General features: G+C 41.4%; 2 protein-coding genes across 11 annotated transcripts; one reads left to right on the forward strand and one right to left on the reverse strand.

The window, feature by feature from the left end:
• Positions 1-4,302: 4,302 nt before the first annotated feature.
• On the reverse strand, positions 4,303-71,948 carry URGCP (upregulator of cell proliferation). Of its 9 annotated transcripts, none has more exons than XM_023495229.2 (6): positions 57,697-58,863; positions 35,402-35,573; positions 34,515-34,602; positions 23,699-23,772; positions 10,322-10,378; positions 4,303-8,450 (listed from the first exon to the last, which is right to left on the reverse strand). In XM_023495229.2, exons 3-6 carry the CDS (start codon positions 34,526-34,528, stop codon positions 5,860-5,862), a joined length of 2,736 nt encoding a protein of 911 aa, XP_023350997.1. In that variant the 5' UTR covers positions 34,529-34,602; positions 35,402-35,573; positions 57,697-58,863; the 3' UTR covers positions 4,303-5,859. The 9 variants fall into 9 exon arrangements, with proteins under 9 accessions (XP_023350997.1, XP_023350998.1, XP_031805755.1 ...); XM_023495230.2 differs by having other exon boundaries at positions 34,515-34,630; XM_031949895.1 differs by lacking the exon at positions 34,515-34,602.
• On the forward strand, positions 53,013-110,595 carry UBE2D4 (ubiquitin conjugating enzyme E2 D4 (putative)). Of its 2 annotated transcripts, none has more exons than XM_031949900.1 (7): positions 53,013-53,496; positions 86,939-87,002; positions 89,655-89,686; positions 89,787-89,864; positions 95,630-95,735; positions 101,535-101,628; positions 104,800-110,595. In XM_031949900.1, exons 3-7 carry the CDS (start codon positions 89,678-89,680, stop codon positions 104,843-104,845), a joined length of 333 nt encoding a protein of 110 aa, XP_031805760.1. In that variant the 5' UTR covers positions 53,013-53,496; positions 86,939-87,002; positions 89,655-89,677; the 3' UTR covers positions 104,846-110,595. The 2 variants fall into 2 exon arrangements, with proteins under 2 accessions (XP_031805760.1, XP_031805759.1); XM_031949899.1 differs by lacking the exon at positions 53,013-53,496 and adding an exon at positions 72,043-72,129.
• Positions 110,596-119,537: the final 8,942 nt, after the last annotated feature.

Raw genomic sequence — 119,537 nt, forward strand, 5'->3', positions numbered from 1 at the left:
TTCAAGCAGGAAGGGACCTTTGAGGCATCTAGTTCAATCTCATTTTACAGATGAAGAAACTGAAGTTCGGAGACATTAAATGGCTTTCCCAAGGTCCCACAGCTAGGAAATATGAGTGTTATTTGAACCCAGGTTTTCCCTTCTCTAGGGCCTGTGTCCTGCCTTCTGCACCACACAGTCTTTTAGGGCTGGGCCTGAAGATCAAAGGTCTTTGAGACTCTGAAGTCTGGCCACAACCCATTGGGAGGGTGCCGGCACTAGCCCAAGGCGGAAGATTAAGTGGCTTCCCCAGAGCCGGGGCAGGTGGGAGCAGAAGATAGCCCACGGCAGAGGTGGAGAAGCTGTTTCTGTTAGGGACCCAGGCTGGAGATTGGAGCTAACCCTCCGAGAACAATAGCAGCAAAGGGGAAGGGAAGCTATCCTCCTTTAGATTGAGCAGCCCGAGATGTTATCAGTGCCTGAGGATAACAACTATTGCAAATCAGAAAAGCCTTTTAAATTCAGAGACTGGTCAGCCAGGGCCTTGTTAAACCACATAAGCCTCAGCTTAAAAGGAAGCAAGTTCCCTTAGGCAGCTATTGGAGAGTGGCTCATGACCTCCCTAAGTGCAAGCTCAAAAAGCCCTAAACTCTGACAGTCTACACTCCACCCCCGGCCACTCCCCTTCCATCAAGGCTAACTTTATAGTCTAAGTGGAGAAAGGGAGCCTCTTTTGGGGAACCCATCTTGCCATGGTAAGCGGTGGGTGGGATGGGGCTTACATGGGTGACATTCTCACTAATCCAGAACTTCTAAGCCCTCCAAGCAGCCTTGGGTTCGTGGAATCCAAATAATAGTCAGCTAAACCAACTGCACTAGTATCCAAGCAAGGAAAAATATTAATGATATAATAACTAATATGCACATGGTACGTACTATGAGCCAGGCATTGTGCTTTATAATTATCCCATTTGATCCTCACAACCACCCTGGGAGGTAGATGCTATTATCCCCACTTTACAGATGAGGAAACTGAGGCATTCAGAAGTTGAATGATTCCCCTTAGTGTCTGAGGTTGGATTTGAACGCAGATCTCCCTCACCCCTAAGTTTAGTTTTCTATCCACTGGGCCACCTATCACAGCAGGAAGGGACCAGAATCCTTACAATGAATATGGGCTTTAGGCTTGCAGCATCAGTAGTGACAGGCACTCAATATCTAGCCCATCACTCTCTGAGCTGGGATCTCTTTATGCATTATTTCCGGCTAATGGCCAGGCAAACTATTGAAATATATATGGGCCCGAGTCCACAGTGGGAATGAGAAAGCTTCCCTGGCTGACATGGGTATCGAAAGGCTGGAGAACGAGGCGGTTCTGGATAATCAGCAGAAAGGGAAAAATGAAATCCTAACCATGCAATGGGGTGCAGTGGACTTGAAATTCAAAGATCCTTTCTCTCTGCCATTTACTCCACTCTGTGACCTTGGGAGCCGGGCATGTAAATCCATTTGGCTTTCCCTTCCTCATCTGGATCAAAAGAACTGAAGGGAGAAGCCAGGAGGGTGGGATTGGGAGAGATAGAATCATAGGTTTCAAAGCAAGAAGGGACCTTTGAGAGTATCTAGTTCAATCTCACTTTACAGAAGAAGAAACTGAAGTTTGGAGATATTAAATGGCTTTCCCATGGTCACACAGCTAGGAAATATAAGCAGCATAAATATAAGCCAGTAAATATAAGCCTGGATGGCAGAGGGCATTGGACTAGATGGCTTTAGATGGCCTCAGATGCCTTCTCCAGCCCTCAGTCTAACCTCCCGTGATCCTGTCACTTTGGGATGGCAATACAAGATTACTTAATGAGATTGGCCAATGATTCCCCCCCTCCCCCCCACTGGAAAAAATGATGTGGGGACAAGTGAGTTCTGCTGTACTCACAGTGTTAGAACTAATCACAGGCTAGTGTTTGTCTAATTGTTGGGATTGTTGAGATGCCGGGCCTCCAAGTGTTTGTGTTATTCAGGCACTCGGGCAGGGAGAATAGCCAAGGAATGGGCAGACAGGAAGACTGAGCCAGAACCAATAAAGGTCTGAAACAGAAGGTAGCCTTGTGGAAGAGAATATCCTTTTTGGTTTTTCAAATTTTGAGTATTTTATATGACTATGGGAATTTCAGATACTAAATGTGCCTTCAAATAAATTACTAGATTTTAGGGCCTGTATATTATTTCATCCATTTGCCTTTCCCAGGAAATAGGGCATTTGGAGACTTTCACTTTAACTGGTAAATCCAATATTTGCTCTCTACCTGGGACATCTTCTACAACAATGATAAGTTTCCTTAAATGAGACTTCACAGGAGGAAGACTTCTTAAAGTCAGAGGCCCGGGTTCCAATCCTCTTATGTGACTTTAGGCAAATCATTGTCATTGGGCCTCAGTTTCCCCAACTGTAACAGAAAGGGCTGGACTAGGAGGCTTTGAAAAGCCTTACTGCCTCAAAATCTACCATTGTGTATTTCTCTATCGTACACTTCAGCTTGGTATTAATACAATATTTAGTGGCTCACCGAACAAAGTTATCTCTGTAATTGAATATGGCACAGATTTGTGTTTAATTCTACAGCATGTATGACTGACTCATTGAGAACTTTAGGACCTATATGGTTTCACTGCCTCAGCTGCTTAAAAAAAAAAAATCCAATAAAATGACACAATGGAACCCAATATCCTCTGCCTCTTCTCAGCTCAGTCAATTGTGTGAAAATAAAGCTAGGATATAAACATTCCCTTTTGTAAGAGATTAGACTAATGGCAGAGCCTCAGGATCCTGCAAAACCTCCAAATTCCAGCCTTGGGAAGAACTCAAGCTGGAAAGTGAATGGATAAATAGAGCATCCAGGTCATAATAAGGAGCTGGACCCACTGGCTGGTGGAATACATAATCCCTCTAGGAGAGAATAGAAATTCATCTGCCCGCTTTTAAAGCCTAGGAGCCTGGCTTCAGCTGAGCTTTCCAGTCTGGTCTCACATGCAGGCGATATTCTGGTTGTATGTGACATACCATCTCCTCACACCATGTCTTTGTACAGTTTGTTCCTCCTGCCTTAGATGCCTTCTCTTCCTTTAAAATCCTTGGCTTCCTTCTAGATCATCTCCTCTGAGACCTTCCCCACTGCTCCAGTTCTTGTGCTTTCTCATTATCCCCCCCCCCCAATTATTTTGTATTGATATACTTTTGGTGTTGACTTAATCTGTGTCCATTTGTTTCTCCTCGGCAGAATGTAAGCTCCCTGCAGGCAGGGACTATTTGTCTTTTTTACTTTTCCCAAGGCCCAGTGAAATGACACAGTGTGGGGCACATAGTCCACCAATGAAATCCACCAATATGTATATTTTGGCTGGGCCTGGAATTGAGTAATAGATTATTTGACTAGATTACATTTGCAAAATTGATTTTTTAAGTATGATCCCAATTACTCACTGTTATGGAAGCCCAGCTCTTTCATCTTGGTATTCCCCTTGTGATGCTATCATGGTGATTAATCATGATAATATGATTTGGGAAGAATCAAAATCACGATTAATGAAAAGGAGACCAATCCCAAGGGTTTAGCACTGTGCCCGGCACAGAGTAGGCTCTTGACGCCTAGATGAATGTCAAAATGAGCACAGACAGTATCATTGAATATGGGTAGGGAAAAGGAAGTAGACTGATCATAGAGTAAGAATGAAACTTAACAGTGCTCACTCCTACGGCCTAGCCATTCCCAAATGCTCTTCATTCCAATGCCTTCCCCTTGTTCGTAATTTCCTGTTTATCTTGTATATGCCATGTATGTACATATTTGTTTGCATGTTACCCATTAGATTGGGAGCTCACTGAGGACAGGAACCACCTCTTGGCTTTCTTTGTAACCCCAGTGTTTAGCATAGGGCCTGACACATAGTAGGTACTTTTAATACTGATTCTGAAAATAATCAGAGGAAAACCTCTACCACATCCATAAAGGATTAATGGTCAGATTGGACTAAAAACAAGAATAGGAGATGTGGAGAAAGTGCAGTCTTTACAAGGAATGAAAACACCCCATTCCCACCCCCGTCCCACTGAAGTCACAGATCCATTAAATGACATCTCTTCTGAGGGCACATTTTTTGAGAGTAGGTGAAGAGAATTTGGTGAAGGGCACTTCCAAAGTAGATGCTCCCGCTACATTTGTACTGACATTTTTTTTTTCTTTTTTGTGTGTGTGTGTGTTGGTTCCCTCTCCTCCCCATCATCCCCCCCCCCCCCCCCCCCCCCCCCAGTTAGAATGGAAGTGCTTTGATGGAAAGGGATTGCTTTGTTTTTTGTTTTTGTATCTTCAGCACAATACCTGGCGCATAGTAGGCATTTAACCTTTGATGAAACATGTTTGATTCACCAATGCAGACAGATCACTTAAATTCTTAAATACAAGTAGGGACACTGAGATATTAGGTGATTTACTCAGGATCACAAAAAGCCAGTTCAAATGAGAGGTAGGACCTGGACCCAGCTTGGGAGCTCCTGAGAGGAGGTACCTTCTTGACCATTCACTCTGTTCTTGAACTCTTGGGTTTTAAAAGGGCTTTTTCATTCATTCATTCATTCATTCATTCATTCGTTCGTTCGTTCATTCCTGAATCCAAGGTTAGAGCTCCTTGGCCATGCTATCTTTTTCTGTGCATACAGGATAATAGATTTAGGTACTTAAAGAGACAGAGTCTGAACTTAATGCTTGTGTTGAATCAAGTGGAAAAGTATTTCCTTTATCCTCTGATGAGTCCCTTTTACAAACATTAACGGAACTGTACCCGTGCCTTGGGAGTTTGCCCAAGATGTCTCGGTATTTTTGTCTTATTTCCTCTTTCTCCAGTGTTCGGAGCCACTCAAAGCACCCTCCGGTCATTCCAACCCTGGGCACAGCACAAGTGTCCCACAGACGTCCTGGAGGAAAGAATGACTCCTGGCTATCGAGAAAGCAATGAGGTGTGACATTTTTATGGTGACTTTCTGAGGTATTCCAAGTTTACAGACACACTCTCATTCATCCTCAGAACACATCAGCTGGGCATTCAGGGCCTCATTTAGGAGATAGAAAAATTAAGGCACAAACAATAAGAACCCGCCTGTTATCACTCCTTATTAGCAGAGAAGTCAATAAATAAAGTGCTTTGTACCCCGTGGGCCCTTGGCAGAAATGCCAGTGTCAGCAAAGTGGCAATCCCGTTCACTCTAGCCACAGGCAACATTCATGTTGAACCCCTTGCCCGGACAAGAGAATGACCTTCCCCTGAGGAGGGGGGACACACCGGGCTCTCTGTGCACAATTCCTTCTCCCCTCCCCACCCCGTCCTGGGCACTCAAAGTCATCTAGGACAGGCAGGGCTGTCCAGGGTGAGCCCCACATCATTTCACTAGGAGACGGTATGGAGGGGCTGAACATTAGGAAGTGTCTGCCAACCTGGGAGCAGCCTCGAATGGCATACTTGTGGTCCTGCGCCAGAGAAGAAAATCGCTGCTTGGGTGTTTCCTTCCCGGGGCATTCGGGGTCCTCAGGTCAGTGACGTTGGAGGTGTTCCGTGTTCCTGATAAAGATGCTCGCTCACTCTCTGTGCTCATCCGTGCACTGGCTGGTTGGTTGGAAGCTTTGTTCTCTGGACCGGGTCGTCCTAGGAGGATGCAAACTTTCTGATCTGTTCTTTCCCCGAGTCTTTGTCCTCCAGCAAGCTCAGGCGGCAGCTGCTCTTTCTCCAGGAAGTCTCTCCAGGACGGCGAGCTTCATTCTTTGTTACCCTTGAGGAGAGGTCCCTCCCAGCAGGTTGGTCAGTAGCCCTCACTTCCAGGGGTCTCTGCCTTCACAGCCGCCCCACCAGCTCCACCAGGTGTACGATGTCCCTGTGCTGATGACACACCCCATTTCTGATGTTCTCTAGGAGGCATCTCTTTAACTCGAAGACGGCTTCACAATAGCCCAAGCTCACGGGGGCCATGGGGGGCATGCCATGCCACAAGCGAGGGATGTGCCAGATGTGCTTCTCAGGGTCGCACAAGACTGTGTCCGAGAGGGCCCGCTCCTCGTCCTGCTTCTCCATCTCAGCTACGGCTTTGCTCAGGTCGTTCAGTTGTTCCAGCAGCTGCTTCCGGTCTCTCGGGTTGGGTCTGGGGACTGGCCCGTCACTGAGGTCCTGGGACACAAGTTGACAGTTGGGGACGTGCCCCAATTTTTCGAGCTTCAGAAAGGCATGGAGGGCAGCGAGAGGGGTGTCCTTGGTTTCAGCCATGCTGACCACGGTGATGTTGCTGAGCCCCATGGCCAGAGTGGCCAGGGACACCTCCAGCTCATACCTCTCCCCCCTGGCGGCCACGGCCCCACCCGTCAACCCCCCGGAATCAATCACCAGAATGAAGTCACAGCCCAGGTCCTGGCGGAAGTCCTCTGTCACCGAAATGAGCTGCATGAAAGTGCCGTGGGGTTTGTAGCTCCTGCTGGTGGCAAACTGGAGCCCAAACATGGTGTTGAGCAGAGTGGATTTCCCCGTGCCCTCTGCTCCCAGCACAGAGAGCACCAGCAGTCGGGGTCTGCCCTCCAGCCGGGCGTGAAGCTCCCTCAGGATGCCTGTCACCCACCGCAAGGGAACGCAGCAGGTGCCTCGATCCATCAGCTCCAGAGGAAAGCCACTCAAGACCAGCTCTGAGGCCAGGCCCACAAAGTGGGTGAACCGCTTCTGGCTCTCCGCCATCTTCCCCGCCTCCACAAGGTAGCACTCGGCTTCGTAAAACTGCCCCATCTCCCTCAAGAAGTGCTCCACCCCCAAGGAAGTGGGCCAGAGCTGCTCGCTGAGCTCTGCCGGCCGACTGTGTTTGGGTCCCAGGGGTGCCAGGGCCTCTGGGGGCTGCCGCCGGCCCTGCCTTGCCATCTCTTCCAGCTTCAGTTTCATCCAGCCCAGGAAGTATTGCTTCTCCACCAGGGAGGGGTTGGCGATTCCCTTAATGAATTCCTGCATGCCCCCGCCCAGCTCATAGCGGTTTTGGTGCATCCTCAGGGCCAGCAGCCGCTGCCGGAGCTCCGACTTGTATTTCTCCGGAGAAGAGTCGCCAGCCCGCTGTAGCCGGCAGAGCTCCTTCTCCACCTGGGCGATGCTTCTCCAAGGGTCCCCCTGTAACCGGAGCTTCTCCCTCTTGTACAGCTCCACGTCCTGGATATCCTGGGTGATCTTTTCCACCCGCTCGCGCGCCTTCTGACACTCTTCGCAATCCTCATCCACTTTTAGGCCCAGGGTCCGAGCCGTTTCCGCCATGTCCTCCAGGGACACCTTCCTGCTCGCCGACTTGATGACATTCACCACAATGGCCTGGAGCCGCTTGACGAGGCGCTTGCTGTCCGTGCTGCTGACCTTCACCAGGACGTGAGAGTAGTCGATCTGAAGGACCGACACCAGCTTGTTCAGGAACCTCAGGTTGGCGTTGCGTTTGCCACGGTAGGGGCTCAGGATGAGGTAATAGCGAGTGGTGGACCCACTCAGGGAGCAGAGCAGCTCGTACTCCTTCTGGCCGATGTTGTCGGTTAAAATGAAAACGGCCGCCGATGTCTCCGTCAAAAGCTTGAACTGCTGCCAGTGACTTCCGATCTCACCCCTCAGATTGGCGAAGGCGACGGGCTCCGGGAAGACATCCAGGTTCTCTTTGCTGCTGCTGCCCGGGGAGTACCAGGACATCTCGACCAAGCCGTCTGCAATCTCCCGAGCATTGGCCGCCGACGGCATCTCCCGGTGGCAGAAATAGTCATGGGGCTGGTGGTGACTGGGGCTCATGACGGCATTGAGGAGGTGGGACTTGGAGTGGCTACTGATGTCCATGCGTGCAAAGGAGATGATCGGCACCCTCGTGAGCACCAGACTCTCCTCTCTCCAAGTCCTGGGCCCCCCCGGGGACTGCCACCACCACGTCCTCATCACACCCCGCAGGGCCCACAGCAGGAAGGTGTGGTTTTGGGTCTCTGAGTCCGGCAAGACGACGGGGAGGGCAAACTGGCAAAGAGACATCTTGACCAGCAACTCCTGCTGCAGGAAACTGTCCGAGCAAAGGAGAAGCGCACAGAGGAGGTCCAAGGGATTCAGGGGCACGTCCGGGGTCGTCACCAGTTCGGTGAGGGAATAAATGTCCTCGGAGGTACCCCAGTATATCTCCTGCTCATCTACTTGTGTTTCTTTCTCACCTGTCCTGTCATCCTGGGGCAAGTCCGATAACAAAGTAGTGTTGCGGACTTCCGAGTTGAGAGCCAAGAGCTTTCTGAGGAAGCTCCAAGGCAAATCAGTGGGCACCTGGGGTGCCCAGTTCTTCATACTGTCAAAACTGATCTGCCGGGCATCCTGGAGGCTGAGTTTCCTGTTGCAGTAAGTCTCCAGTCCCAAGAGTGACATTGTTTCATGTAGCCTGCTCCTTTCCTCTGTCCAAAACAAAAGGGGGGAAAAGATCAGTGCTGAGTTCCTGTGTTTCACATACCAATGGAGGAAAGCCTTGGGCTTGTCCTTATGATCCCTGAATTCTATATCCTCCCCAAAGCCACACTAAGCACTGTACCTATACCCCCATCCCTGTGCTGTGAATGAGAGTGTCTGAGGGGATCCTTCTCTGATTCATTCTGCTATTTTCTCACTGAGTTACAGATTCAGAATTAGAAGGGGTCTTAGCAGCTCTCAAGTCTAACAACCTTCTCTGATTTGTTTTTTTAAAATTCATCTGTTTTCAATTAACAAGCCACTATTCTTTCTCCCTCTTCTGCCCCTAATTTTATAGGTGAGGAAGTTAAGATCCATAAAATCACTTATCTAAGATTACACAGGTAGTAAATAGCCGGACCATGGTCCAAATCCAGGCCACAATTTCGAATCCAGCCTTTTTCCCATTGTTCCACATGTGTGTCTCAGTTACTTATTTTCCCTTTGCCACTAGTTCTAATGTGGACTTTCTCCCCTCCCACCCCTTCCTTAAGGAAAGTGGAAAAATCTCTGAGAATGGATTACTCCAAGCCCAGGATAATCACTTGGCAAATTTGTCATCCATTCCTAGCTTCTGTTGTATTCAAACATCATCCCCCTTCAAAGTGTTAACTTAATTAGTATTTATACTGACCTCCCAGAATAACCAATACTGCAATTATTGGACTTCTCAAAGTATTACTAACCAGAAAAACATAATATCATCATCAGAGACTCAATGGTTATATAGTCTAGGGCTTCTTAAACTTTTTCCACTTGTAACCCCTTTCTGCCCCCCAAAATTCTTATACAACCTCAGGTATATAGGTATATAAAATAGGTATACAAATCAAACATTTACTGATAATAAATCTTAAAAAAATTAATTTTAAAACACTTTTTGCTATACATAAATTCTACCATTTATTAAAGATGAAAGCAAATTTGCATGCTAATGAGATGTATTGCTTATTTGCTTTCAAAAATAATTAAATCTTGGCAGAATGATACCTTTTACTGTTGCCAAATTTTTCTCCATTCCCACGTTCAGTTATATGACCCATAATTTAAGAAACTTTGATCTTTCCTCTTACAGATCAGAAAAGTGAGATTTTGCCCTCCCCCCATCTCTCCCCTTACTACCATTCTCATTTGCATATTATCTTGCATGTGATTTGACCATCCTTCATATAATAGCACAAGCATCCCTCTACTGAGCTCTCTCTGCCACATCTGCTCTTTACTAGCAAAGAGCAAAAAGGTCAGGAGAAATGTGCTTACCCTAGAAAAGGAGCAGGGGCTATCTTGCCTGTCACAGAGGGGAAGGGGAAGGAGTTTGACAAAGTTGTGAAGGGATTAAGCCCCTAGTGACCGACAGAGTATTGCAACACAGGGTTCCTGCTTCCCAACCCAGGTAGGGAGTTGCTTCACCACTCATAGAGCCACTCACTGTTATCATCTCCAGTCTCTTAGTTCTAGAACCATCCCTAACTGTGCAGAATTGTAGATGCTTGAGAATGAACGATCTAATTTATCACAGATCACAGATGCATAGAATCTCCCCTGCTATCTAGGAAGTGACCAGTAGGGTCATAGGATCCTAGATTAGAGCAGGAAGGTCCCTTAAAGACCATCTACTCCAATGCTTTCATTTTACATGACCCAGCAATGGAAAATGATTTGTCAGGCTAAGTAACAGTAAGTTGTGATTAGAGCCTCTGATTTTTCTGATTCCAAATCTTCCATGTCCAAGCAACTCTTCCCAATTGAGGAAGGTCTAGGTAGGGAATGATTAGGGAGAAGCATACATAGATAAAAATGGAAAGATAGAATGCAATACCTGTAAGGAAGTCAGCCACAATGGGCTGTCCATTCTCCTGGGCTTCTTCTGTGCCATCTGTGAAAAAAAGCAGGGGAAAAGTGAGCTCTTGATAGCTTTGGCTCCCATGATGGTGCTGGAATCCCCTAACTTCTCTGGACATTAGTTTCCTCCTCTGTAAAAATGGAGGTGTTGGTCTATGTGGCCTCAAAAGTCTCTGGAATAACAGGAATAACGACAATAATAGCAGCTGGCATTTAAATCTCACTTTAAGATTTATATAGGTAATCTCATTGGGTCCCATGACGTTCATCATCCCGATTAATTCGTATCCGGTTCCTTTCTTTGGAGCTATTGTAACAAAGGATCTGATCTGAAAGCAGGGCCAAAAAAGGAACCAATGAAAAGGTGGCAAATGAGGAAGCCTCCCTGCTGGAGAAGAATGCTTCAAAGAGGAGAGGAAGCTTCTAGAGCCAGCCCCCTAGCAAGTTGAAAAACTAAGCTAAGAACGGAACTTGGCTCGGAGGTTCTGGCGAAGCCACAGTTAATGGGAGACAAACAGGACTTTGCCCCCTGGTGCTAGCACGGGCAGGGGGAAAGGGGGACCACCCTGGGAGGGCACATTTCTTCCCTGTGGCACCTAGTGTGCCCCAAACTTGGAAGGACTCAGAAACACCCAACTCGGGAAAAACCCATCAGCAATTGTCCATTAAGCAATGGGGATGCAAGGAAAAGTGGAAGCAGTCCCAGGCTTCTTGGTGATAGCCACTGTGTTTGAGGAAGGGATTGGGTTGCAAAACCCTTCCCCATTACACCCCCCAGGGATCCCATCAGGTTTTGTTAGCCTTCCCAGCCCATAGGTTGTTGGGAAGAGGGCAGGCTGACCACACCCGTTTCTCTCCCCATGCCCCACCCCAACAGGGTAAAGAAATTCCTAGACAGCTTTAGATTAGACACGCAGGAGATTAGACAGTGTTTGATCTCAAAATTTTTTTAAGCCATTAAAGTCAAATAAATATTGTGTTCCATGTTTCTATTTTTTCCCTTGAAAACAAACTGCATTTCCGTCTTCCATAGTTAAAAAATGCTAAGACATCCACTACTCTGCATTGCCCCCACCCCCAGTCTATGGGAGATGTTCTCAAGTATTTGTTAATACAGAAACATTCTACACACACACACACACACACACACACACACACACACAAAACACACGCATATACATACATACGCACAAGCACACATTTACATACATCTCAGCTCACTCTCCCTCTAAAGGTCAGGCAGAATACGGTACAATGACTTTATTTTACTTCCCTTTTGGCAAGTTGGTCGATGGCCCAGACTTACTTATTTCCCGTTTTTCCTTCCTAATCTGCTGGAAGGCTGACATGCTCTCACTCCCGCTGAGCCATCTGGGAAACAGGATTCGTGAGGCCGACTCCGAACCCGGTTGTTTACTCCAAGTTCTGTGGCTGTGGGTCGAGGTCAGCCTTCTCCTTGCTGCCTGGGCAGCCTGACCTTGACTTGGCAGGCTGGGGAGAAGGGGGCCTCCTTTATCAAGATCTCCTTGGGGCTGGGAGTTCTTGTGTACACAGGCTTTTTTCTTCCCCAAGAACAGTTCTCCCTAATTCTGAAAATTCACCTGCAATTCCTTAGATGTTGCTCCAGGGTAACAAAAGGGTGTGTGTGTGTGTGTGTGTGTGTGTGTGTGTGTGTGTGTGTGTGTGTGTGTAAGAGAGAAAGAAAAGAAAAAGGAAGAAAAAAAGAAAGAAAAGAAATAAGAAAGGAAGCAGGGAAGAAAGGAAGGAAAAAAGGAAAGAAGGTAGAAAGAGAAGGAAAGAAGAAACAAAGAAGAAAGGAAGGAAAAAAGAAAGAGAAGAAAGGAAAGCAAAGGAAGAAAAAGAGAGGAAGGAGAGGAGAGAGAGACACACACACACACAGAGACAGAGAGATAGTATGTTTTATGAGAGAGACAGACAGACAGACAGACAAAGAGAGAGTGTTTTATGTTGTACTCTTGTCTTCTCTAAATTTTCTTCTGGTGCCTAGACAATGCTCTGTCCATAGTAGGAACCCAATAAATATCATCTTGTATTCATACATGTGTTATATTGTTAAGCATTTCCACACCCCTTCCAAAATGTTTTTACTTTGTGTTATGTTCTGTTGGGGAGCTGGTAATGCACAGTCAATTAAATTAGTCTGGAATTCAAATATGGCCTGTGACACTAATTTAGACAGCTTTTTTTCAGTTGTAAAATGGGAAAAGTAATGGCTTCTGCAGGAATACTTTTGAGGATCACATGACATAATATTTATCATGTCTCAAACAAAGTAGGTGCTTAATAAATGCTTGTTTCCTTTCCCTTGTAGATCATGTAATAGGGAATGTAAGTTCCTTGAAGATGGACCCTTTTGGTTTTTATGTCTGTGCCTCTGTGGTGACTACTGAATGTCTGTTGCACTGAACACTTAGTGTTGAAGGGGGAGGTTGGTGGACCCACAGAGGCCTTGGTGAAAGCTGGGAATTCTACAAGGCATAAGCAGCAAGCAGGGAATTCCTTCTGGGTATGGCAGATGTTCTGGGCAAAGTCAGGAGATGGAACATGGCACAAAACAAAAGGCAAGCCAACCAGTCTGACTCCATTATAGTCAGAGCCTTCAAAGGAGAGTGACACATAATGAGCTTGAAGGACAGACTGAACAAAATTGTAAAGGGCTTTAAATGCCAGAGAAGAATTTGTATTTTCACCCTAGAAGCAATTGGGAGCTACAGAAGTTTCTTGAGGAAGAGGAAAAGAAGTGACTTAAACATCCTCCAAGGACATCCAGCCCAATCCCATTATTTTATGGAAAATTAGAGAGGGTCTCAAATCACTAAAGTAGTAAAGCACGGATGGCCCAGTTCTCTGTTCTGAGCCAATGCTCTTCTCCAGGGTAACATGAAGAAACTGAGGTTAAAACTTGCCCAAGTTACACTGTCAGTACCTGGCAAAGCCACAGTCTGGACTCCAAGTTTGCTGGTCTACCTACTACACTGCCTCCCTTTGTCTTCACCTGGTACAACTAACTATTTCCCATTCCCCTTGGCAACATCTCCAGCTCCCAGGTTCAGCTGTGTGTACTGCCAGGATCCCCAGAGAATAGTTTGCCCTGTCAGCAGCACTGCCCATCAGACACTCTCTGCTGTCAGAATTCCCCGCTTCCCTCCTTTCTTCTTTTTCTTTCCTCTCTCTTCTTCCTCCTGCTCTCCTCCCTCTTATCTTCCTCCTTTTCCCTCCCTCTTCTTTCTTCCTCTTTTTCCTCCCTCCACCTTCCATCCTCTAGAGATGAACTTGAGTCTAATCACAGCCTGAATGGGAGCTACAAAACAACTTCTGTTTAAAAAAAAAAAAAAAAATATATATATATATATTAACATCTTGTGCCAAATGTCTTCCTTTATCTTGACTAGGGACACAAATCACAGTCCCTGCCCTCAAGAGGTTTACACACTACTGGGAGCCACATTATAAGCACACTCCAAGGACTATGATTTTCTAGCTGGGGTTCTCCTTCCACCAATTCGCATTATTGTGACGCCTCAGCATGACAGGAGTCAGAGATTGGAAGCTGTGGAACCACTCAAAGAGGTCACGATGTATGTGTGTTTGTCAGAGGCCACAGGAAGTCCCAGCCACCAGCTACTTCCTGGACCTACTTTGGAAGGGAGGCAAGAAGCAGCCTCAGGGTTGAAGACTCTGGGTGTGCAGTTCTAGGTGACGGAAAGAGAAATTTCTAGGCCATGAGACCCAGGGGATAAGATTCCCAGTAGAAAGTGCCATCTCTGGGTGAGGGAGGTAGCAAATGGAAATGATGAAATGAAGATTGAGCAGTAAGCTCTAGGACCATTCTCCATGGAACCCTGCCACTGATAATCTCATGGACAGATTCTTCCAAGCTATACACACATTCAAAACATCAAAGGAGGATAGACAAGGCTAGAGGAGCTGGGGGTCTTGGAGAGAATGTCCAAGGCCAGAGTCTAAGCCTCTGGGAGCCACGGGCACCATCACAAAGTCCCAACTTGTCTAACATGATAGTCTTGTTGGATCTGGGTTCCAGATGGGAAATTGAAAGCTGGGGTGAGGCCAGGAAGAAATGACCAGTGGGCAGAGGTCAGAAAGGCAACAGCATCTGGACCAGGGCAGGTTAATTTACTCTGGTCTGAGTTGAAAGCCTCCTTATTCAATCAATTCAGCTTTATTAAGTAGTTATGAAATACCTACCGGTGCTACGAGTTGGCTAGAGATCCAAAGATAGGTCAAAAAATAGTTACTATCCTCATGATGCCCCATTTTGGGGCAGTGAATACAGCATTACCCAGAAGTCTGGAGGACCTGAGTTCAAATCCAGCCTCAGATTCTTAATATTTCCTAGCTGTGTGACTCCAGGCAAATCACTTAAACCCCATTTACCTCAACAAAATAATAATAATAAAATAAAGATTACTACATTCTTCTTGTTCATAAGATAAGTATGCAGATAAGCAGATAGGAAACTGAGACAAATAGGATTGTTACTTGCCCAGGGAAACTGCTAGTAGTGATGAGAGGAAGACAAGTAGAATATCCATTAAGACTGTAAATTTACCTTACTTAAGATAGTGGCTGGCACACAGTAGGTGCTTAGCAAATATTTCTTGACTGATTGACTAAAGAACTGTGATGGGGAGGAAGTGCTCCTTCCCTTCCCCCCAGAAGCCACAGTTTCCTCTGTTAATCAGATAAGGTTACCTTCCATTTACTCTGACCTAGTTATATTTGATTTCCCCCCATTAGAATCGAGAAGCTTGGGAATGCTTTGACTTTTTGTTATATTTCCATTCCTAGGCACACTGTAATTGCTTAATGCACACTTGATGATGGATTTTTTTTTTTTTTTTCCTGAGTTGAGTGTTTTTGAATCCTTCCGGGTTTATTTGGGGAAGCCTATATGAGGTATGTGTGTCAGTGACTCTGACAAAAAGAGACAGTGTTCATGAATTTCTAAAGCTAAATAATTCATCAGTCTGCAGCCAGCCTGGGGATGAATGTGTCTGAACTTAGGCAGGCAGTCTTCAGAGCAGGATGGACATTTTGCTGTTCTGAGAAGTCCCAAGCTAACTCATCAGCAAAAGGTTGGGGATATGTCCCACTGTTAGGGAAAATCACTTCTCAGTCTGAATTCCTCTTCATTTCCCTCACAAAGATTAGGGCAGCCTGACTGTATTTGAGCTATGGAATTGTCCCCATTTCACCAGGTGCTGGGTACCGTAGGGATGGGATTTGGGATCCAGACCTCTGTGGGAGGATGGACAGGTGGGAGAGAGGGGCAGCAGCTGCTACTTTGCCAGCTGTCCCAGGGTCCCTGGGGCAGCACAGAGAAACAAAAAACCAGGGCGGGAGCAATAGGCACCTGTGTGGTTTCCAGAACTGGATGCCCAGGGCATTTCGAAATAACAGAATAGGAAAAAAAAAAAAAAAAGCTGTCAAGGAGATCACAATCTAATAAAGCCGATTTTATCATATCTGGCAAAGGGCCCTCTAACTTTCTAATAAATAAGGTAAGAATTAAATAAATGGATTGAAAGTGAAATCCCATACTCCTTCCAAGGAAGCACATTGCATATTCCCTCAGGGGTGGGGAAAGGGCGTCACCTGGACCTGTGATGTCATCCCTTGGGACTTTCACAGTACAGAAATACCTTTGACCCAGGTAGATCAACAATAACTCAGTTACAACTCATAGTCAGAATTGCCCGGGATCACACGTGTCAGAGCCAGGATTTGAACCCAGATTTTCCTGCCTCTGAGGCTGGTCCCTCTGTCCTCCATGGTGCGCTATTGTGACAGCCAAGTACTCAGAACTAATAATAAGCTTTTTTTTCCTTACCTGGAACAGAATTTTTGCTCGTAAATTCTAATTCTCCCATTTGCACGCAGCTCTCAGCCAAGGTCAATAGGCCTAATACAACAGCTCTTCGAATCCATCCCTCCCCTCCGCCATTTTACACCCCTCCCCCTCCAGCCCCAGTCCCCGAGCCAAACAATCCCAGCTCCCCGACTTGATCCTCCTATGCCGCCATCTTCCTAAACCCCAGGTGCTACCCGCTGGCTGCCCGCTCACAAGCCGTCCGTGACTCGCTGCCTCCAGGACAGGAGGTAGAATTCTGCCAGCTGAACACGGAGACCTCTGACTGGCTTTTCTCGTTTCATTTCTTCCTAACCCTGAGCTCTGGGACCTGTACGTTCCAGCCCCATCAGATGGTACCTGGACCCAGCCTCCTACCGGCTGCCTTGCAGAATTTTCCAGAACAGGCTCTGGTGCCCGGATTACGCTCGCTCCTCCTGAACTCCTTCCTCTTTCAAGGCTCAGCCGGGCCCACCTCAACCCTGGGAAGGCCCGTCCTCCTCCCTCTTTCAGTTACTTGCACTGACTTACTGGACGCCATGTTGAATCCTCCCGACAGAGTTTGAGTTCTCTCTTCTCTGTGGATTTGGGGGGTTTTCCTCTTGCCTGGTTTTCCTATCTATCTGACACTCCTCAGTCTGTTCTGCCGGATCTTCACCCCGGCCACACCCTCTCACGCCACAAAACAAATATAAGCTGATTTGGGGGTGGGGGAAGAGGACCAACACCTTCTAATGCTTTTCCATTAGACCCTGTACATTTGCCTGGGCTCTGTCCTGGGCTCTCTTTCTCCTATACTGTTTCACTTGAATTTAATTGTCAACTCTAGGCTGATGATTCTCAAATCTACCTCTCTTGCTCCCATCTCTGCTGATTATCACACCTCCAACTGTCCTTCGGCCGTCTCAAACTGGAGGTCCAGTGGACAGCTGAAACTCAAGAGGAACAAAACTGCTCTCATCTTTATCCCCAAATGCTTCTCCCTTCCGAATTCTACTGTTACTGCCGAGGGCCACCACTCTCCCGGTCACCCAGGCTTGCGTGGTAGGTGCCACTCTTGATTCCCCAAGCTCCCAGCCCCCACCTCGAAGCTGTCTCCAAGGCCTGCTGGTTTCACTTTTATAATATATTATCGTTCTTTCTCTCCCTTGACACTTCCACTTTCCTGTTAAGGACTCATCACCTTAAGCCTGGATTATACAGGTGGAAGGGTTCCTACTTGTGTCTAGTCTCGCCCCACTCCAATCCACCTTCCCTTTAGCCACCAAAGTGATTCTCCTAAAAAAAACCCCAGGTCTGACCTTGTCACCCCCCAATTCCAGCAACTCCCTGTCACCTCCAGGAACAAATCATTCTCTGGCTTGCAAAGTCTTTCATAAAACACAGCCCTTTTTTATTTTTCCAGTCTTCTTATAACTTACTACTAGAAACATGCTCTTTTATCCAGTAACATTGGCCTCCTGGCTGTTCCTCACACAAGACATAGGGTATTCTCTGACTGTTCCTCAGGAGTCTCTAACTCCTGACTTACCTGGTTTTAAGTCCCAGCTAAAACCTCACCTGCTGCTTTTCCTGATTTCCCTTAATTTATCCATTCTGTCTATTACTCTGTTTATCCCGGATGTAGCTTATGTATTTGCATGTTGTGCCCCCCCCCCCCATTAGAATGGGAAGAACTTGAAAGTAGGTCCTTCCTTTGTACCCCCGGCATTTAGCCAAGTGCTTAATAAATGGGTATTGACTGATTGGTTTTTGTCCTTTTTTTGTATCCCCAATTCAGTGCTAGCACATAGTAGGTAGCTCAATAAATTCCTGTTAACTGATCAACTGATGATCAGTTTTTGGTGAGAAGCATACATATATATATATCAGAGCTAAGTTGAGAAAAGCCCTTTTAACATGGTTTTTACAAGACTATTCCAGAAAAGTTTTCTTAAAATGAATATCTGCATGCTTTATTGTTCCCTTCATTGCACTGGACCTCCAAGGTAGAATGGAAATTCATTTAGAAGTTCCTTCATTTTTGTCTCTGTACCCCAGGGGCCTCACATACTGAATGCCTGGAACATAGTAGGTGCTTAGTAAGTTCTCTTTGAGTTGCCTTGTATTAACCTGGAGCAAACCTAAATGGACAATTATTATGGGCCAGAACTTGAAACAAGGATCCTTACAAGGTACTAACCAAGTGGAATTGATGAGACAATAAGTTGAGTATGATTGATTTAATCCTACAACAAAAAATGGTTTCCTAGTGATATAATGATTGGTTTATACTCAGTGTGGAGCATATAAGCTGGGAGTCTCAGCCAGATTCATTCAGAAGCAGAGAAGAAAAGTGGACTGGAGGCTGAAGCACAAGCTCTTGGACTCAAGATTCATTCATCCCAAGATTCATTCATCCCAACTCACACCACCTTGATGGCAGACTCTCCTCAGTTTCTTCACTGAGACCAAGACTCTGGAAGGCCCCTAAGAAAGCTAACTGGGCCCCAGAAAAGGAGACAAGACTTTGAAAGAGACAATAAAAGATTTGAACTTTAATCCCTGGCTACCTTGTGGTGATTACTGAACTGAAAAGAAGGCTGCTCCCCAGAGATCCCCAGGAAAACTGAACTAAGAACTATACAGACAATAACTGTGGTGTCACATTTGTGTAGGATTTTAAAGTCCTTTAAAGTCTAAAGCATTTAACATGCATTATTGATTCATAAATGTAAAGGGAACCCTAAAGGACATTTTACAAATAAGAAAGCTGAGGTCAACTTTCATGAAAGTTCTAAGGTCAGAGTTAGAACAGAGAGGCAGAGGGCTAGAATGCAGGCCCTTTGTCTTAGCATCAGCCTCTTTTCCACTGGGTGACAGTGCCTCAAATATCTGATCTCACATGACCCTTCCCATTACAACAATAGGTGCTGTTCTTGTCCTCAGTTTATAAATGAGGAAACTGAGATGTCCAATGTCACGTGGCCAGTGTCTGAGGCAGTATTCAAACCTAGGCTATTACTGGCTTTCAGCTCCAAGCTCTTATCAACCACACTTTCCCACATCTCTGATGAGAATGTATATGTAATACGCCATATTGGTCTGAATAGGGACCATCCTTTAAAATGAACAATCTTTGGAAATAATAAAAAGATGAATACTAAAAAAGAATTACCCAGAATTACTGCAGAAACACCTCACCTCACCTCATCTCCATCTCCAATCCCCAGATCTAATTGGGAGAAAATTGTACTAGCCTGTGCAGCAATGGATAGAGCCCCAGGTCTGGAGTCAGGGAGACCCGAATTCAAATGTCACCTCAGACCCTTGCTAGGCAAGTCACTTACCTTAAAGTTTGCCTCAGTTTCTGCATCTGTCAAGTAAGCTGGAGAAGGAAATGGTAAACCACTCCAGGATCTCAGCTAAGAAAAACCCAAATGGAGTATATGGGATCAAATTGATTGAACATCTGGATAATGAATTTTAGAAAGAGCATGAATAATTTGGAGAGCATCCAGGGGAGGGCAACAAGGTTGAAAAGAGCCTTGAGTTCATGCTAAATGAGGATGGGTTAAAAGAAAGGAGGAAGTTTCTCATGGCAAAGATTCAGAGAGGGATGCAACAAGGATCTTTATGTGTCTAGAATCTGCAATGTAGGATTAGCCCCTGCCCCAGAAGGCAGAAGCCTAAGTAGTGGGTGCAAATTGACGAAAGGCTAATTTAAGCTTTGATGCAAAAGGGAAAACTTCCTGACTATATGAGCTGTCAGCTAAGAATGCACGGGGCTGCTTCTTTGGACATTGTCAAATAAAAGACTGGAGTCTAATCCGACCTGCATCCCTGAGATCTTGGGAGGCTTTCTGGGGCTCTTACTTCCCCCATCCTACCCCCAAACCCCAGCCTTTGCTACAAAATTGGTGAGTTGTGGACCCAGAGACCAGGACAAGGAGAGATGCTTCTCCTTGTCAGCTGCTTCTCAACTGGGTTCAGCACGAGCTTGGTTGGCTAAAATGTGGCCAAAAAATATCAAGAAACTTAAATCTGCAAGATTAGCTTTTCCCTTTTCCAAACCTAAGGGATGATTCTTCTAGGACCTCAGTGTTCTTCAAGGTATAGGGACATTCCCTCGGCCTGTTGCTTTCCAAAACTAGATTCTCTTATCAGCAGTTTCTACTCTACCCCCAACCCAGTCTCTGGCCATGGTTTTACTTTTGGAGTCAATGACAAGTCAGTAGACACTTGTTAATGCTCCTCTACTAGTGATGCTAGAAGAATTAAAACCGAGTCCCTGCCTGCCCTTGAGGAGCTGATACTCTTCTTGTTATTCAGTCATTTTTCAGTCACATCTCACTCTTCGTGACCCCATTTAGGGATTTCTTGGCAGAGATACTGTAGGAAACTGAGGCAGACAGAGTCAGAATCTTGCAGCTAGTAAATATCTGAACCACTGGATTTGGGCCTTCATTCCAGGCCAGGCACTCTACCCACTGTACCAGCTAGCTGCCAATATTCACTTATACACGATTCCTATCTGTTTCTATAAAATGGGTAAGAGTTGAGTTCATTTCCATCTCTGACATAAATTGAAAATGTGACACTCACAAGGCACTGAACCATTTGGGGCCTTGGGCAACGTTCTAAGACCATAATCAGGTGGCAGAACAGGTACTGATCTGTATTCATAAAATAGGCTTACCTGATGTTCATAGAGGTCTGGAGGGAATGAATGAATGAACAATTAAAATGGTCGAGGTGAGTAGAAGGGGAGTGTGTTAAGCTTCGGAATGGAGGCACTTTAGAATATGCTTTTGATAGTGTTAGTAAAGGGTCTTCAGCTCTCAAGAGCAACAAGGAAGAGAAGGCAGGCTGTAGGGGACGCCTTCAGAGAGCTTTTCCAACCCTGCCAGAAATTCAGAACTGAGAATGGCCTTATAGGCTATTTTATACTATATATATATATATATATATATATATATATATATATATATATATATATATATATATGCATTTATATAGACTACTTTATAGGCTAAGTAGTCAATTAGGTGTTGCAGTGGATAGAACCCTGAGCCTGTAGTCAGGAAGACTCTGAGTTCAAATTTTACCTAAGAGCCTTTCTAATGGAACCTAATGGCATCATTCCACTTGCAAACTGGTCCAGCAGATCTCTAATCACTTGTGCAGATCGAGAATTCAGAGTGGGTAAAGGAGCCCTAATGGGTGGGAGATGAGTCACTGCCCTGTGCAGATTTTCACTCTAAACTGGGACAAACCTGAGCCAGCTCCAGCTTGATCTCCTGACAGTCATTTCAAAAAGAAAGGAGGGTCTTCCCTCCTTGAACTTGTAGAACCTTAGAGTTAAGATTCCAGTGGTTGTCTTTGTCCAATACACGACTGGACCAAAGGAAACAGCTCATTCCTCTATCATTTTTAGATGAGGTCAGAGAGGAGAGAGCACTGAGTCTAGAGTCAGGAAGATTTGAATTCATATTCTGCCTTAGGCCCTTTCTAGTTGTGTGACCCTGGGCAAATCACTTAGGCTCTGTCTCTTTCTCATCTGTAAAATGGGAATAATAACAATAGCCAATAACTCTCCCAAGATAGGTTGTTGTTTTTTTGGTCAAGGTTCAAATGAAGCTAATATATGTAAATGCTTTGCAAACTCTAAAGTATTAGATGTACTATTAGCTAGAGTCATTCTTCTCTGTTAGTCTGAACCCCCAGAGAAGACGGAAGGAGAATTAATAATAACAGCAAAGAGATTCCTAGACATTAAGGTTTGAAGAGCACTGTGCCCATGCTCAGGATCTACAGAGGAAAAGGATCTCAGATGCCATGAGGATCAATGCCTGCATTTTAGAGCTGAGGAAACTGAGGTACTTGATCAAGTCAGGGTTCATACAAGTGGCTAGCATGAGAGACAAAATCTGAACTCACATCCTTTGATCCCCAAGCCTCTCTTTCTCCCCCCCCCCACCCCCCCAATCAGGCTGCTTTCCTGACTCTTTTGGTTCTCATTACAAACCTTTAAGGCAAGTATTACTAGTTATATTCTAGAGATGGTAGTCAAAGAGTCCTTGGCTACCACAGAGTCCAACCCTACCTCAGTTTGGAAATGAGGCCCAGAGTCACCCAGAGTCACCCATGGAGTAAAGATCTGGGGGAAGAGTCCAGCAGTTCCTGGCTCCAAGCCCAGCCCCGACCCAACTGAACCAGCTCCCGATTTAATTGTCCACCATGTTGTATCATCCTTATATGAGTTTAGGAGCCATTCCTTTTCCCACAGTCCCTGCAGGCCCTCCCACAGGGTTAGCTCTCAGTAAATATTTGTTGATTGAATACATTGAATGAATATCTCTATTGACCTTAATTATCCTGAAGTCAATAATTGCACAGACAAAAACCTCCCTGGGTGAGTTCAGAGATCAGAATGTGCTCACCCAAGTGGAAAAGATTCTTAATGAAAGGGATTTTTTCCCCTATTCTATCAGATTGCAAAGTTGGCCTTGCATAACCCATCCCTCTTCAGGTACTACAGACCTAAACTTTTATTGTAGTTGGAGGTGGCTCTAGTTTTCAATTCAAAGCCACCAGCATAGATTAAGTATCTACTATGTACAAGACACTGTGTTGGTTCTGGAGATACAAAGACAAAAAGATAATCTGTATCAATAAACTCCCAAGGAGTTCATTACAGCCTACCTGCAGGATACAACATAGACAACAGAAAAAGTAGTGTTCAGGAAGGAGGGAGGATTAGCAAAGAGGGGAGGCTTCCTGGAGGAGGTGGCATCTGGAGAGAACCCTGAAGGACACTAAGGATTCTAAAAGGCCAGGTAGCCAGGGGGCACGTGCAAAGTCAGAGGCAGGAGATGGGGACACTGCAGTTATAGAACAAGGAGAACATTCTGCTAGAAACGTAGAAGGGGCTGCGATGTAAAAGAAATCAGACTGTGAAAAGCTTTAAATGCCAGGCTGAGGAATTTGCATTGTGTAGCAAATGGGAGCCACCTAAGGTTCTTGAGGGGAGAGTGACCTGATCAGGTCCCCTGCTCTAGAGGAGGTTATTTTTGTCACTGAGGATGGATTACTGCAAAGGTGTCAAACACTCTCCCAGCAAAATGTGTCCTGAACCAGACTGAAATGTAATTAGGAAATGTTTAACAAAATAAAAATACAAACCAACACCACAGATAATATTCATTTCACAGCCAGCAGGGACCCGTTTCTATTTGAATTCTACACCACTGGGTAAAAGAAAGGAGAGATTTCTGGGGAGGAGACTGAGTAAGAGGCTTTGCTCCAGAGTTCAGGTGTGAACAGAGCCTGGCCAGGGAGGTGGCTGGGGGTGGTGAGAATTAAGGCCAGTGAGAACTGGCCCCCAGGAAAAGGAGAGAAAACGATAGGGGGGAGAGTGAAAGGGATCCCCGAGGGCAGAGGGTGGAGATTTGCTGCAGACCCGAGGCTGGGCTTAATCTCTACCTGTATTTTCCTGTTCAGCCTGTGTAGTCTCTGGGTCCTTCCCTTCCGGTACCACTTCTCCCAAATCAGAGTGCCTGAAACAGTTTGAAAAGAAAATCGAATAGAGATCATGAGGGAGGGTCCTGGGACCTGGGAAATCTTCCGCTCTAAAGAGAGGGGGATGAGCTGAACAGAGGGAACATCACAGATTGGGAGTCTTTGAGAATCAAGCATCCCAGCAGGTGGGTGATGGGAGGAGAATCAATGGAGAGAATATGGGGGCTAGAGGCAGGAAGACCGGAGTTCAAATCCAGCCTCAGACACTTACCAGGTAATTTAACCCATGTCTGCCTCAGTTTCCTCATTTGTAAAATGGGGGATAATAATAGCACCCATCTCACAGTTCTTGTGAGGACAAAATAAGATAATATTTGTAAAGTGCTTTGCAAAACAGTGTTGTATAAATTTTAGTTACGATTACTGTCTTGGGCAAGCCCCTACCTCTGTCTGGACCTCATTTTCCTCATCTATTAAAGGGGGGGGGCACTTGGATTCTGTGACCTCAAAGGTACCTTCCTGGGAAAAATATATGATCTTACTAGTATGAATCACAATCTCTCTCTCTCTCTCTCTCTCTCTCTCTCTCTCTCTCTCTCTTACACACTCCTTCTGGGTTACTGTTGAAAAGAAAAGAAAATTATTGTACTTTACTCCAAGCCATTGACATTAATATATAGCAGTCTGCACAGCTGTATTCAGAGGATTAAATATAGAAGGCACTGTGGAAATGGTATTTTCAGTAGTATATGAGAAAGGTTTTACATAAATGTGAAAGATGCAATGAAAGTCATTTAAAAAGAGGCATGTAGAAAATAAAGATGATTGGATGAATTTTGGCCATGATTCAGTCCATCCAGGGAAAATGAAAAAGAGGATTACTGACCAAGCCCTATTTTATGAGGTCAGGGGAGAGCAGATGTTTGCCTGCTGGGGTAGAACCTATATAGAGAGAAGGGGTTAGATATTCAAAATGGCGACTAAGAGGATCAACAAGACTTAGAAGCTAATTGAATATTGGGAGTGAGGAAGGGGGAAGAATTCAAGGAGTGACTGGGAAGATGATGGTACCTACCATATATCTATGTGTCTATACCCATATACATACATACATATTTCAGAAGGAGGTCTCCAAGACAGATCTCTCCATGGTTTTTAGGTGGCAAATGTTGGTCTCAGTCTCATGATTTAATTTATATATACTTAAATAAAATAAGTTATAAATGTTATATTTAGATGCAACAGATCACACATAAATATATAAATATACTATCTAATGTATAAACTAAACACAAATATATTTAGATATACATGTGTGTATATGTTTGTGTGCATAATATACAATAGAGTATGTTCAGGAATCTTCTGCCTAGTGCTGTTAAATGAGCTGGAGAGCTCTTCCAATAAAAGGATGTGAGGGAGTAGAGAGAGAAGAGTTGAGGGTTTAGGACACAACCTCAGGGGATGTCCACACTTAAAAGGGTGGAAAGGGAAGAATGATCCAGCAAAGACAGAATCTAACCAAACCATGAAATTGCAAAACTGTTTTTAGAATAAATATCTTTAAGTTGGAAGATGTCACTGTGACTCTGCAATCCCCTCTCCATTTAAGAAAAACAAGCAGACAAAAAACTGCTGGAAAGTGGGAAATTATGTGTATTTGGATTGTTTTATGCCTGGCAAATGATCAAGAAACTGAGGTTAACCACCCAGGAGACCATGGAGATCTTGGAGACCCTCTGTCATGAAGGAAAATAAGAAGTGGCCCCTGAGTTGTGGGATGTTCGCTGTATCACTTCTAAGCTTCACATCTGTACAGAGAAGAGATTCTAAAAGAGATCCTTGATTTGCTGATCTAGAGCTCTTCCTATGAAGCTGGATGAAAGGTAGTGTGGTATAATGGACAGAGAACTGGTCTTGGGGGCCAAGAAAACTTGGCCTCAAGTCATGTCCTCTCTCAGTGCTCTTGTTAACTTTCTAAGTTTTTAGAGGAACAGCAAAATAACTAAATATCTTCATTCTTGGAGGGAGCTTTCTTACCTAGAAGGACTCCAAAGTAATAAAATCACAGGGCTATAAATAAATTAAAGTAGAATTGTGATACAAGCATACAACTCTCCTCTCCAAGAGAGCATCAAAGGATGAAATAGGTCCATTGTATTCAAAAGACCTTTGTAAGCTATAAAGGATTTGATAAAGGAAACTCTCTGGTAGAGTGAGACCTTGACAGGAGAGAATCCAAGAAATCAAGTCTTGTCCTAGACATTATTCCTCTTGTAATGCAAAGTAAGTCATTAAACATCTGTGGGCCTAAATATTTCATCTGTAAAATGGGCATAATGTGCCTCACAACGTTGTTGTGAGACTCCAATGAGATGGAGTGCCAACTGCCCACAACTGTTTAAATGCCAGCTGTTATCAGTGGGAGTAGCCATCACCCACTGATGTAGATATAATAGGCATATATTATCTTTAGAATTGATGTGAGTAATTGTTGGTCTTGCCATTTGGACACAACATAACACTACTGGTAGGAGATATTAAAAGCTTTTCCTGACCTTCACTTTGTCCTCTTGGCTAATGTTTTTGGTCACAATCACAGATTTTCAGATCGATCTAGGCAATATTGTCTCCACAACAAGAACTCATGACCCTATGGAGATCCAAGATGGCAGTGGGATGTGGAAGGAGAAATGGACCAGAGTCCTCAGTCCTAATCCTGCCTCACATTTGACTAAACTGTGACGCCATAGGCAAAGGGTATAATCTCTCTGGAACCTGTTTCCACATCTTCAAGAAAAAGAGGTTGGAACATCACTAAATGATGTCAAAGACCCTTCTAGGATGAACATTTTATGATTCGACTTTGCACATGGTATATGCTTGATCAAAGTTTGTTGCAATGAAGTGGATGTTTTGTATAAAATCAGGGGTCTTCTATATTAATACTGGGGCTATCTCAAAGGGATATTATGAAGCCAGAACAAAACAATGATGGAAACAACTTTGAATGATAAAAAGTGTTTGGAAAATTAAAAGAGTTGTTTGACTCAAATTGATGTTGTGACTAATGATATCAGCAAAGCATCTTTGCATTTATTGTCCCTCCTGTGCAAATTCTTCTTTCTTCCTTATGGAGTCCTTGGCTACACCCAAGACACAGTGAAAACATCAATTTCTTTGGAAAGGATGTGTGCCAGTTCCCCCAGATGTGGAACTTTCTCCCAAAAGATTACTTTGTATAGTTAACTTTATATGTAGCTTCTATACATATACATATACACTTTCACAAAACATTCATATGTATATATAAAGAGAAAAAGAGGAAGTAAGGGACACAGAGAGAAAACATAGGCAGAAGGGAGGGATAGATACAGAGGAAGAGAGGATGGGAAAGGAAGAAGGAAAGTGGAAAGGACAGATAGAGAGAAATGAAGATAGAGGGAAAGAGAATATAGAGGAAGGAGAAAGAAGAAAAAAGGGGAGAAAGAAAGGGGGAAGGAGGAAGGAGACACAGAGATGAAGAAGGGGGCTACGACATGTTATCTCTCCCAAAGGAATGTAAATTCTTGAGGAAGGGACTGATTTTTGTTTGTTCAGTGTTTTCTTTTCTTTGCTTTCTCTCTGTTTAGTACAGTGTCTGGAACTCAGTAAATGCTTAATAACTGCTCATTGGTGGATGGATTATAGGGGAAAATCAAGTCAATAAGTATTCATTAAGCACCTTTTTTGAGCCAGGCACAGTGCTAAGCTGTGTAAGTACAAAGAAAGGCAAAAGAATCCCTGATCTCCAGGAGCTTCCAGTCTAATGGGGGAAATGACTTTTAGGATAATCAATAAAAGGAAGACATTGGATTTGAAGTTCAGGGACCTGAGTTTGAATCTTTCCTTCATTTAAGCTCATATCCATGGCACTCTATCATAAGTCATACATTAATGCTCTGTATAATTACAAACAAGTAGGGCAAATGTTAAGGACATATCTTGCTTTTGTACTATATAGTAATTTTCCAAATTATCTGTGATTGAGTGCAATCCATTATATTAGCCTCCTAGGACTGGAGTTTGAAAAGAGGTCTTAGATTATTTAAGTCTTCAGACTCATTCCAGCTATGTGATCCTGGACTAGTCATTTAACCGTGTTTATCTCAGTTTCTCCTTCTGTCAAATGAGTTGGAGAAGGAAATGACAAACCATTCTGGTATATTCTTTGCCAAGAAAACCCCAAATGAGGGTCACAAAGAGTGAGATTTGATGGAGACAACAACAAACCTGAGACACTTGCTATGTGACTTTGGTTAAGTTATTTCTGTCTGCCTCAGATTCCTTAATCTCTAATATGAGGATAATAACAACATTACCCACCCCATTCCAAAGTAGATTGTAAGGATCAAAGAAGATATTTTTAAAGCACTTTTACAGATCATACAGTGATATGTGAATACTTGTTGTTCAGTTTTTTTTCTGACTCTTCCTGACTCTACTTGGGGTTTTCTTGGTAAAGATACTGGATTGATTTGTCAGTTCTTTCTCTAGCTTTTTTGACAGATGAGGAAACGGAGGCAAACAGGGTGGGGTGACTTGCCCAGGATAATACAGCTAGAAAGTATCTGAGATTGGATTTGAACTTGTGTCCTGACTCTGTCAGTACTCTATCCACTTGTACCACATAGCTACTCTCCATGTAACTACTCGATACTATTATTATTAACTTGAAAATGTGAAGAAATAACATTTCTCTCATCTAAAAACCTTTTGAGACTTGTTCTCCTTAGATGGGAAATTTTAAGGAAATAGATTGAGTGAACACTGCCTGCCATTATTGGGTCTGTATCTTGTGGAAATCATAAAGGAGGGAAAAGGACCCACATGAGCAAAAATGTTTGTAGCAGCTCTTTTTTTTTGTGGTAACACAGAACTGGAAAATAAGTAGATGCACATCAGTTGGGGGATGTCTCTATAAAAAAATTTGAGAAAGTCCTGGAAAAATTTACATGAACTGATGCTGAGTGAAACAAGTAGAGCAAGGAATACAGTGTACATGATAACAGCAAGATTGTGCGATGATCAATGATGAAAGACTTAGTTCTTCTCAGTGGTTCAGTTGATCCAAAGCAATCCCAATAGACTTTGGACAGAAAATGCTATCTGCATCCAGAAAAAGAACTAAGGAAACTGAATGTAAATCAGCACATGCTATGTTCAAAAAAAAAAGTGAATACTGCCTCTCTCTGAACAGAGAGAACCTCTCCTCTGATGTAGAGCCTTGCCTTTCCCAACCCTATGAAGTAATTAGGATATTGACTCTTCCATCCCACTATGGTCTTCTCCTCTTTCTTCATCCCTGGAAGGAAAAGGACTAGGACATAACCCTCCTCCAGCCAGAATTCTGACATGCATATTGATCAAGTGAGAGGATTTGCAATCTTTGGGTGGAAAAATTCAGGAAGGAACTATCGTTTGGGAATATTAGTCTTAAACTGTACTTGAGCATATTAAGACCTTTTTATTTGTTCAAATTGTCTTGGGGGTAGAGAGGACATGTGAGAACTATATCCTTTCTGTGTCTCTATGTGTGTGTGTGTGTGTGTGTCTCCTTAGGTTTCTAAGTTAACCAACTAGAAAAGGAGGAAGTCTTAAAGAGGAAAATATGTCTTTGAGAATTAGAATTGAGCAAAAAAAAAGAAGCCAGTGAAGCTATAAGAGACCAAGAAATAACAAAACAGAATATAAATAATGAAAAAACCAAACAGAATATGAAACATTTTACAAGAAAAACAACATATCTGGAGAATAGATCAAGAAAAGAAAATATAAGAATAATTGGACTACCTGAAAGCTGTGACCAAAAAAAGAACCTTGACACAATAATGCAAGAAATAATCCAAAAAAATTGTCCTGGAGTGATAGAACTTGAGGGAAAAGTAGAAATAGAAAAAAATCCATCGATCACCACTCAAAGAGATATTTTATGGAAAATGCATAGGAATATTATTGCCAAATTTCAAAACTCCCAGATCAAAGAGAAAATTTTTCAAGGAACAAGAAAAAACCAATTCAAATATGCTGGAGCTATAATTAAAATTGTATAGGATTTATTAGCAGCTATAATAAAAGACTCCAGGTCCTGAAATCATATATATCAGCATCAAAACAACTAGGCCTGTGTCCAAAAAGATGATATCCAGCAAAAGTATCCATAATAATCAATGAAAAAAAACTGGACATTCAACAAACTTGCAGATTTTCAGGATTTTTTTTTCAACTAAACCCGAACTCAATAGAAAATTTAACACAAAAAAGCCAAAATCAAAGATCAGAAAACAAATGGACAAACTATTTTTTACCTGGAAATATATTACTATATATTTAAGATTGACGACATAATTGGGTAGCTCAAAAGAAAGATTGGGGCAGTTAAAGTAAAAATAGTTATGTCATACAAGTGAGGTGCAAAGGAAGAACAGACATAGAAATATTAAAAGGGGAAGAAGGACTCGTAGTTCTGAAAACCTACTCACATCAGAAATGGATTAAATAGGCAAAATTCTATATATACACCATGAAGAGTATTACACCCTCCAAAATCTATAAGGAAATAAAGGGGGAGGGGATGGACTGGGGGGGTGGAAGAAGACGAAGAAGGGATCCATGGATGAGGAGCTTAAGTAATAGCAAGGCAAATTAAGAAGCAAAATTAAAGCAAAGAGTCATCAGAGATAGGACAAGTGTTGTTGGGGAAGCCACAGGGAGGTGCGTGTATGTATATGTGTATATATATATATATGTATAAATAAATGTATACATAAATATATCCTTGCTTAACTATAGCCTGTTTGGGGGAGGTGGAGGAAGGCATGAAAAGGGAAAAAAGGAATAAAGTAAAAAAAAGCAAAACAGAGAAAAAAAGAACAACCTACCAGGAAGTAAGAAAAAGATGGATACTCATGAATAGAATTTCTTCTACTATTATATATCCTTTCTTGAACTGGTAATTTATTGTTATATACTTTGAATTCTCCCTGATGTTCTGCTGGTCACATGACAATGTTCTATTTAGTTTTGTTTTCCTTTTGTTTTATTTTTTCAAATGAAATAAATAAAATTTTAAAAAAGAATGGATTGTGTTGGACTCAGTGTTAAATGCCTTAAGGAAATTGAAAAGGTCTTTCAGTAATGTCAAACTCAAATAGAAATTGATGTCTGTGGTCTTATATTAGTTTAAAATTACAAATTAATGTTATCTATTGTTGTGTTGTATTTTTATTTATTTTGTTCAACATTTTCCAATTAAATTTTGGAGTTTTTCTGGTCTCTGCTGTACTACAGGTTTGATACCTCTTTCAGTAAATGAACTCATAAGATTTGTGGAATTAAAGACATCTTTTTAAATACTGAGATTATCACCAGAAAGCACCAAACACAACATTCTCTGAAGAACCAAAAATGAACATCATACAGTGAGCAGAGGAAAAGCACATGGTGGATGTGATCATATGACCAGTGAGGAACTTTGAAGACCAAGAGGTAGCTATGTGGTACAGTGGGTAGAGCATTAGGAATAAGTGTCAGGAAAATGTGAATTCAAATCCTGCCCCAGACACTCACTAGCTTTGTGACTCTGATCAAGTCACTATCTCTCAAAGCCTCATCTGTCAAAATGGGACACCTACTTCACAGCATTGTTGAGAGGATCAGATGAGGATCAAACATGTATAAAGCACTTTCCAAACCTTACACATGCTAGCTCTGACCACCATTCAGGGAAATGTATGATAGGAAGTTCTATGCCAAGCTAATCAACGACTAACCTGTTCCCAGGGTATTCTACCAGCATAAACATTTAGATCAAATTCCAACTTCTCAATTATTCATGCTAATGGAAAGAGGCAGGGTGCAGATAATCCAAAACAAGGCCAAACAAGTCATCCAGAACATTACAAGCAAAATGCATTGCCAGTACATGCGACATACGGCTAGTCAGTAAGTCAGCAGCTTTTATTAAGTGCTTACTGTGTACCAGGGATAGTGCCAAGTGCTGGGCATGTTTCATAGAGATCTACCCATCCTTGGCATTTACCAGGGAGTGAACTATTCAGTGAAGTTGTAACATGAACACTTTTATAAAGCAACAACTCACTCTTAATTCATTCTATTTTGCAGGTACCCAAAGACCCAAAGGATACAATGAGAAGGAACTACAATTTGGTAAAGAATGTCCATTGTGGAAAGTCCCTCTTTCAACACAGCTGACAGCCTGTTTATTAGCAGATAAATTCTAGGGAACTGCCCAACAAACTTAAAGACTTGCCTAGAATTATATAGCAAAGAGTCCGACCAAGGTCTTCCTGGCTTTGTCCACTATGCCCAGGTTTAGGGGGACCAGATCCATAATTTAATTAGAACAGGGAACTTCTACCCATTCAGAGCTGCCCTCTAAAACGGCAGTTGTCTGAGGGTTGTCATTCAGTCATTTTCAGTGGTGACCTTCATTTGATCCTAATGGTCCCAACAGCCTTGGATTACCAGACTCAGGTAGAGCCATGAACTCTGAAAGGCAGGAGCCCAGAAGAGCTCATTTCTCACCTGACTGCTCTATTTGGAACTTCTACCACTTCCCAATCACCTAATTAGATGCACTTCCTGTACACTCACAGCCCAGCCTCCCTTTTTGTGTCTTCCTCTATTAGACTGAAAGCTCTCTGAGGGCAGGGATTGTTCTGTTGTTTTGTTTTGCTTTGTTTTTTGTTAGTTTTTGTAAATGTATCCTTAATGCTCAGCAAAGTGCCTAGGCACTCTGGTAGGTGCTTAGTAAAGGTTTATTGAATCACTGCCTAATTTAATAGCTGGGTTATCTTGGGCAAGTCTGAGTCTTAGTTTGCTCATCAGTAAAATGAGGGAGCACTAACTGCTAGGGAGCGCCATAGTGCATACAGCATGAGCCTGAAGCTAGGAAGACTCATCTTCTGGAGTTCAAATGTGGCCTTAAACACTTCCTATCTGTATGACTCTGGGCAAGTCACTTAACCCTGTTTGCCTCAGTTCCTTCATCTGCCAAATGAACTGGAGAAGGAAACGCCAAAGTAGTCCAGTATTTCTGCCAAAAAAAAAAAAAAAAAAAACTCCAAACAAGGTTATAAAAAGGATAATGGGTCTTTCTAGGATTTTTCCCAACATTCCTGGGAAGGGGATGGGCTATTTAATATTTCTTTTACAAGATCCATATCCTGATTACTATTTGAGATTTAGGACATGTTTTACTTTGTCAGTGCAAATGAAACTCCCCCCCCCCCCTTTTTTTTTTCTGCTTAGAAATGAAGACTACATAAGCTATGTAAATTCCTTTCTGAACTGCCAGGGAACTTAAAAACTAAATTCAATTCTTAGTTGTAGAAATCAGAGGATTTAAGTTCAAATTTTGCCTCTGATATTTACTGCCTGTGCAACTTTGGGCAAGTCATAATAATTCTTTTGGGCCTCAGTTTCCTCATCTGTAAAATGGAGACAGTTGGACCATAATGACTTCTAATTCTAAATATACCAATCTAGAACCTGTAATAGCCTCATTTTACATTTTAACTTATTTAGATTTTTACATTTTAACATTTTTACCTTGTGAATTATTTTAGATTTAAATTTATGTTACATTTAACTTAGCTACTTAGCTTGAATTTTCTTGTAACAAGATAAAGTAGCAGTTTATATATATATATATAATATGTAAATATATACACAAACATCTATTTTATATACACAATATATAATACACATATATTATATATACATATAGAAATATCTGTATATATAGAAATGTGTATATAAATATATATTATTTGTATGTATATATACACATGTGCACATGCATGCACGCGCACACACACACACACACACACACACTTAACCAGGCAGAAAGAACCTCTAAGCTATTCTAGCTTAGAATGACTAGGCAAGGGAGGCTCCTTCAGCTGTCCTGACTCTCTAGGTGAGGAACACTCTTGCTCAGTCCTCCCTCTCTGGGCAGAGGAAAGTAATTCCAGAGCTTATCCTACCAAGTCCTATCCTGCTCTACTACACTGTGTGGAAGAAGCCTCAGTCCATGTCTATCCCTGGCCTGTCATATCCTCTTCATCAGGTGGAACTCCCTGAATCCCTCATTTTCACCAGTGGAATTCATTAGAAAACCCCGTTTCTAGTAGAGGATTCCCATTCCACTGCAGTATTCCCATACCATACTCCCTAATGTGGGTAGATTCTTTCTGGAGGAAGGCCTTTGGGTCTTACTACCTATCTTTCTTTCTTTATTCTTCTTTTTTTGCTGAGGCAGTTGGGGTTAAGTGACTTGCCCAGGGTCACACACAAGGAAGTGTTAAGTGTCTGAAGCCAGATTTGAGCTCAGGTCCTCCTGACTTCAGGGCTGATGTTCTATCCACTGCACCACCACTTAGCTGTCCCCTCACTACCTATTCTTAATAGAAGGGGTTCCTTTGAGACTTCCCAGGGAGAAGGAAAGGAAATTAAACACCTATTGTGTGCCAGGTCATATACCAATTGCTTTACAAAGATTCTCTCCTTAGATTCAGTTAAATTGCAAGAGCGTTCCTTCCCCCTCCCCTCCCCAACCAGGACAATTTGATTTCTAAGATAACTTCTTTGGTTACATTAACCTCACACCACAAAAGAGGAATAGAGGAAAACACTGTATCAGACTTGTCAGAGGATGTGGCTTTGAATTCTAGCTTTGCTACTTACTACATTTAAGACACTGGACAAATTACTTCACCTTGATTTCTTCATGAATAATTGCTTCCAAGAGGGACATCTTTCCACCTTTCATGTAGCGTGCTCCTGAGGTCGACCTCTAGATGAGCCTGATGGATTGGTCCAGTCCAACTCAGCCTGGAGGAGTTATCAAGTCCCCTCCAGTAAAGAGTCTCCATTGGGCTAGCCATTGGATTGGTCTCTTTCTAGAAAGGATACCTTCCTGCTCTGATGGGAGAGATGCCTCCAAACCAGCCTGAAATCTCCCCCAAATGTGGTTCAAAGGCTATCCTCCAGGCCTGGAATTCTCTCTCTCTTTACTTACATTCCCAATCCCCCTTTCTACTTACTTTTCCAAGCCCTCTTAATGTTAATGCCATCCTACAATTTATCTTCTATCTCTTTCATTTATATGTAGCTGTTAACGTCTTCCCTATTTAACTGTGATAATAATGATCATTTTTCTTTCTTTTCTTTTGGTCTTTTTTGAACATAGGAGGCACATAATAATGCTTGAGAACGTGGCACATCTGGTAATTATCATGATATTAGAATGTCCAGACACATAAAAGTGGGTTCTTAACTACTTGTAAATGCCTATTGGAAATCAGGAGGATTGACTGGCTTCATCTCGCAAATTTGGATTATAAATCCCCAAATGGGGATTCATCTTACAAATGACTGCCAAATTGATATTCCTAAAGTCCAGGTCTGTCTGTGTCACCTCCGTGCTCCTAGAATTAAACTACAACTCCTCCATTTAGCAATTAAACTCCAATTAAAACCTGGCTTCATATTGTCTTTGCTAGCTAATGACACATTACTTCTCTCCCCCCACGTACTCTGCTCCTAGTCAAACTACTCTAATCATTGTTCCGAGAAGATAACATTCATTTCCCATCTCCATACCTTTGCACTTGCTGTTCTCCATCCCTGGAATGCCTTCCCTCTGCCACTGTCTGCAAGAAGCCTTTCATTCGTCCGGGTGTTATTATTTGGCTCTTCTCACTCCGTGCTGTCTACTCCCCTCTTCCCCTCCATCTCTGTGATTTTATTTTGTATATATTCTGCATTTACTTATCTGTGGACAAGATGGAACCCCATTCAAACTGAATATGTGCCCCTGGAAGGCAAAGTCTGACTCATTTGGGGACTTGTATTCCCAGGGCCTGGCATAATGCCTGGCACAGAGGAGGAACTTGATAAGTACTTAGTAATTGATTGATACTGTACAGGGAAGTGGTGTCAACAGCTGGTGGAAGGTGAGAGGAACTGGATGGGGGGTATGGGGTTGTGAACAGATGAAGGGGAGAGGTTGGGGGGGGGGCAGAACAGGGCTGGCGATGGGAACCAAAAGGATAAACAAAAACCTGAAAAAGAACAGATCATCTTCTCTCTGCCCCTCCCCCCCCCCAATCTTCTGACTGGCTTTTCTCATCCCTGCCTGATTTGGCCTCCCAGACTTTGGACCTTATCATATGCCTGGATTTCTCAGTCCTGATTCCTCCCTGCTCCCACTGCCTTTGCTGACTTTTCTAAGTATTTCTGACCCACCATCAATCATCCCTCTTTCTGTCTAGACCAGGGCTTCTTTTTCTTCTTCTTTTTGGCTGAGGCAATTGGGGTTAAGTGACTTACCCAGAGCCACAGAGCTAGGAAGTGTTAAGTGTCTCAGACCAGATTTGAACTCAGGTCCTCCTGACTTCAGGACTGATGCTCTATCTACCGCACCACTTAGCTGCTCCTAGACCAGGGCTTCTTTAACTTTTCCCACTCTTGACTCTTTTTTGCCCGAGAAATTTTTACTTGGCCCTGGGTATATAAAATACAGATCAAATATTTACTGATAATCACAATTTCACAACTCCCATATTCAGTAATTGGACCGCACAAGGGATCACAACCCACAGTTTAAGAAACTGGGGTATAGATCTGGGTTCTGAGCCTTTTGCCAGGTTGATAAAGGCTATATACCCCTTCTCAAAATCATGTTTTTAAATAATCAAGGGGAATGCTAAATTTCAGTTAGGGATTAGTGAAAATAAAGATGTCATTCTTTTTCTCTCAAAACAAAGTCGAGGTACCTCCTGAAATTTCTCCAAAGACCCCTGTAGAGGCCAGGTTAAGAATGCTTTGTCTAGATTCATTTCTCTTGGTTGAATCTTATTTTCTTGCCACCCACCTCTAATTTGAAAGTGGGAGGTAAAGTCTGTTGGACAAACCAAGAAAAAAGACAGAAGGAAGAACAGCCTGTTCATGGTATTTGAATCCAAAGGCAACCTCTCTCTAGAGTCCATGTCAAAAGCTGGGGAGAAGAAAAGAGAAAGAAACCAGTTGGCCATGAGCCCAGTTGATGGGGGAGGGGATATGAAGTCACTAGGATCTTAACCAGAAGTCAAAGGGGTATATCTGGGGCCCACACAGGAAAAATGCTTACTCCTCTAAAACATAAAAGGAGAACCGAAGGCAGCTCCATCCAGAACTAGAGAGTTGCAATTACACAAATGATCCCGATTCCTAATAGTCTTTTGGGATACGTGGAGAAGTACAGCCCTGTGCTGCTGGGGGACAAATGTTATTAGTCCCACTTTACAGATGAGAAAAGTGAGACTAGGAGATTTTTCAGTGTCATGACCACAGAACTTGCTCAGTGTCAGGCAGATACAGGTGGTCTGTTTGGAACCATCATAACTTGGAGGGTTGGGCCCAATTCTAGGAGCCTAAACATAAAGGAAGGTATGATGTTGGGGAAGCTGCCTAACTCATCCAAGCCTCAGTTTTTTCATCTGTAAAATGAATAGATTAGATGATTTGGCTAGATCTGCCAAATAGATTCTATTTGCTAGAATAGGTCTAGATCTATCTAGATGATAGAATATTAGATCTATAATTCTAATAGATTAGATAAAGTACTTTTAACCTATTTTGTGTCCTGGACCCCTTGGGCTGTCAGGTGAAATCTATGGACTCCTCCTCAGAAATGTGTTTTCAAATGCACAAAATACCTAGAATTTATTACAAAGGAAACCAATTATGTCAAAATACAGTTATCCAAAAAAGTTCATGGATTCAAGTTAAAAACCTCTGGACTAAATGTTGCCTAAAATCCCCTTTAGTTCTAATCCTCTGACCTAAATTCTCTGTGCCTCAGTTTCCTTATCTGTAAAATGAGGCTAGATTAGATAACACCAGAGTTCTAAATCTACAGTCCTAGGATAATAACAATAGCTAACATTTACACAGCACCTACTATGTGCCAGGCATTGTGCTATGCATTTACAATCATTAACTCATTTGATGCTCACACAGGCAGGTGCTATTATTAACCCCATTTCAGGGATAAGGAAACTGAGATAAACTAAAGCTAAGTGATTTGCCCAAGGTCACACAGCAATGAAGTTTGCATTTGAACTCGGATCTTCTTGCCTCAATAGCTAACACTATCCATGGAGCTTCCTAGCTACCTCTGAAGACGGACTTTTCTTCTAAAAAACAAAACAAAACAAACCCTCCAAAACTGCTTTCGTTATATCATTTTCCTGCTTTAGAATCCCAACTAACTCTCCATTGTCTAGACTATAAAATCCAGATTTCTTATTAGCCTGGCACTGCAGGCTTTCTGCAATATGGCCCCCACCCACACCAACTACTTAGCTGCCTAGATCTTATGCTCCCATCAGATTGGTCCACTTGGCATCTCTGAAAATGCCCTCACACTTGTGCTGGACACCATATCTCCTTCTCTCCTCAGCCCTGCTCCTCTCTGACCAACACTGAAGACCAAAATAAAAAAGTAAATTCAGAACAAAGCTAGAATGTGACATGATAGCCCTCCAAAAGCTAATGAGTCCCTTGGTTATCTTGAAAGTGGAATGTCTAAAGTGAGGCAGAAGTAGGGAAGCTACTTAGCGCAGTGGATAGAGCACCAGCCCTGAAGTCAGGAGGACCTGAGTTCAAATCTGGCCTCAGTCACTTAACACTTCCTAGCTGTGTGACCCTGGGCAAGTCACTTAACCCCAATTGCCTCATCAAAAAAATAAAATGGGGCAAGGGGAGAATTCCTTTCCATTCTTCTGTAATCAAACTATATCTGAACTATGATATTCAATTTTGAGCATCACCTTTTAGGAAATACACTGATAATCTGGAGAGACACGTAGGATAGTGAAGGGCTGCAGATCATCAGGAGAGTCACTCATAGACATGAGGGATGGGAGAAGAATAAACTTAAGAAACCATATACATAATGGTATCAATAAAGTAAGTAGAGTCAATATGAAAAGGCAACAAGATCCTGGCTAAATAATGGTCGCCCTTCTTTCTGTGGATGGTTTTTGATTGCAGGGAAGTGGGGGGGGGGGCGGGAGATAGAGAGGGTGAGGATTTGGCATGTGGGGATATAAAAATTGTATTACCAAAAAGCAGTAAGTTCTCTGAAAAAATAATACTAACATCTATGTAGTGTTGAAAGGTTTGCAAAGAACTCATATATTATCTAACCTGGGCCATCTTCTTGTCTTCAAGTTATAGGAGCTCACTTGGTGATCCATTAGTTTACACGGGTTCCATTATCAACTTTATAAAGATGATATAGAGAGATATAGCTATATGGTGTGTGTATATATAGGGAGAGAGATATAGACATGCATATACATGCACACATATGTATATATGTTATGTACATGTATACACATGCATGTTTAGGTGTATGTCCATATGGACATGTATCTATACATATTTTGTGTCTGTGTACATATATACATGCATATATATGTATGTATATGTATATGTGTATCTCCTGAGCTACAGTCACATATCTTTATAGCCTCTTGGATATCTGATTTCAACATGCCCCCAAAATTCATGATTTCTACCTTGCCCCCCAACTCTCCCTCTTTTCAACTTGCCTATTTCATATATGTATGTATGTGTGTCATAATATATATATATACACACACACACACACACACACACACACATACACGCAAAGCAATTGGGGTTAAGTGACTTGCCCAGGGTCATACAGCTAGTAAGTGTCAAGTATATGTGATTGTATTTGAATTCAGGTCCTTCTGACTCCAGGACTGGTATTCTATCCATTGGGCCACACAGCTGCCCTACTTCCCATTTATTATTGAAGGCACCACAGTCACTCAGATGAAAAACCACAGTGTTATCCTTTTCTGTTCACTCTCATTCACCTCATATATCCATCCCTTTCCCAAGTTTTTTCTATCTTCAGAGCATTTCTCCTACAAACAGAATCTCAATCCTCATCTTTCCCCTCACCTCTCCTTTGCCAATCTAACTGATGTCCCTACCTCAAATCTCTTTCCACAGCAATTTATGCTCCACTTAGCTGAAAAGGAGATTTTTCTAAAGTTTACTTCTGAATTATGTCACTCTTTTGCTTAAGGTCATTCCCTATTACCTGTAGGATCAAAAATTAAAGTCCTCTAACTTTAACTCCTAATAAATTTGACCCTTCCTACTTTTCTAATTTTCTCAACATTTGATTCTCGTCTATACTCTTCACAATCTAGTCACTCGGGCTTACATGCAATTCCTTGGATATGGCATTCCTCTCCTATCTTTACGCCTTTGTGCCAGCTTGCTCTCATCCTAGAATGATGACCTCCAATTCTTAGTTTCTCTGGCTTGCATCAAATTCAAAGCTTATCTTGTAAGAGGTGTTTCCGGGGCAACCTAGCACTCCAACACCTCTCCTTTCAGCTTATTTTCCCATCCGTTCTGCGTGTATCTTGCATGTTCCTAATTACTTACTGTTTCCTCCAGTTAGCTTCTTGAAGGCAGGAACTATTTTTTTGCCTTTCTTTGTATCTGCAGGGCTCTGCATAAACACCTGACACAAGTAAGCACTTAATAAATGCTTACTGACTGTCTCTTTTATGGACCCTTTTCTCTTCTCTGTCTACACCATTTCCCTTCTAATCTCATCAACTTCCATGGATTAAGTCTTCAAATGTATGACAATTAACCAACCCTCATCTCCCTTCTGAATCCAGTCTTTCATCTCTATTAGACATCTCAAATTGAATGTCCCCCAAACATCTTAAAACCGACATGTCCAAAACTGAACTCATTACCTTTGCCCAAACACTCCCCTCTTTCTATTACTGTTGAGGGAACCACCATCCTCCTAGTCCCTCACGTTCATGTGGAGGCGTCATTCTGGATTCACTATCTCTTACAATCCCACGTTCAATAGGTGCAAAGACTTGTTGGATTCACCTTTGCAGCATCTCTTGAATACACAAAGCTTCTCTTCTCTGATGCTGCTGGTACAGGTTCTAGTCATCTCACTCCTGGACTATTGCAATAGCCCATGGGCCTCCAGTCTCACCCTATTCTAAATTATCCAGCATTCAGCCCCCAAAGTGGTAGACCTAAAGCACAGGATCCCACCATGTCACCCTCTCTCCTTACAAAGACAAACAAGCGCATCTAAAACTTAAAATCTGCTAACATATTATTTCCTCTTGGTTCTTCACCTTTCTTCAGAAAGGAGGAGGACCATTATTAAATTTTCAGTTACTTAAGAGTTTGAGATTTTTTTTAGAGATCCTTTCATTTGCATTGTTGTAGTCACTATGCATATTTTATGATCCCATTTCTTTCACACCACATCTGTTCGTAAACTGTGCACTTTGTAAGAAGAGGATTTCTTGGAAAGTATATTATGTCCAAGCAAAATATATCAGTGAATTAAAAAAAAAAACAAACTAAAGAGAGTAGATTGGGGATGATACTGGGAATGATTATGATAGCTGCCTTCAAATATTGTGATTAGAAAAATTAAAATAAAAAAATTTAAAAGGGAGCAGCTAGAACACTGGCTCTGAAGTCCAGAGGATTTGAGCTCAAATGTGACCTAAGATACTAACTAGCTAACTGTGTAATCCTGGGCAAGTCATTCAACCCCAATAGCCTCCTAAAATAAAATAAAATAATAATGATTAGACTTAGGTTTGGCTCCATGGGGCCGAATTGTGAGCAATGATTTACAAGTTGTAGAGAGACAGATTTAGGTTTGACGTCAGGAAAAACTTTCTAATAATTAGTGCTATCCAGGTCTGAAATGGGTTTCCTCAGAAAGTGAGATTTCCATCACGGGAGTTACTCAAGTGAAGGCAGATAGACAAAGCCATTATTAAGAATGTTATATCAGGGAATCTGGTTCAGAACCAGATTGTAGGAAAGGGTCTTACGGTCTCTGTCCACCAAGAGTTTCTGTGATTCTATGAAAACTCTCCTCGTGCTTTTTTATGAAATATTCCTAGATTATTAGATATACAAACTGTGCATACCCTTTGATCCAGCAGTGTTACTACTGGGATTATATCCCAAAGAGATTATAAAGAAGGGAAAGGGACCTGTATGTGCACGAATGTTTGTGGCAGCCCTTTTTGTAGTGGCTAGAAACTGGAAACTGAATGGATGTCCATCAGTTGGAGAATGGCTGAATAAATTGTGGTATATGAAAATTATGGAATATTACTGTTCTGTAAGAAATGACCAACAGGATGATTTCAGAAAGGCCTGGAGAGACTTACACGAACTGATGCTAAGTGAAATGAGCAGGACCAGGAGATCATTATATATTTCAACAACAATACTAGATGATGACTAGTCCTGATGGATCAGGCCATCCTCAGCAACAAGATCAACCAAATCATTTCTAATGGAGCAGTAATGAACTGAACTAACTATACCCAGAAAAAGAACTCTGGGAGATGACTAAAAACCATTACATTGAATTCCCAGTCCCTATATTTATGCACACCTGCATCTTTGATTTCCTTCACAAGCTAATTGTACAATAATTCAGAGTCTGATTCTTTTTGTACAGCAAAATAATGTTTTGGTCATGTATACTTATTGTGTATCTAAGTTATATTTTAATATATTTAACATCTACTGGTCATCCTGCCATTTAGGGGAGGGGGTGGGGGTAAGAGGTGAAAAATTGGAACAAGAGGTTTGGCAATTGTTAATGCTGTAAAGTTACCCATGTATATATCCTGTAAATTAAAGGCTATTAAATAAAAAAAAAAAAAAGATTATTAGATATAATCTACAGTCCCTGGCACACAGTAAGCACTTAATAAATGTTGATTGATTAACCTGCCCTTCCTCTCAGGGACTTTAGCACTTTGACCCATAGCATCCCTTCAGCAACCAATCACACACCACTTTATGACATTGCTAGAGCTGTTGTTTATCTTTCAGCATGATGCAGTAGATAGGGTTGCTGGCCTTGAACCTGGCAAACCTGGGGGAAGGGGAGGTCAATTTTGCCTCTGACATAAACTGAACCTGGACAGGTCATCTAATCTGTTAAATGTTTTTAAACAACCCTTTTTAAGATTCTCCATTGAACTTGTGATGGAAAGTTATCTGCATCCAGAGAGAGAAAAAACTATGGAAACTGAATGTGGATCAAAGAATTGCATTTTCACCTTTTTTTGGTTGTTATTGTTTGTTTGCTTAATTTTTTTTCTTTTTCCCCTTTTGATCTGATTTTTCTTGTGCAGCATAATGAATATGGAACTATATTTAGAAAAATTGCACATGTTTAACCTATTTTGGATTGCTTGCTATCTAAGGGGCAGGGGAGAGGGAGAGGGAGGAAGAAAAATTTGGAACACAAGGGTTTGCAAAGATGAATGCTGAAAATTATTTTTGCATGTATTTGGAAAAATAAAATACTTAAAAAAAAGACTCTCTATTGAAGAGAAGCTGCCATCTAGTTTTGGGAGAGAGTTTCTCCTCACCTGAGCATCTGCCAAATTAATGAAACCACAGGTGCAATCCCTATCTGTCCCTGCCATAATTTAACTTTTTGAATTGCAATATGCTTGGTCTTTCCAGATAGACTGAAAGCTACTTGGAGGCAAGGAACTACCCAGCCCAAGGCCAGATGCTTAACTAATCCAGACCAAGGGATTCCCTTAACCTTTGTCTCACACAGTAGAGAAAGTCAGCTTGTAGACGGACTTCTTTCTTTATTGCTGGAAGTCTAAGTGGCATTTGGTCTTCGACATTTCTCCTTCTTTGGGCTCCCAGGGTAGCATCCTCCTAATTCTCCACCTCCACTGTGGAAACACCCAGTAGACATGGTAATAGGAACATGGTGATCTCCTCTAAATCCACCATCTAGGTCTTCTCTCCTCTCACCTTCCCCTAAATCTCTGAATTTAACATAGTGCCTGGCATATAACAGGCAGCTAGATGGGGCAGTGGATAAGAGTTCTGGAGTCTGGAATCAGGAAGACCTGAGTTCAAATACAGCCTCACACACATACTAGCCTGGGCAAATCAATTAATCTCTGCCTGCCTAAATTTCTTCTGTAAATGGGGTTAAAAATTGCACCTGCCTCTCAGGTCCCAAAGGTTGCTGAGGGGCTAAGAGATAACATTTATAAAGCACTTTGCACATTTACAGGGATTTATAAATGCAAATTACAATTAATTACAGTAAGCACTTAATAAATGCTTGGTGACTAGCTGTTGTACTCATTTTCAATATTTTAATTTAGAATTATAATACAAAAATTGGGCTTCTCATCCCACCCTTACTCCATCTCTTCCGCAAAGGACCTTATTTCTTTTCTTTTTTGGAGGTTTTCAATCAGTTTAGGTGACTTGCCCAGGGTCACACAGCTACTAAGTGTCTGAGGCTGGTTTTGGGCTCAGATCCTCCTGACTCTGAGGCCTGTGTTCTATCCACTGAGTCACACAGCTGTCTCAAAAAATCCTTATTTCTATGGAGAGCACTGCCATCCTCCAACTTGCCTAGATATGAAACTTTAACTGTGTCTTTGATGCGTTCCTCTCCCCAATGTCCAGTCAATTGTCAAGTCTTAGATAAGATCTAGGATAAAATACAACAACCTTCCCAGCTGGATATTTAAAGCCCTACGCAATCTTTTTCCAACTGCTGTCATTAGCTGTATTTCTCCCCTTCTTACACTATATTCCATTTCCCATCTTTTCCTTTCAGAATCTTTAAAATTCAGCTCAGGTGTCACCTCATCCTTCAAAGCTCACTTGTTCTCCCCAGATATTAATACTCTCTCCCTCCTCAAATCACCTTGTACTTATTTCTAACCACTATAGCTACTTCTAGTAGAATATAAGCTCTTTGGCGACAGGAAATGGTTTTTGGTGGGGGTGGTTAGGGAGGGAGGGAAGGGGAATTTGTACCTGCAACATCCACTACAGTGCCTGGCACATAATAGGTGCTTTCTATGATAAGCATTTGTTGAACCGTTGGCTTCTCCATGGCAGAGGGGCCTGGCTGATCAAAAATGCCACATCTGGCAGCCCTGTAGGAGCCAGGGGGTCACTGCGTTGCATACGTTTGTACTAGGGCCCTGCCACACTCTCAGGAGATTTTGACCTTCTTCCAGAACAAGGCTGGGAAAGAAGCTCCCTGCCCTACCCTGCCTTGTTTGCCCTACAGCCTGCTAGGCCCTTCCTTGCACTACCCTTTATGAGGCTGCTCTCTTCCTCTGAAGCCAGGAAGCCACGTGGGCTAGGATGCACCTGTGCTGTGGAAAACCGGACTCATGGATGCACTTGGCGGGAACTTCCCCATTTGGATGCTGCTGGTTGCATAGATTCCCAGCATTTGTTCATTGATGAGTAGCCCTGTATTAGCTGTTGACTGATAGACAGCTATCCTACCTGGTTCCCAGCTTTAAAAAACTTATAATTGTATAGAGAACTAAGGGGATAGTGGAAAAATCCCCAGCTAGGAGAGCTTGAATCCCAGCTCCTATTTACTATGTGAGTTTGGATAAGTCACCTGACCACTCTAGGTCTGAATTTCCTTATCTATAAAATGGAGGGGAGAGAGAGAATTGAGTTAAATGTCCAAAGTCCCTTTTGGCCCTAACAATTTTTTGAAATGATATATGTATAAATAATTTTTGCTAATTGGCTACCTTAGTCATCAGTTACTCAATCTCAAGACTTCTAATTCCTTAAGTAGTAAAAATGGGAGGGTTGACCTAAGGCAGAGATTTTTTTTCCTGAGGCAATTGGGGTTAAGTGACTTGCCTAGAGTCACACAGTTAGAAGTGTTAAGTGTCTGAGGCCAAATTTGAACTCTTGACTTCAGGGCTGGTGCTCTATCCACTGCACCATCTAGCTGCCCCAAAGCACCCTATTCTTAACCTGGGGTGTATGAACTTTTAAAAACTATTTTGATAACTACATTTCAATATAATTGCTTCTCTTTATAATCTTATAATATCTTATTGAGCCCTATTCAGAAAAGGGGGGGTGTTCCATAGGTTTCACCAAATGTCAAAGGATTTCATGTCACACAAAAAAGTTAATAATACCTGGCTTAGATTCTCAAAGACCCTAACTCTAAACTACAGAGGCACCAGGACATAATGGATAGAATGCTGGATCTGGCATCAGAAAGATTGGACTAAAAGCCTACCAATGGGGGCAGCTAGGTGGCGCAATTAATAGAGTACCAGCCCTGAAGTCAGGAGTACCTGAGCTCAAATCTGCGCTCAAACCCTTAACACTTAGCTGTGTGACCCTGGACAAGTCACTTAACGTCAGCCAAAAAAAAAAAAAAGCCTACCAATGATTAGCTCTGTGGCCCTAGAGAAATAACAACCTTTCTGAGCCTGTTTTTCTCCATCTGTGAAATGAGAATGGCAATGTATGTACCACCTGCTTCAGAGTTGAGTGCTTTGTGAATGTCTACAAACAGATGATATTCTACCAGGAGAAATGACAGCAAATTTCACCAAGAGCAGAAGAAAAACACAATTACCTTGAGCTACAAAGAATGGCAATGGGGTGCCTTGGGCCCTTCAGTATACTTTTTATCACTAAATTCCTATTCAGATCCTTGGAAAACCATTGGACCACCCTGCAAGGTTTCTTACAGAAGGAGTCAGCAGGGGTAGTCTCCACCCACTCCCTCCCCTAAGCCTCTCAAGATTTTCCTACCAGCCCCCCGCCCCCCACCCCAGCTGTTAGATCGGGTCAGCACCGAAAATGGGGACACTGCAGTCAGCCTCATCTGGTTTGGGATTCTTTCCCCAAGCATCATCAGCGGGTCTTTCCGCCAGCCACATGACTAACCTTCAGTTACTCAATGAAGCACAGTCTGCCCAAATGTATGTGTCGGTGTGTGAGTGCCTGTGTGTTGCTAGGAGTTGGGGAGCGTGTGGGGGGGGGGGGTTGGAGTGCCAGACTCAAAGTTCGAGCTTAAGAGGAGCCCACACCCCCCGGATGCAGCCGGAGAGTCTACAGGGAATCTAGGTGGTCATCAGATGGGGAAAATGAGGCCCACACAGGATGCTTTAACTTGCCCAAGATCATACATTTCAGGGACGGGAGAAATGCGTTTCCGCAGGACCACACACTGCTGGACAGTGGGAGAATCCCCAGAAGAACTTGGCCTCTGCATGCCCTGCCAATCCAAATATTCTTCCTGCCCGGTCACTAGCCATAAGGCTTCCCTTTCCCTGGAGTATAAGGAAAGAGACCTTGGCCGATTCCGGGCCCAGGAGTCTGGCCCCTGAAAGGACGTGGGCCCCCGGTGCTCCCACAGGCCGGAGTGATTCCAAAGCCCTCCTCCCTGAGGTGCAATATTGCCCTAGGCATCTGAGAGGCAGCAGGCTTCAGAGCTCCCTACCGCCGCTTGTTTTTGATTCTCCCCCCCTCCCCCCCATGACTGAACCTGAATGCACAGGCTAACTGAGTCTCAAAAGTCAAAGGTGACCGAGACGCAGCGGTGCTTGGGTGCCGGCTCTCCCTCGGGCCGAGGACAAAGGTGTGTGAGGGAAAGCTGAGCTTGGGCCGGGCCCAGGTCCCGGGGACGGATCCCTGGGAAGCAGCTCTCCCTTTCAGCGTCCACCCAGCAGGGAAACAGTTAAAGAAACCGGCTATTCAGGCCTCCGGAGCTGTGAGCTCAGAAATTTCCACTAGGATTAAATTCCCTTCAAGTGGAAAGTCAGGCCAAAGTCTCTCCCGGAGCCCAGTGCGGCCCTCCTCCGCGGGGCCCTGGCTAGGCTGGGAGGTCCATGGCCGGCCGGCTGCGGGCATCGGAGAGGGTTAGACAGAGGAGGATGAGCTGGGGCGCTCGGGAGCAGCACTCACCCTGGAGACGCCATCGGAGCCGGGCAGGGCAGGGCGGGCAGGCGAGGTCTGGGCTCGGGCTCCGGCTCCGGCCCCCCGGCTGCTCCGGTTTCCTCTGGTGCAGAACGGTGAGTCACTCTGACTCGGGCTCGGAAAGGAAAGCCCTAGGGTGGAGCTTGCCCCTAAGATAACCAGGGATTGCACAACCGACTGTGCTCCAGGGCACTGCTCCAGGGACTGCGCTGGCTGGGGATGAGCCGGGCGGCGGCGGCGGCGGCGGACATGTGGGGATGGAGCCTGAGCACCTCGCATCCTCGCTGGCCGGAGCTCCCGCAGCCGAGTGGGGAGGAAGGGGGGGGGGGGGGGCGGGCGCGCGGGGGCGGGGGGCGCCTGGGAGGCTCGCCTCCCCTCCTCCCCGGGGCAGACCGGAGCCCGAGGATCCTCGCGGGGGCCCTGCCTCGGGTGGAGGACAAGCTGTCAGGCCGGCCCTGGAGGGGCAGAGACCCTGGTCTGAGACTCCCTCCGCAGCCCTCGGAGCACGGCGTGGCGCGGAGCGGGAGCTCACCACCAAATCCCTCCCGACTGGACTCCGAGGGCTGCCCGGGGCCTTAGAGAGCGTCTGGAACCGCCGTCATTGCTTCCCGCAGAGCGGCTAAATGAGTGAATGAATCAATGAAATTCACATCAGTGCAATTCACCGACACGTGACTCGCCGAACCACAGGTGCTCGGAACCCGGAGATAAAAACACTTCCTTTGGAGGAGGGATGGGGGATGGGGGAGGGAGACGAGCATTTATGAAGCCCCACTATATACCGAGCACGGTGCCCCACAGATTTTCTCTTATTTCGTCATCATAACCTGGGAGGTAGATGCTATTGCCATTCCCATCTCACACTTGAGGAAACTGAGGCAGACACGTAAGGTGACTTGTCCCGAGTCATACAATTTGGAAGTATCTGAGTCCCTATTTGATTATTGTTTCCTTTTTTTTTTTAATTATTTAATTTGATGTGTAGTTTTAATGCACATTGCTTTATGTATCATGTCGGGAGAGAAAAATCAGAGCAAAAGGAAAAAAATCAGAGGAGATCTGTGGGGCACCGTGTCTGGTATATAGTGGTGCTTCATAAATGCTTATTTGTAGACCCATCAGTCTATCCATTGTGTCACCTAACTAGCTGCCAAATGAGGCAGAGGTTCTTAACCTTTTTTGCACCATGGACCCCTCATCAGAATCATGTTGGTGTTTTTTTTTTGTTTTTTTTTTTTTTAATGCATAAGGTAAAAAACATAGGATTGGGATGGAAACCAATTAAATTGAGATAAATGTATCCAAATATATTTCAAAAAATTCATGGACCCCCAAGATCCCAAATCCCTGCTAGTACAACCCTCTTAGTTGAGCAAATAGTTCCAGAAAAGAATGATTTATCCTGTTCCACAAATCTCAGAAAGTTCCAGAAAAGAATGATTTATCCTGTTCCACAAATCTCAGAACAACAACCTGTATCTTGACATCAGGCAATCCACCCAAGCTATGGAACTTACTCCCATTCTCCTTTTCCAGAGCAGACTGCTAACAAACCTTGCCCACAACTAAAATGAGACCTAATTCGGGGTATATTAAAAAAAAAAAAAAGACACTGGATTTCCAAAGACATATTATTGAATTCCATTTCTTCTACTGAGTACCAATATGAATCTGGGAAAATCATGTATCCTCTCTGGGCCTAAGTTTCCTCATTGGGGAAAAAGAGTCACATCAGATGATTACCAGGAGGCAGCATCATTCTACAGAGAGTGCTGAATGTATAGTGCCAAAGGACTTTCTTTGTATCCCTAGCAATGATAATTGACTGCTCTTTAATATGGATGCAAAAAATTAAAAATGGCATTGTAATGACACCAGAGATTTGGAGCTGGACTTCATAAACCATGTGGTCCTCACCCTTTATTTTAGAGAGGAGGAATGAGGTACTGACATGACCACCCAGGCAGCAAAACAACCAGACAGGGATTCAAAACCACAACGAAGGCTCTTTCCATTGTACCACCTAGCCCCATTTCTGTTGGAAGGTATAGTAATACAAAAGCAAAAGCCTGCTTTCAAAAACTATGATACCAGGAAGATGTGTATAGTCGAGGGATGAAACAGGTATTTGTCATGTCTCTGTCATCTGTAGAGCTCTTACCCTAAGAAATAGCAGCTAGGAGAAGTAATTCTTTTGTTTTCAATCTGCATGACCTTGGAACAAAAATCGCTTCTCCTTCTGGGCCTCAATTTCCTCATCTGAAAATGAGGGAGAGTTGTGCTCAATAGCATCTGAGGCTTGTCAACAACACTCTAAAAAGACCAGAAGAAGGGTATTTCCACTTGGAAACCTGGGGAGCTTCCCCTGACCATGGCTCTCTAACATATGCACAGCCATTGACCCCTGCTGGTCAATAACAAAGGTTACAGTTTTCAGATTTTCCATTTCTATTTGCATCTAATGTGGCACCAAGTTAGGTGCTGGGAATAGAAATTCAAATGTGAGACAACCCTTGCCCTCCGGAAGCTTATACTCTACTACAATGATACCACAGATCCATGGAGTTTTGAAGGAAGGAAGCACAGTTTTCAAACAGGTTTTAGCTCTTTGGCCCATCATAACTACCTAATCACATAGGTAGGACTTGGTATTATCATTTTACAGATAAAGGAGGTTGATATTCATTGACAACGAAACACTTAAATAGTATCTTATGTATGATACCTTATTTGATCCTCACAACAACCCTGTGAAGTAGATGGTATTATTGTTTGCTCTTTATAGAGAGGAAACTCATATTTGCTTAAGATAACATAGCTTGCTACTGCTCCTCCTTCTTTTCCTTCTCCTCTTCCTCCTCCTCCTCCTCTTCCTCCTCTTACCACTACCACCACAACCTACTGCTATTACTATCACTTCTACCACCACTACTACCCATTGCTACTATTACTACTACTACTACTTTAGCCTGCTATTATTACCATCACTCCAATCACTACTACTACCACCAATACTACTTCCATTATCATTACAACTATTACGACTACCACTATAACCACTACCATCGCCACCTACTATTACTACCACTACTACAACCACTACTACTACCACCAATACTACTACTACTGTTACCACTACCACCATCCACTGCTATTACAACCACTATCACCACCATCACTACCTAACATATAACACCTTTTTTGAAGTTTTTTATTTTCAAAACATATGCAAAGATAACTTTTTTAACAGTGACCCTTGAAAAACCTCGTGTTCCAATTTCCCCCCTTCCCCTAACTCCTCCCCTACATGGCATGTAATCCAATATATATTAAATATGGTAAATATATAACATTTAACACTTTAAAGTTTTCAAAACCTTCAGATAAATTCTATTCCAATTGAAATGTTATCTCACGACAACTTGTAAGACATGCCATTATCACTGATTCCTTTTAAGAAATAAGGAAACAGGGGCAATTAGATGATGTAGTGGATAGAAGTCCCCCTGAAGTCAGGAAGACCTGAGTTCAAATCTGACCTCAGACACTTAATATATCCTAGCTATGTGACCCTGGGCAAGTCACTTAACCCCAATTACCTCAGCAAAAGAAAAAAAGAAGGAAACAGTCTGAAAGGTTAAAAAGCATTTACCTAGGATCACACAGCTATTAAGTATCTGAGGCTGAACTTGGGTTTTCCTGACCCCAATTCTAAGAGTCTATCCTTAGGTCCTTTTAGTTTGTTTCAAGGAAGCTAATCAGTTTGATGAATTTACTGGAAAGTGAGCTTTGGGGACTTGAAGCATCCCTTTTCATGGAGGGTATGAACATATCCACTGATAATCTCAATGAGAGATTTCTGGAGGGTTGTCTAGAGTGCCAAAAAGAACTGAGTCATGGAAGGGAGTAGTAAAACATAAATCGTGCTCTCCCACACAACCATGAGTTATATGCACATCAATGTAGGTTTGATAGGAAATAGTGGTTTTCTCTAGCATCTCCAAGTTCATTTCCCTTTCAAGGGTAAGGTCCTTGGGGACAGTATCCATAACTCTGAAGTCTTACATGTCCCCGGAATGAAGAAGACATTCACTGAAGTGCTAGGAGGTGCCTCTCAAGCAACTCCAAATTTGTTTTCCTTCCATGGGGGTCCAAATCCTTAGCGAGAGGGAAAGGGAGCAAGCATTTATAAATATGTGCCAGGCATCATGCTAAGCACTTTACAGCCATCATCATCTCATTTGATCCTCACAATAACCCTGGGATGTAGTTGCTATTATTACCTACAACCTCCCCCCCTCCTTTTACAGATGGTTAAGTGACCTGCCCAGGGCTATCCAGCTAATAAATGTTTGAGGCTACATTTGAACTAGTCTTCCCAACTCCATTATCTATTAGGACACCTCACTGCCTTTACCAGAAAACTGTATTTTGTCTGTGAAAGACTGTTTAGTACCCAAAACATTGCTAACTTTTATCCTTTCATGAGACCTTGGAGAGCAACATGAACTATCCTGAAGTTTCCAGAGCAAAATCTGGATTGAAACAAACCAGCCAAAGAGGGATGATGATCATTACTATTTTCAAAAAACCCCAAGACTAAACCCATTATTATTCCCATAACACCATAGCTTGGGGTGCTAGACCCTGGTTTTCATATAAATGAAAAAACTCAGGCTCATAGAGGCAAAGATATCCAACTTTCATATAACCCTTTAAGGCTGGTGATACTCTTCAGAAATATCTCATTTGATCTTCACAACAACCTTAAGAGGGGTAGGTGGTTTGATGATCCTCATTTTACAGATGAGGAAATTTTGGCAGACAACTTAAATGACTTGACCAAGGTCCATGCAGCTAAAATGTAACAGAACAGAACAGACTCTCCTAACTATGTACAGGGCTCATTTTGTCATGGCTGAAATATATTGAGTTCCTGGTGTGCAGAGTTTGGGCGGGGAGGGGGGGGGGAGGGGAGATTGCTAAGAAATTATAAAACAGGGCTGGTCCTAGAGAAGTTTGCATTCCAGTGAAGATATATGAAAGGATGACAATTCAGCAAATCTTTGTTTAATAACATCTTGGGTTCATGGATCTTTGAATCTAGAATAAGGGACAGGATATGTAAAAATAATGGTATTTATCTAGAACTTTAGATATATTTAGACATATTCAGTTCTCTGAACCTCACAATGTCCTTATGAGGCAGGAAGCATATGTAATATTATTCCCATTTTAAAATAAGAAAACTGAGGTCCAGAGGAATTTAGTGCTTCCCCATGGTCAATTAAACAGGGTCATCAGTTTTTCATGGGCTCTTTGGTAATATATTGAAACCAATGTCAGTCACTCAGTCAAGTCAATGAGCATTTATTAAGTGCCTGTTTATGTGTCAAAGGATGTACTAAGTGCTGGATGTACAAAAGGCAAAAAACAGTCCCTGCTCTGAAGGAGCTCACAATCTAATGGCAGAGACAACATGGAACAACTCTGTACAGATAAAGTATAAGTGGAATAAATTAGAACTAATCGGTAAAAGGTAGGTATGAGAATCAAGGGCAATTAAGAAAGGCTATGAATCTGTGGCAGAGAAATTAAGAAGAGAGATGACTTGGGAAGGAAAAAAAATGAAGCAATTATCTAACAATGGTTCTTTGAGGTGGGTACCACAGGTGTTATTATGACCATTTTATGGATGAGTTAAAACTTAAAACTCACAGACTTATCCATCATCACACAGAGTAAAAAGGATGACCAGACTTTGAAACCAGGGCTGCTGACTCTACTGAATTTGCCATAGATCAAAATGCTAAATTGAGGGAGCCTTCATTTTACAGGTGAGGAAACTGTGGCCCAGAGACATTAAAAAATTATAGAGGTAGTAATCCTCAGAGATAAGATTTGAATTCATATCTTCTGATTCCAAAGCATTTCCTGCTGCCTAAAAAAATCTTTTAAAAGGCTTTGACTTGATTGTCTCATCCCTCATCTTATCTCTCTTCCCTTTTACACTCAAAAATCATAGAAAAAGGCTTCTACCCTCTTTGCTCATGCTCTTTTCTCCACCTCTTCTGACTTCTGACCTCTCCCTTACCCTCAAACTGCTCTCCCTCCAAGTTTACCAATAGCCTTTTGCTCAGAATCAATGTATATTGATTTCTCTGTAACTTTTCACACTGCTGATCATCAGGTCCAAATGCCTTGCACACAGTAAACACTTAATACATGCTTATTGGCTTTTGAAATGCTGGGGTTGACCACCCTCGGCTGGATGTGCCCTCCCACTGGGTTTCTTTGACATTGCTTTCTTCTGGTTCTCCTCCTACCTGTCTGACCACTCCTCCTCAGTCTCCTTTGCTGCTTCATCATCCATCTTCTGCCCCTTAACTGTGGGTGTCCCCCATGGCCCTCTTCTCTTCTGGCTCTGCACCATCTCTCTTTATGATCTCATCAGCTCCCATGAGTTCAATCCAGCCTTGGTCTCCCTCTTAGCTTCAGTCCTTCAATACCAGCTGACTATTGCTGGCTCTCAGCGGGGGGGTGGTGTTCATAAGCATCTCAAACTCAACATGTCCAAAATGGAACTCATTATCTACCTCTCTAAATTTCCCTTTTTTCAATTAGGGATACCACTGTATAGTATCACTGTCACCCAGTTTACAACCTCATCATCAGCCTCAACTCATCTCTCTCCTTCACCCATCAAGTTCTCTTCAAATTTTGTTGATTCCATTTCTTCAACTCTCACATCCATCTCCTATTCCCTGCTCACAAGACCATTACTCTAGTTAAGATTCTTATCATCTCCTCTGGGCTATTTTTCTCAATTAACAGGTAAACATTTTTTTTAACATTCTTTTAAAAAACGTATTCCAATTTCTTTCTCCCTCTCCTACTCCCCTTGAGAAGGCGAGGAATTTGATGTCGATTATATATGTAAAGTCATGCAAAACATATTTACATATTGTCCATATTGCAAAAAACACCACCACCATAAAAAAAAAAACCCAAAACAAAACAAACCCCCAAAAAAGAGAGAAAGAGAAGGTTTGAAAGCATGTTTTGATCTGTATTTGGATTCCATCAATTTTTTCTCTGAAGATGGATAGCATTTTTCATCATAAGTCTTTTGGAACTGCTTTGGATCATTGTATTGCTAAGAACAGCTAGTCATTCACAGCTGATCTTAATGCAGTGTTATTTTACTGTGTACCATGGTCTCCTGGTTCTGTTCACTCTGCATCAATTCATATAAGACTTTTCAAAGTTTTTCTGAAATCACCTGCTTGAAATTTCTTATAGCACAATAGTATTCTAGCACAGTCATTTACCACAATTTGTTCACTTATTTCCTACTTGATGAGCATCCCCTCAATTTTCAGGCCAAAGAACTTTTCTAAAATTCTGTACAAATCATTTCTTCCTCCATTCAGAACATTCATAGGCTCTCTGGCCTAAAAGAAAAAACCACAAATTCATCAGCAATGAAAGCCTTTGCAATTAGTCTTCAACGTCCTTTTCCAGAATTACTATATATTACTGCTCCTCCACATACCCAATATGTTGGCGCCAATGCTCTTTGCTCTTCCCTGAATTCAGCATTCCATCCCCAGCATCATGACTTTACTATTCTTTCCTCTTTTCTGGGAATACCAGCTCAGCTCAACTCTGCTTCTAACCATTCCTGGCTTCCATGGAGTCCCAGTTCATGGGCCAACTTCTACAGGAAGGCTTTCTGGCTTCCCATATTGTTAGTTTTCTTTCCCTTCTGATGTAACCATGTAATAGCTTAGATTTATAGAGTGATTTGTGATTTGCAAAGTACTTTACAAATTCATCATTTGATATTTACAATCACATTGGGAGACAGGCAATATTATTATCCCCATTTTCTAGATGAGGCAACTGAAACAGAGATTAAGTGATGTTCCCAGTCATACAGCTAGTAAGTATCTGATGCTGTATTTGAACTCATGTTTTCCAGCCCTTAGAGTTCTATTCATTATGTCATCTAGCTGCCTCAAATATACAATGTACCTATGTATATGTACACATATATGCACACATACACACACACAAATAGCTACATACATGCTTGTCATCTGCTTATTCTCCCTGCCCTAACCCATCACCAAAAGAAGACTATAAGCACTTAAGAGGAGGGACCTTTTTCTATTCTGATTTTGTCATGAGTATCCTGAGTGCCTTGAATAAAATAGGTGCTTCATGAGCCTCCATTGCATTTAATTGGACTGTTAAAATCTGTCAGTATTTCCAATATAGTCACACTGAGGCACAAAAGCCAATGAAGACTTGGGAACTAGATGATTTACACTGGAGATGACTCGCTGACTTCCTGGAGGATTCTAAGAATGCAGCTACTCCCTAAGATTTGTCCCTAGCCTTTGGAACTTAGTTTGTGGGCCTTGTCAGACCTCAGGCTCCATGGGCAGAACCTTCTAAGGATTACTACTGTCCCCTCCATGCCACAGAGAATCAGCAGAGGACACAAGGAGAGTTCCCCTTGCATCGCCCAACTGCCAGCTTTTCTCACACAAATTCTAGCTTCCTTTTTTTTCTGTGCCTATTTAATGTCACACAGGAGTGGCCCAAACAGGAAGTATCAGGGCTTGGACTTTCCTCTACAGACTCTCAGGGGAGGAGATGGGGTGAGGGGATTTGTGTTCTGACTCTGGATTGCTGGATCACTGGCTCACAGATGGAAGAGCTTAAAGGGAATTGAAAGATCATACTCCTAGGATGCACAAGCAAACAAATGCCCAGAAAAGTGAAATCCCCTGCTTAAGGTCAGACACAGATAATGAAAGTCATAGAGCCTCATAAAGATCTTGTATATACCTTTGTAGCTACTTTTGTGGGGTTTGTTTCGTTTTGTTTTGCCCCTCATTGTATCCCCAATGCTTAGAACAGCACCTTGACACATAAATATCAGGTTGCCTGACATATGTTAAAGCAGAGATTCTTTCTGGGTATGGGTTAACTCAGGCCTTTGGATCCCTGCTTCCATATTTTCCAGTGGAGGTTTTATTCAAGAGAGCTGGGATACAAACTAACATTTCTGGGGTCCTGTTCTTTGGCTCCCCAAATACATTATTTTGGAATTATGGGAACATTTACAATGGTAGAGGTCTGTATGTTCTGCCCACCACTTCCTAAAGATGTTTACTAATGGCCATGAGCTGATTACAAGAAAAGTGAAATCCCTTGCTTAAGGTCAGACACAGATAATGAAAGTCATAGAGCTCCATAAAGAATTTGTATATACCTTTGTAGCTACTTTTGTGGGGTTTGTTTCGTTTTGTTTTGCCCCTCCTTGTATCCCCAATGCTTAGAACAGCACCTTGACACAAAAATATCAGGTTGCCTGACACATGTTAAAGCAGCGATTTCTTCTGGGTATGGGTTAACTCAGGCCTTTGGATCCCTGCTTCCATATCCCCCAGGGGAGGCTTTATTCAAGAGATCTGAGGTACAAGCCAGCATTTCTGAGGTCCTGTTCTTTGGCTCCCCAAATACATTATTTTGGAATTATGGGAACATTTGCAATGCTACAGGTCTGCCCACTATTCCCTAAAGATGGTTATTTGATGGCCACGAGTGGATTATAATCATGAATCTGAGGATTCTGACTTTATGCCCAACTCAAGCGCAGAAAAACCAGAACCTACTATAACTTGCTTGAACCTGAAACCTGAGATCAATCCCTTTTGTCTGTCTCTTTATAGCAGAATATCAAAAAAACAAAGTCACACAATATATATATATATATATATATATATATATATATATATATATGTGTGCATGAATGTACATATATACACTGTGAGTATGTATGTATACATGCATACACATTTGTATATGTGTGTACACACACACACACACACACACACACACATACACATATGGTTTCCTGAGGGAGGAGAGATATATTCCGAAATAAATATAAAAAACCAAAGATACCAATAAAAATGTTTTAAAATAGAAAGTAGAAAGCCAAGCACTAGACATTACTATACCTGAAGTCACTTCTCCTCTCTCTGAACATCAGTTTCCCCCATGTGCACAATGGGAGGGTTGGACTGGATGGTTTCTACTTCACATTTCTGTTCTGAAATCCTGTGACTTCATACCATCTTGGCACACGTAGACAGGTTCTATTTTCATATCCAGTGAGCATGGCCTCGTACCCATAAATAGCAGCCAAGACATCTATGATTTTATGAGTAGCAATCACATCCCTTACTTCAAAAATCCCATGACTAATTACTGGGCAGTCTTCATGAATCCCTACTTTAGCCAAGTGACATTCCACCAGATCAATCAGGTGACAGTGGGCCCCTGGGCCCTTACCTAGGCTCATCCTCTCATAACAAACACGCCCAGTCTGCCACAGAGTCTGTAAGTGAGGGCTTCCAGGTTACTAGGGCCAGCCAGAGCCTGTTCTCTGCCAGCCTGGCCTTTGAGAATCCTGGGTTACCTCATGTCACAATGAAACATCAGAATGAAAGTCAGCAGCCCATTACATTCCAATTTGATCATTTTGTAATTCCCACATTGGGCCACCAGGGGGCAACTGGAGATTTGGATCCATTTCTGATAACTGTAAATTGCATCATAAATTTCACAAAGTTATGTCAAACTCCTGAGACCGACACTCTATAGGGGTCTTGGCCGACCTCACTTTCCCATGTCCTGTCAGAAATCCCAGTGATGTCCCTGAGATGAAATTTTCCCTGTAAAATCTGCTTTTGGCCATGCCGGATTTACTGCTCTGCTTTGGGTCAATTCCCCATGGCACTCTGCCTCATGGTGTCTTTCTCCTTACCCCTGTCCCCATGCCATGTTGTTTCTCCTAACACCACCATTTCCTGTGGTATCTCTCCAGACCCCACTTCTCCTCTTTATAGCTAACTCTTTTGGGGTGTTTAGGGATTTAATCTGTGAGCTATGGACACTCATGGGGTGATTTTGGAACTCTGGGAACATTTACAATGCTAGAGGTCTATATGTTCTGCCCACCACTTCATGGGGTGATTCCTTTCTCCCAGTAAATGGCAAGTTCTACTAGGGAACTTGCTCTTTCCATTATTAATTATTATGCTTTCTATGCTCTCCCAACTCTAGATTATATTTTACCATTTTCAGCATCTACTATAGCTATTCATTTTGTCTGTAACCTTTCCCCCTAAAAAAATCTATCTTTTGCCAAAGAGAATGGCCATTGTGAATTATTCATATGATCAAACCCCAACTTTTGGTGGGTCTCCATCACCCACATCAGAGAGATTGAGGGGGAAAAAAAAACTAACAAGATTATAAAAAGAAAGTCAACTAGCTAGAAAAGGAGATCTAGAATCTTAAGGAAGAAAATGACTCCTTGAAAACCAACATTTGGCAAGGAGGAACCAATGAAGTTATAAGAAATCAAGAAATAATACAAGAAAACAGAAGAGAATGAGACATCTCATAAGAAAAGCAACTGATCTACAGAACAGATCAAGAAGAGAAAAATAACAATCAGACTACTTGAAAGCTACTGTCAAAAAAATAATTTTGATACAATAATACAAGAAAAAATTAAAGAAAAGTGTCAGAACAAGAAAAGAAAGTAAAAATAGAAAAGAATCCACCCATTATCTGAAAGAGATCCTATGAGAAAAAATCTATAGGAATATTGTAGCCAAATTCTGAAACCCCCAGGTCAAGGAGCAAATATTGAGACCAACAAGGAAAAAAACAACTTAAATATGGCAGAGCCACAATTACAATCACATAAGACCTAGCAAATAGCTACATTAAAAGACCACAGATCCTGGTACTATCTATGCTGAAGAACTAAAGAACTGGGTTGTTGTCAAATACCATATCCAGGAAAGTTAAACATAAGTCTGAATGAAAAAAAATTGGATATTCAATGAATTGCCAGACTTTTAGGATTTTGTGGCAAAAAGACCTGAACTTGATAGAAAATTTAACATAAAAGATCCAAGAGAAATATAAGGTAAAAATCAAAGATTAATTTCAAGGAACTTAATAAGGATAAACTCTATGTTTTATATGTGGAAATGTAAACCATATATCTAAGATTGTCATTACTAACTGGGTAGTTCAAAAGAAAAACTGGGGTAGAGCAGAGTATTATGTGATTCTAAAAAGCAAAACTGTAGTAAAAAAAATCTTACATAATTGAGATGTAAGAGAAGAACTGACACAGAAGAATTAGATGGGAAAGAGAGCTGGTAGTTCAGGAGCCCTACTCTCTCATCTGGAAGGTGTTAAAGAGAGAACAATACATATGTACACACACACACAGTTGTTTTTTTTCTAAACTCAGAAAGAAATAAGAGAGTAAGGGGATAGGGAGGGAGGGTAAGGGAGGGATTTTTAGAGGGAACCCTAGTCACATCAGATCAGGCAGAAAGAGAATACAACATATTCATTTAGAAGGGAAGAAATGTCCTTTAAATTTATTTTAAAAAAATAAGAGGGTGAGGAAATGAGATAAGAGAGGGATAGAAGGATGTATAAAATAATAGGAATGGGGTAAGGAGAGATAGAGTTGAAGGGAAAGGATAAGGGAGGGATCATTGGATGGAGGGGTTAAACAATAAAGGGACAAAGTAGAGAAGTCAGGAGGAATGGGAAATGAGGTAAACATCAGGAGTAGAATTTATTATGTAAAAAAATGCACGGTCTAGTAATCATAATCTCAGACAAAGTTAAAGAGATTTAATCAGAAGAAAAAATAGGAAAACTACACTATATGTCAGCCACATTAATCAATATTGCTTTAGACTATTTAAAATAACTAGAGAGAGTGTAAAGTTAGAATAGTGTTGTGCTATAGGAAATGACAGGCTGGTGGAGTTAGAAAAATATGGAAATAATAATGGTACATCAAGTACAACAAGTCATAAAGGTAGGGAATTGTGTGGAATAAATTAACAGGCTCAAACCATCTCCAGATTAAGGGGAAAAGCTTTATTGTAACACCATAAAGTGGACAAGGCTCCTAATAAACGTGCAATTTATAAGGGGGAAGATGGGATTTTTTTATTGGGATTTATTTTATTTATGCTAATTACTTCAATATGTATGTCAATAAATCATCTGAAGCTGGTGATTGTTCTGTTTATACAAGATAGCCTTAAGAGTTGACATTTATTAATGATGATTGTTGGAGGGGATGTGGGAAAACTGGGACATTGATGCATTGTTGGTGGAGTTGTGAACGAATCCAACCATTTTGGAGAGTAGTTTGGAACTATGCTCAAAAAGTTATCAAACTGTGCATACCCTTTGATCCAGCAGTGTTACTACTGGGATTATATCCCAAAGAGATTATAAAGAAGGGAAAGGGACCTGTATGTGCATGAATGTTTGTGGCAGCCCTTTTTGTAGTGGCTAAAAACTGGAAACTGAATGGATGTCCATCAGTTGGAGAATGGCTGAATAAATTGTGGTATATGAATATTATGGAATATTACTGTTCTGTAAGAAATGACCAACAGGATGATTTCAGAAAGGCCTGGAGAGACTTACACGAACTGATGCTGAGTGAAATGAGCAGGACCAGGAGATCATTATATACTTCAACAACAATACTATATGATGACCAGTTCTGATGGACCAGGCCATCCTCAGCAACGAGATCAACCAAATCATTTCTAATGGAGCAGTAATGAACTGAACTAGCTATGCCCAGAAAAAGAACTCTGGGAGATGACTAAAAACCATTACATTGAATTCCCAATCCCTATATTTATGCACACCTGCATTTTTGATTTCCTTCACAAGCTAATTGTACAATATTTCAGAGTCTGATTCTTTTTGTACAGCAAAATAACGTTTTGGTCATGTATACTTATTGTGTATCTAATTTATATTTTAATATATTTAACATCTACTGGTCATCCTGCCATCTAGGGGAGGGGGTGGGGGGTAAGAGGTGAAAAATTGGAACAAGAGGTTTGGCAATTGTTAATGCTGTAAAGTTACCCATGCATATAACCTGTAAACAAAAGGCTATTAAAAAAAAAAGAGTTGGCATTTATAACTAAACCTCAAGATTCTATAAGGTAACAGTGGGCCAAGGTATAGAATAGCTCTATCTATACAAAATATTTCTGTTGGTACAATAATTCTATAGGGCCAATTTATTCTTCACTGGGGTCTACTTAGGTACTGGATAGCTACCAGGTATATGATTGATTGTTTTTTTTTGCTAGAGTCCATCCCATCAGAAAGACTTGGATTTATGAAGGAAGATATTATATACCATCAGAGAAACAGGATTTTTAGCATAGCACAATCTTACCTTGATGTATATGAAATATATGATTATAGATATCTATGTATGTATATATATGTGTGTACATATTTATATGTATATATAGAGAGATATAGATATATCTGAGTTTAACGGTAGCCTTCTGGATTGGGGGGAGGGGGAAGAAAGAGGGAAAAAAAGAATAAAGTACAAAGTACAAAGAGAAAACAAAAAAAAGGCACAAGGAAGCAAAGAAATTATGGACAACCCTGAACATAATGTATTTAATTAATATTTTAAATATAAGTTATATATTTAATAAATAGGCTTTCTTGAAATGGAAATTTGTTGCTTTATATTTTGAATCTTTTCTTATGTTCTGTTGCGCACATGGAAATATTTTTTTCTTTTCCTCTTTTCTATTAAATTTTAAAAATAAGTTAAAAAAAACAGCTTCTGCATATGAAACATACAGTCCAGTGGGGGATAGGGGTGAGGATTAGGACATCTTCACAAATATTGACCAAAAATACATGATAAACCAGTAAGAGGTTAAACAAAGTGTAACGTGAGTTATAATATAACAAACTTTGTTATAAAATAAAACATGAGGTTATAATATAACAAACTTTGTTATAAAATAACAAAGTATAACATGAGGTTATCTTCAGCTCAATGAACATTTTCGACTGTATCCTGATTAGTGTCAATTTCATGAAGTGAGCACAAATTTGGAGGATATTCTGAGAACAGCCCCTAACTGGACCCTGCCCCATATTTGATAGATTTTACACTGAGGTTTTAGTTGCTATTTGTCAAGATTTCTTTAAATTCTCTCTACGAAATTATTTGAAGAGATCATTTTATTCATACTGCATATTTCCACTGGGCTAGAACTAACTACCAAATTTTGCACCATCATAAATGTGGAAGGAGATTTGATTGTTGTCATTCAATCATTTTAGTCATATCTGACTCTTCCTGATCTCATTTTGGGTTTTCTTGGCAAAGCTACTGAAGTCATTTGCCATTTTGTTTTACAATTCACTGTACAAAGGGGGAAGTTGAGGCAGGCTTAAGTAACTAGTTCAGGGTCACACAGCTAGGAAGTATCTGAAATCAGATTTGGATTCAGATATTACTGACTCCAGGCTTGGGAGCTCTAACCACTGAGCCACCCAGCTGCCAGGTGATTTGACTGGATTAGACAAATGATTGGATGTAGAGGAGGAAGAGAGGAAGAACAAAGAATTTCTTTTTTTTTCCTCCTGTGGTCAACTGTTTTTGCTTTACTATTGTTTTTCTGGGCATTTTGTGAACAAGAGGTTTGAATACAATTTAGGAATATATAATATATTCATCAATATTGGGGAAACTGGCAGGCAGACGAAGAAAGCTAAAATGGATTGAAAAACAACTTCAAACCTACTGTGGTGAGAGAGTACTGTGAGGGTCAGTAATTTCAGCTTCCCTGCATTGAAAGACTTTGCTTTTCCTCTAGTGATTAATGGGTATTGCTATTTTATTTCTTTTTTGTTCTTGTTCAATCTTCTTTTTATTTTATTTTAAAGCTCTTTATTTTCAAAACATATGCATACATAATTTTCAACATTCACCCTTGCAAAATCTTATATTCAAAACATTTTTTCTCCCTCCCTTATCCTTACCCCCTCTCCTAGTATCCAAGAATGTAATTCAATATTTGTTAAACATGTACAATTCTTTTATGCATATTTCCACAATGATCTTTCTGCCCAAGAAAAATCAGATCAAAAAGGAAAAAAATGAAAAAGAAAACAAAAAGCAAACAGCAACAAAAAAGTATATATATATATATATATATATATATATCACTATATATATCACAATCTATATTGTGAATTTTTTTTTGCCAAGATCAATTTTTGATCCATACTCAGTCTTCTCTCTGGGTGCTGACGGCTCTCTCCATCACAAGACAATTGGAACTGACCTGAATGATGAGGAAAGAATTTCATGACTTCTTGTCACTTAAAGCTGCCAACTTAGGTGACTGGAAGGATGGTGATACCCATAATTGTATAAAAAGAATATTTTGAAGGAGGAACAAATCTGAAGAAGATAATGAATTCTGTTTTGGACATGTTAGGTTTGTAAATTCTTTAGTACATCTAAGTATTGAGCAGGTAGCTCCTTCTTTCCTTCCTTCTGCATCTTGGAGTTCACGGGCTAAATTTCTCTCTTAAGACAATGTCTTAAACTCACATCATTCTGGTTCTCATAGGTTGATCAACAATATGTCCCTGGCCAAGTCCCACCTGGTCATTGTTTGGACCCTGATTGGCTCAGAGTGGATGTAAATAGCAATGATTTTATTTTGGCCAGAAACCCTGAAGGTCTTCCCCTCTCAGATAGTTTTCATTTTTTGGACTAAGTAAAAGAGACTATTCTCTGCCTCATTTCTTACCTATCCTCAATCACTGATTGGGTATTGCATAAATCAAATCTTTAGACCTGTTAAAGACCTTAGCTTTAAAAAGTTAAGGCCTCTCGTTGCATCCGGAGGCATCTCCAGTTGTCTTTTTTTTGTTGAGGCAATTGGGGTTAAGTGACTTGCCCAGGGTCACCCAGCTAGGAATTTGATTTGAACCCAGGTACTCCCGACTTCAGGGCTGGTGCTCTATCCATTATGCCACCCAGCTGCCCCAGTTGTCCTGATCTATATCTGGCCACTGCACCCAGATGAATCTGGAGGGAAGAGAGTGATGCTGGTGACCTTCCTCAGCCCTCCCTCATTTAAATCCAATTCATTTGCATGTCATGGAGTCACCTTCCTGATGTCATGAACGAAGGATAAACAATAAGAACAGTGTTTTGATACTGGAAATCATGGAGAGATTTAAATTGGATTTAGGAAATTGGGAGACATCTGCATAGAAGTGATGACTGAATTCAGAATGGTTGATGGAGTTATAAAGGATTATATACTGATTTTGAAATCAGGAAGACCTGAATTCAAATTATGCCTCTAATACTCATTAGATACGTAATTCTAGACAGTCATTCATTGAACTTTCCTGACCCTTAGTTTCTTCATTTGCAAAATTTGAGGGTTGAGATGAAATCTACGATCCTTCCAATTCAACTTCCATGATCCTATGATAATAGTGAGGGTATATATATAGAAAAGGGTCTTGAGGGACCCCACAGGTAGGGGCTGATGATCCAGCAATGAAGACTGATAAGGAACAGTCAGATGAGGGTAGAGGAGTAACTCAGAGGAAGTAGTATTGTAAAAACCAAGAGAAGAGAGGAAGAAGAGGATTCAGGTAGATGGATATAGCAATTTAGTAACCTTGAAGAAAACAAGTTCAGTTGATAGGTGGTCAGAAAATGATTATACATACATATATACACATACACATGCATGTATATATACATATATCACTGTTCATTATGTACATAGATGCAGATTAAATCATCTGAAGAATAGAACCAGGCAGTCCAGCTCTGGATCTTCTCCACTGGTATTCCCAGAAAAAGTAAACTTTTGTGGCGGTGATGGGGGAACTTCCTGAAAGTCCATTGGTATTTGAGAAGAAAGCCTTACCTTCAGACAAAAAAAAAAAAAAAAAAAAAAAAAAAAAAAAAAAGCCAGCTTTTTCCCTAGACCAAAAGGTGGGGCTAACAATGGTAAATTGACCCGGCACTGGAGGGTAGAACCAGGATTTGCCAGTCAGAAGAACCTTTGTCCTAAGCAGGGGCAATGGCTGGTTCTCTCCCTAATCACAGCAGCAATGACAAGATCTCAATGTCTGATCCTGTACAACGAATACAAATATTATTTTGGAAGTTCTGACTAATAATTCACCTATGTTAGGCAAAGCACCACAAAGATGATAATAGACAAATTTAATTTTAAAGAGGATTCAGGATACCACCCTGTTAGGGAACAAAGAGAATCTAAAACATGGAGATCTCATGGGTAGAAATCACAGAATACCTTGAGGTTAATAATGGATTGTCACCACCAAAAGAGCAGGAAGGGCTCATGGGATAGGGACTGAATCCTGGAAAAGCTTGCTCACCTGTGATCCAGGGGCAGGAAGGGAGGAGGAAGCATGCTACCAGGAGGTTTCCAATTTTAATGAACTATTTTTGTCAACTAAATAAATAGTATCTAAGCTCACTTGTTTATTCCTGCTGAAGACAGCTACTAATCAGCACTTTCTAAAGTTTTGCACCTTGAGGCAAAGTTCTAGATAATCCATCCTGGTTCTGGATCTGCTCATTTGCATGTGCCTTTGTGGCTCTGCTTAGTGTAGACTCCAGGGATCCAGGATAAGCTGATAACCTGAAATGTCATCCCCATTTGATTGATTTAGTTTTTTGATACTCAACTCCCTCTATTGCTTCTCTCCTTTGACTGGAGGGTTGTGGGGGGCAGAGTAATAAACCCCTCCCAATGTTTTCCTTTATAGAAGACCTTTCTAAATAATTTTTCACTTTTCATCAGAAATTCCTCTTTCCCTTTTCAGAAAGGGAATGCCTTCCTTCATTAGAGTGTAAAGTCCTTGAGCACAAGTCCTTGTCTCTTTTAAAATTTGTATTCCCAATATTTAGCACAGTGCTTGGCACACAGTAGGCACTTAGTATTTCTTGAAATGAATTGAAGAAAATACCAATTTTCAGTTATGGTTCATAAAAATAAGCTATATTTTTCTCCATCCAATTTCACACATTGTCCTAAAATCTATCTATAAACACCTTGGGGATCAATGGACCCCAGTTTAAGAACTCTAAGGGGTCTGATAAAAATTCTTTGGGGTATAATATATGCTGAAGACACTAGGTGGTGCTAAAGCTTGCCAGGCTTATGCTTATTTCCACTATGCTCATCTGGATTCCAATCTTAGGAAACTACTGTGTATTCTCACAGATCACAATTCACCCAGTTTCCTCTCTAAGGCCCATCAAAATTAATACATTCATTTGGTTTAATCTCTATTTCCAAAAGATCTTAATTTTCCCCACAACGTGATCTGGGAAGTTAGTTATTCATTTATAGATTAAAATGCATTTACTAAAAAAAAAAAAAAATTAAAGTATGAAAGATGAGTTAAAAAAATCCATTGCAACTTGAGTAAGTCACAACAGCTTACATCAGCCTGACTTTTCCAACGTCCACCTTTATTTTTTGCCTCTTGCTTTTGTCACTGAAATATGAGCCACAACAGCCCTTTTTATGGTGCCTAGAAACTGGAAAATGAATGGATACCCATCAATTGGAGAATGGTTGGGTAAATTGTGGTATATGAATGTTATGGAATTTTATTGTTCTATAAGAAATGACCAGCAGGATGATTTCAGAAAGGCCTGGAGAGACTTACATGAACTGATGCTGAGTGAAATGAGCAGAACCAGGAGATCATTATGCACTTCAACAGCAATACTGTATGAGGATGTATTCTGATGGAAGTGGATTTCTTCGACAAAGAGAAGATCTAGCTCAGTTTCAATTCATCAATGATGGACAGAAGCAGCTATACCCAGAGAAGGAACACTGGGAAATGAATGTGGACTACTTGCATTTTTGTTTTTCTTTCCAGGTTATTTTTACCTTCAGAATCCAATTTTTCTTATGCAACAAGAGAACTGTACGGATCTACACACATACATTGTATCTAAGATATAGTTTAACATGTTTAACATGTATGAGACTGCCTGCCATCTAGGGGCAGGGGTAGAGGGAGGGAAGAGAAAAGTTGGAACAGAAGTGAATGCAAGGGACAATGCTGTAAAAATTACTCATGCATATGTTCTGTGAATAAAAAGCTATAATAAGAAAAAGAAAGAAATATGAGCCATAAAAGCCTTTATACCAAGTAGTACTTGATCTAATATTCAGAACAGATGGATGGAGGTTGAGGGAAGAAAGGGGTTATCATGTCACTGGGCCATTCTCTTTGTCCCACCATATAGCTATTATTCTTTTGGGTATTGTCTCAGACTAACTGAGGCCTGGGAAAGATCTTAATTTAGAAAGGCCAAGGTCATCTATTGCATATCCTGGGTTATCAAAAGTTGTCTTGACTTTTGTTTTGCCAATGGACTGGAATGCTCTAGAGGAGAGAGTGAGGCTCATGACACTGTGCAGCTCTGCCTCAGTTAAATTCAATTCACACAGCAAAGCAAGAAATAACTCTCGTGATGTCATCAGTCTTCTTCAAAAAAGAAGGATGATCAACTTTGACTCCAAAATCACTCTACTCAGTGTCCTGACAACCTGCTGTGTAATCTACCATTGACTATCCCACTGGCATGCAGCAGCCCTTTCTCCCCATGTATCAGAGACAGTGGAGATTGTTTAGCCTGCTTCCTACTCTTTCATTTCTCTTTTGTGATTAAGACAGAGAAATTAAAAGGTAGAGAAAGTCAATTTTTCTACACACACACACACCAGCAGAAAAAAATAACAGAAGCAAACCCTCAAACCAGGTAAGAACTGCATAAAGATAATCAAAGCATCATGGAGAGTGGGAGAGACTGTATATCAAAGAAACTAGCTTGAAACCTGGTAAATAGACCATAATTATAAGTCCTGAAAAAAATATTAAAGACACTGAATACAGTAAATACTATGGGTTAAGTGAAACCTAAGAGGTAATCTTAAATGAAAAGATGAACTTCTCAACAATTACAAGCAAAACTTCAGAGAAAATAATGTCTTGGTCAGAAGAACCACAGGAAAGGCTGCAAGAAATGAAACAAAAGATGAAAAATTAAATTAGAATTGAAATTAGCTCTTTAGAGGAAAAAATTAGAATGACACAGAACAAAAGGTAGAAAATTTTATCCAAGTGATGGACTCTCTGGGTGAGAAAAGAGTAAAACAAATAGAAACTCAATGATTTTGTGAGACAAGAAATATTCAATGTCAAAACATTTAATAGAAAAACATGTTTGGTATCTACTATTAAAAACAACTGAACTGGAATAAAAGCCAAGTAGAGTCAATATAAGTAAAAATTTTGAATACTATATTTCAAGATATAATTAAGTAAAATTATCCAGAGTCACTAAAATTATATGGCAAAGTAAAAATAGAAAGAATCCACTGGATCACCTACCGGAAAAAAAAAACAACAACAACAAACTCTGAACTAAAAACAACAAAGACTATCATAGCCAAATTCCAGAGTTTCAAAGTTAAAGAAAGTAGTTCAATTACTAAGTCAAGATCAAATAAGACTATATTATGACTATTTAAAGGAGTGAAAATCTTGGAATATGATATTCTAAAAGATAAAGGATAAATTAGCCATGAATAACCTGCCCTTCAAAATTGCATAATCTTAAAGGGAGTAAATGGATATTAAACAAAACTGAGGGCTTTCAAGCATTCTTGTTGAAAATACCATAGCTGAGTAGAAACTCAGAAGTGTGAACAGTTACTGAGAAGTAATTAGATGGGGCAAAATGATGATGAAGTCCTTATATTCTAATAGTGTGAGAAGAGATCTGTCCCTTTAAAAATCAAACTTTCAGTGATCACCAAAGAAATTAAGAAACAAACACAGGACTTAGGTGATGTTTTTGTTAATTTTAAGAGAGGAAAAGAAAGGGGTGGGGGAGGAAATATTTAAGGAAGAAGGAAGAAATTCTCTATTTCATGTAACTGGGACATAGAAAAAGAAGGGTACATGAAAATGGAGGAAGGAGTAGGGGAATGAGCTTCTCACGATCTTATATTGACTCTTCTATCTACTTATATGTACAGGGCAAAGAAGGTTTAACATATTTACTTAATACTAATAGTTTGAAGTAGAAATAAATTTAACTCAGTTCTTGTTGCTCAGTTGTTTTCAGTTTCTCGACTCTTCATGAGACGGCAGATATACTGAAGTATTTTGCCATTTCCTTCTCCAATTTATTTTAGATTAGGAAACTGAGGCAGACAGGGTCACCACAACAACAAAATTTATTAAAGATTTTACAAGAAATGTTGGCTCATGGTTACTCCTTTAGGATTAATTAGAAAAGGTATGATGGTTCAACCTGAAATGTAGTTACTCTTAAGTGGTTATTACCTTTTTCAAATGATTCTCCCTTTTAAAGTCTAAGAGAACTGGATTAATGAAAGAATAAGAAACTAAGAAATTTCCAGTTTGTGAACATAGACTCTACTCTCTGCTTTTAACTTAAGAAATAGTTGGCTTTCAATATCAGTCCATTTTGAATTACTTCTTAGTCTTGCCTTAGTCTATTTATCCCAGCTCTAATCCTTCAATAATTCTGTCTCAGCTCCTCTTTATTTTGATCAATAGACATTTATTCAAACAGTAAGCAATTACTGAGTCTTCACTGTACCAAGCACTGTGTTAAGTACTGGGCTCTGTCCTAGGTTTTAGAAGGATAGAAACAAGTTTTAATCTGTATTTAATCTCTTACCAAATCTCTTTTTCTTTGAACAGCTCATTCTGCATATCTGGAATGTACTCCTTCCACGGAGATGTGATGTAGAATATCAAGTTCTGGGAACAGCAACTACTCCCATGTAGTTGAAATATAGGTACATGAAAGGGAATCCCCAGCTTGAGGACTCTCCCCTTTTATGAGTCTTTAGAATATAAGAATATAAGAAATACAAGGATATTTCTATCCCTGGTGCTCAGCACAGTCACTTGCACCCAACTTCAACTCCGTCATTTGAGAGGTGAGAAAACTGAGACATAGGTAGGTTTAGTGATTCACCTGGGATCCCCCAGCTGGTATCTGAGGCAATATTTAATGTGGGTCTTCCCGGTAAGTTCCCCACTCTATCCACTCAAAAGTGAGGAAAGAAAGGATGGTTTCGGGCAGAGGGACATCTTGTGTGAAGACCTGTTCCTCTGAACATAGCCCTTGCTGGGCCCTGGAGAAGCAATGGAAATACAAGAAGAGATTGTGTCCAGCATCTCTCTTCTTGCCCTCACATCGGGGGATTCCAGATTGACCAGTCCCAACTTCCTTATCCTCTTTATACAGCTTTCCAGTCCACTTTCAGCCCATTTATCGTTTTCTATTCCAGTCTACCTCATCCACCCCAGTTCCATTCTCTCCAGTGTTCTCTTCTCTCCTCCAGCGCCCTTATCTTCCTTTTCTTCAGCTTTTAAAGCCTTTCACAAACTGGGTCCTTTCAATCTTTCCCCTCTTCTTGTACTTTACTCCCCTGGGGTGCTGTACAACTGACAGCAGCCTTCTTGTTGTTCATTCTCACCAAGCCTTTTTTCAGTAGCCTCCCCCTTCTTCTTCTGCCTTCCATCAAAGACTCACTCAAGTCCCACCTTATACAGTCTTCCTACTAATACTACCTTCCTCTTAATAATATTATCTGCCATTTAAACAACACTTCAAAGGCTAAAGTGCCTTACAAATATTCTCTCAACTTCACAACAGCAGCGGGTGCTGTTATCACCCTCGTTTTTGGAGACGAGAAGCATGCAGAAGTGCCGAGGGACCTCTCTAGATCGTCCAGCTGATCAGGCGTCCAGAGGCAGGATTCGAACTCGGGTCTATCTGATTCCAATTCATTTGCTCCCTACGAATATCTTATACAAGGGGCCGTTTTCGCGTTGTCTCCCTCTGGAGCTCTTAGAGGGCGGGGACTGCTCTTTCTTCTTCTTGGCATCCCCAGAGCCTGGCACCCCCGGCACACAGCAGGCACCTAATACGTGACTTTGGAATGACTGGACTCCCTCTTCTTGGAGCAGAAAGGCAGCGAGCAGCCGCTGGCCCTGGCTGGACACCGGCTAGCTGCTCATCCTCTGCTAGGATTCGGGGCTCTTAGAGGAGACTGCTCATCCTGTGCGGCTCCGAGAGAAGTGCCTTGTCCAAGTATATGACCGGTCTTTAAACGAGAAGAGCATGGCTACCAAGGGAAGGGACAGAAGAGCACTAGCCGAGGAGCTCCCTCCTTCAAGGAGATCGCTTCATGAAAAGGCTTTTCCTCCGCACCCCTCTAAAAAAAAGAACTACAACTCCCACAGTGCTCCGCGCGGGCCGGTGCCGCGCACGCGCGGCCGGCCGAACTCCTCCCCTTGCAGAGAGCTGCGAGGCGGCCGAGCCTAGCTGTGCTGCCTCCCGTGGCCGCCCCCCGGCCCCGGGGCTGAGTCGAGCTTCCGCAGCGGGTCGTAGAATGGCGCTGAAGCGGATCCAGAAGGTAAGCCTCCCGCCTTCCCTCGTCCTCAGCGTGAGTCCGGGATGGAGGAGCCGCGGGCGTCGGCTTCCCAGCCACACTAGGAGCCGCGGCAGGAGGCGGCGCCGCGCGCAGGCGCGGGGAAACTTGTGGCACCTGCCAAATAGGGAGGCGGTGTCGCGCGTGGCCGCTGCCTTACAAGGCAATGGTCGGCGCGGGAGCTGGGGCGGGGCCGCGCGGGGTCAGGGGAGCGGCCGGGGGCGGGGTCTGGGCGGGGCTACGGCGCCCGCTGGCCAACCGGTGCTTCCTAGCGTGTTCCCCTTGGTCCTGGATCGCCCGTGGGCGTGGCCCATGTTCTAGCACCGCCCCCTGCTCCTGTCATCCAAAGACACCAGCTGTCATCCTTAGGCCCAGCAGATGCTTAATTAATGCTTGTACACCTCCCCCCAGTCCCTGACGGTCTAACGGACCGTAGATCCGGGCTAGCGAGGACCTGCAAGCCTCATTCAGATATGCATTAGAGGGGGAAACTGAGGCTCCCGGGCTAGCCAGAGAGGGGCGGGGCTCGCTCCTGGGACCCCCGGCCCGGCCTTCTCTCCTTGGGCCTCGTCTTCCTGCGCGGGGCGGAAAGGAAGGCTCTGGGGGCCATTGGGCCAGAAAACTACTCCCCTACCAAAAGGAAACCTCCTCCCTGGGACCCCCCCCCGGCCTTTCTCCTTTACCTAAACTTCCTCCGGCAGGAAAAAACTCTAAGGGCATCTCCAGAAAAACTCCCCACCCAAAAGGGGGCCTCCTCCGGGACCCCCACCCCTTCTCCCCAACCTCCAAACCTTCCCTCGCTTAAAGAGGAAAAACTCTAGAAACATCTCGAAAAACAAAACTCCCTCCAAAAGGCCCCTCCTGAACCCCCCCCCCTTCTCCCCCTCTTCCCTCCGGCAAAAAAACTCTAGAAACATCTCAGAAAAAACAAACCAAACAAAACTCCTCCTGAACTCCCAACCCCCCTTCTCTCCTTAAACCTACGAAACCCTCCCTTTGCGGGAAAAAAAATCTAGAAACATCTGGCAGAAAAACAAAAGCTCCCCCCCAAAGGGGGCTCCTCCGACCCCCCCCCTTCTCCTTTAAACCTAAAACCCCTTCTTCGAAAAAATCGAAAACCATCTCCAGAAAGAACTTTAAACTAAAACTGCGCAAACCCCCTTTCCCGAAACCTCCTTCCGGTCTAAAACATTCCGGCCTTTCTTTATTTCCCCTTTTTTCGTCTGCATTTCCCTTGTCCCGTGGGCCAACCTTACTCTGTCCGGGTCGAAACAATGGGCATCTTGGGGGTCCGAATCTCGGAAAAATCTTTCACTTGATCCAATCTCAGGGGCCTTCCTATGGGGGAACCTTGCTCCCCTCCTGTCCCCTCTCACCAACTCCACCCCAAAATATCTTCACACACACACACATTGAAATACACAAAACCCCTCATCCCCACCCCAACATATTCACGACACCTCACACTAAAACCCCAAAATCCCCCACACACACACACACACAAAAACACACCCACACTATATATACACACATGGGTTTTGGGTTTTATAATATAACATTCAAATTGGTCCCATTCTTTATATAAAGGGAATTTTATTATAGATTCTTTTCATGTTGTAATTATCCAGAACAACTTTTCTCAGGGAACTAAAGTTTTAAGAGCCTTGTGGCGAAAATAGTTATGTATGGGAATGCAAAGATTTACAGTTGTTTTACTAAATCCCCTTCTATCCTCACAACACCCTTTTCTGTACTTACAATTTTGACTCTTACAAACACAAACCCATGGACATGACAACACATCTATTCCCACGAGAAGCGTATTTATTTAGAATGGCATCCCTGTGAGCACATCAGTAGAACTGGGCCTAGGCTGCCACTAGGCCGAGTAAGAGAGTCATGGAATTTGAGAGTTGGAAGGAAAATCAGTGGCCCAATGATTCAACTTCCAAGTGAAAGGAAACCCATTACAAGTGGTCATCCATTTTCTGTTTGATGGCCTTCCAGGACAGGAATCCCACCCCACCTCCTCTCCCAGCAGTCCCTTACCCTGCTGGACAGCTTTCATGGTCAGGGAGCTTTCTCAGAAATCTGGTCTAGTCTGACCTCTTCACATGTTCTCCCCACGGCTGCTGAATCTGCCCTCCTGGGCCAAATGCAGCAAGTCTAATTCTTCAGTTTTTTGAACACTTGAAGACAGACAGAAAGACAGATATATGGGTATAGAGAGACTGGTAGACGTAAATATCCAGATTAGATTGTATCCACAACCCCATATGTGCATGATAGACATTAGATAGATAGACATAGATGATAGAATTGGAAGTGGGGGGCAGACATTGGGGTTACATGCCTTGCCTAGGGTCCCACAGCTAGTAAGTGGCTGTGGCTGGATTTGAAATCAGGTCCTCCTGACTCCACCACCTATCTGGCCCAGATTATTTATTAAGTGCTTATTTTGTGCCAAGCACTGGGTGTACAAGTATAAGTAATCCAGGCAGCCCTTGCACTCAGGAAGTTTTAAATTCTAATGGCTGAAGACCACATCCTTCAGTGACATGGCTTGGAGCTGCTGGCTAAGGAGTGAGTGAGGCTTATTCTAGGCAAGATCAAGGAGGACGGGGACAGCCGGGCCAACAGCTACAGTGGGAGCGGCTCATATTCTTCTTGCCTCTTCTCTTCTCCAAGCTAAATACACCCATTTCCTTCAGAGGATCCCTATGTAACAAGGATGCAAGTTATGCAAGTTGTCCAATAGGCAGCTTGTCGTGATGTGGCAGTGGAGCCATATTTCTGAACACTTTCTACAGCCTCTGATAGTTCCATGGGCACCTTTAGTCATTTTGCTCTCTCTCTCAGGGCAGTGATCAGTCCTACCCTGTTCTACTCTTGGCGAGTTTCTTTTGTAACCAAGAGTAGTTTCCATAAGACTGGTCAGGGTCAGGGAGATGATCTCTGAATGGACTGATCCTCTCCATTGCCTGGCGTTTATTTAGCTTCACAACCAGAAAAGCACAGCTTTCTTGGAGCCAGGGGCAGTCTTGATACAACGTGCAAATTGGCTTTACCTCTTAGATTGAGAAGTGGGAATGTTTTGATTATGTCAAAATCAGTCAGTGTGGTATCCCACAAGAGCACCAGCCCCAGGGTCCCATCCTGGCCCAGAGGTGATCCTGAGTTTGTAGAAGTATCCAAGTAGAGTATGAAAAGCTTGGGAACACTTAACAGTACTCTACCAGAGCTTGCCATGATATATGTCTTCCAGGGACTGGCCTCGTTACTGATGGCTGAGCAAAAAGGAACTATTTTTTGCTTTCAGCAACTCAGACCATGTTCTACCATCTATTCCTGCTGCTCTTTGCTTCAGCAGAGGAAGTGCCCATAATGATGAAATCATAGACCCCTAAAGTACTCAAGTGTTGATATAATTACACATCCATAAAGCCAGAAGCCCCCTTGCTACTGTGGTGGTTATCCTGATAAATAAATTAGTAATGCAACGTAAGTGTGGGCAGAAATACAACATGAAAAATTCATCCCAAAGAAATGCTTACATGGCAACAGGGAGTCTGTGTCTTACCTGGCAGGCATTATCAGTTTAAAAAAAAAAAAAAAAAAAGTTAGGGTGGAAGTGAAAGAAGATGTTTTGTGAGAGGGTGGGTTTTATTTGAATATTCATAATGACTCAGGGGTAGATATGTTTTATTTTTAGTAGCACTATACCCCAGCACTTGGCTGCATTTCATTTAGCTTGTAAATTGATATCACCCCATTGCAGATTGGAGAATAATTTAGCCTCCCCCTCTCCCTCTCCGCAGTAGTTGGGTTCCCAGAAAGTCCCTGGCTATTTAAGGATAAAAAGCAGCTGAAGAGCTCTCTGCAGTAGCTAGTCATCTAATTAACATTTGAGGGGATAGCGATAATATTTGATAATATTTTGATGCCTTATGGTCCTAATGACTAACAGGCTCTGACCAAAGTAATTGACTAACACTTCTAACCCTCCTGTCCATCTCTCTAGGTTCCCTTTCCTTCCTGTTTTTCTTATTCATTTTTAAAAAATCTCATTCCCAGCCCTGATTTTTCTTTTGTTCTTCTTAGCCTCTTTCTTTTCCCCTCTTTTCCTAGCCCTGTCTTTTTCTTTCTTTTCCTCCCTATCTTTACCTAAGGTTCTACTATTAAATTAAAGCACATTTTACTTAGTTGAATAGTTTTGTTTCCTGGGTTTTTTTTTTTTTTTTAATTTGAATATCAGGTGAGCTTCACTTATCTCTCTGAATGTGTCCTTGCCTCCAAACAGTTGAACAGACTTGAAGTAGTTCTTTTTCTTTTTCTTTTTTTATATCTCTGTTACGCTTGGTTTTTGTAGGTGGTGGTTTTCCATCTGCAGGTCACTCCTTAGGACACCTTTGACTATTTGTTTCAAAGCAGTGATTTATTTCTGCATAAAACATTTATGTAACCATGCAAGTAAGGGTCTGTTTGTTGCAGCATATTGCATGAAAACTTTTCTCATATTAATTTTATAACAACATCAGAGGAATGAATGGTAATGTGGTTGTTTTATTAACCAAGATTTTTATTGAATCATATTCTGGTAAAATTTGGATATGAATCCATGCAAATTGAATAGGTAGATATTTGGAGGGTATTCTAACATAGTGTATGAGGAAGATAAAAATGATGACCAGAACAAGACATTTAAATTGCTTAATTAAAATAAAAATATATTTTTGAGATTTTTAATCAAGGGCTAGAGCATATAGTTATTTTGACTCAAGTTCAAAAAGTAAGTATTTTTGAAATTGTAAATATTTTAGTTATAAATATGGATCATAGTTTGGAACTTATTTTTTTTTTAAAGAATTTTGTAAATTTGAAATTTTAAAATTTAATAACACGAGTTTTTTCCTTTTTTAGAAGAAAGAAAAACTCCCAAAAACAGGATTTTCTTTTAAAGGATTTCCCAAAGAGAATTTTCTTTAACACACAGTTTATCTTTGTTATTTAAAGGTGGGTCATTTATCAACAATCAATTTAAAATTAGGGTTTAATTTCTTTAAAAGAAAAACTTAAAACCCCAACCGGGATCCAATAAAGGGAAAGTTGAAGAAACTCCCCAAAATAAAAAACCAAAAAAACTCCTTCAGAGGTCCAAACACCAGTTTCATCTTTTACTTGGGAAAAGCCCCCATTAATTTAATTTAAACTGCCTCTAAAACCCATCAAACCAACTGGGACTCCCCCAACCCCCTTTTAAAACTCCTTTATAAAGAAACTAAAATTTTTTTGAAAATTCCTATAGACTCTGCTTGCCTTAAAGGAACCTCGCCCCTATTGTTCCACTGCCTTTTTAACCCCTACCACCAAAACCCTAATTTCCCTTTTAATTTAAAATTAAACCTCATCAATGGTTTTTGGTTTTTTTGAGATGCTTTTTGGTTAAGACTTACCTGTGATGATTTTAATTCTGGAACTTTATTTATTTTTTTTAAGGATGTTCTTTTTTTTCTTTTTTCTTCTTTTTTCTTTTCTTTTCTTTTTTTTTTTTTTTTCTTCTTCTTCTTCTTCTTCTTCTTCTTCTTCTTCTTCTTCTTCTTCTTCTTCTTCTTCTTCTTCTTCTTCTTCTTCTTCTTCTTCTTCTTCTTCTTCTTCTTCTTCCTTCTTCTTCTTCCTTCTTCTTCTTCTTCTTCTTCTTCTTCTTCTTCTTCTTCTTCTTTTTTTTTTTTATAAACTTTTGTTGGGAATCCATGCCAGGGTAATTTTTACAACTTATCCCTTGCTCCTTCTTTCCAATTTTTCCTCCCCCCTGGATGGCAAATCCTATACTTTAAAAGGGGTTACGTATATCTTAGATCAAATATGTTGGGAACTGGACAGTTCTCTTGTTGCTCAGGGAGGTGGATTCAAGAATTATAAAAATCCTGGGGAGGAAAAACAAAAAATGAAGCAGTTTACATTCATTTCCCATATTTTTCTTTGGGTTAGCTTTCTGTCCATCCTTGATCAATTGAAACTGGTTTAGATCTTCTCTTTGTCGAAGAAATCCCTTCCTCAAATACATCTTCATACAGTATTGTTGTTTTGGGGTATAAATCTCCTGTTCCCATTTCCTCAATCAATTCATTAAATCGAATCTTCTCTGTATTCATCCTCCTTATTTCACAAACAATAATTTTCCAACATTCATATCCACAATTTACTCAACCATTCTCAATTGAAGGGCATCCATTCATTTTCCACCTCCATCAAAAGGGCTCCACAAACTTTTCCTTTAAACCCCTTTCCCTTCTTTATTCTTTGGATATAAGCCCAGAAAACACTGCTGGATCCAAAATATCGCTTTATAACCATTTAAATTTTTCAAAATGGCTGGATTTTCAAAATTCCAAAATGTCCAATTTTTTTTCCCATCCCCTCAACATTCCCTTTCTTTTTCCAAAATCACAGTTTGAAAATCTCAGGTTATTTAATAATTTCTCATTAGATTTAAACATATTTTCCAAAAGAAAATTTATTTCTTAATCAAATTTTTTCATATCCCCTTTTCAATTCATTCAAATTAAATCAAATTATTTTAAAGAGGCCTTTATCAAACCACAAAAAATTTTTTCAATTTGTTTTCTTGCTTCCCTTTTTTTTTTCCTTTTTGAAAATCCAAAAATTTTGCTCAGGATTTCTTTTCTCAAAATTTTTCCCCAAGGTAAATAAACCCCCCCTTCAATTTATTTACCACTTTTAAAATCAAACTTTTCCCCGGTTTTTGTCAACCCTGTTCCCAATACTTCCAGCCCTTTTTTGCAAAATGCATCCCAAAAGGGGTTTTGAAAAACCAAATATTAAAATTTTGGCCTTTTTCCCCCACACCCCAAATTTTAAAACTTTCCCCAGCCCCAAAATTTTTCCCTGCCTTTAAAAATCACACAAACCACCTTCAATTTTTTCATTACCCAAAATCCCGACCTTTCCCCAAATTTGCCCGTCTCCCAAAATTTTAAAATCCCATTGGAATGCAAAAAATTTTGGGAGTATCACCCCCCATCCAAAGGCTTTAAACCAGTGGTTTAAAAATTTAAAAACCCCTTTTCCTTTTCCCTTGGCAAATAACCCCAAAAACAAAGAAATTACTTTAATTTTCTTTGCACCCAAACTGGGATTTTTTAGGAAAAAAACTGGCAGAAAATTCACTTTCAAAAATTAAATTGCCCTTTGTCCCCAGTTTCCGCCACTTTTGCAAAAAGAAAATTTTACCCACCCACCCCTCCCCCCACCCGGCCAGCCCACGGCGGTGGCCACCCTTAAACCCCGCAAAACCAGGGCCATTTTCCCCCCCGCCCCACACTGGTTTTTCCCATACCAGCCCAAAAGAACCCCCCCCAAAACCAAACCAAAGGTGGAATCCAAAACCAACAATCCCAAAAGGATCCCCTGCAAGGTTTTTTAAAACCCCCCACCGCCCCACCCCACCAGGCCCCAAAGGCACCCTTTTCAGCCCCCCATCCACCCAGGGGAGTCCCTTTTCCCACAAAAGGCCTCCACCAAGGCCCACACCGAACCCAAGTTCCACCCCCAAAACCCCCCGGCCCAACAAAGCCCAACCACCCCATCCCCCCCGGGCCCATCCCCCTTTCCCCCTCAACCACCCAAACCCAAAAACCAAAAAATTTGAAAACAAGAAAAACAAAAAACAAAAAACAAAAAAAAAAAAAAAAAAAAAAAAAAAACAAAAAAAAAAAAAAAAAAAAAAAAAAAAAAACAAAAAAAAAAAAAAAAAAAAAAAACCCAAAAAAAAAAAAAAAAAAAAAAAAAAAAAAAAATAAAAAAAAAAAAAAAAAAAAAAAAAAAAAAAAAACAAAAAAAAAAAAAAAACCCAAAAGAAAAAAAAAAAAAAAAAAGAAAAAAAAAAAAAAAAAAAAACAAGAAAAAAAAAAAAAAACAAAAAAAAAAATAAAAAAAAAAAAAAAAAAATTAAAATAAAAACAAAAAACAAAAAAAAACAAAAAAACAAAAAAAAAAAAAAAAAAACAAAAAAAACAAAAAAAAAAAATGAAAAAAAAAATAAAAAAAAACAAAAAAAAAAAAAAAAAAAAAGAAAAAAAAAAACAAAAATCCAAAAAAAAAAAAAAAAAAATAAAATATTCAAATTTTTCCTTTCAAACACTCCTAAAAACCCACTTTTTCCCCCCCTTCAACAAACTCAACCCAAAGGGCCTTTGAAAACAAGGAAACCAGCCACAGCACCCCAAAACATTTATCCCACCGGGACACAAGGCAAAAAAAAAAACCCCCTTGCCTTTCCTCATCCAAAACCCTTAATTTTCCAATTTTGTCACTTAAAATTTTATGAAACCCGTCACTTAATCCCCCGCCCAAATCACCCCTTTAACCCAAACCACTTTTTAAATTTTTTTTTTAAAAATTTACTTTTTCCACCAAAAAAAAAACAGTCTCCCAATTAACCTTAAAAATACACCCGGCCTCCATTTTCAAAAGGGTTTGCCCCCAATTTAAACTCTTTTAAATTTGCCCAACTACCATCCCAAAGCCCAAACCCAAATTTTAAATCATAAACACCTCCCCCACTCCACTAAAAATTAAAAAAAAATTTCGGGAAATTTTAAAGGTTGCCCATCCCTCCCAAAAATTTTTTCCTCACCCTTTTAACCCACAAAAAAAAAAGGGGAAGAAAAGAAGCATCCCTTTTTCCCCCCGTTTAAAAGACCCACTTTCCCCCGACAAAATTTAGGCGGGAAAAAACTTTTTGGGCCCCCTTTTACCAGCCACAGTTTCAAAAATTCTCATTTTGCAAAACTTTTTCGCACTATTAAGAAAAAAACGTTTCGGGAATTTGTGGAAAAATTTTGCTATAGAAATTTCATTTAGTATAAATTCCTTTTCATAAGGTTTTCCTTATAAAGCTAAACCTTTGTAATATTTTATTTAAAATTTTCATCTATTTGGGGAAAAGGTGAATTTTCCTTTCTTGTTTTACTTTTCTTTGAATTAATTTAATTTTTTAAAATTTGGCAATCCTTTTAAATTTTCCAAATGTTTAATAGATTTAATTAATTTTTTCAAAAGTTTGAAGGAATTTTAAATTTTGGGCCCTTTTTTCGGGGAAAAAATTTTACTTTCTGCCAGAACTAGAGTTAAAGAGGAATGGGAAACCAAATATTCACATCTTGTCATTCCAGTTTTTTCCCTATCTCTTCATGGAGAGAAAACGGTGCCTTGGGAAAGTCTCCTCTTCCCAAAGAGGCCCGGGATAAAAGTTTTGAACCTAAGGGAAAAATTTTTAGAAACTGATTCAGACATTAATGGAAAGTCTTCCCTTTTCCTAGTTTTATTTAAATGGTTTTTTAAAAGGAAACTGTTACAATTTTTGGAAAACCCCAAATAGGGTCTATTGGACATCCAAAAAATTTAAACTCTCTTGAAAAAAAAACTGTTAGAATTTATAAATTTCCTCTCACTAGAAGTTTTCAAGTAAAGGCTGGACAACCATTTGTAGAGTGAGTTGTAGAGCAGTTTCTTAGTCAGGCAAAGGTTTTCTTAAGTGGCCCTGATGGAGGAAAGAGGTGTTATTTCCACTCTGAATTCTGTTGTATATTATTCTTATTCATTTGAATAATTTAATCGAACATGCAAGAATGGAGCATAATCACATTATCTAAATTTGGATACAAAGCAACTGGATTGAGATTGGTTGAAATGAGATACACGTCTGCATCAATGTGTAAAAAGAAAAGGATTTGAGCAGGGCATTTGTCAAATTTTGAGAGCACCTTAAGGAGACAAAGCCTTGAGCTTGTACTAGAACACAGCAAGGGGATATAGGTGCAGAGAATATATCCAGGGAGAGTGTCACTCTTACCCTCACCCTCAACATTGTCCATGTCATTACAGACATTTATTAATTACCACTAATAAACAATACAAGCAGTCAGTAGCTGAAAGAGGAAAAACTGGACATGCTGAAGAAAGGCAGTCTCAGGACTCTATGAGAACACCCATAAGTAGAACCCAGCAGGAACAGCTATATATAAGAATTTCATGAAAGTTCTTTTAAGGGAGAAAAGAAATTGGAGCCCACTGTATTCAGGGAACCAGTGTATAATTGTGGAAGAGTATTTCTCTCTCTTTTTTCTCAATAGTATTTTATTTTTCCAAATGGTTTTATGGCCAAAAAAATTAATCTGTCTACAACCATTTTGGTGATGAACCTTCACATCTTCCCAAATACAGGTCTGACCTTGGTATCACTCCCCTTCTCAAGAACCTGCAGTGGTTCCCTATCACCTCTAGATCAAATATAAAATCTTCTGTTTGGAGTTTAAAATTTGATAGACCCTAGCTTTCTTTCATTTTTTAGTCTGCCTTCTTAGACTTTACTCCCCAAAATGTACATTGGTATCTTATTGATATGGGTCTTGCCCAAGATAAACTTATCACCTGATTCCAGGCATTTTCTCTGGCTGATTATCCCTCAAGTCTTCTGGAATGCTCTCTGTCCTCATTTCCTCTTGGCTTTTCCTGGTTTCTTGGAGGTCCCAACTAAAATAATTCCTTCCAGGAAGCCTTTCCCACTCATCTTGTCTATAGCTTATTTTTATTTTATATATTTGTTTGTTATCTCCCCCATTAGATTGTGAGCTCCTTGAGGATAGGACCTTCCTTCTGTCTATTTTTGTATCTCTACTGCTTAGCAAAGTGCTTGGCATACAGTAGGCACTTAAATGCTTTTTGACTGACTGATTGGAGTAGTCTTCAATGTCACTCATTGTCCCTAAAATCTTTTAAGTTGGGTAGAATTATTAGAATTTATATTCTACTGGAATAATCTTTGATAACTATCATTTACATTCTGAATTGAGGCACTGGGATAGGAACTTTGTTGGAGATTATGATGTTATCGTTAGAAAGCTATCCTCTCTTCCCTTCTAATTTTGTTTTAAATCTGATATTTTTGCTACTTAGAGTCTTATTGATGTTTTGTTTTTACATTATAACTTATATAATAATCCCAATTTATGAGGAATCTCTTGTAATAGAAATAAATTAGTTAAGGAAAACTAATAACATGGGGACCTCATCTAAAGGGCATGCAGTGTTTCATATCTGTATTTTTTTTTAAAGTGAACAAACCTATTTATTCCCTACCCCATGGTGATGGTGGGACAATGCTTGTAACAAATATGCACAGTCTGGGGCAGCTAGATGGTACAGTGGATAGAACACGAGCCCTGAAGTCAGAAGGACCTGAGTTCAAATGCAGCCTCAGACATCTATTTAACACTTATTAGCTCTGTGATTGTGAGCAAGTCTCTTATCCCCAATTGCCTAGCCAAATAAATAAATAAAAAGAACTAAAAAGAAAACAAAAATAAATAAGCATAGTTAAGCAAAATAAATTCCCTCAGTAGTTCTTCACAGGAATATGTTTCATTCTACATGGAGATATATTTTTATTATGGGTCTTCTGGAATCTACTGGTCATTGCATGGATGATGATCTTTATAGCTTTCAAACTTATTTGTCTTCATGTTGTTATTATGTATATCTTTCACCTGGTTCTTCTCATTTCATTCTTCATTAGCTTAAAAAAGTCCCTCAAATTGTTCGTTTTTGTAATATTGATATTATAGTATAAATTGTACAGTTCCTGTTTACTTCCTTCTGCATTAATTCATCTAAATTTCTCTAAGTCTTTTTGGAATCAATCTGTTTTTCATTTTTCATAATATCATGATACTCGATCACATTTACATACTACAACTTATTAGGCCATCCCTCAATTGTTGCACATTTTCTTAGTTTCCAGTTTTTTTTTTTAACTGCTATATAAAGAGCTTCTATAAATATTTTTGTAAATAAAGGACTCTTTCCTCTCCTATTCACTGGTCAGTAACTTTGTGTGTATAATTCCAATTTGCTTTCCACAATGTTGTATCCATTAAGATCCACCAACATTGCATCAGTGTTTTTCTGTAACCCTTCCTACATTTATCATTTTCCTCTTTTGTCATTCTTATCCCTGTTATGAGTCTTTCTGCCTTTGGGAAGGCAGGTCCAATCTCAGGTGCTCATTTTTTTTTTATGTTTTATCCCATAGTGAAAGAGAGAAGAGTGGGGCAGGCCTTCTGCTCGGGTCCTCCTTCCTCGGGTGCCCAGAATGCAGCCCATCATCCCCTGTTTGTGAAATGCTAAGTTATTGCTTTTGTTGTTTAGCTGTATCCACCCCTTCATGTCTCCTCTGGGGATTTTCTTGGTAGAAGTTCTGGAATGGCTTGTTATTTCTTTCTCTGGCTCATTTGACAGATGAAGAAACTGAGCCAAAGAGTGTCACAGCAACCACAAAATTCTCATTCTGTGCCATTATTGAGGATGGACTATTCGGTCAGAAAAATAGGATAGTTTACTTCTCTTTGGAGTGAAGTAATCTCATGGAGAGGTAGTAATGTCTGCAGTAAACTAAGGTGGCCGCCATTTAAGCAGAAAACTGACTGTCCTCTGCAAGACCAGTGTGACCTGATCATTTAGTTGTTACCTGGGGGAGGGGGGCCGGGATAATTCAGATTCAGTGACTATCCCCGACATACTCAGGGCTGCCCAGATAATCAATGCTCAAGCTGTCTGTAATGTTTATATTAGGATTTTGTACTCAGGTCCCGATTTGATTTATGGAGATAAGTGCAGTGGGATTTATGGCATTGAGAACCAATATCTCAGATAAACACAGGTGGGTTATCTTTTGGTGGCTTGTCTGGGCCTTTGTTTCCCACACCTCCCCTGCCTGGGTCCTAGATGACCAGCTTGGGGCCCATGGCAGAATTAGTATGTCTGGGGATATGTCTGTGCTTGGGCTTAGTGTGAGTTTGACCTGCGGTAGGGATCTGGCTTCAGAATCGAATCATTTTCCTTCCATGTTCAAAGAGAGTAGGAATCCTCAGCTGTACCAGGATGGGTTGACCCAGAATGGTGGGGAGCTTAGAGGTCACTGATGAAATATTGAAATCCTTGTGTTACACTGAGTAGATTTATGTCTACTCAGCAAAGTAGCAAACTCAGCAAAGCAAAAAGGATCGGGTGTAGAGGACCCAAATCATCTTACATGAGGCAATGTGAGCCAAGCAGGGGGAGATGGCTGGCCCTTGGCCACACAGCTACTGAGAAAACCCAGCTCTTCCGAAATCTCCTCAGGGCTCTTTCCTTCCCTCCCCCCACCAAGGCCACTTCTCCATTCCATTAGTGTGTCTGTTTGGGAGCCAACATTATTTGTTCTCTACTTAATCCTTTGTGTAGAGATGGATGTCAAGTTACCAGAAAAATGGTGTTGGTGAATACGGGGGCCAGGGGAGGATGACTGAAAAATAATCGGGCCTTGAGCCAGGTGTTTAAGTAGACCAAAAAGTGTCATAGCAGAGGTGAGAGATGGCATTGGCCAAGTTGAATTTTAAAAGTCTGCTCATCCTTGGGCTGGAATTGCCACGTCCCTCTGATTTAGGATGGATGCTCTCCCAAAGAAACCAGCAATCACCATTGTAGTAAAAAGAGCAGAGCTATATCTCCCACCTCAGGATATCTGAATGCTCTCAGGAATAGCCCCTAGGAGGCCATGGGGACGACAGGTTAAGAATAATCAAAAACTGGGGCCTTCTTTCCAGCCTCCCTGAAAGGCCTTCCTTTGGGGATGGGGTGTGGCCCTGGGCCATTCCTGAGTTAATCTTTGTGCTCTTGCTCCAAGCGTTCTGGTCACACACCAGTCCATTGTCTGATATTTTCTTTGCTGATATTTTCTTTGCTTGATATTCTTCTTTTGCTCTTCTTGAGCATATCAGGATGGTCTGTCTGCTTAGCCTCCCTGCGTTGGGTCGCCCCACTTGGCTGGCAAAGTGATTGTCCTAAAGCACAGGTCTGATCATCTCACACACACACACACACACACACACACACACACATCTTCCTTTTGACTTTCAAAGCCCTGTATCATGGGACCTCTCCCCATCTTCCCACTCTCATACCAGCCTCTCTTCCATATGTTTTGTGATGGCCTCCTGGCTGTTACTGCCACAGAAATCCCCATTCTGTGACAGCAGCATGTCCTTGAGCATCCCTGCACCTGTAGAGAATTCTCTCCTTCCTCCCTTGGGCTTCCTTCAAGTCCCCCTATGTGCACAAAGCCCTTCCGGGTCCCTTGAATGCTTGTGCTTCTCCCCTGAAATTCTCTCCAGTTTATCCCATATTGATGTGTTCGTTCACAGACTGAGGCCCCTGAGCCTGGACTGTTTTTGCCTTTCCTTGTATCCCCAGCATTTACCACAATACCTGGCACAGAGTGGGGTCCTTAATAAATGCCAACTGACTTGCTCTAACTTATAAAGCCGAAGGAGTCATTGAAGCTGTTTGTGGTTGTCCATCTCTGGGACCTTCTCTCCCCAAGACCATTGTCACAAACTTTGGAAGTTTCCCAGCGCCCAAGGGAGGGGCGCGTCTTGCTTTGTGCCATTGCTTATGCTGCTGGCCACAAATACCAAGTGCACAGGGGAACATTGGCAAAGGTGGTGATGGAGGCTCAAAGCCTGCTGGGGAAGAAATTGCCTTGTTCATTTGTCTCTCTAGGCCATCAGCACAACCATTCGGGTCTTAGCTCTTCACCAGGAGGAACAACTTGCTAAGTGAGAGAATCAGTGTTTGGGAGGCGGCCAGTGGTAGCGTGGTGGGGAGCAGTCCTGGCCTCCCAGCGAGCAAGTGAGCGAGCGCAGCCAACTCTGAAATTACTCTCTCCTGTTCCTAGGAATTAACTGACTTGCAGAGGGACCCTCCCGCCCAGTGCTCAGCAGGACCCGTGGGTGATGATTGTAAGTAATGGGGTTTTAGGGCTTTGGGTTATATGAATCTTGCAAACAAATCCCCACATTTTGCTAGCTCAGCTTTAAAAAAAAAATGTTCCCTACTGCAGATCATGCAGTAAAATGAATGAAGCAGCAGCTTTTCTTTTCATTTGTTTTAAGTTCCAATTTCATTAGCAGATAATTAGTCAGACATACTGTGGCAGGTCAGTAGTCAGTAATGAGCATGCTTTTTTGGTTAGAGTTCCTATTGATGGGAACTATAACCCCACCTTCCCTGCTGGAGGAAAATGAGGACATTGCTTTCCAGGGAGTTTAATCAGTGGCCTTTCCAGATAATCAATCAGTCCACTCAAGAAATCCCTTTGAAGCACTCTACCACAGGCAGAAAATCATAGGCAACTTGGCCCTTGAAAGATTTCCCTAAATAATTACATTCTCTTTGGATGATGGCTTTTTTTTCTTCTCTCTCTCTCTCTCTCTCTCTTTCTCTCTCTCTCTCTCTCTCTCTCTCTCTCTCTCTCTCTCTCTCTCTCTCTCTTTCTCTCTTTTTGGCTGAGGTAACTGCGGTTAAGTGACTTCCTCAGGGTCACACAGCTAGGAAATGTTAAGTATCTGAGGCCAGATTTGAACTCAGGTCCTCCTGACTTCAGGGCTGGTGCTCTATCCACTCCACTTAGCTATCCCAAAGTTTTCATTTTTTTAAAAAATATTGCTGGTGGTACTGTTACTGCTACCCGTGCCTTTAGGGGGAGGTGGCTGATCTCTGTTCCTCTATGTGAGGAATCCAGTCCTTTGGATTTCCCCCTGGGGGGAGGGAAGTAAGGCAAGAAGAGGCCATAGTCTGTCTTTTCTCCTGCCTTTCCCTGACCCTTTTCCCTCACCCATCCATACCTGCGATAGAAGAGGTTCAGGAAGCTTTTTCTCTCCACACTTCTACTGTTTCCCTCAGGGTCCTGCTAGCTTCTCCAGGTCTCTTTGGCCTCCCCCGTTTTCCCAAGTCTCTGCTGCCCTCACCTAGCCCTCGCCTCTTCTCCACAGCTCTCTTTTTTCTTGAAATCTCTGCTGCCGTTGAGGAGGGAGGTGAGGAAATGGGGAGCAGGGAGTAGCCTTAGCTGGACCAGGTAGAGGGCAATAGGGTCAGTGCATGGGAAGAAGTGACTTGGGGAGTGGACTGCACATCCCTGGCATCTGCGAGGAGAGCAGATTTCAGGCACAGCTAATGCAGAAAGGCTTCTGGTCTGGGGTTCAGAGCTTAGGAAACCCAGGCCTTTCTGGTGATTAGGCTCTTCCTATGTATCTCATCAGCTGACCCTTACCTTCTTGCTGGAGTTTGCAGCACCCCATATTCCGAGCATGTGGCCCCCATTTGTCACAGAACCCTGAGACATTCCAATGGCCTCGGTTTGGGCAGTCGGCCAGTGCTGCTCACCATGCAGCTGACAGAGGGGTCCCCATGTCCTTTTCCTTCCTCTGACTTTTTTTCTCTCCTCCATATATGCCCCAGGCTTATCAGTAGCACCTTGGGTTCCCATTGCTATTATGCAGCTTTACTGGAAGCAACGGAGGATAAAAATGTTTGTCGACTGGCCCTGGCCCTGGCCCTCCCAAAACTCCGTTCATTGTTCTTACATGCGGAGCCTGTGCTGTATTTGAATACATACTAGGACATATCAGGACGTAGGCTCAATCTCTGCTAGGGATGTGATACCATTGTACACCCAGATTAGCTAGAAGCCAGTTGAAACATTCGTCCCACTCTGGTGATAGGGAGAGGCATTTTCCAAAAAAAGTTATGAAATGATTCATCTTATGTCCACGTGTGATCGGCTTCGGGAACTTAGAAGTCAGTGACTATTGTAGATTATATTCTTGCCTACCTTTCTCTTCGGTGGCAGCAGGTGAGTGGAGAGGAGCTTGTCCAGAAATGGGAATGAGAGCAAGAGCCAAAATAGGTAATTGAGTTCTTAAGTAGAATAAAAAATTAAAATGGGAAGCAGCAGAAAATGAGAAAATCTAGGTGTTTCCTCAAAAAAAAATACCCAAACATATCCATAAAGAGAGCAGGAAACCAGAAGGGGAAAACTTGGAACATTTCTTATCAGTGGTGTTGAATCCTTACACAGTGCATGGCACCATGGGGTAAATATTTGTAGGACACAAAGAAGAAATAATCCCTTATCTCAAGTGACTTAAGATTGGCTTTTGGGAGAAATACTTTGAAAGAAAATTTTTTGGAATGGACCAGAGGATGAAAGATTCTTTCTTAAGAAACAACAATAACAATAGCTAATATTTATATCGTACTTATTATGTGCCAGGCACTGTGCTAAGCACTTACAATTATTATCTCATTTGGGCCTAACAACAGCCCTGGGAGGTAGGTACTGTTATTCCCATTTTACAGAGGAGGAACCTGAGGAAAGCAGAGGTAAAGTTATCACACCTGGTAAGTGTCTGGGCTGGACCCTAACCCCTGTGCTCTCCCCATGGCGCCTCCACACTGCCTCTAACAAGGAATCTGGAGAGGAGTTTATAGTCAGCAGCAAAACAACGAAAAACTCTAAAATGTGTGTGAACAGCTAAAAGAGGATCTGGTGTATTTATCGAAGTGGATGCTCATGGATTTATTCTATCACCGTCTCTCTCTTTGTCTTTCAGTATTCCACTGGCAGGCCACCATCATGGGCCCGGTACGTACCAGCCGATGAGTTCCCCGCTTTGGCTTTCCCCTTTCATTTTACATTTCTGTTTCTTCTTCTAATTGGCGTGTTTGATGTCTTGTCATTCTAGAGTGATAGTCCTTACCAGGGCGGTGTTTTCTTCCTGACTATTCACTTCCCTACAGATTACCCTTTCAAACCGCCAAAGGTAAGGAAGGGTCTCGTTGACTCTGGCTGACACTTGTAGACAAAGGAGGACTCGTGATAAGTGGATTTTAAAGTGGCTCCGTGGAGCAGCGGTGGGGACCCTACCTCCATCCTCACAGGGAGAAGTTGGACTACCTCGGGCTCTGGGACAGTTCAGTAGACAAATGTTTCTATTTCAATCTGATACTGTTTCACAGCCTCAAAATGGCTTTTCATAGAGGAGGTTACAACTGTACCCAGTTCTTTTTTTACCTGGGGCAAGGGCCGAGATTTTGGGGGGGTGGGAAGAGGGTCCAACCGTGGATGCTGTGGAGAACGCAATGTTCTGGTCCTTGCCTCTGTGGAGATCTCAGAATTCTGGGAGTGGTGGCCAGGACGGGGATGGGGAGGGAGTGGAATTGTGCCACGCTGGAATAGCTGCCATGCCAGGCAGGACTCTGTCCTTCTCCCCTCGCTGTCCTTTGGCCCATACTAATGCTGGTGGCGGTTTCAGCCTGACCATGTTTCTCATCTTTGATTCCTCACTTCCTCTTCTCTCATCCCTCACTTCGACTGTGGCAAGAGTTCTTCCCTTATCTGACGTGAGAGCAGAATGGTGGCTCCCTCCCCAGCCTTCAGCTTTTACCAGTGAAGAGTGTGCTGGGTTTGCGCTGTAAGAACGGATGTCCCGTTAGCATAAGGTAGAAGGTGGCCAAGAGACGAATGAAGCTGTCCGCATACTTTGTCCTTTGGGCCTTCCCTTCTCACCACCAGGGTCCAGGGTAGCCCTCTACCTCCCACACCAGCCTCCAAAGACAGACAGCTGTTGTTGACCAGCTGGCAGTGCCAGAGACTGGCCGGTGCCCGCAGCCAGAACTGTGTCTTCTGGCTCTGGGCACAGAGGCTGTCAGCTGCTGAATGGCCTGTGGGTGATAGTGCTCTGCAGACTGAAGCTGGGCTTGGCCATGGGCTGCTTCAAAGGTGTTCTCATGTGTATCATAACCAAGCCTTGGCATGGGGGTGCAGTTACCTCTGGTCTCCGCTGAGCTTCGAGAGTGACTTCTGTGTGCCAGCAGAGAGGAGGGCTGCCCTCTGCCTCAGGCACTCTCAGTGACAAACTACCAAAATATCAAGCCTTCTCTGGCTTTGCCAGGAAGTGCCCCCATTGTGTCAGCACAGGGAGCAGGATCTGAGCACCAGAAGCAGCTGGGTTAAGTGAGAAGGACAATTTTGGGTGTCTCACAGACATGTCACTGCCACCATAACCACGTACGTGCTCCAGATGTTGGTTATGATGTTAAATCAGTGTGGTAAGAATTACTCTTAATATTGATCTCTGAAATGTTTTTATAGATTAAGACTAAAAAGTGCATATTCCAGCCTGACTTACTTATGTGTAAGATAAGTCAGTAAATATTGCATTAGCTCACTTCTCGGTCTCCGTGCCCCTCAGACTAAGTGACTGGTGATAATTTTAGAGCCGATTGGTCTGTACTCTATAAAAGATTAATTTGCTGACTGCCCTACTTATCAGCATCCAAACAGAATACCTTTCTTCAAATAAACACTAATGTAGTGATCATTTATTTAGTTGGGTTTGAAGGAATAAGAATTAGGAGCTGCATTTGCTCAAGATACAAAAAGACAAGACAAATTTAAATGGTGTCAATTATTAATACTAAAAACCATATCTCCAATAAGCTGGTATTAATTTGGAAGGAAAGCTCAATGGTGAGTAGCCCAATGATGATCTTCTAAAGGTGTTTCCTCTGTTTCCTCCCATAGTAGAACAAAGTAAAGCATTGAGAATAGACAGTAAGGACTCACCCAGTGACAAAGAAGTTTTGTTCCTGGGAAGAGAAAGCACAGAAGGTGACTGTTGTCTCCACTTTTAGAGACTCATGGAATCATTAAGTCACTGAGCCGAACCTCGATTCCGTGCAGCCTTCCCTCAGCAGCTCCCCGATCCCTGGCCTCTCATGTCCCTGTCATTTGCATATCTGCAGGAGTGGGCACTCACTGCTTTATAACCCATTACATTTTTTGGACAAACCTAATTTTTGGGAAATTCATCATCTTGTTTCTGTAGCTTCTACCCACTGGTCCTAGGTTTGGGCTCCAGAAGTTCTCAGAATAAGCTTAAACCTGCATAAAACCCTTTATGTGAGGACTTAAGCTATGTCTCATGGGACATTGTTTCAAAACAGGTGTTTTTTACTTGGTGTTCATCAACACTCTGGGTAGGATTGTTTAGCTAACTTCTTGCTCACCCAGCTATGTGATCTCTATACAAATATATCATGAGAGATTTTGTCCAATGTTTACTAAAAATTTAGGTCACAATAATAGCTAATATTTATATAACCATCCTTTTGCCAGACATTGGGCTAAATGTCTTACAATTATTATTTCATTTGATCCTCACAGCAACTTTATAAGGTAGGTGCTATTATTATTCCCATTTTATAAATGAGGAAACTGAGGCAGACAGGTTGAAGGTATCTTCAACTATCTTCAACTATCTGTCTCGAGCAGTGGACTTGTCATTCTTTTTTCCCCTTCAGACAAAATTGAAAAACACCCCGTTACTGTTTTAAAAGATTTTATACAAATCCTTAGTCTATATCAGGCTTTAGCCTTCCTAAGACTGATCTTAGAGGTGGCCTTCCTCCCTGTTTGTCCATAGCTTCATGCCTTTGTTTCTGTATTTTAAACATGATTTAAAAACCTGAGCTAACTGAAGAACTTCTTGAATAGTTTTACCTGAATCTTTTTTTTTGTTTGTCTTCCATATCTTCCATATTCAGATAATTTGTGATTTGTGATTTGTCAGATTTTTTTTAATGTAGTTTATTTTTCCCTCTCGGAGTATCTAAGGGAAACCTTAGAGCCTTTATCCGTGGGATAGTGACTCCCTTTTTTATGAGTCTAGAATACCTGTATTTAATCAAAAGAGGGGAAACCCTATCTGTATAAAAATTATGTGTAGTTGCATTATTTGTAGTGACAAAAGCCTGGAAACAATCTAAATGTCCAATAATAAGTGACTATTCATACAAATTGTGATGTATCAGTAGAATGAAATACTGGTCTGCTGCCGAAAAGGGTAAATTAAATGATCATAAATACAGAAAGATAGAAAATACTGCAAAGCAAAGAAATCAAAAAGAGAAAAGCACTTTATACATACATGAAAAAATTAAATGATCATGAATACAAAAAGATAGAAAATAGTGCAAAACAAAGAAATTAAAAAGATAAAGGCTCTTTACACACACATGTGAGCTACAGATATAAGTGGGCAAGTGGATGAGAAGGGAGACATATATAGACTCAGAGAGAATAAAGAATGTTATTCTTGTTTTCTAGTTTATTCAAACATCCACAGTGCTGTGTGGAGAGGAGAGAGTGAGCTAAAGTAAAAATCAGCAAGCCCTGGGTTCAAAGCTTTCTACCTGGGTTAATCATCTAATATCTGTATTCTAAGAAGGCACAACCTGCACTGGTGAAAGGAATGTCCTCAGTAGGAGCTTCCTATACCAATGAAAATCACAGACCTAGTCTCTGTTCCTGGTCAAAGCATATTTATTATTATGAATCATCAAAGCATATTTATTATTAGGAATCATTTTGGATACAAGCATATGTTAAAATAACCAAATAAAACCTAGGGCATGTCTCAATTTCTATCTTTCCTTGACCAACATGGGCAAGGTATCTCAATGTTCCTATCACATCCCCATCAGGAATCACTTCTTTAAGAATAGGCAAGATTTCCCACTGTGAACCATTTTAGCAGTTTATAACTTTCTTGAAAAGCAGAAGAGTCAGTCAGTAAGTTCTTGAGAGATCTCCCAGCCAGGATTCTGTGGTTGTTAAATTCATAAAATCAGAGGATGAAAGAATAAAATTATCTGTTGAAATGCCACTGTCCTTTCCTGTGTTAGAAAGTAAGTTTGTGTATGATCGATTTTCCTTGGTTTGTGGAGTGAGATTCATTGCTTTAGGGCAGAGGTTCTTGATATGAGATCCAGACACCTGCAAAGGGAACTTGGATGGAGGAAAAAATTACATATTTATTGTCACTAACCTCTAATTGAAATTTAGCATTTCTTTCAGTTATGAATGTAGTCACCAAATATCACAGACCTTTTTCAGAATAATGTCTTTAAGTGCATAAAATAAAATACATGGGATTACAAAGAAAATCATTTATATCAAAATATAGTTATCAAAACATTTTTAAAAAACTAAATTCATGAACTTCAATGGGATTGGAACTTTAAGGTCCTTTCTACTGCTAAGTCTGTGGTCTTTCCAAAAACTCTGTGAGATTGATAGGGCTTATGTGTAGAGGATTTTAGTGTTGTTGTTTTTTTGTTTATTTGTTTTTTTTTTTTTTTTTTGCTGAGACATTTCAAGTCAAATGATGTGCTCAAGGTCACACAGCTAGAAATGTTATGTGTCTGAGACCAAATTTGAACTCAGGTTCTTCTGACTTCAAGGCTGGTACTCTATCCACTGCACCACTTAGCTGGCCCATGTGTGTAGAGTTTTTAAGTAATGACCTAAGGATAGGAGAAATGAAGTGCTTTGTTCATGATCCCACAGTCAGTGAATAGAAGAGTTCTGACCCCAAATTTGTGGGATCAGAGCCAGAAGTGACATTAAGGATCATCCAACCTACTTCCATGAGTTTTATAGATGAAGAAACTGAGGCAGAGAGAGGTTAGGCACTTGTCCCAAGTAGTAAAAGTGGTCAAATGGGATTAGAAAGGCCCTGTGGTGTTATATATAGTACTATTCCAATTCCAGTTCTCCTTTTTAATATCCCTTAACCCCCTCAGTGTAGCAAAAGCTATGATTAGCTTAAATTATTTCAGTGCCTGTTTTTATTTCACTTAGAAGAATGCTGGCAGGAATTGCATCACTCATTTTGCCTATATTTCCTTAGGCTAAAATAAGTTGGAAAAAAGAAGAAAGACTTCACAGGTTTCTTTGTTGTACTGCCTTGATTTCCTGGTCTCAGCCGTGATTGTGATTATTTTTCAATAGAACTTTATTCTCATAAAGAAATGTAGACTTCCTCTAGCTTAGTAGTTTCTCTCACTCCAAGAGTGTGTTTCCCACAGTCTCCCTGTGTAAAACGTTAAGTCATTCAGGAGAAAGGACATGGCTGGCAATGGTAAATGTAATGTGGCTTTCATGAGGATATCTTGATGATAGAGTTCTCAGCCCATCTTTGAGTCCCTAGTCATAAAGCTTTCTCTTCCTATCTTAGTTATGGTCTTGGTATTGATAGGAACCTCTGTCCCTAGGCATAGAACTTTTTCTTCCTATCTTAGTTATGGTTTGGTATTGATAGGAATCTCTGGGTTGACATTTCCCCACTCCTAGGAGTAGGCTTGAGCTATCCATGGACAAGGCAAACCCCAGCAAGTTCAACATCCTTTCAGGGGATCCAGAGAGGAGGGTTTATGTCTGGGACAGACCTGGATGTCCACTCTGATTCCCTACTTGCCAGCTTCCTTGCCCTCATCTACTCTTAAGTACCAAAACTTCAGAGCAGCTGGAGGACAAGGAGGTTCTCCATCAAGCCCATGAGGAGACTTGAAACCAGATGTACGGCTGATGGGATTTAGGAGTGATGTGATGGACACTGAGGCTTGCTCTTAGCCACATCCTTCCTGATAGTGCTTTTCATTTTAACATCACTATCACTACAAGTTCAGAAAGTCTGTGATAATCTCATTTCTAACTTCAGCTTTTGATCTTTTGTCTTTTTAGGTTGCTTTTACAACCAAAATTTATCACCCTAACATCAACAGCAATGGCAGTATCTGTCTTGACATCCTGAGATCTCAATGGTCTCCAGCATTAACAGTATCAAAAGGTAGGAATGAAAAAAGGACCTATGGCCATTTGATAGGATGGGTCTCTGTAGGACTTGATGGAAAATTCCATCCATCACCTGTCATTAGACATTGACAGCATGAACCAAAATTGCCTTTTGATCCTTCAGGGGTGGTGCAAACCTAGGTTCTGGTAAATCCAATTTAAAGGACATTCGAGAATACAAGAACAAATTGAAACTGAAGTGTTCCTCTTCCTCCAGATGATGAAAATCCCTCTGTTAAAAACATAGCAAGGTGTGAGAGTTTATTTATTGAGTTAGGGCAAGAATAATTAGAATGTAAGTTATTCTTGATCAAGATAAATAGTTGTCCCTTCCGCATTATGATTTTCCGTATCGTAGGTAGGCACAAGAAATTAAATGGGAATTTTTTTTGGGGGGTGGGGTTGCAGAAGCTGCAGATGACACAGAAAAAATGTTTAGAAACTCAGAAATGTGTAAAACATCCTTATAGAACTGTATAATATAGTCTTTGACCAAAAGCTTAACCCCAATTTTATAATAAGATAATGTAAACATCCCATACAATAAAGAGAAGAAAAATTCAGATTTCTTCTGTGTATGAAGAGAGGACCAAAAAAATTCATGTGGATTTTTCAGATCAAGGGGTGCTGTGCCATTAACCTACTTGATATGGAAGGGATAACTGAATTGTTATTTAAACTGTGTTAAATGTAGATGTGACAAAGATAGAAGATTTCTGTGAGGAAACATTGAAGCTATTTAGTCAGCAGTTGGATTTGAGTGGGTTGGAGGACTTTGTAGTCCCCAAGAAGATTTGGTAGCTGATCCAGAGGTAGGTTGGTAAGAAAAATTGTTTAAGCCTAGAGTAATTGCCTAGGGCAGATAGATGGAAAAATCTAGGAGAGGGTGAGGTGGTGCTTTTCCTGAATCCAGAGCAAGATAGAACTGCCTTTCAAATGTCTTTCAATGTTCTTGTCGAATTGGAGAGCCAGTAGACATCTTAAAATCCCCAACACAGAAGTCATTTCCCTTCTCCCGCTTCCCTATACTCTCTAGAGCATCACAAAATCCAGACCCTTGGGCTCGAAACCCAGGAGTCATTCTGGATTCCTCCCTCTCTCTCACCTCCCATATCCCAAACCTGTCTGTTTCACCCTCATAATATCTCTGGAACATGGCTCCTTCTCTCCTCTGACACCTCTCCCCCTCCAGTGTAGACTCCATTCTGTCGCTCCTGGCCTATTGAATAGCTGCTGGGAGGTCTGCCCACCTCCAGTCTCTCCCCACTCCAGTCTGACCTCCATTTAGCCACCAAAGGGATTTTTCTAATGCCCAGATCTGACCATGTCACATGCACATCCCTCCTTCATTTCTCACTCCTACTCAGTAAGCTCCAATGGCTCCCCATCATCTCCAAGAGCAAATACAAGAGCCCTTCAAACTTTGCTTCCTCCCACCTTTCCAGTCTTCTCACACCATCCCACCTGATATGTCCACTTTGGACCCAAAACCCTGGCTTCCTGGCTGTCCCACCAATAAGACTCCTTCTCCACTCTGAGCATGATCTGGCTGCCCCCATGCCTGGAAAGCTCTCCCTTCTAGCCTCCTGGGTCTCAGCCAAAATCCTGCCTCCTTCCTGGGAAGCTTTCCCCAATCCCTCTCAGTTTTAGAGCCTTCCCTCTTAATTATTTCCAGTTTATCCTACAAAACAGCAAAATAGTTTAGACAGTCATTTGTTGTCTCGCAAACACCTTCAGGGAAGGGATCACCTTTTCCTATTTTTTTTTTTTGTATCCTCCATGTGCTTGGCACATAGTAGGTGCTTAATAAGTGCTTAGTAACTGACTAGCACTAAATGCAGTAGTAGTGCATAGAGGCTGGGACTGAAAGAATAAGATTTCAGATTCTGTGCTAGAGAGGTCAGAACAAACTGGGGATGGAGCCCAGAGTGAGAGTGAGCCTGGGAGTGTCTGATCAATGTGTGAAGCTGCTGCTGCTCTTAAATCATGAGATTATGGCTCATCCCAGGATCTCCCCTGCCCTCCTGTGAGCCGGGCTCAATGAGAACTGCCCCAGAATGTCCAGCAGCAGTCCTGTCCCCTCTCACAGCCTCCCATATGGGCGATGGCACCTTTTTTCATTTTGTCTTTTTTTCCCCCAGAGTCCTAAGCAGTTCTTCAAGGTTCTACTTTTGCATCCTGGTCATTTTATATGGATCCAATCTAAAGCGCACATATTTTAGGTCCTTTTATCTATCTTTACCCCACCTACCCACAGGTTTTGTCCCACTGTTTACCCCGGGAGCAGTTCTTGCTGATTCATGCTGACCGCATTCAGCAGGACTGGTGACTTCAGAGAAGTCAAAGGGGAATGGCTCACCGTCTTCCAGGGCCTGGTCTGGGGACCGTCGCCCAGTCCCTTGAATGGTCGTAGTAAAAGGTCTGCCTGCCAGTTGTGGGGCGCTGGAGAGTCTTCTGAGCAGGGGACAGAAGGAGGAAGGGGTGCAGCTATTGATATAGTAATAAGAGCAAAGGTAGATCTGTGTGTGTGTATGTGTGTGTGTGTGTATACATATACACACACGTAGAGAGTAGCTGCTTAATAAATGTATATTAAATATATTAATACATAAATAATGAGTAATGAATACGATCAATAACAATAAGCTCAATAGGTGCTTGCTGAGCAGTTAATAAGCACCTGCTGTGTACCAGGCATCATGCTAAGTTCTGGGGATTCATCAAAGGTAAAACCAGTCCTTCTCCTCAAAGAGTTCCCAGTCTAGTGTGGGAAAGAACGTGTTAAAAACTAGGGACGTGCAAGATGCACACAGTGTGGGCGGATGGGTAGTCCTAGCTGGAAAGGCTCTAGCAAGAAGAGGAAAATTCCTTTTAAAAGGTCACTGTTGCTTCTTGTCTGAATGTCACCAGCATCTCCTTCGGGAGCATCCCCAGGCACTTTTGAAGATAAGTCTTGAGATTCAGGAACATATAACACTCAGCCTTTATATTCAGGAAGGAAAAAATTGAATTTGGCAGCTTATTATTTTCACTTTTCAAGGAAGACCTGGGATTCCTTCAGCTTGAGGAATTCCTTCCATCAGCCCCCATTGAGGCTGCGGTTAAGTCCTAAGAGTAGCCTGAGGTCAGGAGTAGTTACGTGACCTACTTAGGCAGAATTTGAACCCAGTTCTTCACACACATGATCTCCTGTGAACCTCTGCTTTCCTGTTGTTCACTCATTGCCACGTTTATTTAGAGTGGCCACAGCTCTGTCTGGGCAGCTGAGAACGCCGAGGGGGATTCTCTCCCTAAGGCATGGGTTCGAATCCCATTGCATCCGCTTCCTACATTGAGATGGCACTTCCTGCCCCCTGGGGTGACTGAGAGGCTCTAGAGCACTGACCGATGTCCTCATTGTCATTATTCCCCCCTTTCTGCCTCAGTTTCCTTATCTGAGATCCGCTTCTGCTTTGAAGCCTCTGGTTCCCCTGCTCCTTTAGTGCCTCCATCCATCCCTTGGCCTGAGGAGGAGGAAGCAGGAGCAAGGGCCTCTCTCCTGGCCAGCCTTCCCGGCCCAGAGCCGCAATGGCAGACTCAGTACTCTCCTTATTCTTGCCTTCAGTCTCAGAATAAACAGGGGCCCCCGAGGGTGCTCCTTCCCCTCCATCTGGACGAGGCACAGTGGGAGTAGTGGACCACGTGACTGGCTTTTGGCTGTGTGGGCCAAGTGTGGGGCTGAGGCGCAGGGCAATTGGTATTTCTGAGGTGACAGCAGGAGAAACTGAGGCACGGTGAACTTTTCATAACAGAGTCTCTTAGTGGACTAGCAGCAGAGGCAGCTACGACATCCAAACTCAGCCTGGGCGCTGACTTCTCAGTGTTGTGTTTTAGAGAGTGAATAAGCATTTGTGAAAGTGTTTGTGCTATGCCAGGCACTGTGCCAGAGGCTGGGGCAACAAATGCAAACAGAAAAAAGCCTCTGCCCTCAGTGCCTGGTGCCCTAGTAGGGGAAGGGCATGCCACCAGGGCTGGGCTTGTATGGGAAGTTGGGGGACGTTGGTGGACCCCCCCGTGAGTTGGTCAGCACGTCCTCTCCAGGATGAGTGATTTAGTTGTTGTACCCAGAGCTAGAGGTGGAACATGAAGTTGGGAGAAGGACAGAAAGGGAGAAAGGTGGTCAGAATAGAGAGCCGTTCGAGTCTGCCTGAGGGTATCAAAAGGCGTTCATTGTGGGGAATGCAGCTTCAGGAGAGGAGGTAGGGCAGAAGGGCATGCCGGGGGTCAGTGAGTGACCAGCCTGACCAGTCTGGATCGGGCTGTTCATAGAGGGTAGATGAGGGTCACTTACTCCAGCAGACCCTGTAAGGGGCTGAAGCTTGAGTTGATGCACTAAAGTCCCAAGCATATGAGGCTAAATAGTAATTGGACCATACTCTTTTAATATATATACTTGCACAAAGAACGAGCCGTATTTGCCTTGTCCATCACAGAGAGACAGAGCAGACCCTTGAAACGAAGGAGAAGACCCAAGAAATATCAGGTGGTTCTGTTGCTGATTGTACTCACCATTGAAAGAGTGTGGCAGTTATGGCATTTGACTCATGGACATCAAAAATTGTTGGACTTGAAAACCCTCAGGAATCATTGGATTCTCTGAGACACGATAAGATTGTTGTAGGACTTGAAAACCCTCAGGAATCATTGGATTTTCTGAGAAATGGATAAGACTGTTACAGGACTTCAAAATCTGCTGGAATCATTGGATTCCCTAACACATAAAAAGACTTTTGCAGGACTTCAAAAACTTAGGGGAATCATTGGATTCCCTGACATGTGAAGAAAGGGACAATAGATTGGTTTTGGACTACCTCTTGGCTGCTGAAGAAGGCGTATGTGTGACTGCTTTTTACATACCCACCTTCTAGGACTTCTGGTGATCTTTTACAGCACCATGTTGATTTATATTGTTTGCTATTCCGCTACTTGTGTGTACAATTCATGTTTGTTACACCACATCGAGCCTGCACTGACTGAGGGGAGGGTCATCACTAATAGCCTCTGCATTATTGCTATGTGCTTGTGTAATAACTCCCATGCTGATGGGTTTGTGTATAATAAGACCCTTCAGGCCAGAAACCCACTAGCAACCCCCACTTCCCTTTGGTGCTTTTCATCTCCCTTCCTGAGATGTCAGGGGGATCGTGATCACCTCCTTTTCGGTATTTTCACCTCTTTTCCTGAGAAGTCAGGGAGGCTGTGATCACCTCCCCTTGGGAGCTCTGACCTCCCTGAGGAGTCAGAGATGGCATGACCACCTGTGTTCTAAAACAAAAGAAAGCAGGAGATGTAATGGGCTGAAGCTCAAGTTGACACTGAGGTCCCAAGCACATGAGGCTAAATAGTAATTGGACCATACTCTATTAATATATATGCTTGGAGAAAGAATGACCTCCACCCACTCTTTGTGCAAGTCCTGATGTGTTGTATAGGAAATGATGATTTTGGTGGGTTGAGGCAGAGGGCCAGAGAGAGGAGCAAAGAGAGATGGCTGGCTGGCTTCTGGTCTGGCTGGCTTCTTGACTCAGCTACACACATTGCTATTGCGATCCCCCCTTCACCTCCGATCCTTCTTCACCTCTACTGAGAATAAAGATTGAAGATTTTCCCTTAACCTGAATTCCTGACTCCGGCTGATTTTAAAATATGTGATCATCACAAGACCCAGAAATCCCTGGAGTTCTGATGTGGGAGGAGGGGAGGGGCTCACCAGGACCCAGCACAGTCTCTCATTCAGCTCTTCTTTTTTCCTTAGTTCTGTTATCCATCTGTTCCCTGCTCTGTGACCCCAACCCAGATGACCCTCTGGTTCCTGAGATAGCCCACACCTACAAAGCAGACCGAGAGAAGTAAGTCCTCGTTTTCTCTATAACTGAACAAGCATCAGTCCTTGAACAAGCCACCTTTTGTCCTTATGTTCACCTGCTGAATGTTCTGCTTTTCCACTTTTTATAGTAAGGGCTTGTGACTAACCCAGAGGTCACCAAAGGCAAGTCTGTTTTGCAAGAAACCCACTAACATATTAGAGTCATTTAGCAAAAAGACAGTGTAAGCTAGTGGATGGAGGCTTGAATTATAAACAGGAGGCGTGTTTGGGCCATCCGTCAGGTCTGTCTGATGGCTTTAAGGAGCAAGAGGATGGTTAGCTGCTTCAGAAGCAATTCTCCCTTCTCTGTTGAAATCATGAAAGTTTGAAAAAATGTTTTCCCAAATAGTCCTGCTAAACTTAGTCCTTGAAGGCTCCTCTGGCAGATGGAGGGCCAGAAACCAGGGCTCTTTAGGGTATCTGTGGCAGGGAGCATCATGGGCATATCAGTCAGTCCACCTGTTGTGTGCCGGACACTGGGGAGCAGTACAAAGAATAAATTGTCCCTTACTTGCAAAGGGCTGATATTTTAATAGGGAGACAAGAAGTACATTTAAAGATATCTTCAGTATAAATATAAAATGAGTAAATACAAATAACTCCAGAAGAGTTAAAAAAAAAAAACAAAAAAAAACAAGATAGTTTGGGAAGGAGAGTGCTAGTGAGGGGCTAGGAGGAATCCGGAAGAGTTTCAGAAGGATCTGAGGCCGAGATGAGGAGGGGAAGCATTCCTGTGGCCCCAGCAAAGGTCTGGAGATGGGAGATACGGTATGGTTAAGTTACATGGTGTGAACACTAGTTTAGGTAAAGCATAGAGTGTGGGGAGAGAAGTAACATCCACTGAGACCAAAAAGATAGGGGAGGCCAAAAGAGCTTTTAAAAATAAATAGAAGCATTCTGGGGAGCTGTGTGCAGAGGCTTGCCACAAATCTTTGTAGAAACAGTAAGCAAGCACATTTGTGGGGCAGTACTAGGTTATAGAAGTCCCCTACCTCACCAGTCCTGACCCACTAACTGCTGATTTGGTGTCTGCATTCAAAAGACAAAGGCCAGTTGTCACTTCAGCAGCCGGCATGTCAGAATCCGCACCAGGCACAACTTGGAAACAGTAGCATGAATTTTAAAAGTTGTCAAACTTTGTGTGGCCTTGGAAAAGACAGGTCCACACTCATTGATTGCTGATTGAATCACAAACTTGCAAGATATTTTTGGACAACAATCTGGCAGTTAAAATTACAAAAAATAATCACACTCTAGACTCACTAATTCCATTGTTTGCAACACACCCTGAAGGTGTTATCAAAACAATTTTTTAAAAAAGGCTATCTGATCCTCATCCAGAGAGAGAATTATGGAGACCGAATTTAGAGAAAAGTATAGTATTTTCACCCTTTTTTTTTTTTGTTATTGTTATTGTTTGTTTTTTTTTCTTTCTCATGTTTTTTTTCCTTTTTGACCTGATTTTTCTCATGCAGCATGACAAATATGGAAATGTGTTTAGAAAAATTGCACATGTTTAACCTAGATTATATTACTTGCAATCAATAGCAGAGAGTGGGGGGAGGGGAGAAGGAGGGAGAAAAATTTGAAACACAAGGTTTTGAAAGGGTGAATGTTGAAAACTATTTTTGCATTTATTTTGAAAAATAAAAAGCTATTATTTTTAAAAGCTATCTGTTTAAAGATTTTCATAGCTAGATTATTTAAAATTGGACAAAAAATAACTAGAGGAAACCCAAATGTTCTATGTAGAGAAATGGCTGAATTCATTGTGCTACATAAATTGAATGGAATTATTTATAACATTAAGACCAGCAAATATAAGCAATATAAAAAAATCTGGGAAAACTTTTGTGAATTAAATTAAAGCATAAAAAACAGAACCCAAAGACTCATGGCAGCTATTTGAGGCAGAATGCCTAAGATAGAATGGGGGAGTTTTATATGTGGGAATTAATTAACGATATGTGGTTGCTAAGCAGATTTTATTTGTTAAACTGACATCCAATATTAATCATAACTGTTGAAAGATTAGTCAAAGGCAGGGAGAAAGCTTGCTCCCAGTACCTGGTGCAATTGGAAATTGATAATTGCTGAAACATCTAGAGAAGAGGTCACTTTTTAAATGATTAACAAGTATTTATTTTCTCTCCCTCCCATCCATCCCCATTTCCTTGTAACAAATGTGCATAGCCATGCAAAAGAAATCTTTGCCTTGCCTTGTTCTGTATCTAGATTCCATTCACTGCCTCTCAGGAGGTGACACCCTGAGCCTCCATTCCTAGGCTTCTGCCTTAGGCTGAGTCCTTGAGGCTGCACCCTCACTTTCTTCACTAGTTCTCATCACTGATTTGCTAGCGACTTGAGCATGTAGATTGATGGACATCAGTTAATAGGAGCCTCATTTGAAAACTTGAAAAAAGGCAGGGAGATAGAAGGCTCTTGGGAGCTAATTGATTTTGGATTCTGAAGAAGCCATTCTTGTTCTCTCTTGACATGTTCTTTGGCCCATTTCATGTTTAGGTTTGTTTCTTTTTAACTAGCCTGGTTTCTCAGTGCTTTAGCTTTGTCTTTTAAAGGAGCACAAAAATGTGTGAAATTTCACTGTTGAATTTTTTTTACATCACTCAATCTATCCGTTCAGTAGCAGGAATTTCAGAGACATCCCAGTGATGCTTTAAATTCATTACTGATAAATATCAGTCTCCCTTTGAAAGAGAAAGATGATTAAGTGAAGTTTCTCCCAAGTCCCATGGAGAAAACCCCAGAACTTTCTGCTGCTCAAACTGGGATTCCCTGTTATAAACTAGTCTTTTCGCTCTCTTTTCTCACTCATGTCACTCTCTGGGGCTTGATCAAGCCACTATTTTTGCCTTGCCTATTTGAATCTAAAGTTAGTTTTCATTATTCTCAGATAACATCAGGTTGGGCCTTTTCTACTGCCCATATTTATTATCACCCTAGAAAAGGGAAAGAGAATGAGGAGATAGATTGGGGGGGCCCCTTGGAGAAGTGACAAATGGCTTCCTGGGCTGGGCCCCCCAGCTAACAACTAGGAAAAGCAGAGCAAGGTTTTCCTTGTGGCTTCCATGTTTGCTTCTCCTTGAGTTTGCTTCTCCTGTCGAACTGAGAACTTCTGCTTTTTCTCTTCCAGGTATAACAGATTGGCCAGAGAATGGACACAGAAATATGCCATGTAAATGCCATGAAGACTCGACTCTTTTCAGGCTAGGAAGTTAACCTTTCAGCATGGTCTCTTAGTGGAATCTTTGGGTTGTCCACTGTTTACTTGATGTCATGAGCCATTTGCAAAGAGTCTCCTACTCTGTGAACGGACCCTGGTTTCCCTTTCGCTTTTGTCTCAACATAGAGGTACCATCTGTAACCATTTGGGTTCTGAGAACTTCATGCCTTTGATGCCAAAATCAGTAGCCACTTTCATTTACTGATTTTTAGCCTGGTTCAACTGGAATCTACCTTTCACTCAGATTCCCTCGACCTTCTCTTGGAATGGCAGAAATGCACGCATTCCTTCCTTCAGTCTTTCCTCAGGGTGATGTATGCTATGCCCTTCACGCTGCACAACTGGAGCTGAGCAGCTTCCTGATTAACTGTCCTATTAGAACCAAGTACTAGCCTGGTGTGCCCAAGAGAGAGCCAGACAAGATTTCCCCTCGTTTTCTGTTTCCTGAAGAACTCCATCCAAAGAGAAATCCCAACCCCAAAGACATTGTGTGGGATTAGGAATGATTTTGCTGTGAAATGAATGAGTGGCTGGGTTTTTCCACTGTCTCCAAGTAAAGGAAGACTCTGGGATTGACTAGTCTTTTTATGCAGTAGTAATCACAGTCTCACTTTTTAGATTGAGAAGCAGGAGATCCAAAGCACCAATTTATAATGGCCAAGCACTTCATCTCCACTCTCACTAAAAGTATTACCAGGAAAAAAAATCATGAGATCTGGTAAGATTGTAGGATCATGTCATTTGAAGATCATGGAAGATGCTGAGATTCTGCAAACAAAAAAAAGGAAGTTAGAAGGTGGAGAGCATTTCACTTGTTAGATTAAAAAAAAAGTATAGAAAGATAGCCTTTTGGGAGAGAGACTTCTTTTGTACATATACTTGTAATTTTTCCCTTTGAAATCATCATTGAATTATCCAGAGGGAAGGCTCCACTTTTATGTTCACATTGCTCTTTTCACTCAGAAGAAAAGAATTGGAAAAACTGTACAGGTTCTTCAGAAACCTCAACGGGAATGGTTCATTGGGCATTTTGGCTCAATTAGCTTTCAGGTTTAAACATTTTTTATTAGAATTGGAATAAATGAAGAAGTAAGGCATTGGTTGCCTTTAGAGTTTTGTGAGAATTCTAGCAAGAAAATGAGCAGATTGGGTTTGTTTTTTTAACCTTAGCTAAAATTTCTCAAAGAGAAGCAAAATGCATTTTTTCAAACTCCAAGATAATGATTTACTTGTCTCTGTTCTCCCCTGGCTCTCAGAGCTGCTTTGCATTCCTTGGGTTACTCCACAATAAAATAATGTTTTGGAGAGTACATGGAAGCCGAATGACAGCAAAACTATGCAACTAGCAATGATCCAGTCAGGCAATTGCAGGTTTAAAGAGAAGGTAAAGAAGATGGATCTGTTGGACCTTGAACTTGAAGGGCAGCTAATTATTATTCTGAAAAATTGGCTTAGTTCAGAGACTCAGAAGTGGTCATTATCTTATTGCCAAAAGATTTTGCAGGTGAAGCTCACCAAGGTCAGCTCCTTGTAGGAGAGGAGCAGCTGGGATGAGTTTCAGCCCCTGTCCAACTGGTCTCCTATCGCCATAAGTCAGTGTTTTCTTGTCTTAGGATTTCTTGTGTCCTGAATCCTTTGACTTTTGCCATAATGAAGTTTGCACCCTCTTGTCTCTTTACTCCTTTTCAGGCTTTTTTAAACTAACCAATAAATTAAAAATTTTAAACATATCAGGTATAAAGATTGTGTAGCATACTATTATTATGGTGTTAGTATAGAGTGAGTCACTATAAGGAATGAAGTGGCAATAATGACATGGGGCTTTGTGCTTTGTTCACTCACTGGTTACATTGCATCTTGTATCTAAGGATCACAAAGCACTTTACAGAGACAACTTATGTAGCACATTGTGAGAAGGAGAAGAAAGAATTGATTCTCATTTTGCTGATGGGATATGAAGACCCAGAGAGGGGAAGGTCCAGTGCTACCCACTAGACCGGAAGCCAAAATGAACCACAGAATGTAAGAGGGAGAAGAAATCTTAAGAGATCCAGTGTCCCAGTTTTACAAACAGAGCTTGCTTGAAGTTATATAGTATGGACTTAACAACATAGTGACTACTAAAAAAAAGTCTTTTTAAAAAAAGTTTTTTTTTTAACCAGTTCAAACAGATTTCTTAAATTAAGTCTTCCTTCTACTGAGGAGGTTCCATGGGAATAAAACAAGGGAAATCAGATCCTTGTTTCCTCCACCTCCTCCTCCAACATCTATCTTTACTCAGTCTTTGCTGGAAGGTATTGGCAAGCCTAAACTAGACCCTGGAGTTTCAGAGAGTCCTGAACTGAAGCCACAGTGAACATGTCATCTTTACCCCAGCTAGTCCAGCTGGTTCTTTCCCTAGTAAAGTCATCAGACCTGTCGTCTCTCAAGGGCAGAAGCGGTTGTGTATAGAGTTAGACGAGACTGTAGAAATCATGTGGTCTAACCTGCTTCTTTGACAGTAAGGAAATTGGTGTGGGAAAAATGCGTCCTGTTCCACAGGGTAAAGAGGTTTTGTTTCCAGATGGATTGAATCATCAGCTCCCTGCATTAGGACCTCCTTCCAGAGGAAGAGACCCAAGTTTGCCATGGAATAGCCAGCTTTGCAGCTTTTCCCTTCCTTTTCCTAAAGGCGTGATTGGTATCTATAATCCAGGTAGACTAACTTGTCATTTTCCTAGGACCTCACCATTTGGAATTCTGGATGCCAGAGAGAGTCATCTTGGCATCCTTGGATTTTACAGAAAGTGAATTTGGGAAATTTGCAAACACCCTCCTGTTAGGACAGAGAAGGAAGAGGGAGGTGGCTTTTCAGATCAGTCTGACCAGAGAGGCATTTCACCAGGCTGTGCTGCCCTGACAAGCAGCTGCAAGCTTGGTTCTAAGCTACCTCATCACACTTTCTTAGGGATTTCTTGAAAAGCCAATGCCAGCCTTCTCAGAGGGGCACATTGGCAGCTTTCCATGCTCACTGGCTCTCAGTTGCCAGTGGAATTTAGGAGGGGGGCGTCCAAGGTGATATAGATTCTATTCTCCCATTCTCTTTATGACTCATTCTAGTTGTTTTGGTGTATTTCCTCCCTAGTAATGCTGGAGGGAAGTGGGGAAACCATAGCTCACTTGTCTGGGAGAGTGCTAGCTGTGCCCTCTGAAGAAAGTAGAAATTGCAATTCACCTATCCCTGGGTATAGGTCACCAATTAATACTGAGGTCAAAGGGGTTCAAGCTTCCTGTAGCCTGAGCTCAGACCTCTTTCAGATTTTCTCTTAGAGTGTGCTTGTGTCTCCTACCTTGGTGTCACCTTCGAGAAATAGGACAGATAGTGGAGAACCTGCTAGTCTCCTTCATGGAAGTTTGCTGACTTCAGTCCCAAAGTTTTCCTGATTTTGATCTAGGAAAGGCTATCAGTGTCTTATCTAGTACCCCGCTGAGAGTTCATGAAATATTCATACCAGAGAAATGAATGCATTTTGTATAGCTTCCTTGATTTCCTGAAAAGTGATTGATCCTCACCACTCCAAGGGTATTCCACTGCTCACTGAGCCTCAGCTGCCCTCTGAAAAGCTAAGTTTTACCTTCTAAGAGCAAGAAATTTATGTTGACTAAATCAAAGGTTCTTAAACTGGTTGTAAACTGAATGTGGAGGTTATGAAATTATGATTTATTATCAGTAAATATACCTATTTTATATATTTGTATACCTGGGATTGCATAATAATTTCTTGGTCAAAAAGGGATTGTGATTGGAAAAAGTTCAAGAAGTCTTGGGCTAAGAAAGTGCTACCTCCTCCTTAACCCCCCAAATGAACAAAGTACCTGTTCATAGTAAAATAGACAGATTTAACCTTGAGCTGCCATGAATGAAACAGCCAGGAGCCTATTTATCAAGTTATCCACATTAGAAACTGTGTTGATTTATTCTACCTTTTTTGAGCACCCCAATGCTTGCATAGCATTGGTTGCTACTGCAGGGAAAGGGCTGGCCATCAAAGAGAGTCCAGCCCTCTAAAAGTTTACAGTCTAGTTAGTTGGAAATTCAGGTATGCACATAAAGCAGTATGAATGTTTAAAAAAAAATCAGGATCATTTGGAGATAAGTGTGAGGAAAGCCTTGTAGAGACTTGAATTAAAACTTGGTAGAAGGCATCTATCTGTATGGTGAGGGACTGGAGGCCTGGCCCAAGCCAAAGCTTAGAGTGAGAAATAAGATTTCTTTGGGAATCATCAAGGAAAGCTGTCCTTGTTGGAATAAATGATTCATATCGGGGAGTAGGGAAAGATAGAGGTCTCTGGGTTTATGGGGGAGGGCTTCATGGAGGAAGCTTTAGGGTTCTAGCCACCATTCCCTTGTCTTCCCTTGGCATAGCTAAGGAAAAAAGTAAAGATCTACTATGTTCATGTAGGAAGAAAAGGGAGAAAACCCATCAGAATCTGGCTGCCTGCCTCAAATGTGTGGGTCTGTCTCTGGCCTGTGTATCAAGAAGCAATAACTATCTTTCTCAGGTCATTGTGGACTGTATCTTCTAGCCCTGAAAATAGCGGGGCAGATCAGTTAGCCTAGGAAGCCTTGGGACTATTTCATGCCAGGCCAAAGTATGCAAACTGAGTCAGCCAGTACAGATCGTTGGGAGCCACTTCTTTAGTTTGTATTTTCTTTTAACCTGTGAAATGCTAAGAGGTAGTTGTCCTTGAATGTGTCATAAATTCAGAGTATGTTGGTCACATTAAAGAACATACTGGTATTAGGTTGTTTACTCTGTGTTAAAGTATAAAATGTCAGACTAAAACAAGCTTACCACTGAACTCAATTTGCAGAAATTGCCATCCTCCTTGTGATTTTGCTTCTATTTGTGTGTGTGAGTCACCAGCCCACCCTCCATTTTCTTTAGATCTCTTCCTATCTAAAGACTGTACCCCCAGGGAATGGGGGCAGATGTGTGCACATTGCCTGGGCTTTGGGCATTATGTGAAAATCCCAAGAAACTGGAAAGACTTATGTTGTAGGGATGAGGTCATCCATACTTTGGACTGCAGAAAGGACTGAGCCATCAAGAAATGCCATATTTCCTCTTCCCTTCTTTGGAGGGATCTGTCTCTTCCTGGAAGCCCAGATGGACTCTATTAACAGAACTTCAGTCTGCTGTCTCTTGAAGCTGTCTTGGGTCTGCTTGTCATGGCCGCCCCCAGAAGAAAGCACACCATGATGTGTAGTCGCATAGAATTGCAATCAAACCTGAGAAACCCTTGGGTTTTTTCACTGCGGACTGGTTGGGAGCTCCTCCAGTTGCCTAGCACACTCATTTTTCCCTACCCTTCCTCCCTTATTTTCCCCCTCCACTGCCATCCAGTGCTTGTTACTGTTCAAACCACAACACCCACTTACTGTGAAGAGTTTGTGTCTTTTTTTTTTCTCAAGATTGTGAAGTATCTATTTACTAAACCATACTTGCCATTTGCCATGCACCATGTAGAATGGACGTGATTCCTTTTTAAGCTAGGAAAAGCAGAGTCTGAAACCTCTCCAACCTCTGCAATACTGTGGCCACATGTTGGTTTGAGCAGGGAAATGTCATCTCGGAATTCTGCTGAAATACGACTTTATTGCTAACTGTGAATCTTCTGTTGATGCATAAGTTAAATAAACAGTGGTCCTTTCTTACTGGTCTTGCTGTGCCTTTTAAGAACAGTCTCTTTTCTTATGCTGTCTGTGTGACTCCCCCTTTTATTGCCCCATCAGAACTCTTGAAGATGTCTTTAGAGGATGAGCCAACTAATTCAAGAGAATTTAGAGAACAGAATTGGTCCAGTAAGGTCAGGTTCTGCCAGTTAAATTTAAAGCCTCTGAGGAAAAGTAGAATGAAAATTAAATGTGCAATGTAGGTTTAGACCTATGAGGAGAAGATATAGAAAAAATCCCTAATAATACCCATAGCAAAACTATAAAATTATGAAATCAAATTAAAATTTAGCTAGAGAAAATGAAATCCTAAAAAGTTTATTGGGTTTCACATTCTTAAAATGAGAATGAGGTAGCAAAAGACACATGAAAGAAAAAATTTCTAATAAAGATGAAAAAACTCCATTTGGTTCTGGGTACCACATTTAGAAAGGACATTGATGATGGGGGACCAAAATGGTGAAGGGCCTTAAATCAATGCCCTCTGAGGATGAGACAATAGAGGGGACATGGAATGTTAAATGCAAGAAGAAACATACTTGTTCTGTTTGGCCCAGCTGGCAGAAAGAAGAGTTATGGGTAGAAGTTATAATGAAGAAAATTTAGGTTTGATGCAAGGAAAAACTTCCTAATAATTAGAGCCATCGGGCTTGTTTTTGCAACTAAATGCATTGCTAAATAAATCATTTGTCTGGATGTAAGTACGCACCCAGTGTGTTCTTTATTCTACCAAAACATGGATAGGGAGTGGATAATGGAAAGGGAGAGATTGAAGATGAGGGAGACTGAGGATGATAAAGGAGACAGTTTGTTGGAGGAGATGGACATATACACATAGAGGAGCAGGTGTGAAGGAGGATTTAGTGACAGAAGGCATCTTAATGATAGGAAAAGAGGAAAAAAGGAGAAATTCACAGTGAATGACCTCAGTTTTTTTTTTCTGTAAAATAGGAGACAAGGTTCTCAACTGAGAGGTTTGGGGAAAGGGGAGTGTCAAGAGAGACTTGGGAAGGGAAAAGCCTCTGTGGAGAGTGAGTCAATAAGGGAAGTATGTAGGATTCCCAAGTATAAACAGTGAGGACCTAGTCAAAATTGTATAACATAAACTTGTAATGTACTCAGCCAGAAAGGGCACATGATTTTCTCTACTTTCATTTACCAGCATAAATGTAGGAGTGAAGTCAGTGGATGAGAGGAATGATCCAAGACTGGAGCATAACTGGCTAATCAGTGAACTGGTGATGGAGGAGGGCTAGTGTAGGGAAAATGGCCTGGGAGGGAATTAAAGGGTCAACATATTGGAGCTCATGGTTTGGATAAAAAGTAGTAGTTTTTGGCAAGGGAAAGCAGAGGGAGAGGCTAAAGGCCAATAGATTATGGTCAGATAAGGGGGTTTCCCAATTCTTATAGAGTGGTACCTCTGTACTCCTTTGTTTTGAAACTCCTTGAATTTGGTGAGAAAAAAGTACTTCAGCTCTTGACCCTTGCTCATCATTTGTCTCGCTTGGTAGTTATCTTGGTTGAGCAGTGGAGATGTGGGGTTGGCCAGGCGTACTGCTGCTGTCCTCAGCTGTGGGCAACTCCTCCCCAGAAAGACCAAGGTGCATAATACCTTCAGGTTGGAACCCATGATGCTGAAGTTGTGCAAAACAGGTTGGGGGACAGCTCCTGCAGAATGATGTGGCTGAATCCCTATATTTATGCCCACCTGCATTTTTGATTTCCTTCACAAACTAATTGTACAATATTTCAGAGTCTGATTCTTTTTGTACAGCAAAATAACGGTTTGGTCATGTATACTTATTGTGTATCTAATTTATATTTTAATATATTTAACATCTACTGATCATCCTGCCATCTGGGGGAGGGAGTGGGGGGTAAGAGGTGAAAAATTGGAACAAGAGGTTTGGCAATTGCTAATGCTGTAAAGTTACCCATACATATAACCTGTAAATAAAAGGCTATTAAATTAAAAAAAAAAAAAAGAATGATGTGGCTGCATGTATAGCCTCCTTGCTCCCAAAATAGTAATACTGGAAGGGACATAGAGTGCCTGTGCTCAGCAGGAACAGTGGGTGCCCAGATAGAGGCAGCAGTGGAGGATCCAGGATTCTTGGAAGCTCCAGGCCAAAGTCCTGGAAGGAAGGGGGTGCAAGACCAAAGCTTCTACCTCCACATCCAGTCCCTGCACTCAAGGAAGGTTGGACAGCACTGTGTCTGGGCAGAGTATAAAGTTCAGTCCCTTTCAGAAAGTGAGTTGGGTCAAGAAAGGAGAAGCTCTAAGAACCGATCAGCAAGCTGATTTCAGAAAGGTCTGGAGAGACTCACGTGAGCTGATGTTAAGTGAAGTGAGCAGAACCAAGAGAAGAACATTGTACACAACAACAAGATTATGTGATGATCAACTGTGATGGACTTGTTTGTTTGTTTTTTCTTTTTTAAATGAGGTGACTCAGGCCAGTTCCAATAGACTTGTGATGGAGAGAACCATCTTCATCTAGAGAGAGGATCCTGGGGATTGAATGCAGATCACAACTTAGTATTTGCATCATTTTTGTTGTTGTTCACTTTTTTTCCTTATTTCCCCCCTTTCTGATCTGATTTTTCCTGTGCAGCATGATAGATGTGGAAATATGTTTAGAAGAATTGTATGTGTTTAACCTATATTGGATTACTTGCTGTCTAGAAGAAAGGGAAGAAAAATTTGGAACACTGGGTTTTACAAGGATGAATATAAAAAACTTGTCTTTGCATGTATTTTGAAAATAAAAAGCTATTATTAAAAATTAAAAGAAAAAGAAAGGAGAAGCTTGGCTAGGCTAGGCTGGACTGACTTGTTTCTCCACAGTTGGAAGCCTCATGTGTCTCTGGGATATCAGATGGGGAAATGTAGTTAGGCTGTGGATTGAAGATGTTCTCCTTCTGGGAAACATTCATTCAGTATCTGTAATTTTTACTTCTTGTGCCTTCTGGAACCAATTAATTACATGGAAATAATGCATTGATGGGTAATGACAAAATTAAAGATACGACTATGTATGTGGCTAAGGTAGGGGTGGAAGAGTTAGCTCATGGAATGAGAGTAAGTTGTACAACTGAGTGTTTAGTGTTTGAAGGAGAATCATTATATACATTGAAGGAGTTGAGGAGAAAGGAAAAAATTATCAGCCATGTACTTAACTTATTGAAAATTATCTTGGAGTGAACTGAGGGTATGGAAGGTCTAGTAGATAACAGCTAGGATTGTGATTGAGTGGTAGATATGAATAACAAGAACTTCAAAGTTGGAATGATTACTACGTTAATGGAGGAGGGGGGAGAATCTGAAAGTGGCAGTGGGGAGCAAGGAGTGATCCAATTTGCCATTTGACCAATGAACCGAGGGGAATGAATTTAGGAATAGCCTATAGTTGAAAGGATGGCCAGGGAGGCTGTGCTTAATTAAGAGCAGAGATCCAAGTTTCAGTAATCAATCTATGCTGCTGTTTCTTGTTCCAGCATCCTCTGGCTTATGGAGATAGCAAGGAGCTTCCAGAAAAAACAAAACAAAACAAAACAAACAAAAAAAAAAACATCTATTTCTGCTTCATTGACCACACTAAAGCCTTTATGTGGATCACAAGACAAGATAGTGAATCCTCAAAGAGAGGAATATCAAATTGTCTTACTTGTCTTCTGACGAACTTGTATGTAGGCCAAGAAGCAACATTAGAACAACTAATTGATTTAAGATTGGAAAAGGAGTGTGACAATGCTAGGCTGGCCAAATCAAAAGCTGGAATTAAAGTTGTCGGGAAAAATATCAGATACCACTCTGATGGCAGAAAGTAAAGAAGAATTAAGAAGCCTCTTGATGAGAGTGAAAGAAAAGAGTGTAAAAGCTTAACATCAAAAAAAAAAAACTAAGGTCATGGTAACTGGTTCCATCATTTCTTGGCAAATAGAGATTGGCGATGTCAGATTTTACATTTGGGAGCCTTTAAGATCACCACGCACCACAATTTGAAGACATGAAATTAAAAGATGCTTGCTTCTTGGAAGGAAAACAGTGGTAATCTGGATAGCATACTAAAAAGCAGAGACATTTATTACCACACTAGCAAAGGTCTGTAGAATCAAAGCTATGATTTTTCTAGTAGCAGTGTATGGCTGTGAGAGCTGAACTATATAAGGAAAGCAGAGTGCCCCAGAATTAGTTTTCAAACTGTGGTGCGGGAGAAGACTTTTGAGAGTTTATTGAATATTGATTGAATCAGTCAGTATTTAAAAATTAATTTGAGCTATTCATTGGAAAATACTGAAGCTAAAATGCTTTGGTCACATAATGAGAAGACAGAACTCATTGGAAAAGACTGATGCTGGGAAAGAATGAAGTAAAAGGAGAAGGGTATGGTAGAGGATATTAGATAACATAATGAAAATATGTTTGAACTTGAACAGACTTTGGGAGATAGTGGAGGATAAAAGGACCTGATGTGCTATGGTCTATAGGGTCATGAAGAATTGGGCGTGACTGAAAAATAAGTAGTTGCAAGTGGTGGGCACAAGAGGTGTGATAGGCTAAGAAGTTTGAATTTTTATGATATCGGCAGTAGTGAATCATGGAACATTTTTGAGTAACAGAGTAACATAATCAGGAAATGATATTGGCAGCTCTATGAAGGATGAGCTAGAGTGGAAAAACTGATGCTTAACACTGAACAGACAGCATAAGAGATGTACAAAAGATTTGAGTTCAGATAAGAGAATAATTATTTGCTATCTGAGAAAAAAACAAAAATGCAGAGAACAGAAAGGGATTAAGAAGGGTCAGATACAAAGGAAAAAATGAAGTCAGGAAAATAAGAGAATATAGTTGGAAGAAATCAGCTCGTGAATATCGTAAGTCTTGTGATTTAAAGACATTGGCAAAATCCAGCTAGTAAGGTAGGAGACATTTAGGTTTTGGCACATGTTGGTGCAGTTTGTAAGAGACAAATGGTAATTGTAAGGATATGTAGAAAAAATTAATTTCAACATGATTTAGTTGAGCATTGGCCTTGGGTTCAGAAGAACCAGCTGAGTTCAAGTCATTTTGTGAGCAGCTTTCCCAGATATAAAATTGGATAGTAACGCTTACCCTTGCCTATCTCACATTATTAGGGGGAAAAGTGTCTTCAACATTAAAAAGCACTGAATAAATGGCTTAACTGGCAATTCTAATTATCTTTGTAATTTCTGATGTGCCTAAAATCATGAGATTACTGATTCTCTAAAGTATCTTCACAAAGTGCCATGAATTAACTGGTCTCCAATGTAGACTTCTAAACTATCATAGCTTGATTTGAAGTGGATTTTTTCTCCATTTTTTTCTATTTTCAGTTCCATTGTTCCCATTCATTGGCAAAAATCATGTGTGTTGTTGTTGAAGGTCTTATTCAGCTCAAACTCTACAGTATGTCTGAGAAGGCAAATAGGTAAAAGACATTTAACTGATGGTTTTATGATTCTAAGAGGGAAAGTGGGGAAAGATTGTTGTCTAATTCTTTGCCTTCTCATTAGCTGGTTTATGTGGCAGAGTACTTGGAGAGACTTGAAGTAGCTGTACTAAATTGGAAGGGGATCTCTGTTCCAGGATTAAGGTGGGGGTGGAAGAAAGACACAGAGTAAGCCTCTCCCTTCCCTATACATTGTAGAGCGCTTTCTAGAACTCCATAGCTCCCATTTCTCTTGGTTTGGGTCTCTATGAAAGGGGAGGTAAGTGTGGGTCTCCTCCAGCCATCAGTTGGGCAGCTCCTCAATGCTACAGTAGACAGTTTTTATGAGGTGCTGTGTTCCCAAATATAGGAAAAACTTGTCACCTGGTGACCAGCCTTCTAATGATGAACTTTATATTGCCATACCTGAGGGTGGGATGAGAAGAAGAAATACAAGTTCAACAAAACCTGCAGGGCCCTGGTATGAGGGAACAAGTTTCCCACTCCATTCCATTCAATTTAGCAAACATTTATTGCTTTAATGTATTATGTACAAGGTTCTCATTGTGCCAAAACTACAAATAGTTCCTGTCGTAGAGGACCTTACATGCTACAAAAATCCTGGGGAAGTTCATTAGAGAGTGCATTCCAGACAGGGGAAATGTATAGGGATAAGCTAATACGTCATTTTGACTGGAAAAAATTTGTGAAGAGTAATAATATGAAATAGGACTAAAAAAGTAGATGGGAGTCATATTATAGTGTATTTCAAAGTGTAGGCCCAGAAGGAATTAATTTGCATTTTATCCCAGAGGCAATAGGAAGCCATTGAGGATTTGTAACTGTATTTTAGGGGTATTAGTTCTGCAGTTTGATGGGGAAAGGGTTGGAAAGCAGAGAGGCTGAAAGTACAACTGATCAGAAGGCGATTGATAGAGATAGGTAGAGATCAACTCAAGTCAATTAAGCATTTATTAAATATCAATGACAGGCATACTAAATGCTAGGGATACCAGAAAAGGTAAAAGCATCTCTCAGTCTAAGGGGAGGAGGGCCAATACCAAATACAAACACTTTGTACAGGTGTGAAACAGATGGGATAAATTGCAGGTAATTTCCTTTTAAAAAAAATAAAGCTTTTTATTTTTCAAAATATATGCATGGACAATTCTTTAACATTAGCCCTTGCAAAACCTTGTGTTCTAATTTTCCCTTCCTTCCCCCATGCCCTCCCTTAGATGGCAAATAGTTCAATATATGTTAAACATGGTAGAAATATATGTTAAATACAATATATGCATACATATTATACAATTATTGTGTTGTACATGAAAAATCAAATCAAACTAGTAAAAAAAAAAAGCAGCAGACTAAAATGCAAGCAAACAACAAAAAGAGTGAGAATGCTATGTTGTGAACCACATTCAGTTCCCACAGTCCTCTCTCTGGGTGTGGCTTTCTTCATCACTGAAGAATTGGAACTGGGTTTGAATCATCTTATTGTTGAAGAGAGCCATATCCATCAGAATTGATCATTGTATAATCTTGTTGCTGCTGTGTATGATCTCCTGGTTCTGCTCATTTCACGTAACATCAGTTTATGTAAATCTCTCCAGCCCTCTCTAAAATCATCCTGCTGATCATTTCATATAGAAAAATAATATTCCATAATATTCATATACCATAATTTATTCAGTCATTCTCCTGTTGAAGGGTATCCACTCAGTTTCCAGTTTGTCACTACAAAGAGGGCTGCTACAAACATTTCTACACATGTGGATGCCTTTCCTCCTTTAAGATCTCTTTGGGATATAAGCCCAGTAGAACCACTGCTGGGTCAAAGGGTATGCACAGTTTTTTTAACTTTTTGAGCATAATTCCAAACTGTTCTCCAGAATGGCTGGATCCCTTCACAGTTCCACCAACAATGTGTCAGTGTCCCAGTTTTCCCATATCCCCTCCAACATTCCTCATTATCTTCTCCTGTCATCTTGGCCAATCTGAGAGGTATGTAGTGGTATCTCAGAGTTGTCTTAACTTGCATTTCTCTAATTAATAGTGATTTGGAGCACCTTTTCATATGACTAGAAATAGTTTCAGTTTCTTCATCTGAAAATTGTCCCTTGACCATTTATCAATTAGAGAATGGCTTGAATTCTTATAAATTTTAGTCACTTCTTTATATATTTTAGAAATGAGGCCTTTATCAGAACCTTTGAATGTAAAAAAATGTTTTCCCAATTTATTGCTTCCCTTCTGATCTTGTCTGCATTAGTTTTGTTTGTAAAAAACCTTTTTAACTTAATATAATCAAAATTACCTATTTTGTGATCAGTAATGATCTCAGTTCTTCTTTGGTCACAAATTCCTTTCTTCAGTGAGTGCAAGGGATAATGTTGTGAAAAATTACCCTGGCATGGGTTCTTTCAATAAAAAGTTATTAAAATAAAAAAATAAAAAATAAAAATAAAATAAAATATAACTGACATTTAAAAAAAACCCCACAAATTCCTTTCTTCTCCACAGATCTGAGAGGTAAACTATCCTATGTTCTTCTAATTTACTTATATTATCCTTTATGTCTAGATCATGAACGCCTTTTGACCTTATCTTGGTATATGGTGTTAGGTGTGGGTCAGTGCCTAGTTTCTGCCATACTAGTTTCCAGTTTTTCCAGCAGTTTTTGTCAAATTGAATTCTTATCCCAAAAGCTGGGGTCTTTGGGTTTGTCAAACACTAGATTACTATACTCATTGACTATTTTGTCCTGTGAACCTAATCTATTCCATTGATCAGCTACTCTATTTCTTAGCCAGTACCAAATGGTTTTGATGACCACTGCTTTATAATGTAGTTTTAAATCTGGTACAGCTAGGCCACCTTCATTTGATTTTTTTTAAATTAATTCCGTTAAAATTCTTGACCTTTTGTTCTTCCAGATGAATTTTGTTATTTTTTCTAGGTTAGTAAAATAGTTTCTTGGGAGTTTGATTTGTGTAATACTAAATAAATCTTTGAACTCAAAGAATTGGAATATTTTCCCAATTGTTTAGATCTGACTTTATTTGTGTGGAAAATGCTTTATAGTTTTGCTTATATAATTTCTGACTTACCCTTGGCAGATAGATTCCCAAATATTTTATACTATGGAAAGTTATTTTAAATGGAATTTCCCTTTGTATCTCTTGCTATCGGATGTTGTTAATGATATATAAAAATGTTGATTGATGTGTTTTTATTTTGTACCCTGCAACTCTATTAAAAGTTGTAGATTATTTCTAATAGTTTTTAGTTGGTTCTCTAGGGTTCTCTAAGTATACCATCATATCCTCTGCAAAGAGCGATAATTTGGTTTCCTCATTGCCTACTCTAATTCCTTTAATTTCTTTTTCTTCTCTTATTGCCAAAGCTATCATTTCTAATACAATATTGAATTGTAATGGTGATAGTGGGCAACCTTGTTTCACCCCTGATTT

This window comes from Sarcophilus harrisii, chromosome 2 (genome assembly GCF_902635505.1).
Source record: "Sarcophilus harrisii chromosome 2, mSarHar1.11, whole genome shotgun sequence".
Classification (NCBI taxonomy): domain Eukaryota; kingdom Metazoa; phylum Chordata; class Mammalia; order Dasyuromorphia; family Dasyuridae; genus Sarcophilus; species Sarcophilus harrisii.

Bases quoted from the DNA above. Each gene is read 5' to 3' on its own strand.
- URGCP (XM_031949895.1), bottom strand. From the start codon at position 35,469: ATGAAAGGCTTCTTGCAGACAGTGGCAGAGGGAAGGCATTCCAGGGAT. The intron at 10,379-23,698 runs GTAGAGATTAAG...TTTTTTTCACAG, and splicing joins GGCTGAACAGGAAAATACAG to ATGGCACAGAAGAAGCCCAG. The intron at 8,451-10,321 runs GTATTGCATTCT...TGTTTTGGACAG, and splicing joins TGTGGCTGACTTCCTTACAG to AGGAAAGGAGCAGGCTACAT.
- UBE2D4 (XM_031949899.1), top strand. From the start codon at position 72,106: ATGGCGCTGAAGCGGATCCAGAAG. The intron at 89,687-89,786 runs GTACGTACCAGC...TTGTCATTCTAG, and splicing joins AGGCCACCATCATGGGCCCG to AGTGATAGTCCTTACCAGGG. The intron at 89,865-95,629 runs GTAAGGAAGGGT...TTGTCTTTTTAG, and splicing joins ACCCTTTCAAACCGCCAAAG to GTTGCTTTTACAACCAAAAT.